Source organism: Anser brachyrhynchus, assembly GCF_964034855.1.
Source record: "Anser brachyrhynchus genome assembly, chromosome: 1".
Lineage (NCBI taxonomy): Eukaryota > Metazoa > Chordata > Aves > Anseriformes > Anatidae > Anser > Anser brachyrhynchus.
Genome location: NC_137694.1, coordinates 193,863,511 through 194,001,398, shown reverse-complemented (window position 1 = coordinate 194,001,398; position 137,888 = coordinate 193,863,511). Strand labels below are relative to the sequence as shown.

The 137,888-nt window shown below is 45.2% G+C and overlaps 2 protein-coding genes across 5 annotated transcripts; one reads left to right on the top strand and one right to left on the bottom strand.

Moving 5' to 3' along the window:
- The first annotated feature begins 15,804 nt into the window (after nucleotides 1–15,804).
- On the top strand, nucleotides 15,805–32,813 carry FDX1 (ferredoxin 1). Its single transcript, XM_080580592.1, has 4 exons — nucleotides 15,805–16,159; nucleotides 21,676–21,800; nucleotides 25,539–25,668; nucleotides 30,294–32,813. The coding sequence occupies exons 1-4, from the start codon at nucleotides 15,987–15,989 to the stop codon at nucleotides 30,406–30,408; spliced, it is 543 nt and encodes a 180-aa protein (XP_080436718.1). The 5' UTR covers nucleotides 15,805–15,986; the 3' UTR covers nucleotides 30,409–32,813.
- A 26,617-nt stretch (nucleotides 32,814–59,430) lies between these two features.
- Nucleotides 59,431–121,398, bottom strand: ARHGAP20 (Rho GTPase activating protein 20). 4 transcript variants are annotated; one of them, XM_080580375.1, is made up of 15 exons: nucleotides 121,239–121,398; nucleotides 111,390–111,475; nucleotides 93,845–94,015; nucleotides 88,127–88,276; nucleotides 86,241–86,282; nucleotides 84,691–84,775; nucleotides 81,877–81,954; nucleotides 77,685–77,751; nucleotides 75,552–75,734; nucleotides 70,291–70,469; nucleotides 67,383–67,544; nucleotides 65,956–66,065; nucleotides 64,799–64,988; nucleotides 63,926–64,037; nucleotides 59,431–61,479 (listed from the first exon to the last, which is right to left on the bottom strand). In XM_080580375.1, the coding sequence occupies exons 1-15, from the start codon at nucleotides 121,335–121,337 to the stop codon at nucleotides 60,416–60,418; spliced, it is 2,778 nt and encodes a 925-aa protein (XP_080436501.1). In that variant the 5' UTR covers nucleotides 121,338–121,398; the 3' UTR covers nucleotides 59,431–60,415. The 4 variants fall into 4 exon arrangements, with proteins under 4 accessions (XP_080436501.1, XP_080436503.1, XP_080436502.1 ...); XM_080580377.1 differs by lacking the exon at nucleotides 121,239–121,398 and adding an exon at nucleotides 118,573–120,506; XM_080580376.1 differs by lacking the exon at nucleotides 121,239–121,398 and adding an exon at nucleotides 119,115–120,506.
- Nucleotides 121,399–137,888: the final 16,490 nt, after the last annotated feature.

The window sequence follows — 137,888 nt, the reverse complement described above, 5'->3', positions numbered from 1 at the left end:
GAAAACAGTGCTTCTCTTGAAGACTGCTCCCACCACAAGCAGCCACGTGGTTAGGGCCGTGGGTCTCCCACGGGTGTGTCTGAGTAGCCCAAAAGCTTTGCTACCAAACATCTCTCGCATGTGATGACCTCCTCCAATGGCACATCTTTGTTTTTCTCTTAGGTATTTAGCCTCTGGTGCTGCAGCAAAGGTACCACAGTGGTGTCAGCCCATCTCAGGGCCAAATTGTAACACCTTTTCTGCTCAAGACTGAAAACAGTGAAATCACTTTTGAGGTATGTTCATTTAACAGTGTCAAATACAGATCTTAATTCATTTTAAGTGAATCAGTACTTGTATCTCTGTGGTAAAAATTTGCAAATAATTTAATTTTTGCACACAAAATACGGATTACCCAGTCGTCATTTTTCATCTATTATCTCAGCCACCATTAGTATTTTATGATTATTTTTTTATAATAGTTGGTAACTGCCCAAAGGGAAGTTAACAAATTAAACTGCTTTGCAGCTAAGGTCGGGGCAAGCTGTCTGATTTCTTGTATTCCAGCTGGGACAAATCTGTGTATGTCACTGCTCTTGTGTCATGTCACCCAGACGTGCCTTCACTGCTACATGAGGTTGTCATCTAACAGCTGACACTTAGCTGCAGTTCTGCTTCTGGCCACTTAATGTTTTTATCTCATTCATAGTTGTAATTATTATGACAAGTACAAGTTGTTCCGCAGTGACAGCGTTGTTTTTTTAGTGACAGTGTTTATTTTAGCTATCACATGGCTGTGGCTAGGTCTTAGCAGTGGAAATGAAAGCCATTGATAATCCTGGAGATACTAATTTCAGCAAAATAACGTTGAGTATTTATTATGAAATAAAAGAGGAGGTAAAGTAATAGGCAGAGTTAAAGGCACCAGTGCAGACAACAACTTTTTTTTCTTGGAACTAATTCTGTGGGTGAAAAAAGGGAACGTGATTACCAAGGAATTGGATGCAAGCATTTGAAAGCTTAAAAAAAAATAAACATACAACTGTTAAAGTAAAAGCAAATGATTTTGATTTCCACCCCCCACACCCACCCACCCACCGAGGCACATGTAAGCTGTTCTGAGATACAGCCATACAACTTAGTGAATAAACAAAATCATATTAAAATATAGAGGTTTTTTCTAGGAATCAGTCACTGAAGTATTTTTAGGGCCTCCACCCTTCTAATTTTACTGCATTTACCTGCTTCCTTATTAAGAAGCAAAAAGAATCAAGGCTGTGAGAGTTACAAGTTTTCAGCCAAAACACAATCTCGACACCATGTCATCTCCTTGCCCTGCCAAAATGACATGTCAAAACCTCAAAATGGAAGTCCACCTTTCCCCTCAATCCTGTCCAAATAGAGTGGCTAGGGCTCATTTTCTAAAAGGGAAGTTTCCTGGAATGCTTACATATATTTAGAAAAGAAAAGTGAAAGCTGTCCAGTTTTGCGTTTTCTACATATGGGATAGTATGCCAGTAGCATCACAAACGATGAAAAAATGCCTGCGGAACCAAAGGAGACACCCCATCACCTCGTCAAAGGGGATATTCCACAAAAGTCTCCCCAGCCCACTCTTATTAAGAAAATATTCTAGCTAGAAGAAAACAGATGGCAATTTTTGCTGATGTTGTTTTCAGCTAAATTATATGTAGCCCTTAATCATGAACTTCCACTGAAAAAAAAAAAGGCAATAGAATAATAAAAAAAAAAATCACAGCATGAATTTGATGTAAAGTAGCCAGCAAATACAATTCCTTTCTTATTTTACCACTATGCCTCCCTTGAAATCAGTGGCTTATTTCAGAGTTAATCTGCTTGTACAGAGTAGCAAGCCAGCAGACATTCTGGGCTTCTGAAGGAATTTAAGAACAAAAAGGCTGAGCTGGTGCTAGCAAAAGCACGTGTCATTAAAGCCAGCTACAACTCTACTGCTGAAGTGAGTGTCCCTGCAGATTCATTTTTTTTTTCACCTCCCTAGCACAGCAAGTGTGGCGTGTATCAAGGTTCTCTTCATTTGCAGAAGCCAGATTAATCTCCAGGCTCTATCATTAGCACACCTACAAAGATGCAATTTGGAGTCTGTAAGGTGATTTGGCCTTAAGAGGGGATGCGCTCTTGCAGCAGGAATCACGTTCCAATTTCATGTTATCAGGACAAATCACCCTTGAGTAAAGTTCAGCAAAGAGAACCATAAGGAAGGAAAGAGAAGGCTTCTCATACTTTTAAAAGCTGCTCTTTTTTTTTCATTTTGCCATGTCTGAAGGAGGGCTGGAAGACTTAGCGGTATTTACTTGCTTTTAGAAGAAATATTGAAAGATACAGTCTATGGCTATCCTTAAAGAACGCTGGTAGTTGAAGAGCCAGGTGAATTAGGATATTACAAGGGTACCAAAGCAATGACATAGGGTAAAATTGAAAAGAGAAATTTGTTTTAGACTCTCTTAATGTCTTCCTATTATAGGTCATTCATGAAGTTTAGAGGTGAAAAGAGAATGAAAGGGTGGAACATAAGGACAGATTTGGGACTTCAGCTGCTGCTGAAATTAAAATAGTTAAAATAGGTAAGTTGCTCCATGATCTTCCTGAACAAAGCATGCTTCTGCTTGCTCCCACTTAAAAGCCCAAGAGGAGGGTTACACTGGTAGCCCTGCTGATGGCTCCTCAAAATTTCTTCTACAAGGAGACAATAAAAAAAAAAATCAAAAAAATGCTGAAGCTTTGCATGAAGGTGGTTTTCTGACTTGAAGGTCTGCCCTTTCTCACTTCTTTGCATCATTTCCTATCACATAAGTACAGTTGAGCATTTTTTTCCTCATTGCTGCAGCTGGGCCCTGCAAACCTCATTTCTGTGGTCAGCCTATGACAGACCGGAGGAAGTCCATCTATGTTGAGGTACAGGGAGCACAATGGCAAATGAAGTTTACACAAGGTAGAGATGGTAAAAACAACTTACATCTTGCACGTTGTATGGTAACAATGCTGTTTCCAGAAAAATGGCTCTAGGTCACCCTGCTTGAGTGGGGCACAGTACCAGATGACCTTCGGAGGTCCCTTCCAACCTCAACCATTCTGTGATTCTGTGGAAAAAAAAAAAAACCACAGCTACCGATTTAAGCAGTACAATATATGGCTATGAAAAACAAAATATTCAATTAAATATTCCCGCTCTACTCTGCACTGGTGCAGCCTCACCTCGAGTACTGTGTGCAGTTCTGGGCACCACAGCACAAAAAGGACATGAAACTGTTGGAGAGTGTCCAGAGAAGGACAACAAAGATGGTGAAGGGCCTAGAGGGGAAGACGTGTGAGGAGTGGCTGAGGGCACTGGGCCTGTTCAGCCTGGAGAAGAGGAGGCTGAGGGGGGACCTCATCGCAGTCTACAACTTCCTCGCAAGGGGGAGTGGAGAGGCAGGTGACCTCCGTTATCACCAGTGACAGGACCTGTGGGAACGGTGTGAAGCTGAGGCAGGGGAAGTTTAGGCTGGGCATCGGGAAGAGGTTCTTCACTGAGAGGGTGGTCGCACACTGGAACCGGCTCCCCAGTGAAGCAGTCACTGCACCAAGCCTGTCTGAATTTAAGAAGAGACTGGACTGTGCACTTAGTCACATGGTCTAAACTTTTGGGCAGACCTGTGTGGTGCCAGGAGTTGGACTTGGCGATCCTTACGGGTCCCTTCCAACTCGGGATATTCTATGATTCTGTGATTCTGTGAATTGATAGATGTATGAATATACAACCTGAGCTGAAATATTGCGTGCAGATTTGATCATTGGTGGTGGCTTGACATAGGTGAGCTGCCAGGTGCCTACTGACCCGCTCCCACTCCCCCTTCTTGGCAGAACACGAGCCTAAAAGACTACAGAATTGGAAGACATTTGGAGATGGTGAAAGGTCATGAAAAAAAAAAAAAAAGGCTTCTGATTGAATTAGAACTTTTTGCCTGAGAAATGTAATAAATAAGAGATTCAAACATATAAGCCTGAGGCTTAGGAGGGAAAAAACAAACAAACAGCACTGTATAGTAATGGAAAGCCAAGAGGGGTTGAGTGCTCTGCTGTCATCTTGTGCATAGAAAAGGAGCTGAACAGAAATGGGCAGGCTTGAAACCTTCTATTCGTAGTTCGTGCTTTGTTCTATTCCTGTCAAGAAGTCAGCCACCAAGAAAAAAAAATGTTATAAAGTTGAAAAAGTGATGTAATTGCAGTAACATGTGAAAAGCCTGGGCAAACTAACTAGGCATAAATGTGCTCGGGGTTAGCAGTCGCCCTATTCTAAAACCACACTTTCAGCCTGTAGATGCAGAAACTCCTCGAAAAGGAACAGAAAGCTCTGAAAAAAAAAATCTTCCTTGGGCAACAAAGATTTGTCTTCATATGTGATCTCCCGTGAAAAAGCACATGATCACTGATGAGTGACTAACAAAAAGGAATAGCTGGTAGGATGAAAGGGCAGCAGGTGACGGGGAGCAACTAACTCCAATGACACGGTGACATTTCGACATACAGCAGCCTAAACTGAGGTAGGTGGTAAATCCACAGGACTTGACGCACAGTACCAGCAAATAAAGTATTACCTAAGGGGGTAAATAGCTGCCACTTGCCCTAAGAAACCAGAGCACATCTCTAAATTACTACTGTGCTTTAGGAAAAGAGTAGTTGCTGTCCCATGTCTCTTCCTTTATTTCCCTCGTTTCAAAGCTCTGTCATGTTAAGCCACTGGATTTGCTGATATAAATGGGATGTATGGTATTGCTTAGGTCCCTTTTTAGTAAATAATCCTTAGAAATTCTGGGTCAAGATCTAGCGAAATGCTGGCAAACACAGAATATTGTTCATGAACATGTTCATGAGCTTTCATGAAGAACATGTTCATGAGCTTTCATTTTCTTAGTCTTGTAGTACAAGAGGAGGCAGACCATGAAGTTGAAAACTAGTATATTTGAAACCGTGTTATCTTTTCATCAAAGAACAAAAAGGACTTAAACTCACTGCTCCAGGATGTTACTGAAGTCAAAATACACAGCAAGCATCTAAGAGGGAGTGCAATATTTTCTTGTCCTGAATTATTGTCTTCCTGGATATTTTTGTTATTTATATGCGGCATTGAAAGAGAAAACCAGCTTGAAACACAAGTTAGTAATTAAGTTGAATTCTCCATCACCACGCTTCTGTTGCCAATATTTTGGGGTTTGTTTTATTTTTGTATCTTCTCAGCAGCACTGGGAAACAACAACGATTGGATATACACAATCGGGCTAAATTAACATAATGCAGTATGGCACGTTATATGCTCCAATGAGCTCAACATTGTCTTAGAAATAAAACTAGGTTTAGCCCACAGAGAGAACATGTCGGTGATCAAACTATACATGCCTTGAGGAAAAAAGGGGAAGGAATCTCTAAGGTTTAATTCTATAAAGCAAAGTTTCAAAGCGTCTACTGAAGTGCACATAATTGCTCCAAACTCTCTCTTTCTGAAAGGTCAGTTCTTAGTTCCCTTTAGGAGAATGTAAGAAATACAAGTTACACAACTGTTCAGAAAATCCCTGATTTCTGTAGAAAGTCAGTTCTTCTAGACAATTAGGGCTTTGGGAAAATTCATTTAGGCAGAGACTCATTTCAGGTGTTACTGTAGAGCTTTTAGGGCTCAAAAAACCTTGTTCCCAAATGCAACAGACCATGAAAATGTTGAGTTATATTCCTATTTGCATCTCTGCTTACCAATTAAAATTTGTATGTTAAAATGCAATCGCCAACTGTTAAGATCCTCGAAAGTGCTACCATTCCTCATGGAAGGCTCTCTCATGGTACCAACCAAAATTCTTAAAACTTCTCTGTATTTACGAAGGCTGTTTTTAATATTCATTCTCTCACGTACACCAAATTATGATGGCAGTAAGTCCCACTATACAACTCTCTATGGAAGAACAGAACCCAGCTTTTAAGGTAACTTGCTGATTTTTCGATAGGAGCCTAGTCACGCTCCTCCTGCTAATGGTAGCAGAGCAGAACATAACATTTCTACTTAAGAATCTTTTTCATTAGTAATTTTATGGTCATGCTGAAACACCACATTCTGCAAGACGTAGTACTCACACAGTAAAACTCAGCAACAGAGGCTGTATTTTTAAGGTGATTTTACAAGCAAAATGAAGATATGCCCAATGCACGCACGGGGGCTTTTAATCCAGATATTGCAAGCAAAGACAGCAGTTATACTGTCAGCTGCACTGAGATGGAGGTGAACTCTGTGTTCACTTTTTCACCATGCCACATGGGCATAATCTAACTCCTCACCTTTTCCATTCGGAGTGGGCTTGAAATGGTAGAATACCTCTACTGTTGTCTCTGCTTGGGCTTGTGCCACTGCTGCTAGTGCAGTTGCATAGCTGAGAACTGCTCCTGGAATTTTTCATCAAGAGCCTTCAGAACAACTCTCAAAAGGGTTCAGACCTTCTTCTAGATGTTAGTATAACCAGATGTCATTTGCTTCTCACCACATTTTCAAAACCCCTGGAAGAGAGCTTTAATTGCCAACATTTTTCCTTATCAATTGAAGATACCCAAACTGCTAATTTGTATAGAAATATATTCAGAAATCAGTTTTAAAAATATTTGTGTAGCACCTGAAGTAATCCATTACTAAAAGGTTCACTGCTTTCTACTGGAGTAAGTTAAAATGACAGCAAAGCTAGCCTCACAAGACCTACGAGCCTCACTAGCAGTCCTGATGTATTTGAAGGACTGTTCATACATGTTTTGGTTTGCAGAAAAACCCACCTAGATTTTTCCATATTCAGTGAAATCTAAATCACTGGACTTGTATTCTTCCCATACAGTGGGCAAAGCCACTGACAGATCTGTGGGACAAGATAAATAAATCAGCAAACTAAGCAAGACAGATTACAACATATCATTTGCCTTAAACTAAGCTGGCACTATTACGCTTCTTCACACAAGATGTAAGAGCTCTAGCAAAAAGTGCAGAACATAGGATTTCTTCCAGAATATTTTCTTGCAAAGCAGAAGATGCACCTGAGACACAGATGAGGATGTGGGTAATTCTGGGTTCGTGTGGGCTGAGTGAGCGTATCTCAGCTGCTTCCTGACGGCTGCTCTGCACGCTTCCTCTGGAACAGATTCACTCTGTCAGGCGTAAACCCGGTAGAGCAAGGGGATCCGAGAGGAAGCAAACACACCTCCGGGGTTAGCTCACAGTAGGCACGGCTCAGTCATGGGTACCCGGCTGCAGCAGCATGGGACAGGCTGCCCGTGGGCTGCCTGCGAGCCTTTCTGCAGCTGGCACACGAGAGATGGGCCACAGGTCAAGCCCTGGTGTATAGGGGGTGCTCTTATCTCTGCTGACTTCTCTGTACTTACACTAAAATATAAAACACCCAAATAAAAGCATGGAATTCTGCATCCTTGTCTTTGAACCCGAGTATTTTTGCTTCAGTAAAATTTGAGTGTTTTGTAATAATACATGTAAAAACTGCATTTTTGCTTCAGCTGTCTGATGGCATTGTGGTTTTCTATGCGGTGGGATTAATCTTTCGAACAAAATTCTTGATATGTTTGCAATGCTGGAGATTTCAGCCTTTCATACACACCCTTTAAAGTATTAACCCAGCATCGATAGATATAAAAGGGAACAAATTCAGCCTAGTTAGTTGGCTGTCCCAGCTAACAAATGGCAGGTTCTACAGGCAGGCTGGCCTGTGATGGCTGCAACAATGCTGGCTCAGGAAGTATCTCCCCTCTGCTACGCAGCTAGCAATTGCTAGAAAAACATTTGTTTCTCCATTATAGAGCTGAACAGTTCGAGCTTCTTCCATCTTAGGAAGACACCAGCCCACACATAAAAGCTATCGAGTGCAGCAAACACCAGGGATGAAATCTCGGCTGCTGGCAAGTCAGTGAGAGCAGGATGGTGCAACACAATTTTGAAAGACATTTGATTTTACAGGGATTGCTAGAAGTATCATGCTCAATCACATAGGGTATAAACCCTGGAGCTAGGTGATCCTTTACTCGTCTTTGCACAGGGCTTCTGCGTCATGATGGTTAGCCGGGCTTTGCGTGGTGTAATGCGGCAAGGACTCCGCCAGCTTCACAGCTGTGCCCGTTTAAAACAAAGAATTTGGCCCATTTTAAACCCCAAGTGCTGCCCGATTCCATTACCCGTGCTTGTATACAGAAAACAGAAGTGTGTTAAAAAGTAATAGGGCAGAGCGCTACCTCAGCAGTTCGGTACCGCCACGGGTTACTAACTCCAACGCTGTGCCAGCACCTTGGCCGGGAGCCCTAAAAGCAGCGCAGGAGAAACCTCCTATGCAATATATATACCCCAGCCTTGAAATAAGAGCCGCCTGGCAGAGGCAGTGCAGTACATTGGAAGCATTGTTTTATTGCTGCCTCGCTGCTGAGATTGCTGAGCGCTCCCGAAACGGCCTGGCGCTGCTGCTGCTCTGCTCCAGCGGGACGCGAGCTGCTGCGGGGGGCGGCCGCACGCTGGGTCTGCTCGCTGCAGAGCAGCAGCTCCAGCAAATGCTAAAGGACTGGAAATATCAGATGAGGTCCCTCAACGCAACTGAGTTTGCAGCGGTCGGGTTGCTGCCAGCTAAGCTAGCGCAATTTAAAGTAAAGTCGAATTTCTGCACCGGCGAGCGTGTCGGATGCACCAAACCCACGCAGGAGCAGTCCCCCGCAGCCCGCGCAGCCAGCTGGGCTTTGGGGAGCTTTGTTCATTTCCTGTGCTGAAGGGTTCCTGACTGCACACAGCAATCTTGGATTACAAAGGAGCACAGGCTCCATCTCGACTTGTTTTAAGTGCTGCCAAGAAAAAAAAAAGGGGACTTGGGTAAAGCCCAAGCTAGCCAAGCACAGAATTGCCAAACCGAGGCTTTCAATAAATCAGCTCTCAGAAAGTCATGAGACTGGCATTAAAAAAAAAAAAACACTCATGAGACTTTAATAACAGTTTGGGGTTCTCTTTATTTCCTTTCTATGTTCTTATATTCAGGTTTCTCTTCCAGCCTGGGAAAAGAATACATGTTAGATTTTACATTCTTAGCTGCTGACCACCTGATTTTGAAATGATGGAAAGAAAGTGTTGGTTAAAATATTATAAAATATATATATATCATTTAGCAGCTTTGAAAATACTTCTGTTCACATTCTCTATGTAATAAACATGCTCCTAGGGTGTCAGAGTGGATCACTGTTGTTCAGTCACACTGATGGGGGCAAAACATAACTGATAAGCTTATTACAAACTAGATTTCTGTGCAGTGCCACATGTGTGAGTACCCATTGGTAAGTCTGTCACTGTTTTTTAAAATATTTTTAATATATAACAGATATAATCGTTCACATGAGTAAATGTTTGCAGCATCTTTTCCATGTGTACGTGGCCGTATCTGATTTGGAAAGGCCTCTTACACAACTGCTTACGTATATCTTAAGAAGCAGAGCCCCTGTATTGCTTTATACACTGATTCACATTTTTATTTTCAGACACTAATTACGTCTTCCAATGAAAGTGAACAGCAACATTTATTTTAATTTATAGCTTTGGATCAGAGAACATTTTTGGCACCTGCACATTTATTACTTCAGTTTCTCATCAGCTCTCCACATTTTTTCTCATTAGAAATCTCTCAATTTCCTACTCTGGATACGAAATCAGCTGAGAACTTTTGCCTCCCTTCACTACTGATGTGTTCAGTGGTGTGAGCACGGTGGAGCCCTAGCTTGCTGTGCCTCCTGGTGGCCACACAAACCTCCTGCCTTAATGCACTGCCCTCGTACACCAAACTTCATGCAAGAATCTTACACTAAACTCTTGTGTAATTGAGCTGCTTCTCTTTACGACCCAATAGGCTACCATTAAAATTGAACTAATTCCTTCCTAGCAGGCTATCCGAGGATGTGTTTTTCAAAGGTAGTAAAGACCAGGACCTCATACATTACTCACTCCACTTGCAAGTGGCAGTACAGCAGGGTTTGCAGAATCTACAGCAACCAACGTCCTTGCTTAATGGAGAGATTTTGCTTGTTCTTCGTTGCATGTGTTTTTGAGAAACATCTGTAAGGACTGGGAAGAGAGTAAAAATATATTACTGATAATGTATAACAGCATTATTCAGAGAAGAGAATTGGGCACCAATAGGCAACAGGAGTGAGTGTCTGTCTGTATAATTCATTGTCAGCATGAATCTTGTACAGTCAGAAAATGGCTTTCTTGATTAATTGGAGCCTCTAATTACTGTCTAACTACTGTCAGGAGTTGGAACGCTGGTAGCAATGAAAACATTGCCCAGGCCCAAGTTCATTAGGGAAGGTCTAGTGGATTTTGTTCCTCAGCTCCTGTCCTCCAGTGAGAAATCCACAGCCACAGCTTCAGGGTATTATATGCCAGAAAATTAGGAAGGATTCAGACCAAAGAAACATCCAAAGGTCCCTCAAGCCCAGTGTTTCGCCTTCAGCAACTGAGAAAGTCAGCACCTGGAAAAGCATGTGAGAATGAAGCAAGCACAGATTTCCCTCAGCGTTTCCCCAGCTTCCACCAACGTGCACATCAAGGACTTCAGACATGCTAGACATGGTGTTCTCATATTTATCAGCCTGCAGTGGATTTCGCTTTTGTAAACTTGTACAGTTGTATTTTGAGCACACGTTAAGATACCCTGTTGAAGGAGACAAACCTTCACAACAGTGAAAGTTACAGTCCTGCTGGCTATGACTACGAAGGCAAATGCTGTGGCTTTGGAACAACCAATTATTACCAGTTCAGCTGAATTCCAGGGCGGTAATTCACCCTCCTGTCACAGGACAGACCCACCTCCTCAGCTGTCCTCTCTGAGTGGATTCCCAGAGCTCCACCTCTCGGGGTGACAAACTCCAAACACTTTTATCTGTTTCCCACTGTTTCAGGTGCTGTAGTGAAATCATCGAAGACAAAGCAATTGGAAACAAAACACTCTCCTGCCCTGCTGCGCTGCAGTTATCGGATCCTCACCAACAGTGCCAAAATTCTCACATCCAAATCGCTGCAGAATTGCTTGGCAGCTACACACAGAATGTGATGGTGCTCAGATTACCTGCCTTTCACAGAAAAGCTTAAAAACCACTTTCATTCCTCAAATAAAAACAACCACCTCATGTAGGTTTTACCTCTCCATTTATCCCTCCTCAGCTGATGACAGCTCCTGCACATTCCTGCCTTCCTCAAATTAGATCAAGGTCTCTAGCACTGAAGTGCCAGGGGCAGGTGGAGAGAAAGACCTTGGTCATTTGCACGGTCTCAGAACTAGAAAAATCAAGTTGAAGAGATGCATAGTTTAGAGAAAAAAAAAAATAGAAAATATATATAGTATCAGCAGCTCACGTGACTACTCCCGCCCCCAGTCACATGTGAGTTGCCCAGATGAAATGACATGGCCTTATCCTCCTGTTTTGTTTTTTGTTTGTTTTTGCTTGTTTGTTTGTTTGTGAGGGCTTAGTTATACTGAATAAACCCCTTGTGATCAAAGAGCATCCGTAGCCAGAGGACTGACCTGGAAGAGTGATGCCAGAAACCAGAGCAGGGAGTCCCAGTGTGTCACCGAGGACACTGCCCTAGGTCAGAGTTTGTGGATGAGATGGTTCTGCTCCCGCGCCAGTTAACAGGAGGCAATCACAAAAGGAAAGCTCCACGTGGACTATGGATCCTCTCCTTTCCTTGGATCTCCTCACGTTATTCAACTGAAAGGGATAATTTGACTCCAATAACATTTTCCTTCCAACAGAATCCAGTTTAAAACACACGTTCACACAGAACTTCAATAATGACCAGAAAAGATAATAAGACAGCAAAGTCTGATTACTCGGTAGACATCTTTTTATTTGTTTTAAAAATCTTCTCAAAACAGCTGGAGCCACGTTCTGGAGATACACCTTCATGCCATGTCTCTTGTAGACAGAAACCCAGGAGTCACAGAAGTCATCCTTAGTAACACAGAGAATATTTGCTGTGCATTTGTATACATACATACCTGAACCTTGGGATTTTATTCCAGATGGAAGAATATGTGATACCATTGCTCAGCAGCACAGAGTTGTGGCTGCTGCTCTCAGAATAAACCCTTGCACAAGGGGGCCGTAAGCTGGTTGATGGAAATGAAATGGTTGGAAACAGCTTACTTTTTTTCCTAGGTTGTTTTTCGCATAGATCACCTCTCCGAACCCACTCCACACCTGTGTGTCTGCATGGACACTAAACAGCAAAATGGAGGGAGAGGCAGGGAGGAGCAGGACTATAGCATCTTCACCCCAGATTCCTATGAACTGCCATGGGACTACACCCCTTCTCCTCAGTGATGAAGCTGAGGACAGAACACTGCGTGAATACATGTGGATTATTTTGCAGAAATTGTTTGCCATCTAGTGGTTTGTTGGCCTCCCGCAAATACATTTTAAAAAATAGTAAAGAACTGGAGATGATAATGGTAAAAAAAACACGTTTCCTAATGTGCTCGGACCTATAAAAATACACGGAAAGATGAAGTTCCTATTGCAAAATCTTTGCCATTAGAATGAACATGTCATGGAGACAAGCCAGGAAATCTTGCACACAAGAAATCTGAGGTTCCGAAAGATGTCAGGTGTACACCGTTAAGAATTATTGTCTTTTATTTCAGTCTGCTACTTTTCATCCAGGTGTCCTGACATAATTTGCTGCACTGCTTTGTTCAAGCTTGCCCACCCAAAAGTGTGCATTATATAGAAACCAGGAAGAACTACATAGGAGGGTAGGGGGCTGGCAGGGACTAGTGAGAGCTGACAGCTCTGCAGGGGATCTGGGCACGATACCGAGGCAGCAGGAGCAGTCACCTCACCACCAAGGAGCCAGGATGTGGAGCAGCAAGCCAGGGTCAGGACTGGGCTGGGAGGCAGTGGTCAGGATCAGATGGAAATACAGCTGCACGCAAAGGCCAGCGCAAAGCCTCAGCTTAAAAGTGGCTCCCAAGGGAAAGGAGGGGCAGCCCCTCGCTTCTAGCTTTTTTCACAACAGCTCTTATCAGTGGAGGAGCTGACCTTGGACTCTGCCGACTAAACTTCTCCAAAGGGGTAATGCACTCCAGGCCATGGCAGTGTGAGGGCTGCAAACGAGCTGTGGAACATGCTGAACATGGGGGTAAAGTAGGTTCATGGAAATGGCCTTATTCATGAAAATGGCATACGAATGAAAATCCCACATGAAAGGAGATTGAAGCAAAGCCTGGAGCATACTGTGGTCAGTTTGGGGGAACCAAGAACTCTTGCTGTTAACTGTGGCTTCATTAATGAAAAACAACAATCTGGTTTATTAACTGATCACAAAATGATTGGGGGCTACTACTTCGATGTGTATATGAAAAAAAAATCAGATATAATCCCATGCTGTATGATGGTTGTGTGTTTCCATTGTACACGTGAATGCAATATCTAACTAGTTGCCCATGTTTAACATGGGTGAATTCAAACTAGCGTATGCATAAATGACTCAGTGGGACAACCACGAGAATTACACAAGAGTTTTCTGTCTTGTGAAAGCGGACTCATAAAAACAGAGGCTAAATAAACGGGCTGGAGAGCATACAACAAATAGTGGGGTGAACATCAAAAAGGACAGAAAACATTAAACTCACGGGCAGCACTGGCCAAGGAAAAATAAGTATCAATTATCCTACACTAAAAATTAAATTAATAAAATGAACTATCTGAGAAGTAATAAATAATTGGGCTCTCTACCCTTCCAAGGAGTGAAATTTCCGGACCTTTTTTTCATGAGGTTAATACCAGAGAAAAACCTTTAAGAAACAGATAAATATGTTACATTTAGTCACTTGAATTGCATGTGACAGCAAAGGTTTAGATTAGAAGGTCCAGAGGGTCCCTTTCAGATTTATTTCCTGCATTAACCATTAATTTATGATGAGCAGCCTTCTGGTTAAAGTCAGACTAGATTATCCGATGCACTCTTTTGACCGTACGATATTTGAAATCCACATAAAGCTGAAATATTTAGCTATATACTGCCTTACATATATGCATATGATTCAATGCTGACCTGACAATGCTGAAATAAACCATATTCTTTGCAGCCACATTCTTTGGTGTTGCAAAAGAGAGAAACCTAAGGAAACAGAGCTCTGCATGGGTGAGAGGATACCAGCATACTAATTGAGGATATGGCCTCCTGCTGTTTATTTCAGTGACTGTTCTGTGACATATTCAAGTATGCTGACTGTATTTATGTAAATGTATGATTTAATAAACATATTCTGTGCGTTGGTTTCAGTTATATTTAATGAATGTCGCTCTATGAAAAGTGTGTTTGAACAAATGCAATTACTTTGCTTGTAATCAAAGAACAACTGAAAGGGATTCTGCTTGTACTACACAGTGGTAACCCACCTGACTTCAGTTACTTGGCGCCTCTGTGACAGTTACTACAGAAATTGCCTAGAAAAAAATAAAGGACCTCCACCTGCCAGCTGAAATTTAGAGATACACTGCGCATCTAAGGTAACTGTAACACTTCTAAAATCCCATCTTAAAGCTAGGTGGGGGAGACAAATATTTCTTTTACAGAAAGAATACTAGATTGTAAAGGATAACAACAATAAACATTTTTTCCAGAAAACTGGCACATTTAAGTCACTTGGTTTATGAATAGAAAGTTTGGTGGCTCTTTACCTTTCCACCACAACCTTCTCCTTTACTTAAAGAAAATACACCAGTGTAAATTAGATTGTATAATGTCATCTCCCTCACTGATCTTACTCTGATGCAACAAAAATATACTCCTGAAATCCTAAGGCATCAGGAACAATCTTGTGTACCTAAGAGCACTAGAAGCAAACAATTCTTCCTTTTCCCCATTTATTTCCACTCCTGTTTGAAAATATTATTTCAAAGTAAATGCTGTATTTTTTCCTTTTTTCACTCTCCAATTTAAGTATGTTAGGATGATCTACTTAACAACATAATCAAATCTTGTAAGCCGACATGTATATTGCAGGGAGACAACTTAAGTCTGTGTGTGGTCTGTACAGCTGAGGAAATCTCAACATTTCCATACTGATATTTGAGCTCTCCTCCTGCTAAAACCTCTGATAGCTTTGCTGTCCCTCTGCTGCTGCCTGGGATTTAGAAGTTGATATTCTGCCAGAAGAAACAGCAGCAAGGACCTAGGAACTTCTCTGTGATCCTGTGTGGCCAGCCCAGGGGACAGCTGAGACCTCTGAGCCACCAACACCACCCCACCACCACCACCATCACCACCACCATCACCCCACCAACACCACACTATCATCACCACCACCATCATCACCATCACCACCATCATTGCCACCAACCCATCACCACCACCACCATCACCACCATCACCCCACCAGCACCACACTATCAACAGCACCACCAGCATCACTACCAACCATCACCACCACGACCACCATCACCACCCCACCATCACCACCACCACCACCACCACTACTACACCACACCACACCAACACCATCACCATCACCACACCACACCATCACCACATCACCATCACCACCACCTCTTCCCTGCCCAGAACCACAGATCCCCATCCGCCACACGCCAGGTTTCTTAAACCACCATTGCGGATTTAATAAGAACTCCTTGGGCCAGCAGACCCTCGAAATCCCTCCCAGCCCCAGCCGGGGACGACAGGAGGACACGCCGGGCTCTGAGGGACCACCCTCAGGGGCCGGCCGGTGCAGCGAGCGCCGCCCAGCACCATTACGGCGCAGCGCCGCGCACTTTGCGTAACCCCCGCCGCTCCCGTGGCGCCGTCCCCTCTCGACGCCGTCAGCAGTGGGCGGGCAGCGCGCTACGCAGGCGGCGTAAACCCTTACGAGAGTCGCCGTAGACGGCGGCAGCAGTGGGACTTTGCCTCCTTTCCGTACCGCAACATGGCGGCCCCGCCGCCCGCCCGCCTCCTCAGCCTTCTCCGCGCCGCCGCCGCCTCCTCCTCCTGCCGCCGCTGGCTCCTCTCCTCCTCGCCGGCAGCCGGGACGAGGCCGGGCTGCGGCTCCGCTGCCTTGTTGGCCCGGCCCTTCGGCCTCTCCGCCCGGGCGGCGCGCAGGTAAGGGCGGCGGAGCGGGCACGGCTGAGGGCAGCGATCGTTGGGCGGCGGGGGCGGCCCCGGGCACCCGCCCCCGGTCCGTGATGAGCCCTGAGGAGCTCGGGGCAGGGCCCGGCCGCGCTTCGTCTGTCAGGGGGCGGCCCCTTGGTGACCCCCGGCCGGGCTCAGGGGGCCGTGAGGGGGTTTGGGGCCGGTGTATTCTGTTTTTTTTTTTTTTTTTTTTTTTTTTTTAATTTCGTAAGGTTGACTAAATCGGTGGTGGAAGCGCAGCACAGATCTGAAGATCTCCCCTGCTTGTGGTACAGTTTCTCTTTACCGAGGAGCACATACACAGATGTGCAGGGCCCCTCCTGCCCTCAGCGTGTGCTGTGGCATGCTCGAGCCCTGTAGGCACCAATATTGCACAGTCCACGACTACAGATTTGCAACACTACCCGTAATCAGAAACTTGTTTATGCGTGGCCTCCGAGACTGTAGCCTGTGTATCCAAAGGTGTGAGCCCGCAGGTAACTTGCAGTATTTAAAATACACTTTTGAAAGGTAAATTAACTTGGTTGTCAGAGGAGTTTCTCTGACTAAGAACAAAACCCACAGTGGGCTGCCCAACATCAGGGCAGCCTAGCCTGTTTCCAGAGGGTTGGGTAGTGCCCTCGCCATCAAAGTCGTTTTCAGCAGTTTGGTTTTAAACAAACGCTCCTGTAGGTGCTCTTCACTTTGTGCCAGCAGATACTTTTAATCTTTTAATACAGAGAGACAAACAAGCCTCGTAGTTCAGGACTCCTGTACAAGGCGTGTATGGTGCCTGTTTAGGTTGCTTCTCTGAGTGACTCTAATGCCTTAATAAATAGGTCTCCACTAACCTGCCCAGACCATCATTAATTTTGAGGTCACTGAAAAAAACAAAACAAACAAACAAAAAAAAACACTTTGAAAAACATTGTCAGAACTCTAAAAAAATATTAAGTTATTGAGCAGGGTAAAATAAGATGAAATGGTCTACTGAAAAGGGAAGACATTTCCTTACCTAATTGTTATATAAGACCAAGAATCCCTCAGGTCCTTCACACAGACTGAATGCAGGCTTGTAAACAGACCGGCCATCTGTTCACACACATTGCACAAGCATACCCGCAAAAGAGTTCGCACAAGCAAGCATTTCAAATGTATTGTTTAAATAATACGTTATAATCCAGCTAAATGACTTGGAAGGAAAAAAAACTTTTGGTTTCTTTCATACATGAGTAGTTCCTCAATTTACGTGCAAGTTATTTTTCTCTCGTCATACCTTTATTGGTTGAATTGGTTCCTGAAATTTGTATAGTCAATGTTAGTCCAGTAAAAACATTCATTCCTCGTTGTTTTTACATGTAAAGTTACCTGTATTTATGTTTAGAGGATGAAGACCTAAACAGGTAAAATTGTCAGCGGAAGAGATTCTTGTGAGCAGAGGTTTCCAAAGGGGGTCAGTGGGGCATCAAACATTATGTTTTCCTTCCCAGTTTTGTTATGTATCTTCAGTCTGTTTTCTTCCCCGTTTCCCCACCTTTCATTTTGTGATGAACAGTAGTTATCTAAGAATTTTTATAGCAGTTTAGATATTTAGACAGTATTTTTGGTGTCACCATGTAATTGCTGCATGTTTAAGGATTAGTTCAGATTTGTAACTTCCATATTCTAAGACTTCTGTAATAATTTAATGAAATTCTGCTGGCAATTAGGGCTGTTGAATGAACCAAAAAAATCTGGAAATAATGGAGTAGGTTTCTCCACGTGCAGCAGAAGGATGCAGTTATCTTTTTTTGATTGTTTGTTTGAAGGAATATAGATGGTACTTGGAAGTAGTGGCTGAAGATGCAGAAGGGCACCTTTTTTAAGGGAGGAGTGGTGGCTGTCAGGTATTCTTGCAGTACGTGTCCTGTTTGCACAGGAGGGACAGCGAACAGCACTTACAGCTCTTTGGTGCTCTTCAGTTTGTTTGCAGCATGCTTAATTTAGGGTGTCTTTGTGTAGGTTGGTAACAATGGTGATAGGACTGTGGCAACCATGTGAAGAAATGAATTTTATTTTACAGGCAGCTTAAAAAAAAAAAGAAAAGAAAAAAGGTTCAACTAAGCATGAATTGGGATGTTTTATGCAAATCACACAAAATACGTTTGGTTCTTTCTGGTAATCCTGAGGCTATTTATGCTTGCGCAAGACCTGGCATTTGTTTCACATTAATTTTCTGTGACTACTTTGCAGGATGGTGTGTGTGGTTCCCACCCCCCTATGCAAACGATGTCTGGGTAGCCAAAAGCCATGTTGCTTGAAACTCATAAGCCCTAAATATCGTTTCATGTAGATGTGGTTTTTCTTTTAATGGTATCTCCCAGTCATCAAAAAGATCTGCACAGTGTGTGTTTTGAATGTCTGACTGACCTGATTATTTATTATGTACATCCATTTCTGAAAGTATTTTCACCAGTCAGGCTCATGCACAGTAAAGCCTCGGTGACTTACACTTCTTGAATTAAACTTTTTGGCTGTGGGAAGAGTAGTGAAGGTGGCAATAGCAGAAAAACAGATCCTACTGGAGGACTAAGGTATCTTTAATGTTGTCACAAATAAATTTCAGTTTCAGTTATTAACCCGAGTGGATTAGGCCCTGCAGAAGAGATTACTTCCCATAACGTTCTTTAACAAAAACTGGGGACTTAAAGATGGTGCTTCCCTTGTCCCCTGCCGCATGCAGCACCGGTTGGGCGCGCACAGCCACGGTGCTGTTCCACAGCTGGCTGGAGCTCGTCTAAGGTTGTGGCTCCAGGACGGGGGATCCCGTTCCTGTTTCTCATTTTGTGGTGGGCAGTGGCCCTTCTGTCAGTTCCGTTTGCTGGGTTAGCTCAGAGTACTTCGTTTTTGCGGTTGGTTTTCGGCCAGATTAGCAAAATGAGTTCACTTGCAGTTATATTGGCCTAAGAATGATGCCAAGGGAAATTCAGAGTGGGGATCACAGAATCACAGAATCATCTAGGTTGGAAGAGACCTCCAAGATCACCGAGTCCAACCTCTGACCTGACACTAACAAGTCCTCCACTGAACCATATCACTAAGCTCTTGGATGCCCCAAACCATCTTTGTGTGTTAGAAAGAGTTCAGCCTAAGCTGATCGTGAAACTTCCTCATAAAGTTGCAGTAACAGTTGTTTTAAGCAGCTGTAATGGGTAGGTCTGACCGTGTCCCTGTTGTGATGTTGGTGTGGCTGCAGGCCTCTGAAGGCCAGCTTTCAGCCCGTCTTCTTGCCACCGTGGTTTACTGGGTGACCATGGGAATGCTGGCGATGCGAGGAGCCAAGGAGGGGCAGGAGGACCGTTCTTCTCGTGACGCTGTGGTGTTATCCCAAATTAAAGTGTAGTCACAGATAGTTTCAGATATGTTTTGAAAAGTGGCTTAGGGGGGAAGATGGCTTACCTTTTACAAAGGTTCTTGTCATCTCGTAGGATTGTGGCCAGACATCTCGCTATCTGGTCCATGTTACTGGTGATCACATTATCCTATAGTAGAGGAAAAGGGTGTGTTTTGGATACTGAACAAGTATTTAGTGCTTACCATGGCCAGAGGATGTCCATAAATGCAGGCACACCTGCGTTTCCTGTTAGGATCATGTTTGTCATATTGACAGAAATACTTCAGTGTATCAGAGGGTGTTTCAGTTAGCTCTGGAAGAGCTTTTTGGAGAACTTTAAAAAAAAAACCAAAAAACAAAAAACTGTTAGTGGTTTCCTTTGGCTGTGTGAATAGGAGCCTATACCTTTCCGGATGCAATCTAAACCCATCAGACCTAAACCTGCAGTGAAGCTGACGGTTGGTGAAGGTGGTGGATGTTGCACTAGCATGTCTGAGAAGTGGGTGCCCATCTCCTGGGTTGTGCTGTGGGAGGTGGTGACCTGAACAGAGGGGCGGGAAGAAGAGCAGAGTGGTTACTGCTTAAACCTCCTCAGGATGGCTTGCTGGAGGCGCTCTGGTGACATCACAGGTGTGACTGTGTGACATTAATTACATTTTGTAAAGATACATCTTCGAAGATTTCTGAATTTTATTGTAGTGCGTGCTCCAGTTGAGCCATGCAGATCTGCAAGGTCAACCCTTCATTATCGATTATCATTTTGAAATGAATTCAGAATTAACAGTAGCCCGTGGCTGTCTCCCAGAGAATGGGCTGCGGGACGATACGTCTAGGATTGAGCAATCACTGCACCTCCTGCTGCCAGCTGCTTTCCAGTTGTGGCATGTACATTAAGTCTGGAGCAACAAACGTGTTTGTTTTTCAAAACAGACTTCAACTTTAATTGCTAAAATTACATTTTCTTTTATAGGTGGTTCCAAAAATAATCAACCTACTGATGTTTCAGTAAGGCCACTTCTAAATTTTTGTTTTCATATTCAGTCTTACGAGTTTCCTTATGAGTTTCCTAGGGGGTGACTAGATTTTCAAGCTTGTCTGCTTTCCGTGTCATAGATCCCTCAAAGCCCACAATTATTAAAAAGAGTTAGGGTAATACCAAGCATGCTGTTCTTAAACATGGATTTCACATTGAAATAAAGATGTTGCATTAGCTTCCTTTTTTTTTTTCCCTATATCTCTCTCATCTCTTAGCAGATTTCTTCCCTGTCTGCCCAACAAGTATTTCTTGTTTTGCTTACTTACTGTGAGAAAGAGAATAGTCTGTTTAAACAAACAAACTCTATTTTATTTACTAGTATGTTAAAAACTTTCCTTTTGCTTTGCATGTGAAACAACGTAACATGAAACACCAAAAATCCCTGTTTTTTCCATATCAAAAACGTTAGTCTTAAGAAATTTTTATGCAGAGTACGAGGGAAAATTTTTCTTAAATATACACAATTGTCTGAAAAGCAAAGCAGGAAGCCTGTTTTTTTGATGCCCATGTTGAAATTTTAATGACCTTTGCTAGAATAAATATTTACAAAGTGAAATCCTAAGAAAACCCACGCTCAAAAAAGCAGAATGCTTTTGGAGTATTTCCATTATTGTGAGGAGAAGTGAATTAAATTTTGGAGTTAATAAGTTAGAATGCCTTAAACTCTAAGCAGAAGTGGGAAGACCTTAACGTTGATCTAGCAGATAATGGTGAGAACAGTCAACATTTTGTAAATGCAAAGCAAGAGTCCCCAGAAAGGTGTGAAGAGAAGCAATTAACTGTTTTATTTGGCAAAAATGCAAATAGAGTGCCTAAAATAAAATAGCTCTGACTCTCTGTGGTGAAAGGTGATGCATCGGGATTCTGCGTAGCTTCTAGTGACAAAACACAAATGAAAGGTTTTCTTGTTGTTTTCATGTCTCAGGTACAGCAGTGAACGCCTCTACCTATAACAGTTTGTAAAAGTCAGTAACTTCCTTGGGTTTCTGCACCCTTACAGTTGGTGCTGGTTTCTGTTGTAGTATTCGATCAATTTTTAAAGGTCTAAACAATTTTTGATTTGTTTCTTTGGTTTTATTACATACTTTTCTTTTTCAGCTCAGAAGATAAAATAACCGTTCACTTCATCAATCGTGATGGTGAAAAACTAACGGCCAAAGGAAAACCTGGAGATTCACTGCTGGATGTTGTTATTGAAAATAATCTAGACATAGATGGTTTTGGTAAGTAGATTCCTTGAATACCGTATTCAGTGTCAAGAAATGGTGTATTACCGGTTTATTCAAAAATATTTATGGGTTTATTTGTAAAACCTAGGTGGACTTTATTTGGATTCTTTTCCCTGTTATTTTCCTGCAGGTACATAGAATATTTTGGATCAAGTTCTAAACAAATTATTTGAGGTGAGCTTTTGAGTGTTAAAGGAGGGCAACATGGACAGAGTGCCATCAGGGTGGAATCTGAAAGATCACAGAAAGGTTTGGGTTGGACAGGACCTTAAAGACCACCCAGTTCCAACCCCGTGCCATGGGCAGGGACACCTCCCACCAGCCCAGGTTGCCCAAAGCCCCATCCAGCCTGGCCTTGAACACCTCCAGGGATGGGGCATCCACAGCTTCTCTGGGCAACCTGTGCCAGGGCCTCACCACCCTCTTGAGAGAAGAATTTCTTCCTAACATCTAATCTAAACCTACCGTCTTTTAGATTAAAGCCATTCCCCTTGTCTTATCACTGCACCCCCTGAGAAAGAGTCCCTCCCCAGCTTTCCTGTCGGCCCATTTAGGTACTGGCAGGCTGCTGTAAGGTCTCCCCAGAGTCTTCTCTTCTCTAGGCTGAACAACCCCAACTCCCTCAGTCCTTCATCTCAGAGCTGCTCCAGCCCTTTGATCATCCTCATGGCCCTCCTCTGGACATGCTCCAACAGCTTCCCGTCCTTCTTGTGCTGGAGGCCCCAGAGCTGAACGCAGGGCTCCAGGTGTGGTCTCACAAGAGCAGAGCAGGGGGGACAATCCCCTCCCTCACCCTGCTGGCCTCGCTGCTTTTGGTGCAGCCCAGGACACAGGTGGCTTTCTGGGCTGCAAATGCACATTGCCAGATCATGTTGAGCTTCTGACCAACCAACACCCTCAGGGCTGCTCTCAATCCACTCTCCACCCAGCCTGTATTTGTGCTTGGGTTTGCCCAAGATCCAGGACCTTGCACTTGGCCTTGTTGAACTTCCTGAGGTTTGCACAGACCCACTTCTCAAACCTCTCCAGGGCCCTCTGGATGGCAGCCCTTCCCTCCAGTGTGTCGACTGCACCACCCAACTAGTGTCACCCCCAGTCTTGCGGAGGGTGCACTCAATCCCAGTGTCCACGTCGTTGACAAAGATGTTAAATAGAGCTGTTCCCAATACAGACCCCCTAGGAACTCCACTCATCACTGGTCTCCACTTGTTCCTTGAGCCATTGACCACAATTCTGAGTGCAACCATCCAACCAATTCCTTACCCACCGAGTGGTCCATCCCTCAAATCCATGTCTTTCCAATCTGTAGACAAGGATGTCGTAAAGGACAATGTCAAAGACTTTGTGCAGGTCCAGGTAGAGGACATCAGTTGCTCTTCCCTCGTCCACCAATGCTGTAACCCCAACATAGGAAGCCACCACATTCGTGCAGCAGGATTTGCCCTTGGTGAAGCTGTGTAGGTTGTCATCAGTCACCTCTTTGTTTTCCATGTTTTCCAGGAGGAAACTGATTTTGCTGGTCACAGAGCTGAGACTGACTGGCCTGTTAGTTCCATGGTTGTCCCCTTTTTTCTTTTTTAAAAATGGGGTTAGGTTTCCCCTTTTCTAGTCAGTGGGAACTTCACCAGACTGCCGCAACTTCTCAGATATGATGGACAGTGGCTTAGCAACTTCATCTGCCAGTTCCCTCCAGATCCTTGGATGCATCTCATGAGGTTCTGTGGGCTTAGGCACCCTCAGGTTCCTTAGGTGGTCTAAGCTGATCTTCTTCTGTAGTGGGAGGTTCGTCACTCTCGCAATCCCTGCCTTTGCCTTCTGTGAGTTGGGCAGTGGGGCTGGAGCTCTTGCCGGTGGAGACAGGCAAGAAAGTCATTAAGTACCTCAGAATTCTCCATATCCTGGGTAACCAGGTCTCCCGTTTCCTTCTGGAGAAGGCCCACAATTTCCATAGCCTTCATTTTATCACTGACATGACTGATAAATGACATTTATCATTTTATCACTTGTAGAAGCTTTTTTTGTTGCCCTTGACATCTCCAGCCAGATTTAATTCCATGAGGGCTTTAGCTTTCCTAACTTGATCCCTGGCTGTTCGGACAAATTTCTTTATAAAGATGAAAGATGCCACCTGCAAGCTCTTCTGAGCTGAAAGGTTCTGGAGGCAACACACAAATGGTGTATTTCTAATAGTGTCAGGTTACTTCTGTATTGTCGTGTGATCTTAATTTGTTGTTTGCCTTTTTATAGCAGAAATTTCTGTGGTATTTGAGAGCTGAGTGAAAGAAACGACCAGATACATGTCACGTCGCAGGGGAGAGCAGAAAGGTTGCTGCTTATAAAAAGGACAGGGGTAAAGGAGGCCAATGTGCTGGTGGAATTCTAACTCAGTACAAGGTCTGTTCAAAATCAAAACAGGAGGAAGTTATAAAACGTCTATATTCCGTCAAACTTTGGACTTTCCGTGGTTAGTTCCATGAAAGTTACAGGATTCAGACTGTGCAAAGCCGGCTTTCAGAACAGGTATTTAAACGAACATGAGTTTAAGAAATAATAGTGCAAAGTAAAGCAGGAAATGGAATTACAGTTTGCATAAGTTAATACATAGCATGGAGCAGTTACAGGAAAAAAATAAGTATGTTAGTGCACTACAGCTTGCAATCTGAGGTATGTTTTATTGAAGTATGAATACATTTCACTGCTAGTAATAATCTTTAAGACAATTCTACAGAATCTTGCTATGAGTTGTATACATTTGGGGAAGAAGAGTTATAAAAACCTGTAACATTGGGATAACTAGCTTTATGTATCATTTTATTAAATGTATCATACAGGCTTTTGACTAGTCTGCCTGGATTCTACAGTTAATATTCTCTCAGTTTGTGTTAAGTACCAGCCATTTTAAAGCAGTGTGGTAGAGAGGAAAACTAATGCTGTCAGTAAACTCTAAATAATGTCCAAGGTAAATGTTTGACATACTGTAGCAACCTTTAATTATAACATAGGCTGCACCTGTTTCAATAATGATTTGATAATGAAGCATCACACTAGGGCAGGGGAATAATGCAATGGAATAATGCAAAACTATGTTCTGTGTTTAGAGGGGACAAAATAATGAGGGAGAAATGTAAAATGTAAATCTTACCTATTTACTTCTAGCACTAGGGGGCATCCCACGTGCAGTAATAAAGAGAAGTATCTGTGCATTAAGACTTTGTAAAACTGTTGTATGATTCAGCTGCACTCGATTCAGTTGCTGCTGCTGGCTATACAACTGCAAAAACACCTTTCACTGTTTAAACACAATGGTTGGTGTGATTTTTTTAACTTATTTTTTACTTATTACTATTTTCCCCAACATTTAGACACTTAAATTGTTGATGTGACAACGTTTACATTATTCAGCCTTTTACATTTTATTAAATTATTTTTCCACATTTGTTTTTATGTACTTGAAGACATGATACTGGATCTTCTAGTACAGCATCATGCTTGCTTTGAATATGTGCTACTGATACTGTTATGAAGTGTAACAGCACAGTGCTTTCTGTGTGGTTCTTATGATCTGATGATGAATCCCCCTCTTTACTTAAGTAGCTAAAACCTATATATATATATATATATATATATATATATATATATATATATATATAAACATATATATATATGAAGCAATTCTTCTGAAATACAGTAATTTGGAATTTGAGTTTTCTGTTACCTTGCTATTTTCTTTAGGTGCGTGTGAAGGAACGTTAGCCTGTTCGACTTGCCATTTAATCTTTGAAGACCACATATTTGAGAAGCTAGATGCAATTACTGATGAAGAGATGGACATGTTAGACCTGGCATACGGCCTCACAGAAACGTAAGGCACCCTAATGCTTCCCTACATCAAAGAACAGAAAGGAGGGTTTGCGGATGGGGCAGTCCAGTATTCGTAGAATACCTTAATCAGCTTTTAATGAATAGCTGGATTCTGTTACATGGATACGACCGGCAAGTTTAGCTGTTGTTTTTCTGAATTCATACTGATGTCAGTACAGTTGATGAAATATTCATGACAATACTGTCAGTTTTTGTAAACTGAAGAGTAGCAGTTTCTAGCGCTTGCTCTTTTGTCTGATGCAGAAGCATCAGATACGGAAGTGTGACCAAAACCCCAGTTCCTTCACCAGAAACTTTGCCAGTGCATTCGTGTATGTGAATTTCCTTGTTCTTGTTTCCCTTCTGTTTTCTGTCTCCATCAGTGTGTATCCAGTCAATGTACTTTATGGATATTTTTACATTAGCATTTTAGTTTGGGTCAGATCTTCTTTTCACAGAACCACAAAATGGTTGAGGTTGGAAGGGCCCTGTGGAGGCCATCTGGTCCCACCCCTGCTCAAACAGGAACACCCAGAGCAGGCTGCCCAGGACCACGTCCAGGTGGCTTTTGGAGATCTCCGAAGAGGGACATTCCACAACCTCTTTGTTTTTTCAATGCTATTTTTTTTACGTGCTAGTGAAGTAACCTTCTGTTCTGCAGCTCCCCGCTGTCACATGCCTTCTGACATGGGAGTCACAGCCTTGTCACAGACCTCGTCACTCCGCACGCCTGTTCCTAGGGGGCTGCACTGCTTGCTGGTGTGCACATAGCCTGTATCGTAGAATATAGCCACGGGAGCTATAGGCAGCTACACCGAGAGGTTTCTTAAGACATTTCCTTCAGGTTTCAAAACAACTGCGTGTTGGAAGTCTTTGAGAATCTTTGCAGTGGTTTCAGAGGGCTGTATACCTGGCCGGTATAGCGTTTATTTTTTAATGTCTCTGCAAAGAAGTATTCTGAATTAGCTCATTTATCTCCTTATACTAACAATGGGAATCCTGGACAAATGTTTTCTCTGTAAGGGTACACTTTCTTGAATTTCAGCCAGATCTTAACTTTTTAGGAGGTTGTGAAGGCAAATAAGTAAAGCTGAGAACCTGTTTCAGCTTCATTTTTTTTTCTTCAACCATCTTTTAGTTAAAGGTTTAAAGCAAGGGTGTCTTACTGAAGAACTGAAAAACAGTGGAAAGCCAGAGCTCTCTGTTTAAACACTATTTTCTCTCAAATTTCTTCAGACTGAGTTAAGTTTTAGACCCTCTGAAGGCACATGCTACTTGTGTCAGGTTTTCCTAACATCATGTGTTCTTCCTTGCGGCCCGGGATCTTTTATGTGTGTGAGAGGAAGACTTTTCTGGAAGAGAGTGCTTTAAGTGATTCTCACGTTTGCCATAGCTTCCCTGGTCTCGTGCTGATACAAAGCTTTGCAATGGAGATGTACTGCCATGCTCTGTCATAAGTCTGAGGATAAAAGTTTTTTTCTTGTCAGTGACTCTCTGGAACTGGAAGGGTTTCAGCTAGCAGCTGCTGTGAAAGTTAATGCCTCATAAAATGAGGGAATGATTAGAAAGGCTAAAACAAAATCGTTTTGAATAACTGCAATATAATGGAGGTTCCTGAAAGTAAGAATATGAGAGGGGAGGGGGGAAAGTAAACCCTGGCAAATTAAATGTTTAAAAAGAATACTGAAGAAAAAAATAGATGAGAAACAAGAATATTTTTTCTAGTTTTTAGCAGGCTGTTTCAGCTAATCAGAAGCAGAAAGGTTGTCTTTGTGAAGAACTAATAGGTGATGTAGAAGGTGCACTTATAAATAGATATGTAAAAACAAAGGTGTTTTCTTTTTTTTTTCCCATTGTTTTTTAGTGGAGATGTTACAGGATGTCTGTGCACTGGAAGCTTTCTTTTCAGGGAACTTCCTGAAAGATCTGTGTCTAACTGATGTGTCCGTGGAAGAGGTACTACAGCAAATAAAGATGTAGGAACAAATGGGAAGGGCTAGGTGGTATTCACCCAGGAGTTCTAAGGGAACTCAGTAAGACACTGCTGAGCTACTGCCCGTGAGGTTTAGTTAGTTGGCTTAAAACACCTAAATCACCAGTGTGATCTCAAAGTCATCTGTGCTAGATTTTACGTAGTGGTCATGTTTGTGAATGACTCGAGAGAAGAGATGAAGAGTAAGATGACGAAACTCGTGTACAGTATTGTGTTACTCTGCAGTAAAGTCAGAAACTGGCTGTGACAGCACCTAGAAGGATCTTACGTGGTTGAGTGATGGGAAACAAAATTTGGTGTTAATAGATGCAGATTAATGCATATGGAGAGGCAGGTGGAACAGTGGTAACTGCATACTTGAAACGGGATGGCAGCTAGCTAAGCCTTTCCAGGAATGTTGGTTTCAAGTTTTTTGTTTGTTGGTTTGTTTGTTTTTTAAAAAAAGTAAATGGATCAGCAATATGAGGTAGGACCAGTTAGGAAACCAGAAAATACTATTACATGACAAAATAGGGATTAAGTGTATCTTTGTATTTGTACAACTCTGACTTCCTGCCTCTTTAAAGAAAAAAAATAGAATGAGAAGAAGTAAAGGGAAGGCCCATTGAAATGGTTAAGGGTGAATGGCTTTCATGCAGGAATTAACGAAATCATTCTTTCTTTTACTGGGGGGGAGAGGGGATGTCCAAACTTCTTAGGCTGTCAGGGGAGGGGGGAATCTGGTTAAAGGTCTATCAAATTGCAAATGCTGTGGATGAAGGTAGTTTGTTTGTCACAGTGTTATTTAGCTCTACCTAGTGCTTTGTTTTATCCTGTAGCAGGCTCAAAAAAAGAGTGTTATTTCAAATTAAGTTAACTCTGTTGTCAACACTGCAGTGTACATATGCAGTTAGCTTTGGTTCTAACTGAAAAACAGAAATTTGAGCCAAATTAAGCCTTGCAAACAGGTATCGTAAATTGCATCTCTCTAGGGGATTAATTTTTAAAGATACTTTTACGCTTGCATATTCACAAGTTGAAGTCTTCTGCTAAAATATATATTTATGCATATATTACAATAATTTGAAGCTGATGCATACAGTCACTTACACTGCTTTCAGGTGTAGCACTCAGCCAGGATCTTTAACAGTTGCTCTCTACGTGCTTGAAAGAGTTCTGTGCACATATTAATGTGGTATCTTCTTTATGATCTCTCTGACTACATTCCTGATTAAATTATTATTCAGCTGGTGACATGGAATATTGTACATCCTTGCTAACACTTAGGTATTCCTAAAAATGAACGCGTATATGTTAAATTAGCTGAGTTCCTTTAAAAAGCTGGGGGTAAGCCTTAGACTCCAATGTTAAAACAGCAAAGAAAGACACTGCACGTTGCTGGACTAAAGAAGCAAAACTGGAAGAGAGGATTCATTGTGTAATAATGTAGTGATTATTGAGATTAAATACGTTTTTAAAGTTCCTTCTATCTGTCTTACCCAACACACAGACTGCATTAATTCACTTCTTTCTGTGAACATAATGTTTTGATTGGGTCGGTGAATTTGTAGGATCATAAACGTGCTTGTCAGGATATATTCGGGTTTCCGCAGTGTGTTATCATCCACTTGGTCATGTTAAAAACCTGACCCAGTTATCCTCAGCTGTAGTTTGCTTCTTTGTTTATGAACTGGTAAAAAGTTGGCAGGCTTCTTTAGTATATGTAATTTCTGGCAAACACTGTGTTAAGCCTGCAAGGAGTGAGTTCCGAAGAGATCAAATTTTAGACATTTTAAAGACCCTGTAGCTATCGTTTGTACATGTAATAGGGTAGTTAATATGTCCCATGTGGTTCACGTGTACTCTCCATTACCTTATCACAGAGCTTTTTTTTTTTTTTTAACCATGTTAGTCATAGGAAGATGCTGCTTCTTAGATACCTGCTTAGGCAGCAGCTATGTTAAGAGGAGGTAAATGAGAATTTTGTCTTGTAAATAATTAGGAAAAAAAGTCTAGAACTCCAGGTAGAAGTTGGTGGGGAGGTTTGACTTGGACAAGAGCTTTTAGAAAGATACGAGGGATAGAAATGGAAAGAAGTTCCTAATCTCCTCTCAGTCAGGTTGTATGTAGCTTTTTGACAAGCTGTAAAAATTCGGTTAACCTAAGCTGTCAGGTGCGTTGTTCAAGTGCACGTTCAGTTTTCTCAGGCTGTCTTCAGACCCTGGGTGGGTTAGGCTGTGCTTTTACTGAGGTTGTCCTTCAGATTAATTGCCTTTGTCTCTTCAGAGATGCTGAATTCCCCTGGGACATCAAGTGTCTGTCCCTACCCTTGACTGTGAACCACCAAAAAAGGAAGGGTCACCATCACAGTGTTGCATCAGCAAGCGTGAAGCACTTGGTGTTCCACTTCCAACGTGCTGAAGCCTGTAACCTAAGAATGTCAATCAGTGAAATCAGTGACCGTGACTAATGCCACATATCTTTGCACTGATGCAAGCAGTTTACTACTGGTCTTGATTAAGACCGTGCACGAGGGGACTGTTTCTGGATCACAAAGTGTTTGGGATGGCTGGATGTCCGGGAAGCAGGGCTGGCTGTAAGTACTGTGAGATGTATGACTGGCTGGAGCTCAAGGCGATGTTATTTCCTTACAGATCACGTCTAGGCTGCCAGATCTGCTTGAAGAAATCAATGGAGGATATGACTGTTCGAGTACCAGAAGCTGTTGCCGATGCTAGACAATCAGTAGATATGAGTAAAAACTCCTAAAAGAAGATACCGTAGGAGTTTTAAAGAAGCTTAATTATTTTTATAACTTATTTTTAAATGTATAATTAAATATGGAAACTTACATAATTGTGAGTTATTTTATATGACTATCAATACTAGATTAATGCTATTTTAATTTTCTGTATAGAACCTCCTATATTTTTACGCTTAAGATGCAATAATACTTCTAACCGATCATTGGACTATAAATGTTATCAAGTGTATTACAGATTTCATATAATATTAATCTGCCAAATCCTTTAATGATGTTTGAAAACTGAATCACTTCTGCAAGACCTCTAAAACCCCTGGGCATTGCTGGGTTTCAGACCTAGATCTGTTAGAGAGCACAACTTGTAAGACTGCACGGGGTCTTTTTAAGTGATGCCATTAAAGGTGGTGTGCTCAGAACTAACTCACTTTTTCAGTAATTTTGATACTTCCTTAGCAAATAGTGGATTTTCAGGGTAGGGATTTTACAAACTTTAGGAACTCCTTAGAGATGTGACAAATTCTGTCTCACAGAAATACTGTTAAAATCATAAAATCTAGGGGCCAGTAAAGAATGTGGGCGCCTGCAGATTAACCCCTGCGGTACGCCACGGATGTGGAGATCCACATGGCTTAGAGTACAGGCTTGGAGCTGTCTAACGGGAGAGCACAACCAGAGGAGGTGAGTGCAAATTCTTGCCATTCTCTGAAGCTTGGATGGCTGAGTCGGGGTTGAAGAAAGCAGGGTTTGTCAACATGATGTTTGTTCTGAATCATTGTCTCTTGCTTTTCCTGTTTTGAGCTTGTTCAGGAGGCAGTCTGATGTTAGCTAAGGCACTCAGCGTGAAGAGAGTCCTGGATTCTGTGCCTTGCTCCCAGAATCATTTCAGTGATTGATGTGAAATGACTAGGTACATTTTTTCCATAAAGACGCACTAGGTTTCCCAGAAGGGGTAAGGAGATCCCCGTGGTGGGATATCACGTGGAGTGATGATCGAGAGCCTTCAGTTGGGTCTGGGTTTTGTCATTCTAAAGTAGGGCAGAATGAAACGACGTCTCTAAGACTCTATTAGTTTCTCTTTTTTTTTTTCCTTTGGCCAAAATAATTAAATGAAATGGCTGTCACTGATACAATAGAAGATCATAGAAGATTGTAGTTGTTACTGTTACGATTTTGGGCATATTCTTATGTCTAGATCATGTTTATTCACATTTGAATGATCTATTGTATTCATTAATGCTTTATTTGAATTGGTGACAATGACACTTAGACATCTTTTCTTGCATTATTATATTTATGGGAGAGGGGGAAAAATACTATCCAGTGTTGAATATTGGAATTATTTTGAGCTTCATAAAGCAAAAAAAAGGACCTTTTATGAAAAGAAATATTTTCTAGAACTATATTGAAAGTAATAGATGTAGTTTGGAATCCTTGATCTCCTCTCTGAGCAGGTATTTCTTTGTTTTGTGGTGATCACTTGGGACCTCCCCCTAAAGCAAGGTATGCTTAATGTGGTCTGCTCAGAGACCTTAATCGTTAGCGGTTTCAAAACTCAACTTGGTATCTCACCTAATTAAAAATAGGACTTAAGAGTTTAAATATCCTGACTTCAAAAGATGAGGAGAACGAGGTTGGGTAGAAAGGTGGAAATAAATGGAAGAAGTGTTCTGAAGATACTGCTGCTTCCTTTGTAACTGCTGTGAGTAACCTGAGTTTAGAGGTTACCCCTCCCACCATCACATAAGGTAAATCGGCTCTCAGTTTGTGTTGCCTTTATTCTGAGTTCATTTACATACAGCAGTTCTTACTAAATAATGAATTTTTGATTTATTTTTTTTACATGAGACACAGATCCTTAGCTTCCAAGAGAGAACTCAGGTCATAACCAGATGTACTGTACGTCCTTACATAGGAGAGAAAATAAATCTGAGGTTTCAGTATAGCTCTGGCATTTGGGATGGGGTGTGTTTGGTTGTGTGGCTATTTTGTTGTTGTTTTGGTTTGTTTTTAAACTTACAGCACACGGCACTTCTCCTTGTGGGAAAATCTTGAAGTGCTTAACACGGTGTTAAACAAATGTGAAACAGCTATCATGCAAGTTTTCCTTGTAAACCAAGGTGGTTTCATTGTGTGTTTCGTGTGATGGTTGTGTGTGTGTTTCTGGTTAAAAGACTTCTGAGTCTCCCATAGTGTGCTTGTGGAAGGAATTATTTAGTACAGCAAGGCAAAAAAAAAAAAAGGACACTTCAAAGCTCATTTTGAATTCTAGAGGTGTCCCATAGTGCATATAAATGGAAATCTCAGAAGGCAAAAGAGCTGTCATGTAATCCCCAAGATGTACATCCAGGATATACTTGTTTCCTTATTGTCAAAATGATTTGCAAATAAATCTTATTTTATACTACTTTGACACACCTTGTTTGTATTGATTTTTTTCATCCCTTTGAATGCACTTCTGGGTGTAAAATGAAACTTCACAGTTAATGGTGCACATTCACAGATAAATATGAATTAACGGCTCAGTGACAGGCAATTAAAGCATCAAAGCTAGTTAACTATGTTTATTATTTACTTCCTTGTCCAAATAAGGATGACGGGTAACTGGCTTGCTAAACGCACACACTTTGTGTTAAAACATTGACTCAACGGGTCTCTCCTGTCTCTAGTCCCCTCAAAAATGAGGAGAAAATCAGAACTGACTTTGTTCCCTCTGTTTCTAAGCTTCCTTATGTGCTTCAGCATGTGCCTACGGTAGAAGGCATGGGGTAGAAACAGATCGTGGTTTCACTAGCAGTGGGGAAACTGCCTTCTGATTCCTGCAGCTTCTGTTTGGTGTCTCGGACTAGAAAGGCCCTTCGGGTTTCTTTGCTTCCGAGAGAAAGCTGGGCCAAAACCATCCTCAGCCAAAAGGAAAGGTCCGGTAATCTCTGCTGCCCTCCTGAGCGAGGTGGGGAGCTTGTCTGGGGCTGGAGATGGTGTCCCTTCCCCAGCCCCTCGCAGCCCGGCCAGGCTGGGGGTCCTACCGGCTTCTGTTGGGGACGGGGAAGCTGGCGGCAGCAGTCCCCTCTCCCCGTTTCTCAGACACTTTGTGTGCTTGTGGGGTTCTGTTCCTGGTAGTGCTCGGCAGCATGCCTCAGGGGAAGGAGGTGACTCCCGCTTTCACACCACTTCATCTAGTCCTGCCAGGGAAAGTTGTCGTCGTGTGGACTGCAGGCTGCCACCACCAAAGGAAAAAGCAAATCCTACAGGTAAGTTTGTTACTCTTTTCAGTAAGAAGAACTCCTAAATCGTAAGTTCACCAATTTGGCTACAGGGCTCCAAAAAATTGAAGGCAGCTACGTCCATACTCACTTCACGCTGGGGGCAAGTTGAAACGACCAGGTCCAAAAAGGCAGCAGCGAAAGGGGCAGTGCTTCCCCCACGTGCTTGTCTAAGCTAGGGTGAGGGGGAGACCCTACAGCCTGAGTTGGTTTTGCCCATGGAAAGGACAGTGCGGGGTATGAAAATAGACCAAGAAATCCTCATCCCTTGGGAGGAAAAAGGAGAAGTAAATCTCGAGGAGGGGGAAGAAGAGAAACTCGAGCTGAGTCATGAAGGCATCGAACAGCAGAAAACATTAGGAAGAAGCTGCAGCTGCTGTAGATGACTCATAACAATTTCTCCTCAAATGATCCGAAAAGATACGAAGGGGGAACGGGGATTTCCTGCATCGTGCAAAGACAAGGAGCGGGGCTGTTGTCTCCGTGGGTGGCCTCGTATCCAGCCGGGAATGCCTCGGCTCTCCTCTCTCCCCCTGTGCTGCCAGCAGAGCGGCAAGAAGTGCACGCTGTATGTAAGTAACAGGCAGTAAAAGGAACTTTTGAGATTTATTTTCTAGCATACTGGATACCACCACCTTTTTAAATGAAGTTAAATGTGTGTCTTTTGATGTGGACCAGTCCCAGTTCTAAAGGTCTTGTTACAAGTAATTTCTGACCACCGCTGATGTAGCATTTGCAACTGGGGCAAACTTTAAAGCAGTGGCCTCGTCGTGTGTGGAGAAGCATCTCGGGGGGTCCCTTCCACAGCTCTGGAAGCTCCCTTGACCTCAGCCCAGCAGCAGCAAAGTGATTTTGAGCGTTATCTAACACTGCCCACATGCTTCAGTACTGCCAGCGCCGTGATCCCTCGTTCCTCAAGCCTCCCAAAGCACAAAGCCCAAGCAGGCAGTGGGATGCATCTCGCATCTGCTAGAGATGAGAAGGATCAAGGGTTTTGAACACACGCTTGGTACAACCTTCCTGACATTTACTTTTTTGTTTCTGGCTCTCTTGGAGCATGTCTGTCCTGAAAACAGGTCTGAAATTCCCACAGCTGGTGCTGACCCCAGGTGGTGAATGGGAGCAGCACCGAGCTACCAGTCTGGTGTCGGGGCAGGCATGCCTGTGAGCCCAGCACAGCCGCAGCTTTCGGGTGCGTGCTGGTTGTGGTGGTGCCAGCTCGGATGCCTGTAGCCACCATAGACGTGTCTGTGGTGTTTCTGGTGAGGCTACTGTGCCTCTGCTCTTGTGTGGTCATAAGGAGGAGCCTTCATAGAATCATTAAGGCTGGAAAAGACCTCCGAGATCATCTGGTCCAACCATGCCCTACCACCAATGTCACCCACTAAACCCTGTCCCTAAGCACCACGTCCAACCTTTCCTTGAACACCCCCAGGGACGGTGACTCCACCACCTCCCTGGGCAACCCGTCCCAGTGCCTGACTGCTCTTTCTCAGAAGAAATGTCTCCTCATTTCCAACCTGAACCTCCCCTGGCACAACTTGAGGCCATTCCCTCTAGTCCTATCACTGGTTATCTGCGAGAAGAGACCAACCCCCAGCTCTGCAGAGCTTCACAGCAGGCTAGGGCTTGCTCTTGGTCGGGTGAGTGCTCGTGGGGTTTGCTGGTGGCCACCTGGGAGAAGGACGTTGCCTTCCTAGAAAGCTCTGACAGGCGGGGAGGAAGGGCAGGAGCGCCGACGCGGGCTCACCACGCGCTGCAGCTGCGGCCTCTTGGATCTAGGGGCGAGCAGCCACGCACCACCCAGGGAGCTGGCGGTGGGGCTTGGCCGGGGATGAAGGTAGAAGGTCTCATCTCGGAGGAATGTTGAACAACAGAGGAAAAGAGCTGTAAAAGAAAACAAATGGTGTCATAGAGACCAGGCATATGGGAGCTGGGAGCGAGGGGGAAGGCTCGCTCAGGTTGTGGTTTGGTGCCAGGGGCCTGATGTCTGTCAGGAGCGGAGCTCAGCAGGGAGGGCTGGAGCAGGAGCATTTCTGCTTCAGATTTCAGCACTTTTTTTGTCTTCTTCTGGCCTAATTGAGTTGTTATGATCATCTCAGTCATTGGATTTTTGTCAGAAAATTAGGCAAAACGTATGAGTGCTGTGCACAACGAGTATAATTCCAACCCAAGCAGCCCTCATTTGGGCATTGCTTGGGAGGCTCTCATGGAGAAAAAATACAAAAACAAAATGTTTTTTAATTTTAAAAATCCAAGTAATCCTGCTGAAATTCAAAGGATCAAGGAGTTCCTGGAGAACGCAACAGATTCCTACCTGCCCATGTCCCTGGTGGGGACGTGCAGACGTGGTTGTGGCAGGACAGACGGACGAGGCTTCTGGGCTGGCAGCCTCAGCTGGTGCCGCGGGGGGTAAGAGGGCTGTGTGACCTTCCCGTCCCAGCTGGATTTCAGGTCAGCTTGCCAGAGCACTGGTGCTCAAAGTCCTTTGAGAACAGACTGCGGGCTCCTGGGCAGCGTGAGCTGACCTGCAGCCCCACCGCCGGTCTTTGTGCTCCACCGCATTGCGTCTAGTTAAGTATTTACCCCCGGTAAGCAGGATGTGGAGAGTTTCCATCCCGTTCTGCCTGCTAGAGTACTTATTTTCAGAGGTACTGAAAGGAGGCACAAGACACCGGAGACCTTTGCAGAGGCACACAGAAACAAAGGGGGAAAACAAATTACCCGGCAAGGGAAATTAATTCTTAGAATAAAAGTACGGAGCGACCGCAGGGTATTTGCTGCGGCGTTTCACTGCTTATGTAAGTGGTTACTCAGTGCTGTCAACTGACCAGCTCTGGGCCGCTCCTGGCTTACCATAAAGCACTGCATTCACCATAAATAACGGATTTAATACATTTCTGCTTCCTTCCAGCTGAAGCTCCAGGCGCTAGATCCCAGAATTTTGTAACGTTAGCCTTCCTCCAAGAGTCAGGTGCCAGAAATTCCTACTCTCTGGCAAAATAATTCCCCCAGTGTTTTGCTAGCAAGTGAAAGATGAACGCCAGCTCCAAGCCCTGTGGTGCTCCCGTTGCTCGTGTACCTGCCCTGTGCTGTCACACTGCATCCTGCAAGCTGCTGGCTAACAGCTCCCAAAATGAGGCATTATTTACCAGAACCTTGCAGCTTTTTCTTCTCCTTCAAATACGGAGTGCATTCAGAAACACAGGAACGAGCTGAAAAATTGTGATCACCTCCAAGCCTGGAAGGAAACCTGTGTTATTTAAGGAGTTCATTCCTGGGAGCAAATTTCAGTGGCTGCTCCTCTGAGAGTTGACCTGAATCTGTAAACACTTGACCCAAATCCAACGAGGGAAGAAAAAGAGCCTTCAGACTGTCCTCGCGGCTTGCTTCCCACCTCTCCAAAACAAACAGACCACTATGTTTTGGCTTAGCAAAAATGTTGAAACAAATTACATTTGATATAAGTCACAGTGCTATTTCAGAAGTGAAAGCTGCGCTATTCCTTCCAAAGCACGCTGATTCTTTACATATAAAAACAAACCGCCCGGCCAGGTCCTGCTGGTCCACGCACTGAGCTCCCAGACCTCTCCTCTCATAAGTCCTATGCAGCTCCTGCCTCGTCTTCTCCACCTCCTTACTCAGATCCCACGACTTACACGTGCCCACTTTGCTCTTTTTTCCTGCTTGGTTTATGTACTTACTGTGTTTTTTCATCAGAGAGACACTGGATATCCTGCAAAATTTTCCTTTTTATTACACAAGTCAATATTTGTATGAAATGCAAACTCTGCTAGTTTTGGTTAATTGCTAAATTCTTCAGTTTTCCCCTGTGTTGCGAGTAGCCGTGATGCCTGGCATCCCAGCGGCTCAGCTGGTGACAGAAATAAAACAAACAGAGCACCAGGCGGTCAGGATAGAGAGCGGACAGGTCACTACAGATTCTGGGGAGGGGGGTTGCTTTGGGCACCCAGTGGCTCCCCCCCCCCCCCAAAGGTCTTTCCATGAAACCCGGCTGACAGAGACAATGGGAAAAGGGAGTAGGAACAGCTCAAGACTTCACTGCTATGTTGTCATGCTCATTTTCTGGCTTTGGCCCCTCTTACCTCTGTTAGGGGCTGCACAAGCTTTGAAGGAAGTAGTTCAGAGGGAGCCTCCTGGGTGCCCGGCTGTGCCCATGGCCTCCTGTCCTGGCACTGGGCACCGCTGAGCAGAGCCTGGCTCCGGCCTCTCTGCACCTTCCCTTCAGGGATTGAGGGACACGGATGAGATCCCCCTGAGCCTCCTCTTCTCCAGGCTGAGCAGCCCCAGCTCTCCCAGCCTCTCCTCACAGCAGAGATGCTCCAGTGCCTTCATCATCCTGGTGGCCCTGCCTTGGGCTCTCTCCAGTATGCCCAGGTCTCTCTGGTACTGGGGAGGCAGAACTGGACCCAGCACTCCAGGTGTGGCCTCACCAGTGCTGAGGAGAAGGAAGGATCACCTCTCCTGACCTGCTGGCAACACCTCGCCTAACACAAACTCTTTGCCCAAAGTACCATTTGCCACCTTTGTGAAAAGGGCGCAGGCTCCCAAGTCAGTTGTGCACCCAAAAAGAGAAGCACCGCTGCCAGGGCCAGCACACCAAGTCACAGCCAGGTTTTCCACTTCCCAGGGCTTTACCCGCATTGCAGGGTCTACTAGAAAGGAGGTGCTGCCCCTGCCTGCATGCACGGAGCACATCACACATTTTTCAGAGCCGTGCAGTGCCAGAAAGCCTTGTGTTTCTGCTCGGTGACCTTCACCAAGCTCATTCCACAAAGTGCTGGAAATGTGTTGGATGCCTGAACTTAGAGCAAGAGACAATTTAATTAGTGACTACTTGGAAACCTAATGTCTGAACAGCTTCATACAGCGTTGTAACCTTCGTACGTTGTCTCTGTCAGACACCGCTTGCTCTTCAGTTGCTATTACCTTTGATAGCTTCCTTTAAAAAGAAATTATCATAATTACTTCTGAAGAAATGAAGCAGCAGACATCTCGAGCCCGATTCCTCCATTTTCTGCTTGGTTATCTGCTGCTCTTATGCTATCTGTTATGTCAGTGTGCGCTTTTTCTAATTTCATAGCCTTGATATTAGTGCCTTTTTTTTTTTTTAACAGTAAACACCACCACCAACAACAAATTGCAGATAATTTCTCAGCACACTGGCTGGGAACTATTTGACTTCCAAACTGTATAGGAAATTACAGACTAAGGTATTTTCAAAATTATCACTTTTTTTTTTTTTTTTTTTCCCCCATGGAAAATGTGCAATAAACCCCTGTGTATTTTTTTCTTGAAAAGTATAAAATGTATTTTTCTTTTTGTATTTCTCCTCATACCATGAAAGCTGATCATTTAACAGAACACTTAAAAAAATGCTGAGGCTGATTCTGTTAATTTGTTCATGATACTTCTTAATTCTGGTAAGCTTGTTCATAACATTTTCGAAATCTGATAGTCACTGAAATTGTCTTGCAATGTCTCTATACTACAGGGTCTGAAAGATCTTTTTTAACACTATATTTTTTTTCCAAAATGACCAACACAAGCCAATAAAAACAAGATTTTTGGCCAGAGAACAGCATACTTGGTTAGGCAACTGCATAAACTCTGTGTATCTGATAAGCTGATTGTGTAAAATTTTTTGATAAAGTTGAATTTATTGAAATTTGGTGTGCTTTCACAGGCATCATACATAATATACATCTTATTTTTGGAATTTTTCAATACAGAGGAGTCTCCCTCCTTGGAGATCTCCAAGCAAGTTAAGAAACACATGGAGGCTGTCTGGGTGAAATGAAAACAGGAACAATTAGTTTAAAGGAGGGAGCTGTAGGTCTGAAATCTCACAGTGTAAGTCAGTGGACATGGAGGCAATTTGTATAGAAAAAGTTCACAGAAGCATGTATCAGACTGCTGCTTCTCAACAGCATTTGTTCATAAGGAAATTGCATGTTAAGAAATCTAAAATTTATCCTAAACTATAGTTGGTAATTTTGTCCCCAGGTGGTTGGTAAATTTGGAAGATTTGGGGCTGTGAAAACATTGTTGCTGTTGTTTTAAATTGAGTTTCCACAAGCAAGGATTTACTTGAAGAGTTGGTTCAAGGGTTGCTTTCAGTATAGAGCTTCTGGTGTGATGGGTGTGAGCCAACATGTCCTAGCCTGATATGAGCTGTGTGGCTGCTACAGGAACAGGTTACTTAAGGAGCAAAACTTGTGTCCCAAGGAAAGAAAGAAAGAAAAAAAAATCTAAAAAATCTCTTCAGAGATCAAGGCTGAGAAGGAGAAATAATACTTGTTAGCAGACCACCTAGTTGGAAAATCACCATGTTTATAGAGACCCAGTTCTTCCCTTGGATCAAAGCAGAAAGTTGCACACTAAAGCTTGATCAGAGCAATGGCTTTGCTCCAAACTAAGGGTGTTGCTCAGTTGGGCAGCTTGAAACAGTAAGACTAGTTGAAATCTGTTGGACCTTGAAGAAGATCCAGATGCACAGAGTTGATCAGATGCTGGCCAGCTGAGGAGCGGGTAATTAACATCTGTGCACCAAAACACAGAAGGCAGTTGATAGGAGACAATCTTAATGTGCCATGCAGCCTGTGTTTCTAATAAAACCATGATATTTAGTGTCTGAAGTAACTATGAATTTCACTTCCAAGTTTCACCTTTCGAAGGTGTTTGTAAGCCACCCTTGAGAATCAGAAGAAGAAAGTCAGAAAATAAGTGCTGTGAACACATCTCTCTGGCTGGTAACTGGGTGCTTCTGGGTCTTCAGTGAGGTCTCCAGCTTAGTCACTTCTGGTGACTAATGATCATTTAGTTTTCACCCAAATCAAAGAATCATAGCATGGTTTGGGTTGGAAGGGACTGATCATCTCATTCCAACCCCCCTGCCATGGGCAGGGACACCTCCCATCACACCAGGCTGCCCAAAGCCCCATCCAGCCTGGCCTTCCAGGGATGGGGTATCCACAGCTTCCCTGGGCAAACTGGTCCAGTGCCTCACCACCCTCTGAATAAATAAATTCTTCCTAATATCTAACCTAAACCTACCCTCTTTTAGTTTAAAGCCATTACCCCTTGTCCTATCACTGCACTTCCTGACAAGGAATCCCTCCCCAGCTTTCCTGTAGGCCCCGTTTAGGTACTGGCAGGCTGCTGTAAGGTCTCCCCAGAGCCTTCTCTTCTCCAAGCTGAACAACCCCAACTCCCTCAGTCTGTCTTCACGGGAGAGCTGCTCCAGCCCCTTGATCATACCCGTGGCCCTCCTCTGGATCTGCTCTAACAGATCCACATCCTTTTTGTGCTGGGGGCCCCAGAGCTGAACGCAGGGCTCCAAGTGGGGTCTCACGAGAGCAGAGCAGAGGGGAACAATCCCCTCCCTCACCCTGCTGGCCTCACTGTTTTTGATGCAGCCTAAGATACAGTTGGCTTTCTGAGCTGCAAGCACACATTTGGCAGTTCATGTCGAGTTTCTCATCAACGAACACCCCCAGATCCTTCTCCTCAGGGCTGCTCTCAATCCACTCTCCACCCAACCTGTATTTGTGCTTGAATGATTTCACAGAATCATAGAATACCTTCAGTTGGAATGGATCCACAGAGGTCATCAAGTCCAAATCCTGGCTCCACACAGCACCACCCAAAAAACTGGACCCCATGTCTGAGAGTGTTGTCCAAAAGCTTCTTGAACTCCAGCAGGCTCGGTGCAGTGACCACTGCCCTGGGGAGCCTGTCCCAGTGCCCGACCACCCTCTGGGTGCAGAACCTTTCCCTAACACCCAGCCTGACCCTCCCCTGTCCCAGCTCCATGCCGTTCCCTCGGGTCCTGTCGCTGTCCCCAGAGAGCAGAGCTCAGCGCCTGCCCCTCCGCTCCCCTCGTGAGGGAGCTGCAGGCCGCCATGAGGCCTCCCCTCGGCCTGCTCTGCTCTGGGCTGAACAAACCAAGGGACCTCAGCCACTCCTCATACGTCTCTGGACCCTTCACCGTCTTTGTAGTCCTCCTTTGTATGCTCTCTAATAGTTTTATGTCCTTCTTGTATTGTGGTGCCCAAAACAGCATGCAGTACTTGAGGTGAGGCCACACCGGCACAGAGCAGAGCAGGACAAACCCTTCCCTCGACCGGCTGGCCGTGCTGTGCCTGATGCACCCCAGGATATGGCTGGCCCTTTTGGCTGCCAGGGCACACTGTTAACTCACATTCAACTTGTCGTTGACCAGAATCCCCAGATCCCTTTCTGTGCTCTCCAGCCTCTTGTCCCCCAGTCTGTAAGTATATCCAGGTTACACCTTACCAGCTGCAGAATCTGGCACTTGGTCTTCATAAATTTCATACTGTTGGTGATTGCTCAGCCTTCTCATTTGTCAAGATCCCTCTGCAAGACCTCTCTACACTCAGTGGAGACATCAGCTCCTCCCAATTTGGTATCACCTACAAACTTACTCAAAACACTTTCAAGTCCTACATACAAGTCATTTATGAAAACATTGAAGAGAACTGGCCCTAAAATGAAGCCCTGGGGAACCCCACTAGTGACTTGCCACTAGCCTGATGTAACCCCATTTACTATAACCCTTTGATCCCAACCCATCAGCCAACTGTTAACCCATCTCATTATGTCTATCTGAATGTTGGATATTTTATCCAGAAGGATACTGTGAGAAACAGTGCTGAAAGCTTTCATGAAATACAAAAGGGTTGTGTTCAGCTGGGAGTTTATTATTACAGCAATCTTGGTCCTCCAACAACATCATCGGTGTTGAAAACAGAGACAAAGAAGGCATTAAATGTCTTTGCTTTGTGTATGCCCCTATTTGTGAGCTCACCATAGTTATCAACCTGCGGACCGATGTTTTCTCTGGCCCTCCTTTTGCTGTTAACATATTTTAAAAAACCCTTTTTATTGTCCCCCACAGTACTGGCCAGCTTCAACTCTAATTGAGTTTGGCCACATAAATTTTCTCCCTCCAGTGGCAAACAGCATCCCTGGTAGTCCTCCTGCGTTGCTCGAACTCACTTCCTGTGGCCATATACATTTTTTTCTGTCTAAGCACTACAAGATCCTTGCTTAGCCACTCTGACCTTCTGCCCCACCTGCTTGGCTTCCAACATTTTGGAATTGCCTGTTCCTGGGCTCCTAGAAGGTGGTTCTTATGAAGTGACCAGCACTGATGGACCCCAATGTCTTTAAAAGCAGTTTTCCAGGGGACCTTACTAACTAGTTCCCTCAGCAGCCTGAAGTCTCCTCTCTTCTTATCCAGGCTTGAAGTTTTGGTGGCAGTTTTCCTCCTATCACCAAAAATTTAAAACTCAACTCTTCTTGGTCACTATGGCCAAGACAGCCACCAATCATCACGTCACCCATGAGACCCTCTCTGTTTACAAGCAACAGATCTAGGAGAGCACCTTTCCCTTAGTATCTTTACCAAGCAGTTATCGTAAAGGTGCTTCTGGAATCTCCTGGACCTGTTTGTATCAGCTGTGTGATATTCCCAGTTAACATCTGGCAAGTTGATCTAGAGGTATCTCTTAGTTCCTTAAAGAACAATTTGTTGGTGTCATCAAATGTACCTCATTGTACCCAGCACCTCATGGAGCAGGCTGAAGGATCTCAATAGCATTCAGTCCCTCACATTTTGGTGTGCTGTTCCGTAGCTTATCACTGGTGAGCCTGGTTTTATCCCTTTCCATGAAATTGTTTTGGTTGAGCATGACAGTCACCCATGGTGTTTTTGGTGTTTGTATTGTAAGGCTGAATGCTGGAGCTGTATTGGCTTGCTCTGGCAAGATCCATCTCCATGTGGTGTTTGTCAGACAAGAGGTATCTTGCTTCTGGTATTGGGATTGGTATGGGTGGGAGGTGGGTGGAGGGCTAGAGAGGTTGTGGGTAAAAAAAGGTAGTTCTAAGAAAAGTTATTTCAAGGTCTGATCTTTCAACTAGGTTGTAATTATCCAGCATTTTCCAAGATATTTTCAGAAGGAGGAGAAATCTTATGATCTTGGGTGGGAAGCTTTTTTTTTTTTTCCTGTCAGTCTGCACGAAGCACATAAATACTCAGATACTATCGTTTCATCATATCAAATTAAGGAAATTAGAGTGGGAGGATTAGAGAAATTTTTAATTACCTCTGGCTCTGCATCCAAGGATTTTTTCCATGATGAAGACAAATATGCTTTTCACCACCACCTCCATAGAGAAGCTCCAAGATCACAAGGAACTTCTCCGCTGAGCTTCGAACGGTGCAAACTCCATGGCTGTGGCCAGATCTGCTTGCTGCAGCTGAGGGGTTGACTCTTAATCTCTTCAGTTTAGGATCTTGGGTTGTTTTAGTCATCTGCATGTAGAGAGGTTGGTACTGTGCAACTCTGCTCTGGGCTGTGCAACCCCTGCCTGCCTGCCTGCCCCGGGGGGATGCTGCAGCTCAGGGACAGTCCGTGGGCACGTTGACAGCCTTGTTATAATTAAGGCCCTTAGGTAGGGTATAGTGTGCTGCATATGTCCCTCCAGCACCTTCATCTAGCTATGTCCATAATGGCAATGCAGGATGAGAACTGATCTGGGGAGCCTTTATGGTTCGTTTCTTTCCCTGTCATCTCTAGTGTCAGCCTTGTTTTTTCTTACTTTGTTTTAGGTACAGCTTCACAACATATTTATCTGCTCCTTTGGGGTTTGCTGTGCCTGGCTGTGGTTTAGGGTGGTTTTACATCTTACTTTTGATGGATCTCTGAGGTAAAAATATTTACTAATGCCATCTCTATCAGGGACTAATACAACCAGGTGCATTAATATGTCTTCTCTGCTCATTCTTCGTCCTTTGAATGAAATGTGAAAATCCACCCAAACTGACCCATGGTCTCTTGTTTTGTAGAGTATACATTTATAATTGGCTTGTGAGGTCAGTGTGTGTGTGTGATGTTTTAATGTTTTCCAGATTATGACAACCCCCCTAACAGCAGAGACTCTCTCTTTCTCGGGAAATGATCTTCGGAAGATGTTCTGAGAGCATATAAATAAGGTAGAGTTGGACATAGAAATGTGACCTTCCCTTCTTGGGCCAAACATCAAATGGCAAACAGGGAGTAAGAAGGGTGGCACGTTAATTGAGTTATTTAAATGTATTTAGTGGGTGTTGCTGCTGGGTAGCGATGACATTATTGGGAACCTTTTGTTACAGGGAAAGATGAAAATAAAATTAATGGCTCCTGAAGGCAATTACTCTTAAAAATCACAGCTTGTTCCCTGTCTTGGGAGCTCAGTGGGATGATGGAGCCCTTGTATGGGGCCAGAAAGGCTGAACATGAGAAGACCTGATGCTTGCTCCCATGCCAGCTTTCTCCCTGATAAATTCCACCAGCCCACTCACTCTTTGCTCTTTCCTCTGTTAGACCAAGAGAAGGTCACCCCTAGGCAGCTTGAGGGGTTCCCAGGACACCTACACACATGCAGGAGCCACCTCAGTAGTTCAAAACAGGGTTTACGTGGTCGTTTGTAGCTGCTGCTGCCAAGGGATGGGCTGCAGCCTGCTGCTGGCAAAGAGCCTCTGGGGTATGCAAGGCACAAAACCCCTCAAACTTCACCCCACTAAGCACAGGTCACTTCTAAAGGGTTTGTGAGTGCCCTTCAGTGCACTTCATACAGCTGAAACAGAAGTAACGATGGCTGGAGCCAGTCCTTCTAAATCCAACTTAAAATGGTATTTTACCTAAATTTCACCTAAGGTCACCTGAATTCCACCTAAATCCAGTTAGCTTTCTGCCTACTTCCATTCATCATGATGGCACCTAGTTCAGATGACGTCTCCTTGCTAGAACTTCACTTCCCTTGTGCCTAAAGTCAGGAGTGGGAGAATGCTTGGAGCATCCTGCTCCAGCTGTTCCTCTCTAACTCAAGCTTTAGAGAGGTTCAGGGGGATGCCTCTAATGCTGAAAAGCCTAAAAAACTTCCACCTAAGTGTAATGTCTCTTCATATGGAGCTGACACCACCATCTCCCCTGAACATCATGCCCTACGCGTTAGATCCTGGTCGCGAGGTGGGAGACCTCGGCTCCAGGACTCTTTAACGTGAAGAAATCTGACAGCTCTCAGCCCCAACCGCTGGTCAAGGGAAAAGTGTGCTTCACCATGCCTAGTGTGGTCCTGGGAAGTCGTAAATGCAAGGGTCATGGGGCTAAATGGGTGAGGGAAAAGCAGGAACCAGAATATGGCATGGGAATGGATAGGAGTTGCTATCACCTTTTTAACAGGAGTCAGCGATTTCCCTGGAGGGGTAAGGAGTAAATTCCAACAAGTGTTTCTTCCATTGGTTCCCTGCACAGTGAACAAGAAGGGGCAGCACCTAATGTGGCTGGTCTAAATTGCCCTCTGGAGGCACCTGAGCTCAGTGAATGGTGAACAGAGGGCAGCAGAGGATTAACTTCTTGTGGCCTGGATTAGACTCTGGAAACTGAGTCCCCACTGACTGTGTGGGTGCCTTGGTGTCCTGGTACCACTTGGCTGTACTTGGAGCTACCTTCTGATGTGCCTCCATCCACCTGATGGTGGGACTAAATCTGTGGTCAAGGCTCCTTTTTAGGGGTGGAGGAGGAAGCACTCATTTCACCATGAAGAATAACCTGGGGGGCAGGAAGCACCTCTGAACAGTTCTTCAGATATAAAGAAACCCAGCACTGATCTCACACTGCTTCTCCGATGGCTGAAACCTCACCCAGGCTTTAGGGGAGTGGGCCATCCCCTTTTCCTTCTGTTAGCAGCCTAAAACTCGGACACAAGCAGGCTTAAGGCAGACGCCCAGTCGGGGTGTAAACCACCTGGCTCTGCAGGGAGAAGAAAGCAGCAGCTGCATTTGGAAACTCCCTGCAATGAGCCTCTTTTTTCTCTGGTGGGGGCACAAATAAAGAAAACACATTTTTGCATGCTTAATGGTGAAGCACTAAGTCTTTAACTAGCTCTTGTTTGGGACTGCCTGTGTGATTGTCCTATACAAAATTAGTAATCATTATGGACTTGTGAGTGATCACTTGGGACAGGGAGCCTCCTGTACCATTCAGGGCAGTTCCCAGGCAGTCATGAATGTCCTGTCTCCATACCCTGGTACCTGACGCTGTTGTACATGGCAGGACCTTGGTTTGCAGCTCTTCCTTAGGCAGCATTTCCATTAAAAAGGGTGCAGGGTGACTCAGAAGAAAATCTGAGGTGGCCATGGCCAAATGGCCTGAAAAATGTGGAAATTACAGATGGACGTGTTATTCCCCAGTCCTCATTAGCTCTAGTGCATGGTGCCTTCAGCAACCTTGGCTCATTTGTGTTGCAGTTTGTGCCCTCTCAATTATCACACACACCCCGTACCGAAACCTGGAATCTCTCTCGCTGCTCTCTGCTCCATTCTGCCTCATTTCCTTGTCCTACATACAAGCACCGTCAGTGAGGTCTCTTGCCTTTCGTAGATGTCTAGTCTCCACCGTTCACGAGTCGTGTTAGGAAAGACCTCCCCGCTAGGCAGGTGAACATCACCTCTCTCGTGCACGTGGTGCCTGACTGGCTTCAGTCCAGGTTCAAACTCAAGGGGATGAAAATAAAATTGGTGGGCTGTTGTCGGAGCTGGGGAAGGGGCACTGGCTCACCTTGCTCTCTGCTCCTGCGCTGCTGAACGGCATTCCTGGATGTTAACGAGCACAGGAGCAGTTCTGGCCGCAGACAGCCCCAGAGCCACCCTGAGAGAGCGAAACCTGCTCTGGGCTTAATGAGGAGATGGGCTGGAAGCATCGCACTACGGCTCCCTCATTAGCCTGCGATGGGGAGAGATAAAGCCGGAGATTCGCTTGGTTAATTCTGCAGCCAAAGTCATTGCAGGGTTTCTGAAGAGAAGGAAAGGATCTGAGAAATAAATAAATTGGATTGGATGCGGTTAGTCAAGGGCATGTTACGGAAGCATTTGACGCTTTCCCTGGAATTACCTTTTAGAAGAAAAAGACTTCGGGCAATTACAAGACTGACAGACAAAGAGTAAGTGGCTGCATTGCCTCTGCTGGCTGCTCACTCCGGCACAACGACACCACATCAGCTGCTTTCCTTCCCCTTCTCCTTCTCCTTACCTTTCCCCTTCCACTTCCCCTTCCCCTTCCCTAGGGGCACACAATCCTGGGTGGGGATCTGCTGAGCAGTAAAGCCTGCAATGGAGGAGTCTTTCCTGACACCCTGCCCTTTGACAACATCTAAGCAAAGGAATTCTGAAATAGAAAAGAGAAAGAGAGCTTCAACTCAGAAAGGAGTATTAACAGACAAGGTCCCTACTTCTGCTGCATGAGAGCATCAGTGCCCCTCTACCGATGTCTGAGCACAGTCCTGAGCTGGGCTTGGGTCGTCTGTCCCTCGCAGTTAATGAGAAGGACTCCTCCAATTACTGCCCCTAATGCACGCTGCTGAATGGAGAGCTCTGGCCTTCACGTTTTCATGCATTGCAAGATCAGCTTGCTCTGCTCCTGATGCACTCCTCTCCTCATCTGAGCTAATTTCCCTGCCGTGGAGGTACTCCAACTTTTCCCCCTATTAGGTTCTCTTTGGTGCATCACCAGCTGCCGAGGGCAGAGACTGATGTTCATTGCTGAAGAATTTCCTCGATGGCCTAATTAAAAATGAAGAGCTCACTTGATTAGACAAATAATTAATAAAGCCTGAGCCTCTGCTCTGGTGAAAAGTTGCCCAGAACATCTGTGAAGAGGAGAGCAATGATGGCTTGGGGAGCAGAGCGGGTGTCCCCAGCCCAGCCCACCTGAGGTCTCCTGCACACACTCTGGTGGGAGCCTTCCTCTCTCCTGCTCAGAACCTGTCCGCTTCAAATATAGACAGAAATTCGGGGAGAAAAAAAAAGTATTTGAGAATGATCTATTATTAAAAATGTTTCTTGTCTGTTGCTTCTGCCTGTCTTATAAGTAGTTTCCTTCCCTTAATTCCTTACTTTCGGAGTCACCTGGATAGCAGGAGGTTGAGGAGGCAGAGGATGCTCTATGTCTGGACTTCTGATGCCAAATAACACAGCAGGCTTACAGGAGACACAAAATATGCCACGGACAAAAAGGTGCACTCAAAGGGTGGTCACCAACAGATGAGATCCCCGTGGCTGTCTGCTCTGGAAGCAGCTCCGTGGGGCTCTCTCCTTCCCCGTTCACCTCCAGACCATTTGGAGGATGGAGCTGAGAAGATGCTTTTGCAGACAACGCCAAGGTGAAAGGGATGGCAGGCTGGGATCCGGGCTGGATGCAGGCATTTGGGTGCCACCAAGGTTTAGGGGTGTATGCAGAGCTATACCGACAATACTGGAGTAATAACAAGACATCAACTGAGCAAAATTGATGTGCAGTTATGAAATGTTTTGATTTAACGCTCGTCTTCCTAGAGAAACACATTTTGGCCACAGATCTCCACCCAATTTTTTTTGTGACCCACAGCGTCACCTGCAGAGAGCACAGTGTGAAGGCAAGCTGTGCAACGGCTGGACACAAGCCTCGTGCCTCCCTTTTTTCTGCAAAAATCTGCTCTCTAGTCACTCCTGCGGCAGTAATAATAATTGCCAATACCACCGAGAATTTGCATTTCTGGTTATCTTAAAGCTTGGCATTTCAAATGAGAGACTTCACGGAGCTAATTAGCACACGGGCTGATTAAATGCTAAAAAAAACGCTCTAGGTAGACAGAGCATCCAGGCTGTTAACCCATTTCCCAAAGGCAAATGCATCTCTGCCTCTTTAAGCTTTACCCAGAGCGATCTGAATCCTTGAATCCACTTGGGAACACAGTTCATACCATCGACCAGATTTTGCCTGTGTGCTGGGGGGCCCAGACGCTGCGTTATGGGGTGGTGGCACATCCCCATAACCACACCAGTGCCTGCCCACGCAGACTCAGCGCTGGCAAAACCGATGCAGTGAGCCAGGCTCAGCTCGTGTCTGCAGAGACCGAGAGGAAACCCGAGGGGAGCAGGAGCAGCTCTGTGCTCACACTCGCTGCTGACTCTTCCTCAGAACTTGCAGAGCTGGCTGTGGCTTTTCTGTGGAAGTTAATGAACGATAGTAAATAATATTTCTTTGTGCTAGGAGTGAATAGTGCCCTCTATTTGGACATCGCTGTGTGATAACGCTTTGTATTTAACTCAGCTTCGCAGCAGAAGCGCACTGAATAATTCATTGCAAGTAAATTATCTGAAGAATACAGCCCTTTTTTTGCCATTTGCCAGCCCAGCCTGCTTCCTTTAATGCCCTTTTCCGCAGCCAGCAGTGTCTCTTCAGCAATTTGGGCAGCCAACACTCAGCGCACGGCTTTTGTTAATTGTGAGTGCGTGCCTGCATGTGCCGGGGGGGCAGGAGGAGGGTGACGGCCTCTTTGTCTTGCTAACGGGATGAGCAAAGCTGTGAGCGGGAGAGATGGCAATAAGTAATGCTGAGCATGTTCTGCACCTATGAATATGCCGAGTACACACATGTGCACACGTGTGTCTAGCTTTTCATACACACTGCTGTTCAGAGGGCACAGGTTCCTGGTAAATCCCACGGTGAGTCTACACAGAAGGGATGCAGATGACACCCTTTTGGGCTGACTTAGGTGCTCAATGTTACCCATAAAACTCATCTACTCCATATTCAGACAAATAAAATCTTCTTGTACACAGCCACGGCCAGTAACAACTCCGTGCTGAAAAGCAGAGGGTTGTCCCCAGGCTGTCCCCAAGGAGGGAGGCAGAGCTGGTGTCATCTCCAGCCCCAAGGCTCCCATGGATGTCCCATGGAAGCTCCCACCAAGTGGGCAGCCCTGTCCTCATGTTCCTGGTTCCCACCTCTAGAAAGAGTTGCTACTCCCGGGAATTTTGCCAAAAAGCTTTAATTTCATCAGCACTTGATGTTTCTGGCAATGGAGCCCCCAGGTCTGGTGGCACGGGGCAGCCTCTCAAGAGTGGCTCCACACAGGGCCCATCGGAGCTGCACTGAACATGGAAATTCCCCCGCTAGCAGCACTGGGCATGTGGCAATACGTTATTAAATCTCAGGTTTGAGTCTTATGGAAAATGAATGCACGACAGAAAATCATGAGTTTTCCAAGCTTTCCACACAAAAGTTCTGCTTGCTGATTTTTGTAATTTTGTCTATTTATTTTAAAGAATAAGGGCACCTTTGTAAAAAGGAAGCGTTTTTCTGTTTAAAAATATCAGTCTAAGTATTTTTTTTTTCCTTTGGAAATAGCTAAGTTGACAGAAAAAGAAACCTTAGATGCATGTTTTCAGCTGTTCCTTGTAATCAATAACACCCACTTAAAAAGAGCTGAAATTAAGCACCAGCAAGGGAACAGGCTGAATCCGTCACATTTGTGCTGACCTATTTAGTAGTCACATTTGCTAAGGGGAAAATGAATCAAAGCAATCCAGTCTCCCGACCCGAACCTGATGCATTACCTTGGGTTGGTTGGGTGTTCATACCAATGCCCTCCAAGCACCGTGTGAGGACAGCACTCAGATGCCTTGGCTAGGGTCCTGCCGTCAGTGGGGACATGATTTTCAGGAGATGTAAGAGCTGGGGACATGATGCATGGGGACGTGATGCTCAGGAGATGCTGAGAACTGAGTTTCTCTATCCTGGGAATAAGTCTCCTAAACCTGCTCCTTCCTGAGGTTCCTTCAATAGACCCGTGTAGGATGTGAGATATTTTAATTTTGGTTTGACTTGCAAATGTATGGAGATTCATGGTAAAATGGGTGTGCTTCTCCCCGTGGATCTGCCTGCTGAAACCGAACCCTGAACCACTGCGTATGGCACACGCAGCCACGTCGTGGAGCTGAGCTCTTCTGGTGTCACCTGGGTAGAAGATGGAAGAAGTGGACACGGACAGAAATAAAATAGCAGGGGGCTTTTAATAACAGAGGATTGTGAACTCTTTCAGGGAAGATGACGTGTGTGATGTCTGAACTACTTTGTCTCTGGAAAAGCAAGAAATGTCGGGGGCTGAAGGCTTACTGCTGCGGTGGCTTTCACCACTGTCACTGATAACTCCAGGTGTGATAGACACGGTCCTCTAGGAGACAAATGATCCACACTCCATGAGACAATTTCTCCCTAAAAAACAAAAGGTGGGATCAATTTTCTCCCACAGATCGGGCATATTCTTTATTCATGATTTTAGGACAGTAATGAATCATTCCTCCTGTAGCCAGCGCCTGCATTGCTGATACACGCATGGAGAGAAGAAAGTGCCTGTGGAGCTATTCAGGGAGAGCGTGTCTGCTGAATTTAGGTATCTAAATATAGGCAGAGAGGATCTCCCTATGGACTCCCTGTGGGGCATCTGCTTCTTCCTGCTGACTACACTGGAATTGCAGGCACTTTCCCGAGGGGAATGCTGCATTAATACTGGAAACGTACATGAGCAGTGACTGCCCAGGGTATAAAATGTCCCCCTTACATCTCTGACCTGCTCAGGAAGCATGTCCTCTCCCTGTCATCCGTGGGCAGTGTTTCACAGCCCAGACCTGAGGAGCAGAGAGGCACCAGCCCCGTGTATGGGAACTCTGGAGCCAGCTCCATGTCTCCTTTTCTTTGCAACCTTAGCTGGAACTGCCAGCAGTCATAGGGCCAGGCCTGTGGGGGTCACAGGATTACAACATTACAGAATGGTTCAGGTAGGAAGAAACCTCTTGAAGTCATCTGGTGCCACCCCTGCCCAAGCAGGGACACCCAGAGCAGGCTGCCCAGGACCACGTCTCGGCGGCTTTTGGAGATCCCCAAGGAGGAGACCCCACAGCCTCTCTGGGCAGCCTGTGCCAGGGCTCCGTCACCCGCCCAGCACAGAAGTGCTGCCTGGTGCTCAGAGGGAACCTCCTGGGTGCCCGGCTGTGCCCGTGGCCTCCTGTCCTGGCACTGGGCACCGCTGAGCAGAGCCTGGCTCTGGCCTCTCTGCACCCTCCCTTCAGGGATTGAGGGACACGGATGAGATCCCCCTGAGCCTCCTCTTCTCCAGGCTGAGCAGCCCCAGCTCTCCCAGCCTCTCCTCACAGCAGAGATGCTCCAGTGCCTTCATCATCCTGGTGGACGATTTGCAGGCTGTGGATCTGCTATGGTGTGTGGATGAAACACAAAATGCAAGAGAGCCTGCAAAACCATCCTGGGTCAGGGAGGACAGGGCAGTACCTGTGGGCTGGGATGAGACAAGCTGACCTGGGTGAAACACCAGCAAATGAAAACTCAGTCATCATGTGAAATGGTGGTTTCACATAATTGGTGTCCACAGCAGGGACAATGTCAGCCCAGATTTCCAGTGGCAGCAAAATGGCATGGACACCCAAGTACCAGACAGCTACAAAAAAAGTTCATTAAAACACTAAGTAAAGAAGGGAGAATGCACCTCATACTTAGAAATCAAGACCAATCACGTTTTCTTTATATGTTGAGGAGGTTTATTTTTTTTAATAACTGCACGTGAAGCAGGCTTGTGAAGTTAAGTGTTGACCACCACCATGTCACTGGAGGTCACCATCTCCCAAACGTAATTTTGGGGGTACTATTACCCATAGCAGCCTCCCAGGCTAACCCTGGGCTATGGGTGGGTTTGCGCCACCTCCTGCCTGACCTCCTCTCTCCCACCATGGTACGGCCTCAGCCTCTTCTCCCCGCATGGACACAGGGAGCATCGGTGAGGACCTGCCCTGCCCAGGGCACCTTCCAGCCCCGCACACACACCGCCCATCTCTGGCACTGCTGTGCCGGAGGCAGAACTTATTTGTTCAGTTCCTTGCACGGAGTTGTTGCATTAAACCCCATGCTTTGGCTGGCTCTGCTATATTTCAGGGCCTGATTCTGTGCCAGCCGTGGAAGAAAATCAGATTTGAGAGCATTCATCACTTTATGAGAGTCTATGAATTCCTAACAGAAAGCTAAGTAAATTCATATGCGGAGTGTATTAAAGCTATAAATATTTTGGAGTGATGGGCCCAGGCTAACAGCTCATTTTACAAGGGGACCTGTTGTGCACCCACGTCGTGTGGGTCTCCTGACCACGTGGCGGGGTGGGATTTTGTTCCCAGGGACCTGTTTGCAGACTTGTGGCTTTTACAGCCTTTTTGAAGGTGAGAAAAGTGAAGAATTTGCACAGTAAAAATTCCTGGCAAAGTCAGAGCCTCCAGTTTCTGCGTAATAAACTCATTACTGTGCTGTTGAATTTACACACCTCAGACAACTATACTGTAAAGTCATATCCCAAGGTAAAAAAATGCAAAAAATTCAGACTTTGGCTTTGCCAAACAGTTTATTGGACAAATTCTTCATTTTTTAAATCTAGACAGGACGCAGAAGTACTGAATACTTTTTTTGAGTCCTTACCACACTGAAAAAATATTTTCAAAGGCTCTACTTTTCAAAATAATAGATAGATCTCTGTAACAGAAATTAAAATTGGAAATGGAAACTTGATAGGGAGCAATTTTTTCCAGCAACACAAGAGTAGCTGGTATGGTTTCTGATTTATTTAGAAAATAGGCATGTGACCACGTCCAGTCTAGCAAGAAATATAATCACATAAACAACCTTATTGGACTTCTCTGGGACTATTTACACATTTAAGCCAAGCCCAAGCCCAGGCATGTTGCTGAGGTTCACCTTGCAGGCTCCTTATTCTATCGCTACATGGAGAAGTACAACATCATTTGGATGCTCGTACATGGACCATTTTCCTGTGGGCAATGAAAACTTACCAAAATCCTTCAGTTCCCTCTGGCCTCAACTGCTCTGATCCATGGAGACCAAGTTCTGCTTGAAAAGGAGGCTTTGGGGCGTGGAATTCTTTGGCTGCTTGCTCATCTTAGGTTCCTTGAGTCAAAGGTGTTTCTGGAAAAGGGACGGTGGTGTCGGACATGCGTTTCATAGGCAGCTGTGCCAATGGCCCGACCACGTCCCTGCCTCCTTCCTGCCGCCCCACCAAGCTGGCTCCCCAAGCCCTACGAGGGGACAGCCCATCTTGGTGCTTTCAGGGGCGTTTCAGACAAAGCTGGTTTGTTCAGGTAAAACACTTGCAGTAGGTAACTTGCATTTACAAAGCTGCTATTGCTTATTCTGAGGCCAGGGGTTCGCATGAAGGGCTCCCAGTAGCAAATAACGAGTGATCTCTTGGTGTATCCAGCTGGATCTGGAGGAGATCTTCTCTGCCCCACCTTAAGCTCTTTGGGAACAATTTATACCCCATCTTCTGTGAAAATGGTCCATGGGGCACTTGACAATTAAAACAATTCCTTCTTGTTCAGCCCGTTTGCTGACTACGACTAGGGTAGACACACACAGTGAACATCACCAGCAGCTGGTACTGCTCATCTCTGCTGGTGAAGTTTGTGCGCACACGTGGAAAATGGGTCTCTCCAGTGGCTGGCATTAGCTGCTCAGTCTGCCCAAGAGCTGGCCTCAGCCCCTGGTTTCCTCTGGTGCTGGTACCTGGACCCTCAGGCCTCTGAAGGAGGAGGAGGAGGAGGAGGAGGAGGAGGAGGAGGAGGAGGCGGGGAGCCTTCCCTCTTCCTTCACGGGTAATATCAGAATTACAGCTGCCTTTGAGAGTGGTTTTGTAGCAGTTTGACAGAAACAGTTTGTGACAAGAGAATCAAGTGCAGAGAAATAATTTCTGCATTGAAAACACCTCTCTTACACAGGGTCACTGAATGGCTAAATTCTGAAATATTTAACTTAATACAGTTGGCAGTAGCTACCAGACTACTTGTCCTCGAGGAACTGCTGACATTTGCAGTGAAGCCATTAAGAAACCTCGACAAAATAAGGCCTGGGGCAAACCTACTATTAAGAAAAAAGAAAACACTACAGAGTGCGTTGTACATACTCATAAAACACAAGTGATGACCAAAACCTTTAGGCCCTCAGCGTGGCAGCCATGCCTTAACAGGAATGCTCAGCACCTTTAACCAAAACGCATTCCCCTTTGGACCCTGGTGGATCAATTAGTTTGTCTCCACGGCGGCCTCCATACAGAGACGTTGTTAGCTATTGAGAGTAAGGGAAATCATTCCATGAATGGCAGAAAGCTGCCTGGGTGCCCTTAGGTGTTACTTAGGGCTCGGTTTGGCCAGCAGACGTCCTGCTCCACCACCTTCTGCACTTGGCAGGAGCGGAGGCCTCCTCCATGGGGATGTGGCCTTGCACAAATACCAAAGACGAGGCCTAGCGCGGGCACTCGCTCCCCCCTCTTCCCACATCAGCCCTTGCTGAGGGAGGTTGGGGCCTCCTCTAGGTGATTCCTCAAACGCTGTGAGCACATCAGGTTGCCCTGAGGTGTCACCGAGGTTATCTCCCTATTTTATTCTGGTATTTTGAGTCTGGGATTAAGGGAGATGTTGAATATTGAGGGAAAGCATGTATCATAGACATCCAGTCATTGTACAAAGACAACCTGAATATTGTACATAAGACTACAGCTTTTCCTCATTTTTTATAAATTTTTGAAGTTCTTTAAAAAACATCAGCATTGTCTGTTACAAAAGGTTTTATTTAGGTGTCTGAGCCAGCTACCTTTTCCTGAATTTCCCATCCTGATGACTAGCAGTGACCAGCTGAGGTTTTGCTATCTTTGCTCCAGACATGAGCTAGGTGGAGTTGCAAGCCCTTGTCAGGAGTTTGGGCCAGAGACCTCCTGAGTTCCCTTCCAGCCTGAATTATCAGTGCCCCTACGTTTTTATGGATTAATATGAGTGTGTCTGGCTCTATCAGACTCTGGGTCTGGGGAACAGCAATGGGAACAGCCATCATTGTGCACAAACTGCCGTGTCCTGCTGAGGGTGAGGGGAGGTCTGGACTGGACATCAGGAAGAAATTCTTCATGGAGAGGGTGGTTAAGCATTGGAATGGGCTGCCCAGGGCAGTGTTGGAGTTCCCATCCCTGGAGTTGTTAGAGAGATGTGTGCACATAGCTCCACATAGACATAGGGCCACAGGTTAGTGATGGGACTTCGTAGGTCAGGCTGATGGTTGTACTTGATGTTCTTGAAGGTCTTTTCCAACCTAGATGATTCTCTTACTCTAAGACTAGTCATGCAAATAGAAACAGGGAATGGAGGAGGCAAATAAGTCTGCCAAATGTCACAGAGTGGAATGGGAGCAAAGCTGGAAATGAATTGTAGACCACCAGACCCTGAAGCAACATTACATCTCTTTAACAAGGAAGGAGTTGGACCAGCAGGTATTAACAGAAACCTGGTGATTGGAGGCAGGGATAAAGGGACGCCTTCAATTTAAAGGCCACGCTTCAGCCCCGAGACCTATAGTCTATTCTAGTTGAACTCTATAAACTGGTTTAAGCAGAGAATGGATGATACATCGTCCCTCTTCCTGAACTGGGCTGTACTTCAGAGCTAAAGCTTGCAGGGAAGAAGCAATATCATTTATGAGACTGACAAACAGATTTGAAAGAGCCCTTACCAAAAAATACCATGAAAATTCAGGCACATGGCTCCTTTACTAGGGCTAAAAACAAAGTCAAAATTTTTTAATGGAGCTCAAGAACAAATTGCCCTAAATTGATACTACATTAGTCTCTGAAACGACCCAAAAGGCAAGGTGGATAGTGCTTGTGAAACAGGTAGGATGCTCATCATTTACAAGCTCAAGAACCCCTGTGGGACAGAAAGTCCAGGCGAGAAAGGCCATTTGTCAGTTTGCTTCATTTTCTTCTTGACAGCCGTGAGTGCGGAGTCATTGCCGCTGTTTCTTCCCTAAGTCAATTACTTTTCATTTGTTTATTTATCTTTCCATGAGGCATTGCTGCTCCAGGAAGGAAAACATTGTGGAAACGTCTCTCTGACCACTTGTCACTAAAACTCAGGCATCTCCCCCCAAGCAGCCCCCCTCTACTGCCGGCTGGTGGCTTGGGAAGACTCCTTGAAGCCTCCTGCAGAGACCGGGCAGGGTCCTGGGCATGGACTGTTGTCACCCCTCAGGGCTGAGGGGCAAACCTTAGCCTAAGTCTTTCGTGGGCACATGTAAGCAGTGTCATCTAAAAAGTTTTCCGTTTTTCAACATTTTATTTTTAATATTGCCCCAAACCCAGCCCTCTGGGGTGCTCAGGGGAAGGAGCAGCAGGGACACCCCTGATACATTGATGTCTCCCCAGCAAGAGCACACCTGGAGCCACTGCATACTGGAGTCCTCAAGGGTGCATCCAACACTCTGGAAAGGCTCAGTACAATCCATTTCGGATCTTAACAGCATTTAATTCCTTTAGTAAGCACTGCAGACAGTGATCTTCTCCATTAGCGCTCGTTTCTGTGCCTGTCACAGAACAAGCCTCACACAGCAGCAGGGTGTATGTCTTTCAAGACAGGAGTGCATTTTAAATCGCACTGGGTCCGCATCCAGCTTGTTCACCATATGTTTAAATTTGAAAGCACTCTAGCTTCAGCTACAGCTCAAAAGCAGACACATAATTTGTTTCACATCGAGGCACTCTTGGATATGCTTTTACTTCAGACTAGCAGAGATAAACGACTTGCTGGAAGATATCACTTGTAGGACAGAACATTTATATTGTAGAGACTAGAGATTTTTCTAAGGCTTTATTACTGCTGCAATGAATCAGCATTTGCTACTTGATGTAATCTTGGCAGCATGGCAACATGCTTTTTGCCATTTCGAAAAGAAGTGCAGAGTAGCTGTTTTATTTCAAAATAGCATCATTTTTTTTCTTTTAAAGAAGGTGAACATGTAGACCTATTACATGACAGGTCTCAGGATACACACAAAGGGTTTTACCTTTGGAAGGTGACTATTACAGATCAGATTCTGCATATTGCCATTTTTATTAAAATAGCTAAATATGAAAAATGCAAAAAGGAGAATTTCCAGTAAAAAAAAATTGAGCTTGTAAACAATTATACATGCTGGTATACTACCAAGTGCATGATATTTTATTGCATTATGTAGGTCTCTACAAATGCCCTTCTGTTCACTGATATAACCATTTGCAGGATTAGAGCCCAAAATAGTAAGTCTCTGATTCTGTATTTTCAAGTTAACTCCCACCCTGAATCTGTTGGAGATAATCCATTCTGTCTGATACAGAGCTAGAAATCTTTTTACACTGATAATACTTGGAAATAGCTTAGAGCACTGGACAACGTTTGTATTTTTTTCAGAAATACTGGACGATTTAGGAGCATAAGCACCTTTACCAGAGTGTGGTTGAACAGAACAGGATCTGAAACTCCACCACTGGCCAGAATTAACTGGAGTGGGGGATGAAAACGGAAAGCTAATTAATGAATTTATGCAATTTCAGATGCACTGTATGCATGCACACATGCACAGATGCTTAGTTTAGCACTGCTATTCCCTCTTGCCTTCTCGATAATCCTGCTGATGTTAAAGAATAAATCTTGCTCCCCTCTCTTACTTGCTCCCCACCCTAATAGCTGTTACCTGAAAATCTCTCTCTGCACCTCAATATTGTTCGCATCATCCCCTTAGCTGAAAACACTACCCAGTCTCCAGGTGAAAATCAAAAGGGTAGGAATTCTTGTTTGAAAATTACCAAAATTTACAAAAGTTAACAGCATTGATGATACATATGGTATGAATGATGCCACCCAAAGGGGAGGAAAAATGTTGCAGTCCTTCCCCAGGCAAGATTTACAGTGGCATCACTGGGACTTCTGCTTCAGCGATAGCTTGTAGAACTATAAAAAACACCTAAAAAACATTACAAAGAATATAAACTGAATTTATGACATAACAAATAATATTTAATATATAGCATTGAATGCATACACATCAGTACCAGTGCTGTAACAACAAAACAGAACTCATAAAATTAGCAGCAGTTTTTGCAAGTACAAAAATACACATTTTTTCAGAACATATATAATAGCAAAATTTATCAGGATATATTATACAAACTCAAAGCATTTAGATAATGCATTACTTTTAATATATTATATGATGTTTTAGATGCTGCATAATAAAATTACATGTGTTCTGCTTGCAATAATATATAATGCCATTTACAGCAATGTTAAACTATTCACAACTTAAACATGAACAGAACAGCCAACGAAGCACAATAAATGAAACACACAGAGTTGGGAGGTGTTAGTTACAAGCTTCAGCATTTATCTTTACATATTTTTGAGCTTATTTTTTTTTCTTTCTTTCGCAGTGTGAAAGAAATAACTACACCTATTGAACATACCTCAGAAACGTACAGAAAACAATACACTTATTCCTTGGAGGACAGTGAAGGTAATACCTATCGGTTTCAGAACAGTAGTATAATACCACAGTTATGGATTCTACGCTGACTTTGCACGCTACATCAAAACCACAAAGGACCAGGACCCACATCCGCAAGGCTCAACACACAAGTGGTCAAGGGGAGAGTCCCAGCAGGAACCCTGCTGCCTCGAGAGGCTCACAGAACAGGTCCCTCCTCTTAGTTCCTGGGACCTTATCAGATTTTTCAGGAGGTTTCTGTTTGCTTGCTTTTAGCAATTTTTATTATTCTTACAATATTCTTGCAAAGCTTTATGTGGGAACATTAACAGTTTCCTAGAAAAAGAAAACCCACGAATTCAGGGACTGCTCAATTAAATTTGAACAGCCTGTATATTAAACTTAAAATGAACACACACTAACACCAAAGGCATTTTCTTTATGGTGTTTATTTTAAGCATTAAGATTCCTCCGCAAAAAAGCTTTGGTCAGTCTCTTCAAACTTTGGATTGCTGTAATGCTCTCCTAGACCTCCTCTTTGATCTTGGATCATGAAGTCTCTCTTTTCCTGCGACTTTCAGAGGTAATGGCTGAATGTCAGGCTTAATCAAATAGCCGTCGACTCCTTCAGTAGGTTTCAGGAGTGCTGGCCTGCTGTTGGGCTCCACCAAGCCCCCCTCAGCCAGCGCCTCGGTAGGTTGTGGAGATGGTGGCACCCTGGTGGGTGTGACCAAATAGTCATCAGCCACGTCAGCGGCAGTCTCTTCGTGTTTCTTTACTGACTGAAAAGTGCTGATATCAAAAGGGGAGGAGGTTTCGGTTGGGGTAAACACAGATTGGTCTGAAAACTGAGAGAAAGCACTGTCCAGGGAGCTCATTGACGACACAGACGGAGATGTCCCAGGAGAAGACAGGCTAGAAGAGCTAAATCCTGAGCAAATATTTAATCCCTCTGGCGTTGGAGGCAGGAGGCAATGGGACAAGTCTTTCTTTTCAACATTTTGGTTTGTGTTGTCGCTTTTACCAATGTTAATCCCTATAATCAGGCTCTGATTGATAAGCTTTTGCCCTTCCATCTGCAATGACCGAAGCTGACGGAGATAGTCTTCATCTTCGTGAGACAGGACAACGTCACAGCTGGCTTTGCGCGCTGCCTTCTCATGACTGTTGCCACTGTGGGTGAAGCTGGGGGCAAGGAGGCCGATTGCAGGCTCTGAGGAGCGCCTGTGTCTCCTCAAGGCTTTGAGGACACCTGAGGTAGCTGCTGAAGAGAAGCCCAATGCACTGGAGCAGAGAGACTCCTTCTCTGAGTTTTCTTGTGAGGAAAACTTACGGTGTACATCAACAGAAATCGTCAACTGTTTCGATTTGGTTTTACTTTGGATTTCATCCACCTCTGTCTGCTCCGAATCGCCGTCGCTCAGGGTGAAGACAGACTCCCTGCTCCTGTTATCCTGATCTCGGTTCTTAATCCAGTCGCTGGAAGAGGAGTCGGCCTCATCGTTCGCCTCATTTTCCAGGCTGTCGTAGGAAGAGTCGTTCAGATGGAGGGAAGCCACATCTGCAAGGATAAACCAAGCGTTAGCATGGCAGTGACCAAACCACCCTGCGGACAGGCAGCTGCATTTTTTTTTTTTTTTGCTTTTACTTTTAGGAGCATTTGTCATTTAAAGTCTCTTCAAAGAGAAACGTCAGTAATTTCAGAAATAAATACTGTCTAAATTTGGAAAGGAAAAACTGAATGAGTGCTAAGTAGCAGTTCAGTCAAGAAACACAGGATAACAGGACAAATAGGGGTGAAGTCTCTTCTTTTTTTTTTTTTTTGAGTACTTCAGCAGTAAATAATCCAGCTGTGAACATTAATTTATATACAGAGTATTAAATCAGCAATTTATTGGATGTTTCTTTTTGTTAGTGAAAACATCATTTAACCTTTCTTTCCCTCTTCTAGGAAGATGAAGAAAACAGGGCATACTTCATGCTTCTACGGTCTTCCAGAAATTACATTTTTAAGAGCAACACTGTGAAGAAAGTTCCAGTCTCTGTTTAAAGTCACCTCATTTCAACTGAGCTGTGCACACCTGCACCCTGCTCCATATATGCGGTAATTGGTGTTACATTAAATCTCTTTTGCTCAGGGCTATGCTAAGCGGACTTATCTCACACTGCAGCAGAGCTCATGCATGGGCAGTTACCGTACCTCAATGCCTGCCTGAAAACTTGCTCAGCTGCCATAACCCACCATGGGTCTGAGCACTCAGTCCCAGCACAGCAAGATCAGAGAATTACAGAATGACTGAGGTTGGAGGGACTGTCAGAGGTCAGCTGGCAATCTGCTTCAACCCCTGCCCAAGCAGGGACACCCAGAGCAGGCTGCCCAGGACCACGTCCAGGCGGCTTTTGGAGATCCCCAAGGAGGAGACCCCACAGCCTCTCTGGGCAGCCTGTGCCAGGGCTCCGTCACCCGCCCAGCACAGAAGTGCTGCCTGGTGCTCAGAGGGAGCCTCCTGGGTGCCCGGCTGTGCCCATGGCCTCCTGTCCTGGCACTGGGCACCGCTGAGCAGAGCCTGGCTCCGGCCTCTCTGCACCCTCCCTTCAGGGATTGAGGGACACGGATGAGATCCCCCTGAGCCTCCTCTTCTCCAGGCTGAGCAGCCCCAGCCCTCCCAGCCTCTCCTCACAGCAGAGATGCTCCAGTGCCTTCATCATCCTGGCGGCCCTGCCTTGGGCTCTCTCCAGTATGCCCAGGTCCCTCTGGTACTGGGGAGCCCAGAACTGGACCCAGCACTCCAGGTGTGGCCCCACCAGTGCTGAGAAGGGAAAGATCACCTCCCTTGACCTGCTGGTGATATTTTGCTCGACGCAGCCAAGAATACCACTAGCCTTCTTAGCAGCAAGGGCACACTGCTGGCTCATGTTCAGCTTGGTGTCCATCAGGACCCCCAAGGCCTTTTCTGCAGAGCTGCTTTCCAGCTCGGTGGCCCCCAGCACATACTGGTGCCTGGGGTTGTTCCTCTCCAGGTGCAGGACTCCACGCTTTTCCTTGTTGAACTTCACAAGGTTCTTGTAAGCCCACCTCTCCAGCCTGTCACGGTCCCTCTGGATGGCAGCAAGGCCCTCTGGTGAGTCAGCCACTCCCCTCAGTTTCATGTCATCCACAAATTTACTAAAGGTGCACTCTACCCTATTGTCCAGATCACTAATGAAGATGTTAAACCAGGCTGGACCCAGTATTGACCCCTGGGGTACTCCACTGATTACTGGAATGCAACCTGGCTGTTCAGCCCGATTCCACGTTCTTCTACTCTTAGGGAGTAGAAACGCATTAAGAGTAGAAGTAGAAATGCAGCTTTAGAAATATATTAAGGGGAGACCTGAACTTCCAGTCAAAATCAATGCTATCACAGTGCTAGAGAAAAGAATATTGATATTCTGGAACACGCCGCATACCAGTCAACTACTCTGTTGGACATTTTCAGTCCCCAGTTCCATGACTTTTCTGTGCTAGGAGCAAAATCTGCCTGTCCCATTAAAAATCTGGAGAATCTCTCTCTTTTGATAATAAATAATGCTTTCAGCACTTATATAACGATGTGACAACTGTATTATAACCATTGTTGATCATTGGCTTTCTGATATTCTGAGAAGACATGCTGGGACACAAATTATATATTTGAGATGAAACCTTCTCCAGATTTCTTTCGTCCTTCCTTCCTTTCTTCCTTCCCTCCTTTCTTCTTTTCTTCCTTCTTTACATCTTTTCTTCCTTTCTTGCTAACACCCCCCATTTTTTAAACATAGTAGCTCAGATGACTGGAATAGGAACAAGGGATTATTTGGGACAGCACTTAGAGGTGCTCTAGCTCTGTGGTAAGCTGAAATCACTGACTATCGCCAATACTTTGGGTAAGGTGACAGAGACAACAGCAGTATCTGGGAAAGACATGTGAGTCGATCTTCTGTCTGGCTGTGTTTAGCTGATAGGATCAAAACAGCATCTGCATTACCTGAGCCATTTTCTCTCTTGCATGTCATCAGTATTTCTCCGAAGAGGGAGTTAATCTCCTCCCCAAAAATCCTGCAGCAATTCTCAGTGAGGAACTGCACCAGACTAGAAATCTGCAACAAAGCAATGGCAGAGAGATGTCCTGTCACTTCTTGAATTATCACATTCAGGGCAAACACACCGTGCAGAGGAAGAACACAAGCAACAGCCATCCATGAAGTGCCCTCTGTAAAGCAGTCTCAATGCAGAGGCTTACCCCAGACGACCTGCAGCAGACCTCCCCATGGTGGGCCAGCCTGGGGCTCTTGCCATGAGCTATCCCCGTGAGCTCTCCCGGCACACTGAGCCAGGGCACGAAGGAATGTGGCTCCACGGGGCGAACAGTGGGAGCCAGGGAGAGCAAGGTAGCATCTCCTGAGGCGTCATCCCATCTTTCCTGTTATGCCCTGTCTCTAGAGTTGTTTTTACCAAATGTTTCCCACATAACATCAAACTCCATCTTCTTCAGTAAAGGCAGATGACATTCATTCCCCACTGTCTCCTTCCCTGCTACCTTTTGCAATCCTCTCCCCCACCCATGTCCCTTTCTACCCTGGAATAGAGTCCAAATACTCCTGTCCTTCTTGCATACAGATTTGCCATTTTTGCTCTGTCCTGTTCAAGGCTACAACATTGGGAGATCTTTAGGGTGACAGAAGTCCTCTGTTAATGCACTGGGTATCTCTTTTTGATCTCTCTCCCCTTCTCCCAGGCAGATTATGAGAATGAATCTATGAATGTTTCTGTAGCCCTGATAAAAGGACAGGGATCTGAAGAGGTACTAACTATTTTCACATTTGTGGTTATTTTTGTTTAGTACACTGCAGTCTCCCACCTTTTTTGTGAATTCACTTTCCATATCAGGAGTGGAGGAAACAGGAGGCCAGAGCAGGCTAGGTGCAATGCAGATAGCTAGATTAAATGCGTTCATCTGGTTCTCTTCAGATCGCATTTCTATACCATGTAGTACGCCGAAGATGTAACGTAAGAGAACAACGTTAGCTCTGGGGAGCTGCTCTATTAACCTGAAAGCATATACAAATGTAAGTCTTCAAATTAGTGACTGGAAAATACCAAAGCTTTGAAGATAACATTTTCCACAGATACACACAAGTCAAGACAATGAAAATACAGGAACAGGGTAAGATGGTCCACTAATTGAAGCAGGTAGTGTGTTGATGGGGCGTTCTTGCTCAGCTGCTTGCCCTCATTATAGCACATCTCTAAACAGTTTCCTGGGATGCCACGAAATACCCTAACAGATAATTAGAATTACAGTCTGTCAGACTAATGAACCACATGCAATGTATGACATGAAACTGTGTTTCACCAAAGTTGCCTGACAGTTCACTATTCAATGTGAACTATCCGTTGTCACTACCTGCCATCGAGTTGCCATAGGCATGTATACACGTACAGAAGTACGCACGAGGTCAGCTAGTGTACAAAGCTCTGCTTCCCATGACAGAAACTTTGCCCACTTTCTGTTTTATATCACCTTCCAGTGTGTAGGATTCCCTTCTCACTATGCTCCAGTGTTTTATTTACAATTCCATCTTGGCTTCAAAATGGTCACTAAAATTTGAGATGAATGAGGGGGAAATATGAGGAACTGATTTCAGCTGCTCTGTCACCCAGCATGCACAGGTTCCCTGTGGATGACTCTGGCTTTGGTACCAGGCAGAAATCCAGATCTTGGACAGCATATTTATAAATATTATAAATATTTTTTTCATAAAAAGATATTTCATTTATTTACTGGCATTCACAAAAGGCAGAAAAGTGTGACAAAAGAGTCATAAATTTGCCCCATACAGGCTCTCCCTTAAATATAAATGTATGTTTAAATGCTCCGTTATATGCAAAGATATTTTTAGCATCTATTTAAAGTTGTGGTTTTTTAATTGCAGGTTGTAAATTGAATGTTTGGGATTCTGCATTCTGGGATATAATTTTACAGGAAGAGAATACAGAGAATATAAGTAACTCTACCTTTGGATGCTTTTTATCTTCTCTTCGTTATTTCCTTGATCCATCACAGAGACCCACTTATCACAGAGCTGGGATGACAAAATGCTGCCTGGGATGTTGCGAAGAAAATCCTTATCCAGAAAAAAGAAGAAGAAAACGTGAGCAGCTATTCTGGAGTGTGGGAGGAAACAGGAATAATCTATGCAGATACAAGAAGATGTATCAGTAGGACAGCACTAGCTGACAAGCGTCTTGATCCACAAAAAAAACATCAGAAAATCATCTGAGATAAAGACGTTCTTTGGATTATGCTAGAAGTGAAAATTTTCCTGACTTGTCCTCACCCTTTCCTATCAAAATAGAGGTACTGGGATGGATGTTTCATCTGCTGTTGTTTAACTAAAAAAACCCACCTGCGCTGGGGCCAGTTATTTTGATACTGTTTGTCTGCCTTTACTTATCACTTGAGTCCATCTGTAGCCCCTGTTTATCCTCCTCAGATGACAACCTTCAACCCCACCAGACCACAAGAACTCCAAGGCATCTCTGCCTGCCTTGTCCTTTTTGATATGGAGTATTTGTACCAGTCCGGGACAGTCTTCCTGCTCCTGTCTCCAAATAACTCAACTACTGGCAGGCAAACTGTTGAAGCTTGGGAAGAAGCCCAAATCCCACCTTCCCAAACACGTTAGGGTAAGAGACGCTATGGTGCACATGAATAACACATTTGCTCTTATGTGGTGACTGCCCCCATGCTCTTATAGGTGTGCCCTAAAACCACCAGCAGACACGTAACAGTGTAAGTCTCACCCATGAAAACCTCTCATGTGGCAGCAAGAATGGTTTTCTGTGGTAAAACTATTCCCCCAAAGCAATGCTTGCTGGAGAATGGCTATTACAATTTCTTTTAAGCTAAAAGCTATACATAAACAGATGTACTGTAATAAAATATGAAGAGAAATACGCTCCTTGTGGCTGCTGTTCTGCTGAAGGTGTGCAATGCTTTTTGCACAAGCAACATTGCTGTTAACATACAAGTGTGTAAGAAAAGATAATCCATGGGAAAAATAACCCCAGTATTTCAGGCAACACCATATGTTTGCAAGGGTCTGTGGTGTAAGATATTACTGATGAATACAGAAACAGGTCTGCAAATTCGCCTTTCCAGTATTTCATTGACTTTAAGGAGAGATTAAGAGAGTTGCAGGACCAGGATGTAACTGAGACCTCAGGAAAGCTGGCAGCAAAACAAGCTGACCAGTCCTCTTCCCCATCCTAATCCAGCGGTAGCTTCCTTCCGTGACCCTCATGTTAATGTGCCAGCCCATTGTTAATTCAGACTATCAACTCCCCTCTGGGCTTGTCCCTGGTGAAAAGCCCGACTTGTTTGTGCCCAAGATCTGTGCTGCTCTCACCCGAAAAGGGAGAAAGGAACGTTCTTCATGTACCTTAAACAAAGATGCTGTCACAAATATGGATTCACAGGCTAAGTCCACTTCGGCGCCTGAATCAAGCTTCTCCTTGAGCTCTTTGCAGGTTTTTGCACTTCCAGAGCGTCTGAAAATACCCTCGGTGGAAGGACCTTCTTGGTAAAGGAGGGAAAGCATGTCCTAAACAAAATCAAAAGGCAGAGGGGCTTTGTCAGAAACACATTTTATTGTCCACTACCACTGAAGTGTGGTTTTACCACTTTTGTCACAGGCAAGAACCTCTGAGTCCTCAAAAAGCTCACAAGTTAAACACAACTCAAGGCTCCCTCCAGGCCACGCCAAACTGCACAGCAAAGCTATGGTCCAGGGAACTGATTTTGGAAAATGTCCCTTCAAAAACACGGTGCCACCACTGCAGAGCACGAACCTCGTGCACAATCTCTTCCAGGATCTGTACCAGTTTTAGCCAAGCCACTGAAATAAATAAACACTGTGGTATGGGAAAAGGCTACCGTGTGCCTTCTGCAGCGCCCTTTGCAGGAAGACATAAAATCCTCCCCACTCATCAGTGTGTTTGATATTAGCACCGACCAGAGAGGAAGACTTCTGCTGCAACTTATCAGACTGAGGTCTGAAAAAAGGAGATGTTATCCAAGCTGGAAAGTGCTTCCTTTTTTAATATCCATCTGCACTTCCACATCAGAGCTGGATTTTACTCCCTTCTGCTTCTTGTGAGTGGCATTGCACCCCGCAAGCAGCTCAGAGGAAACAAGCAGATTTCTGCCCAGCTTCTAAAATAACACGAGGGCCTGATTTCTTCTGCTAAATAAAAGAGGAAAATGAGCAGAAATGCTCAAATCAAAGACCTCTCCCAAGATAGGATGACACAGTTTTCCCCAGCTGTTTAATTCTCTGCAGCCTCGTTTGGGGTGCCTCTCAGACACTTCTCCGCAGCCGCGTTCTGAGCAATGTGGGATTTGTCATGTTTGTCTCTTTTGAGGGGAAATGCACGTAGACAGTCTCTGAATTATGTGCAGGCACACGGTGGTCTGAGGGCCAACTTATCAGAAGGGATGGTGGGGGAGAACCTGTCATCATTAAACCAAGTTACTCCAACAGTAACGGCCAAGCAGCAGCATGTGGTTTCTTTCAGAGTCTGGGCTGTAAGGTCAGTCTTCCTGACACACAGCAATGCAGATATCCCTCAGGAAAACTATTTTCCTAATCTTTACTTTCTTAATGCTTCCTCTCACTCTGCGGAAGTGGAAAGCCACTCGCGGCTGCGCAGACACGTCAGAGCAGCACCTTTCGTGGCAGCAGGACTCGTGGCAGCATTTCCATTTTCCTTGCAGGGACTTACTGCTGTCAAAACAGACTGAGCTCCAGTGCCTGAACAAACACTTTTAAAATATATTTTGAATAAAACACCCACAAAATAAAACGGGGAAGGCCCCCTTACAATAGTAAATCCAAAAGAATTACATGAATGAAGCTACTGGTGTAAGACAATTTGGTGTAGCAGTGCCTAAAAGAGAGCCCTTCAGCTGTGAAAAGCGAGCGTAGAGCTTTGCAGCAGGGCTATCAAACATGCCTGCAGCATTCATCCCTGATGTTTCCCTTCTCTTGCAGGTGTATCCCACACAGTACCTCAGATGCAGTTTTCCATTCTCCAGAGACGCATGAGAAATCAAAAGCGAGTTATATTTTGGGCATAAACACGGTGTTTTAAGATTCAAACCACAAAGTCTACCAAGCTCCGATGCTATACTTAGTAACTTAGATATGTTAGATGTAACTTAGATATGAATCTCTGAATATTTAGGTTTTGGAAAAATTTCCAAAATGCAGCACTGGCTCCTCTCTTAGATGGGGAAAAAGAGAGACCAGATTTTTACAGAGTCCATCCCTGGCAGTCTTACTTAAATAACCTAACTGATAAAAATGTACAATTCCCCCTCAAAGGGAACTAAAAACCAACACTATTACAAGACCCAAAAGTCCTGGTATGATTCACTATTCAGGCAATGCTAAAGCAGCACATCAAGCACAAGCTTTGGAGACAAACCATCTGTTACTATAAACTGATGTAACCCCACTGATTTCAGTGGGGTTCTGGCGAGTTGTGCCAGCTGGAAGGCAGTCTGCTAAGAGCAAGGGCCCAATCCTGCAGGGATCATGGTGGGCGCTCTTCCCTCCCCCTCCACAAACGTTTCAATTGCTGCATTAATAACAGGGCAGTCCTCAGGACACCCTCCCGACCAAAAAATGCCACACATCTATCTTAATTGTGCCTAGGATGGGCTCTAGGACGTTTCTGATGTCCCTGGACTGGGTGGGGAGGGAGTTTTGAGCACCCACAGCACGAGCACTTGCTTGACACAGGGTGAACAGATGCTGAGGTGTTCCTGAAGCCTCCAGCCATCGCAACCATTTTTGCAGTGGCAATGCCAGATCAAAAGTGAGGACCCAGAGTGCTGGGATGCCTCCAAGAAAGGCTCTGAAATTGTCTGCTTAAGGACAGGAGGCATTTCTACGCAAGCATGGTCTGCCTGCACTGGACAGCAGGCACAACCTGACTGGAGTCGGGGGTTTTGCTGAGACCTTGGGAGTGGTTTAAGAAGTGTGCATGAATGTGGTGTGTATTTACACCGTGTGAGTGAGGATTAGGGAGCCAGCCGTACAGCATGGGCTGTAAGGAAGCAACAGCCCAGAGCAGTCGACCCACCACACGCTTCTCAGGCTGTCTGGTACCGACCAGGCCTGATCACAGCATATGTTAAAAACCAGAGTTCTTGCTGGGAAGCATAAATGAGGCTTCCTTCTGTTTGCTCTGCTCGAGTAGTTTCAGTGTCCCGTTTACACCGCATCCCCACGTTCTCAAAGAAATTCCACCACTGTAAGAGCCAGCCCCGAGCCTGGGACTCACCAAGAGAGGTTTGGGCAGGTTGTCATCCTCACAGATGGCTGTTAGCAAGAGGCCAAAGAGCTTCCCAGGAGCAGCAGATGTTGAGGAGAGGGGCACATTGTCCAAGTGAGTGCCTGGGCCACGCCAAAAAGCCCAGTTTATGATAGATCTTTTCCTTTTAAACGACTTCTGGCTTAAGTCTGGGAAAAGAGAGAGGTGTTTATTAGAAGAAATGCATTTCAATTCTAATTCCAGTATTTGTTTTGCGGTGGCTACTATGGTTTCAAAGGAAAAAATGACACGAACCAAACCAACTCCTTGGCACCCGGCTCAGCCTAATCCACCACGTGCATACCTGCGTGTGTGTGTGGAGACTGCGCTGCCCTACCCACAGTCTTGAGAGGCTCACCAAGACCTGCACTGCACGGCTACAGCACAGCACCAGCGCCTACCCCTCAGTGCAGGATGGTGAACCTCAGCCCAGCGGCTTCCCGTGGAGCTGGCCTGTGCCCAGTGACTCGTTTCCTACCCACAGGTGCGAACCACAGACCTTCTCCGGAAAAAATGGGTAAAAAAACACCACTGTCCTCACCTTGGCTGACCGTCCGGAGGCATCCTAGCTCCACTCTCCACAAGTAACGCCAGAGAATCACAGAATCATCTAGGTTGGAAGAGACCTCCAAGATCACCCAGTCCAACCTCTGACCTAACACTAACAAGTCCTCCACTAAACCACATCACTAAGGGCTACATCTAAATGTCTTTTACAGACCTCCAGGGATGGTGACTCAACCACTTCCCTGGGCAGCCCATTCCAATGCCTAACAACCCTTTCAGTAAAGAAGTTTTTCCTAACATCCAACCTAAACCTCCCCTGGCACAACTTTAGCCCATTCCCCCTCACTGACTGGGTGAGACGTTGTCAGGCTAGGAGAAGCCGCCACCTTTGCTCTCCTCTCCGCAGAACTAGCGTGTCCTTACTGACCACGACGCAGGGATGGTGCCTGCCCTTTGATCGACGCTTTCCAGATGGCATTTCAGCATGCTGCCAGCACACTGATGGGCTCCATTTGTCTTCATTTATTTTAATGTATTTCATTAGACGGCTAAAGAGCACCGCTAATTGAAGCCCTTGTTCACAGTGCATGAAGAAGGAAATACTGATGTTAAGACACAAAGAGTTTTTTAACATGACCTCTCTCAACATCAGCGAGTTAAATGCTTCTGAAAAGCATGGGCTACTGTTAAAGGTGAGTTGACGCCATTTATGATGGAAGTGCTAACTGGGAAAAACTTACTCCAACATACTTTTCCTTTTCTGAAGTCTTCAAAGCCACTCAGCTTTGATTTAGTAGCTCACCTACCTTATGCACCTTTCTATCAGCTGGTTCTTTCACCTGGTCAAACATTCAGCTTTCTGCTGTTGTGGAGGGCAGAGGGTAGAAGCAAGGCTTGCAGAAGCATGGATCGCAGTATCATACCACATTTTTTTTCTCCTGTTCTTCGTTACATGCATTTTTTAGCCCCAATAGTGATTTTCTGTTATACATCATTCCATTCTGGAAGATCATGCTCCCTTCGGGAATGGGTGGAAGTCTTTTCATTAGAGGTTTACAGGATGAAAAGTTGCAGTTTTACTCAAAATGTGAGCATATGAATGCTAAAGCCCGATGAAAAATTCTTTTCATAAAAAATAACGAGGATATACATTTTAAGCAGTCCAAAGCTTCATGAAATATGAGCTTGGCAATGTCTAAGGCTTTACTTGACACATCATGTTTTGGGAGAACATAACTAAGAAAAACTTTCAAAACAACATTTTTTCTTTCAGATGAGCAGGACATGAGCATGTGACTGTGGTTTGCCTCTCTTGCAGTTCTAGTCACCCAGTCACAAATACATTTTGGTGGGTTTTTTTTCTTTTTTTTTTTCTGGTAGCCCTGTAGATCTGGCAGGAGTAAAAATTAAGGAGAGGTCCTATTTTGGAGACACAGGAATAGCAGAAATGAAAAAGAAAAAGGGGTCTTAAAATGAAGACCTTAAAACAAAGAACTTTTCTTAAGTCTCTCACTGTTTGCTCCACTCCAGAAAGCCAAAGCCCAAATGGACAAGGCGACCGAATGGAAATTGTGCTTAAATGCAGCTCTCCTGAGGCAGGAGGAAAATTTTAAGTGGTGTTCTTCACCATACCAGGACAGAAACCAACAACTAATGCACAGCAGTGAAATGCCACCTCGCACAAAATCAACACTCACCAGTGACAGAACTCATGTGTTTCCTATCCCTGTTTCGAAGGGGACTCAGAAGTGTCAGGGTAAAGAGCAGGTGAGAAAGGGAGGACGAGAACTTTCTTCTCTTGACTCTGTGCAAAGTTGCATTGGGTGTCCAACCTCCTCTCAGCCAAGACAGATGCACAACTTCCACAGGGAAACACCAGCACTGTACCCCAGGCCTTGTTATGGGGGAAAATTCTAAGCCCAGAATCAGAATAAAGCAACACTACTTTGGTTGCAGATCTTGCTCAGAGCTCACGACAGCAGCCGTCTGCCTAGGGATCAATTCTATGCGTATTTTATACTCAGGGAATTTAGTCCATTCATTGGTAGTGGCTCAGCCACCCAAGTGCCATTTCCTCTTCCCGTAGACTAACCAGAAACTTCCCAGTAAAGCCGCAGACCTAGTTAAAAACCTAGCAGCCATTCTGACCAAATCCCTTTCAAACAGTTTTCAGAGACCTCCTTCCCGTATTGAGACCAACTTGCTTACATTTTGCTTTCTCTTTCACAGATGATTAAATAATAATCTGGACGACAGATGAGCCACTGACAGCAGCCAGTTCTTTCAAGTTAAACTTCAGGCAAATCAATATTTACAATATTTTTAGACATATGTTCATCAGACACAGCCGCCTAACGTGGGGCACGTTGGTACAACCGGGCGGCTTCCCCCTGCTGCCTCCAGGGCCGGGCGTTCAGCCCAGCGGTTCCACCACCACAGGGTAAATGTCACCCTTGGCCAGGTGACATTTGGTTAAAAATCTCATGCCTCTGAGCTTTCCAAGGGCACATGTCGTGTCTGCATGAGGGTTACAGTGAGATGGCTGCAGGCGTCAGCTGAGAGCCTTGCTGGAGGTGCTGCTCAAATTCGGTTTCCAAGTTGCTGATTTTATTGCATTTTAAGGAAAAATAAACAGAATAATCTCAGCGCTCAGGTAAATCCCAGAATAGCAATCCCTTCTTGAGGAGGAGGTAAGGCCTCTTGTCCCAGTCTGGGACGGATTTCTCTTGAGGGAAGGACGGAGGAAGGGATGGAGGGAGGGTTACACGGCACGTGGGCAGCAAAGTGTGGGCTCCCAGACCCTTCTCCCTGTGAGTTGCCCTGCACGTGGTGTTGTGCCTAGTGGTCCCCGACAACACCGCAGCTCCTGGCTCTCTGATCAGAAGACAAGCCCCAAACCAGATCACAGCCTTGGCTTGCACACAGGTACCACTTTCCATTTTCCAAAACCAAAACAGGCGAGGAGGAGGCGGGAAGAGCACACCGAGCAGCACGATAATCTGGTCTGCAAGCAGCCAGACCTACGCATCACTCGGAAAGGTTCTGCCAGCCAAGGATGAAAGCAGAAAAAGCCTCTCCTCCTCCTGTGTATCCCATCCCTGGGCACGACTCGCAGCCTGCCCCGGGCGTCTGCTGCCCCAGCGCCAGCCCGGCCTCCCCTCCCGCGGCTCGCACCGCGCTGCTGACAACACATCTGCGCTGGGGCTTTACGGGGCTGATTTGCATTCCTATTTTCTCTTGCCAGTCAATGTCAGCTGCCAAGCGGGGCCTGTAAACCTAATTACACCCCTTCGCTAGATTGCCTCATTCTTGAAATATGCCGTGAAGTAATATATGATACAAATTACCGGGGGGGGGGGGGTGAATGAGCGTGGAAAGGAAATTAATTTATATAAAATGCAATCAATTTCCAGAATAATTTGTAATAGGCACTGATATAAACTTGCTATATTTAATTTCTAAAAACATTACAAATGGATTCTACTCATACGTTGTGGGAGATCTTGGCTATTGGGGCTTGCATAGGATAATGAAGTGTGCTTTTTATTCGTATACAGTCATTAATGGTGAGCTAGGGCAGAGCTCCTAACTAAGCTTAGTGTGATAGTATGTTAAGCACAATAAATACACATTGTGGGATGCATCCTTATCATACAGCATTTGTAGTCTAATGCCCCAGTCCTGTCAAGATCTACTCACTTGTTTTCATAGAATCACAGAATCACATAAAGGTTTGGGTTGGAAGGGACCTTAAAGATCTAATTCCAACCCCCTGCCATGGGCAGGGACACCTCCCACCAGACCAGGTTGCCCAAAGCCCCATCCAGCCTGGCCTTGAGCACCTCCAGGGATGGGGCACCCACAGCTTCTCTGGGCAGCCTGTGCCAGGGCCTCACCACCCTCTGAGGGAAGAATTTCCTCCTTATACCTAAACTAAATCTCCCCTCTTTTAGTTTAAAACCATTCCCCCTTGTCTTGTCGTTGACTGCCCGAGCAAAAAGTTGCTCTCCATCTTTTTTTATAAGATGGAGAGCTCATGTTTTACTCACAAGCAGTGAGCAGTCACTGTGTCATTGACAACAGAGCGCAAAACAGAGAGCAGGTGCTCATATTTTTGCAGGATCAAGGCCAAAGGAAGGAGAAAATATTACTATCTTCATTTCGATGAGAGAAATGAAATAAAGAAGTTGTATTCACTCACTTCATCTAGGTTCTCAAACCCAGATTCATGCCCAAATTCATGCCCAGGCTGTGCCACGTGAGGGATCCTGCTGAGGGAGGTGGGTACTTGTTTAGCACCTTGGTCAGATAAAAGATGTTGCCAAGTGTTGCATGGGAATTCTGTGCCAAAGTGAAGCCTTGACTGTGAACCACAAAACCACCCTGCCTTGCTGTAGAGCACAGCGAGGGCTGCAGGGAGAAGCTCTGCTAACAGACTTCAAAAAAAAAATGCAGGGGAGAGATCTTGTCTTTCTTTTGCTGGTTTTAGAGCAACCCCTTGACAGGCAGTTTGTCAAAATGTACCTTAACAAAAAAACGGCACACATGCAACAGCACGCTCAAATCAAGGAGAACTACACCGCAAAATCCCCGTGCAGCTGGAGCGAACATCTGCCCACTCCTCTTCACTTCCCACCCCCTGTCCCAGCGCGTTGGCTTGCCGCAGCAGAGCCAGGACGTGGGCAGGCTCTGGAGGAAGGAGGCTGGCGAGCGGGGCGACGTACCGTGCAGCGGCGGGCACTCGGCCAGGCGGCTGGGCTTCAGCACGAACTGGCACTGCAGCTCCTGGGGCAGCTGCTCCGTCAGGAAGGATCCCTGAAGCTGCCGGGGGCAGGCACAGTGCTTCGACCCGTGGGGCATCGCGTCGCGGATGTGGCTGATCTTAATTCCAAAGGGATATTCGTGGCCTGTGCAAAGAGGAATTGTCATCGTCTGGGTTGGATTGGCCGGAGACTTGCAAAACTCCCATCTATCTCAGAGGGAAGGCAGATTTTGCAAGCTGGCCAGCAGCAATTTCTTGGTAACCTCAGAACTGACGCTTTTCTGCATGTTTACACTGGCACAAATCATACACTGGCTGATATGGAGTTACTGCGTTCAGTGTAGCTACACAGATGTAAAAGGAGAATCAGATCTATTACAGCTGTATCATATAAAAGCCCGTCAGAAAAATACAAGTGGCTATTTCTGCAATCAGCGTTCATTCTTTCTACTGCTTTACTCGCGCTGCTCCAAGTTTAGGTACTCGCTTCTCACACGCTTCTGGCAAGAAATGCGATTTTGGGAGCAGTCGCCTGTCAGATTTTTGCTGAGCACGCAAAACCAAAGAAATCCAGTGTGAAAGTGATCTCCCCTGCCTCTCCGTGGTAAGTGCAACCACCTTCGGCGCAGCCAAAAGAGACACAATCGCGGTTCCTGTCTGAGGCTGGGACAGGAAGGAAGCGTTAATCACGGGGCTGATGCAGATGAGCTGCGGGCTGCACTACCCAGCATCTTCAGGGACTACACAGAGGCAATTCATTTCGGGGGGAGCTTTCAAAAATGCCACCAGAAAGATAGTTTTTTTTGGACTCGTCCAAAGACGTGCCAGTTGAAATGTATTAAATCTGAAGCTAGGAAGTTTTTGTTAGCTTGCACTTGGACTTGAATGCTGCTAGCAGAAGAAACAATGTTTGTTTGGCATTATAGATGGAGTGAAACTGAAGCACAGTTGAATTCTGCTTCTGATGTGCACCTATGCTAAAAGCTGGCCTCATTTGATAAACCTTTGTGTAAATATCAGGAGCAGCATCAGTTTACTGTCAGGTCCTTCTTTTCCACAGACTGTACATTGAATTTTCAGGGAAAGAGGGTCAGACAGTTAAAAAGGTCTTCCCCATCTCTGACCTCTCTGGTTCTACATTTATAATCACAGCTGTGATTTTATCTGACTAAGCTACACATAACGGTCTAAAAGTCAAAGTCTGGTACGTTTCAAAGACAAAACAGCTTGCAGTGTCTATAAGGTGCACAGGTTAGACATTTTATAAATATTAATGTTGTCCGACTCCAGCAAAGCAATTGTAGTTGAGGCTGCTTTGAGAAGGAATGCTAAGATTTACCGGAGTTAGATTTGCAGGAGGAAAACAGAAAATCCACATATTTCTCTCGTTCTAATCGTCTGTGAACTCTTACATAGCACAAGTAATGCGGGCTTCTACGGGGAAGGGTTCTTAATAATGGGAAGGGATTTATTCTCCGTGAACCACGGGCCAAAATTAAATCCCCCCATCCCACCACTTCTCAGCTTTGAGTTGATTCCTGGTGAGGGAATGTTTTCAAAAGCATTTGAGAAAGCGAACAACCAACAGTTTGCTCCTAGTCAGAGGGGAGCTGTCAGCCAGGAAGAGAAATACAGGACTGGAAAGTGCTTCTTGAGTTGTGGAAGTAGGGAATGTTTCTCAAAACTCTGCCGAGTTGTGCTGAGGAGGGGGGCAGAGTAAACAATGCTATGGAAATGGAGGAAGAAATACGGTAGAGCTGGACCAGCTCCAAGGAAGGAGGAGGGGGAGCGGAGAGGCTGGATCTGTACAAAGACTGAGGCTCACGCAGCTGAAAACAGCAAAAACGGTGCAGGAATAAATGAACTTTTTCCAGTGGATATGACACAACCAGACACAATTGCTCTTCAAAACAAAAGATCAGCATCTGACTAGCTCCCCAAACAGGCAAACTTGCATGATGGGGAAGTAAGAGGAAAAACGGGGGGAAAAAATAAAGAGGAAGCTTCACGTCAGTATTCTCTGCATTTCTTGCTTCCTTCAGCACTAAAAACTAATGAGTGAATGTTGAAAAATAAAATCATGCCAACAGCTTACCAATGAGAGGGTACGGAGCATCTTCTCTTCCTGAAATCACCCACAGCTTGTAGTCTTTTTCAGAGCCCTATGAAACCAAAATTAAGAATAAGTTTCTCAGCCATTACGAATAGCTTTGTGTGAGGTTTCTCACAACACAATACCCACCCTGCCACTGGCATCAACAGAGCCCTGCTTACATTCATGGCACCCAAATTTGCCACCATCCAAGTTTCTGAATTCTGTCACTTGCAATGCAGTTTGAGCAGCCCTGGTCCATCTCTGAGCTGTGAGAGTGGCCAGAACCCATCCTCTCTGGAAACACTGCGCAGCTTTCTAAGGGGGTTATCTCTTGGTAGGAAATGGGGGGTGACCTGCCCCAGTTCTTGGCACTGCTCCTGGATGCAGAGGGGTTGAGGTTGCAGCCTGCCAGGACTCAGGATTGCTTTTGAGGCCTAACCAAGGTGTAAGCCATGCTGTCGGTGAGTCAGTCCCCGTCCCACGTGCTTCCCTGCTCCCAGGAGGCTGGAGATGAGGCAACCTCCAGCCCGGGGGAGAGACAGCTCTGATGGCCCCGCAGGGTTACAGATAAGCAGGACAAGGTGGAGGCCTGTTGCAGAGCACAGCATTTAGGTTGGAAATGAGGAGACATTTCTTCTCAGAAAGAGCAGTCAGGCACTGGGACGCGTTGCCCAGGGAGGTGGTGGAGTCACCATCCCTGGGGGTGTTCAAGGAAAGGTTGGACATGGTGCTTGGGGACATGGTTTAGTGGGTGACATTGGTGGTAGGGGGACGGTTGGACCAGATGATCTTGGAGGTCTTTTCCAGCCTTAATGATCCTGTGATTCTATGTGGAGTACAGTGGGCCGCTCATGTGAGCTAAGATGACCCTTCAGCTCTATCCTCAGGATCAGGGCAATCACATCCTTTGGGATGTGTCCTGGCACACAGGTGCCACCAGCCTCTCACCTGAGACCTCAGCTCCACCACTGTCCCCGCTTCTCTACGCCCCCTGCAAGCAGGACGAGCTCAGCCTCAGCAGTGAAGAGCATCCCATGCTGCACGTGGGAGGATGGGACAGGGCAGGAGCCCTTTCACCTGCAGTCAAGCACCTACCACAGGGGCCAAGGCAAGGATGGCATCCAAGGGATTCCTGTAACTCAATGCTGTCCCAAAACAGCCTTGCTGGCCCTTTGATGCATATGTTTTGTGTTCAAGGACTTGAGAGTGTTGGGTGGTGCTTTAAGGCTGTTGAACCCTCTTTTAAAATTCACTGCGGAGAGGATAAATCAATCCTACATCAAAGGAGACAATTTCCAGAGGATCGGAGAATGTGAGCAACTTTGGGAAAAGCCCTGAAAAACTGCTGATTTGAAAGCAAATTCTAAATACTGCCTTTAGCACAAATATACAAGACAATGTTACAGTTTAACTGAAGGAGGAGAATGGCGCATTATTTCAGATATGACAATGAGGCAATAGAGATAGAAAGAATGACATTTAATATAAACCCCTCTCAGGACAAAGAGTAACAGCATGCGGATAAATACACACATGAAAAGTGATCTCTTACACCTTAAATCCCTTTTCAGTAACACTGCTAAATCAGGGTAATTGAAGTCTACATTTTTCTGGCTACAGAAGGTGATAAATACCTAGTGCTGGCATTTATTTAGCCCTAAAATTAAACCCTACCTCCTTTTAAACAGATTTGCCTACTATCTTGCATTGTCTGGCCCTTTACCCAGTGTCCCCAAAGCTCTTGAGGCTCTGCTTGGTGCACGCACCTGGTGTAATGCCGATATGCCCTCTAAAATAAAGCCTTTGCAGTTCGCTCTCTGACTGACAGAGCTTTCTGGGCCGTATTAGCACTGCTGTTAAGTTAGCTAGCAGGAGGCAAAAGGAAAATAAATAGGCTTTAGAGACATCGCTGGAGCCTCAGGGCAAGCTGCCAGGAGCAAATAAATACAGCTGAGGAGCACAAGAAAAGGTATTTACTTTTCCCTTTAAATGTATATATGGAAGGGTTAGTGGCTGTGAAGGGGAGGCAGGGGAAGGGGAAGAGCTAGGCAGTGCAGTTTCAGGAGGCAGAGTGCTCATCTCCCAGCTGCAAATGTTGTCCTTTATGGGCTTTGTGAGGCCATTTGTCAGTATAAACGTGGCAGTCGCAGAAAAATCAGCAAGTGGATTGTATGGAGAATACACAAGTACGGAGCTGGGAAACCCAAGGCCCTTCTTTCTGCTCCTCTTGACCATTTGGAAGAGAGGCTCGATGCCATTTTGTAAGAACTAGTTGTCATTTTACCAGAGAAACCACAGAGGGAAAAACCCTGACGCATTAAAACAGAGTGAACTCAGCAAAAGTAACAGCCCCATTAATCACCCAACATGTGAAATGTAGTTTTTATAATTGCCATCGAAAAGTCACAGAGCTCCTTTCAAGTGGTTCTCTCTGGACATAAAAAAAACCCTTGAGACGGTGCCTAAGGAAAAGCTCCCTCGCAGTTAGAGCAATCCTTGGAGGGGGCTGGGTGTTTGATTGATATACAGGCTACAGCTTAATTTATTTAGCTTGTCTGACTCTACTGCTAATCTTGTGATCTGTCTCTAATGAAAAAGGCTTTATGCTGTGAAGATGCAGTGAAAAAATGTACTATGTTACTTGGGCACATAATTCAGTGGGCAAGATTTTACATCTTTCAAATGGCTTTCATTTTTTCCCTGCTCTAAATAAAAACGTAGAAAGGAGGAAAGGCTTGACTGTGCTACATACAAGAGAACACAAAGCTGAAACCGAACCAGCTCCTCCTCCTGCTCACCTCAAACAAAATATTCCTTTTTGATATTACCATTTTCCTGATTTTTTCTGCACATGAAATGAGGAAGTGCAAACAATACCTGTAAAACAGGTAAAAAGGAAACATCCTAATAAAGACTTGCAGTTGTAACATAGCACAGTCTCTTGATTTTGGTTGCACACTGGGGGAGACAATGGGCTTGATTTTAACTCACATCATGTTCTCTTCGCCTCTATCACCTCCAGAGCTACCTTAACCAGACAGACTATAGGATCTTGAGCTGGGGCCACAGCCCTGGTGTAAATCGGATGTCGGAGCCATAAAAAGATGGGATAGAAATTGCTGTGCCCAGGAAACACCAAGCTAGAAGAATAAGCCCCTGGATGTACTAAAACCTGTATAAATTAGGGATAATGAATGCTAGGGAAGGTAAATTCTGAGACTGCTCTAACTTTGGCTAGGGGTCCCTGGAAGCCTCAGGGAAGCACAAGAGTGGCACTGGGTCAGACTTGTCAGAATCCTTGCATCGAGATGAACATATGCATCCAGACCGACACATTTAAAAATACCTTGTTACCCAAAGAGCAGACTGACAGGCCAGTTAAAAACCTGTCATCCAGGAGCTTCTATGTCCATCAGCATTGGGTAGAGTCACATTGTGAAACGATGGGAGAAAAAGACTAAGGGAGTCAGACTTCTTGTCTCTGGCACTGATTCCTGCTAACACCTGAGGCACTTCCTTTTCTGGTTTAGAGAAAAGGGAGCTAGTTTAGACACTACTGGATCTACTGGGAATAGCTGCATCTACTCAGAGCACTATTCTGAGGTATCTTAGGTATCCTGGGAAGACCTCTTTCCACATAGTTTCAGGCCATTGCTTAAATTGGGTGCATTCAGATTCTGTGCGATCACCCGGTTACATTCGTATCTCACATGACACTGAAGATCCACGGATATTTACAGTGTCTGATCTGGACACTTGAGAGCGGCGCTTGTATTTGTAATCTGAGGACACAGCTGACCATGAGCGTTTGCATATTTGGAAACTAACAAACAAGCAGGTCAGTAGGTTTTCTGTTCACACTGAAGTATGCAAAAGGAGCTGCATCAAATTCTCAGTTTTTGTGTCTCAACATCTCCTCTCATGCATCAGCAAAATAGATTTAAAAGCAATTTCAAGTATGACTGATTCCTTACAGGGATGGGAGTCTTATTCAACACTTTTAAGGCATTTGATTATCTCTGGAGGTCTATATATTAACAAGGCCCTTTTGCTTCATTTCAACAACACTGAGTTGCTATGATAAAGGTTTTAACTAATATTAATATCCTAAAACTTGGAAAAGGTGCAAGAGGAGATTTGATTATTAAAAGTGACTACAAAAAGACTCATTAAAACTGGTGCAAGTACTTACAGAAATTCCCAGCTGCTGCAGGGCCATGAGAATTACATCATTTGCTGTATCAACATTGGTTACAGTTAGGGTTTTTGACTGTGAACAGAAAAAAGGAGAAAGTGGTATTAAAGATTTGGATTTGCAAAGAATATCTGAAGTCCAATAACTCTGCATAATTCATTGCTGAAAAAAAACAGAGAGTTAAAATTTTGCTTCATAAGTAAGTTACACCACAGAGAAAGACCCAGCTGCCTGAGACAGAGCTTTGATTCCTCTGCCTCATCGTACACTTTCTGTATTTGCTCCCTGCTTCCCCAAGAGCTCCATCAAACAGGCAGAGTGCCACGATTAGTCGGGACAAGATGTATGCAAGTTGCCTTTGGAAAAAAAAAAAAAGAAACATTTCAGTGATTTTTTTTAGTGAAAAAAGAGGTTCTCATATCAAATGTTAATCACTTCCTTCCTTTTCTATTGAAGATCTCCCTGGTAAGAAAACACTGTACATAGGCTGTTCATCTCTATATCCTTTGCCACCTTCTATATAGAATTCTCAAAGCTAGATTTTGGCTTAATACCAGGAACACTTCCTCTTGGTAATCTGTCCTCCTGTTAAAAACACTGCCTCGCTAGCATCCTCCTGACTCTGCTGACTGGCAGATCAGAAAAGCATGGGGTGGCATAAAGCCCCTCTTTCTAAACAGCTACGGCGCCCAGCACGAAGGGCTGTGCTTTGTGTTGGAGGAAGCACGGCTTTCTGCAAGGCAGCTTTCCCAGAGTGAGACTGCAGCACCTGCTGCCTGGCGCCAGGCTTATCCCCGTGCAGCGGGACACCGCTCCCTACCTTCACGCTGCGTCGAGCTCCTCCGCAGGGCTGGGCATCTCAAGCACACCAGGATTAACGCCTCCATCCCCAGCCCCGCCAGGATGTGGCAGTACCACCGCCATCACCTTGCAGAGGCAAAAGTAAGCGGGGAGGGCACGTTCAGCGTGCCTTCTGCTGGCGTCATCACAGCTACCCTGGCCTCAGGCATAAGTTATGAAGCCCTCCTGATACACAGGCAAGTTTGGCTCTGCTAACGAGACTACACAGCTGCTGGATTGGAGCTGGGTCGTGGCCAGCGTAAAGCCCTGGCAGAACAAATGCATGCCCGCTTGCAATAAACCACCTAAACCGCCTAAAGAAAGGAGGGTGGCAGAGCCAGGATGTAAATATTCACTGCCAGTCCCGGGACGGTTTGCTATACCCTGCTGCTCTGCGTATTTGTATCAGTTTTATACTGGCCACAGGATGTTCAGGTGAATCGACCCCCTGACATTCTGCGTTTAAGAAAGATCTGAGCTGTACTTGTGTGTAAGTCCCTGATGGTAGCAAGCTGCCATGGCAATCAAAGGAAAGTAGTGAGAGTACTGTATATCTTGCTTGAGGACATATCTGAACGCTCATACCATAAAAAATTTAACATTTGCCCAAAGCAATGACATCTGGCTCTCAGGAGTAGGTCAGCATATTTGCATAAGTTTTGCTCTGGGCTAGAATATGATAAAATGGTTTGTGCCTTGCATTCACCATTCCCTGTCCTCCAAAACTGAAATAATTCTTGGGCATCTCCAGCTGCTGTAGCACAGGGAACACAGTGCCATAAGAACTATTTGCATTACAAAGTTTCCATCTGCTCCTCCACTGCTTTATTACTGATAATAGCTAGACTACAGTGTGTCGTTTCTAGGACTATCAGGATCAGAAAAAAACATATTTGGCACATAAGCCAATTATAGCTAAGGAGAAAAAGCATACAAAAAAAAATCACACAAAAAACAACAAAATTCAACATGAATTTTGAGTACATGCACACCTTGATCTACAGTCCTTCCTTTGAACTATCACAACGATTATTATTGCTCATTAACATTTCTCTTAGCAACCCAGCAATTCTATTATAATTCACCTTAATAATGATTTTCTGAAAAAAAGGCAGCTTTTTTATGCTTCTTTCTGTGCAGGTACAGGATTCTAAGCAGAGAGTCACTGTTGGACAAAGATCTCCAACAAAGTCTAACTTCCGTGAAAACTTCTCATGTTCTTGCAAATGCTCTTTAGGCTTCTGAACATGAAATATAGATCTTAAAAACTCAGTTTGAAAGAAAGGACAAATGCCTAAGAAGCAGAGAAGAATGGATGGATTATCACTAAATGTTAGGGTATCCCTAGGGAACTGCCTACCTTCAAGAATTTCCTTTAAATTGGTCAAAAATGGCTTAGTAAAAAAGGTGCAAATCACCCTGTGGACAATCTTTCTTTACCAATTTACTTTGCACCTACAACGTACCAACATCACTGAGCTGATGAAAACCACGTTTAAGGCAATTTCAGAGTGTTCACATACATAGCTTTACTGATTTACGATCATTCTAAACAATAAAACAACACATTGCAACTTTGCAGAATTGAATGAAGGCAGCTGTGGGTTTAAATCAGTTTTAAAAGGAAAAAAAAAGGAACATTGTACTGGCATTTCTTAAAATGCTTGTGCATAAGTTCCTCTAGATGTGTTTCTCGGGGCTTTAATTCATGCAGTCTTTGGCTTGTGTGCTGGATCCAGTATTTCTCACCAGGAATGCTGTCTTTAAAAAGGAACTCATATATTAGAGACAGGAAACACACATTTCAGGGCTGCATATGCTGAGTCTTCTAGAGGGGGCTGGATTCTCAAAAGAGACAGCAACCCAAAAGAAGGTGTCCACCCCTCATCCCAATATCCATAGGATTTACAGATGAATAGCATTCATAGGTGATGTGAATTTAGATCCCCAGGTTAGCTCGAGAGCACTTACATATGCACAGGTTCCAACGTCCTTTGCAATTATCTTCAGAGGAATGCTTTTAGGATAGTCTTTTTCCTTCTCTTCTCTTATTCGACTGAAAAAACAAGTACAAAAAAAGTAATTTGTTAATACTGAAAACATCAGACTGAGATTTTAAGAGCGATCAAGCAGTAACTGGACAAGAAGCAAATCATTTCCAGATGTAGTACAGTAGAAAGATCTCTGACGAAAGGAGAGCCTCCAGCATTATCTGGAAGGGATGATGACCATGCCCCCCACTAACACCCTGTTGTATCCAAATTGATACATTACAGGAATCAGAGTAAGCTGCAAAGAAACCAATCTTAAAATCTACATGTGGACTTCCCCGCAATTTTAATTTTAAAGAGTCCATCAACATGGCATCGCTCTCCTTTAATAAGAGGACTTGTTCCCTAGAATCTGTGTCCTGGGAAGCCCACACAAGCCTGGCTCCTGCTGCCCTGGTTCTCACAGCTCAGACCATACTGGGTGCTCTCTGAAGACCTGAGAGCTTATGAGCCAAAGTCAGGCCCAAAAATCTTATGCTTCATTTTTACACCAGCCCTGAGAAGATTCACCAAAACAGAGAATCCACATCCTAGATTTGGATTTATACCATAATTATCGGGTAATTCAGTGACTATTTGAGACCGTGACAATTACTTATGAAGGACGTAAAATCCAGAAGAGAGGAGTTGCACAGGAGGGACTCTACAGCAAGGCCTAACTATGAAGAATGGGCTGCAGCAGAAACAGGACACTTTTAAGCCCCCCAAAAAGATCAAAACCTACTAATCACTGTGATGCCTTAGGCTGCACTATCAGCTTCTACTGAAATCAGTTACAGCCCATCGTCCAGAACATAGAAAATGACTGAACAGGAGAACAGTGAATTAGAAATCATCCCCAGTAAAAATGATTTAAACAACCCTGTGAACTGTAAAGAAGCAGATAAAGATACAAATCTCAACCAGAAGATCTAGGTGTAGAGAAAACAAAACCACCTATAGTAATATTCTGTCCAAAATGCTGACTGAAATGAGACAGTCCTATTTAACCAAAAACTCTTGTAATACCCTCTGGCTTGGCGTACGTTTCATAAGACCAAAGTTAGCCCCACTGCTCTCCATTCAGATAGGACACAGCCAGTCGTGAGCAGCAGATAGCTTAGAGCAGAGGTTCCTGAGCTCAGCTTGATTAGACGCCATTAGTGTTGAAAAAGCCCCAGGCTCAAATAGAGCGATGGTGGCAGTGCCTCCTACAAAAGTGTAGGGTAGGAAATACATCACAAATTGCTCTGGTTTTGTGTTGAGCCACGTTCAGTCACGGGGAAAAGAGTTCTCCTCCTCGGGCAGCGACCGTTGCATGAAGGGTGCATACTGTCTTCTCCAGGGAGAAGGTGTGGGATGACTTTTTTCTTAACATCTCTTTGAAAGAGCTTTTATCTATCAGTATGGCATAGCATGACAGCTCGGGGATCACTGGTCTAGATGACTGGGACTCTTTGCAATGTCTTTAAAGACTCAATAATAGAGTACCTTTGCAAAAAAGAGAGCCACGTTTCCTTTTGTTCTGCCGACCTGCAAGAGTTACAGAAAAAGGGACAAATCAGACGTCATTCTAATACCAAAACAGCCCTTGTACAGCCCACAGTGAAAAGGACTGCTTCTTGGTTGCAATTTCCATAAATACATACAAAAAATAATTTTGGGGGGAGATTTGAATGAAAAAATTGTTTCCCTGCAAAATGAACCAAGAAGCCTCCCATGGAGATCAAAAGCCCCAGATATCATCTTTATCACAGAAATCAAAGCTTTACCAGTAAATTCAGTAAGAAACTGATGTGCAAATAGAGAAGCAGACCACTTTAAAATAAAAGCTTAATTCAAAAGTTTAGAGGTATTTCCTCAGGTGTATAGACTTCTTTCTTCTTCCACTATTTTATTTCTCTTCTTATTTAATACTTGGTTTACCACCACATTAAAAAGTACATATAAACCACAATAAAAAGGTCCCATTTTACTTAGAAATGTTTAACTTTGGACTTTTTAAGGCTTATCTCATTTACACACTTTCAAGGATACAAACCTACCCAGTGAAATGTAGCTAATAATAGGAGAGTGCAAGGAATTTAACCTAATTTTGCGTCAACTTTCTTGATCTAAATCCTGCCCCAGATGGAGTAATTGCTATTCCCACTGCTGCTTATGCAAATCAAGTTCTTCACATTTTCAGAGCAAGAATTTAGGGAACTACAAACCTACTGAATGATGCTGCTTCAGGGGCGTGCACTTCATAAACACTAAAACTGTGATACTTTGGATGCTTCAGTTCTGCAGGATATGCTACCTACATACTCATGCATGGTGTTTCAGACTTTCTGTGCACTTCCAGACATAAAATAATTTCACTTCTATAAAATCTCTGACTCTGTTCTGATTGATGCTATTGCTTTCATACTCACCTACTTTCTAATAGCTATAAAGGATAACGTACTGTCTCTAGATCAAAGCTCGTGTTTATTGGCAGGAGTTCAATTGAAAATCAATAGGAAATTTCAGCTTTGTTTCAGGATTATTAAGCGAAAAAAAATCATAAATAGCACAGACAGCTTAACAACGAGCAGTTTGCGCACAGCATTTTCTTTGGATATGGACAATGTGACATACAAATTAAGCTGCATGCGTCAGCTTTTGGTCTCTGTTGGTAAAGAGGAAAATGCATTTTCCAAGACCCAGCAAAATCACTTTGGCTAACCAGCTGGGATTTAAGTGGGACGGTGCCCTCCCTTACCCACAGTGACGACAGAGCCCTCCTGCTGAGAGTAAAATTAGCCTAATCATTGACATTACCTCTATAGTCTTTATGTGTCCTACAGCCAGTGCTGCAAAGATGGACCAAAAACCGTTGATAATTCTGCTTTAGGAGGAATTTTGACATTTTCTCCGGCACAATTTAATTAAAAAGAGAAATAGGACAAGGTCAGTATTTCACTCTATGTTTCCTGCTACTTCCAATACAAGCTTTTCTGCTTAAAATTGTCCTGTGAGGGTCTCTTTGATCCTTTCATTAGCCTGACTGTTTACTACAGCTTGTTCATTTTATTAATTAACCAAAGCGTTTGTCAAATTATACCCAAAAAAAGAAAATTCCAACTGAGCAAGCTTGCAGCACAGAGTATGCTCTGCCAAATCATATTTCTCACAAATTTTTAAGTGATAAGGGAGTAACACTGCCACATTTGCAGAGAGAGAAAGAAAATGAGATATAAAGGGTGACTTGCTCAAGCAGTAGAAGGAACTAGTTTAAGAATCAATACATTCTTGTTTCCTATTCAATGGTGCTGAAATGAATCTGTGAGAGTCTCTCTACCTGTCAGCCTAAAAATGTTTCAGTAACTTGGTAAATAAAACATATTTCTTACCTGAAATTTGCCACGCAGTTAGTGGTGGGCCAGCCCAAAACAAAGGACCTTTCTGGGTCTGTGCTGCCTTCGCAGACTTCTTCTGTACAAAATGCTGTCCACATCTCACAGAGACGTGCTTGGCACTTTAGTTTGAAATGAGAGTGTGACCTGCCGGCAGAAATTCACAGGTATGTCACACACATGAAAACACAGCAAGACAGGTTAAACAATCCAGTTGTTCTTTTTCCTTTGGGAACATCTGCAAGGAGTTGATGGAAGAAGCACTTTGGCTTTAGCCAATGAAAACAATGTCTTATTTGGGTTGCGTGTAAAAATATAGCAATTTCTGATCTAAATGGGATCAACAGATATTTTATATGGGGAATAAACAGGTTGCTTGTGACATCCCTAGACATATCCTTTCCTGTGGGGAAACTTCTGCCCATGACTGGAGCTCCCCTCCAAATCATCTCCACTTGCAACGGACTCACCCTTAAGTGACTTCAATGTCATTGAGGTGTTTATAGTACAGTATGATTGCTTAGCTCCGAGGTCAACAACTATGGAGACTTTGAGTAGCAACAACAAGGCCAGACTGAATGTAGCAGTCCTGAAGAACAAACACAAAACTGCCACTTGTGCTCACCGCAGCGCAGGTCACGTCTGGCCTCCATGAACTAGCTGCATGGTAGCTTTTGGCCTACATCACTTAGAGAATGAGCCAGGACTTCGCTGAATCACAGAACTGTTGAAGTTGGAAGAGACCTCTGGAAGTGATCTGGTGCCACCCCTGCCCAAGCAGGGACACCCAGAGCAGGCTGCCCAGGACCACGTCCAGGCGGCTTTTGGAGATCCCCAAGGAGGAGACCCCACAGCCTCTATGGGCAGCCTGTGCCATTTTGGTTGCCCTACATTGACTCTCTCCAGTACGTGCAGGTGTTTCTGATACTGAGGAGCCCGGAACTGGACCCAGCACTCCACGTGTGGCCTCACCAGTGCTGAGTAGAGGGGAAGGGTCACCTCCCTTGACCTGCTGGCAATACTCTGCGTAATGCAGCCAGGAATACCGCTCGCCTTCTTTGTGGCAAGGGCACATTGCTGGCTCGTGTTAAACTTGTTGACTCCCAGGACCTCCTGATCCTTTTCTGCAAAGCTGTGCTCCTATGAGAATGCTTCCTGTGTTCTCAAAGTATCTGCTCATTTGCAAAAAAAAGAAAAAGGTACTTTACATGATTTCCCCAAACTTTTTAAATTTGTCCTTCCTTGTATTTTATCCTACTGAACGTTCAAGTACAGTAAAGCTATGAGCCTGCTGGGCCAGCAGGGAAAAGCTGGAGAGAAAATGGACCTTCCCTGAAAACGCTCTGCCCTTCTAACTGAAGGACCGCTAACAAGAGCATGTCAGCTCATCACAGTGTTGCAAATGTGGATGGGGACGGTGCCAGGCACCACGGTGATCAGTGCTCTATAAATAAATATGCCAGGTAAGCAGTTTCTTACAGCTCTGGTACACATGGACTACCTTCTCGGAGATTAGTCTCATTTACAAGGTATTTGATTTAGGACAGACTGAACTAATACCGTCTGCAACACGAAAGTACTTGAAGCTTGTGGCTTAGATGAACTTGCACCACCCTGACTGGTCTGAGGTTTCCAGCGATGTTGTGCTAACAGGTGTCTCTGGAGGGAGCATGGACAAAAACCCAGCAACATTCACAGTGGTGGGTAAGAAAGGACCATGACTGCATATCACAACTGGCAAAAAGGTGCACTACAGAATACTGTAAAATACCACCCCAAGTTCATGTATTTTTTAAACTATACTTGTGTTTCCTGTCAGCTGTACATTTCACTTCTCTTTAATCTATTACACTTTGTTACCCCACTCAAAAGAAGCTTAAAATATAGGGGAATATTTCAATATGCACACCAGCAAATCAATTTGTGATCTAACAGGCAAGATGAATATAGAAATGGCTGTAACAGACTGACCACAGAATGAACTGTAAAAATGTATATTTACAAAAGAATACAGACACGAATTCTGATACAAATGTCAATATATGGATGCCTGGTCCAACTCTACCAACAAGACTGTGTTACACCGGGAATCAGTTTGTTGAGCCTCCCTTTCCCCTCAATTTCTTTTCTCAAATACCCAGTACAGTGAGCTCTCTACACGCTGTTTCACTTTTTCAGCATTTACAGTTCATAAAGGCAGACCCCTACAGTGCCAGTATGCCGGGTGTTGGCAGGGTGTTGGCAGAAGCACAAAGATGCTCTCCCAATCACGCCTGATGTATATTCTTGCCCTATTTGCCATGCCTAGTCACAGCTCTCAGCTATTATCAGTATTCAAGTGGCCTGGTTTCCAGAGGCGCTGAAACAGTAGCCTCCATTAACATTTAAAGAGCCTGAAGTATAATTTTATCTCTATCTGCCACGTCCTTTACGCAGTCCATGGGTTCTCAGCATTTGGGAAATGCGGGTCTTCCATTTAAGTGCCAAAGCATTACCTCTAGAAATGAATAAATCTTCACTGACTAAGGCAGCAGCACGGCTGAACATTTGAAAAACTGAAAGAATAACAATCTATTTTTTAAAGACAATTTTTACCTAAGAGCATTTTTTAAGAAAGTCCTGTAAATATCAGATAGATCCAGACCGCAGTGAAATCAAGAGAAAATTCATGAACATCGGTGGTGTAGGTATCGATACACCCCAAGTTGTTTTACCTCCACAGAGCAAATTCAGTTCCTTTTGCTTTCTCTAAGTGGCAACTGGATACCTTGCGGCTGTCAACAGATGGAAGATTAACTTCTCACCAGATTTGCTAATCTCCTTCATAGAATCTTCCGACAAAAGCATTAATGGAGCTACTGGGAGATTGTTACCATAATTCCATGTATTTACTCAACCACTAATGTGTATATCCAGCCACAATGAGAAAATAACATTAAAATGTACGAGTATATACACATGAACGTGTTATGAAGGAGAAAGAGGAAACCCTTTCTCTGTGCTTCCCATACAAAACCTTACATGAGAACCTTGATCAATGAACTGAAAGGCCCTTGAAATACCTACTCTGCCAAATTAAAACACACTCTCTCTGCAAGAAATCGAATCAGTAAATAGAGAACAGTATAAAATTTTACATTCTTTATATTGGTTTAGTGAGAAAAACTCTTTCACTCAAATAATTTATGACAGCCCTCACATGAAGTTAAGTAAAGGAAGCGGCAGCAGAGAGACAAGCACAGAGCAAGTATTAGTCTTAATTGTTCATAAGCTAGTTAATGGATGAACTGAAAAGATTTCTACATTTCAAAAATGATTAGAAAGTATCAGAAAACAAACCTACAGGCACCTTGTCCAAAGTCACATGCAGACCAGCTGTGGAGAGGGCTCACCCCCCACAAATTTCCATGGGAGCAATGCCGATTCCTTGCCTTTAAGCCGGAGCTCGGTGCTGTACAGGAGTTTACTCAGCCAGCTCACGAGCCACAAGATACTTGGTGCTCTCTTCAGAAAAATTCTTGTACACATTTGCTGATCACACAGCAAATCACAAAGTCTGATTACACGTGAGCTCCCTTTGTGCAGTGAGTGGCTACCTCCAGCTGAGACAACACTGCTAGAGCACTGAGCCGTACCTAGGCTCTCTCTTAGGTGTGTATACGCCCCAAGCTGAAAAACTACCCAACACAAAAGAATATTACAAATCCTTAGCACCTGCACATGGAATAATTCTGAAATTAAATCATATTCAACTGTGTCATTAACTCTGTCTAGATATTATCCTGGTGACATGGTGTCCTGACTTTGCATCCCCTAGTAAAGTCATTAGCAATCATTGCTACGGCTGCATAGCCATACATACCAGCCAAGTTTTCCTTCTATCAGTAATGGTATTTTAGTATGCTGTATCTTTAAAAACGCTGTTTTTAAAACAGTATTCATTAGTGACAGCTCTGATGCTTTAATTGCTGACAGGGCAACCACAGAGAGAACATCCTGATGAGTTCTTTAAAATACACGAAGTAATATCACTCAGAATACTATTTTTACCATTTCTAGCAAAGACGTGCTTTTTTTTTCTCCCCATTTTTTCACACACAAAAGTACAATTTGTTCTCTTTCACCTTCTTCAAATATTGCAGACTCCTCACCGCATCAAATCAAGTACTGTAAGAGCCATTATTACTCCCCAGGAGCCATATTTTGGAGTGGTTACACGGAGAAGGGCTTTCCTATGCAAACAGTCCCACTGTCCCCCAGTCAAACCCGCAGTGCTGCACTGCCCAGCCTGCGGCTGTAACATCACTTCTGCTCAGCACGTTGACCAGGCTGGGAGGGATTCATCTCACCTCGCTTCAGTCCTCTGCAGTTTAGGAGCTTACACCTCAGGAAGTGGGACTATGCCCACTGAACAGCCAGGGAGAGCCCCCCAGCAGTGTGACTGCCTTCAACACCGTCAACACTTTCCTAAACGTGTGGATTTGCCACAGGGAGGTGCTGGTTTTCTCCCGGTGACAGGAAAGGAGCCTAGAAGCCTAAGTGAGTTACAAGTTCATAACATTTGAAAGCCTAAATTAGGTGGGGTGAACCCCGTCCTGAACACAACACAAACACAAATAAATGCAGTAACAATATTACTGCTACTGCTGGTAGAACAGCAAGATTTCCCATAAATATCTTTACGTTCACCACTCACCCATTGCAAAGCATGTTTTAGATACTATATTCTCTGTGTTGTCACGCCACGTAAGGTTAAGGAGTTCAGCTAGGGGGGTTACGTTTACTACATGTGATTCAAATTGACACAGTTCAGATTTCTACAGAAAATGCAGATTTATTCTGGCTTTTCCCAGCAGTCACTGAAACAACTGCTTAAGCGTCAAGACAGATTGCAAAAGCCCAGGATTCACATCCAGATTACCCACCCCGTGAAACCGCTAACAGTGCCGAACAGAGAACGAAGCTGCATCAGAATCCTTTATGATTCCTTCCCCGTAACAACAAGTGAAAGCACCCTCTAAAATTGCCTTAAACCACAAATGCTGCATGAAGCTGGCATGCTAGATGCAGCTTGTAAATCTGATTTAATTGTGAATGGTAGAGTGAATAATCAGAGCTCAGCAGCAAGCCTGACTGCACATGCACACAACCCAGACTGCTCTGCACTGCTTCCCGTCCTGTTCCCTGTCCCCACGCTCCTCCTGGCACAGCACAAGACCAACACTGCGGTACCGCCTGCAATCTCTGGTTTTATACAGCTGCCCATCACTGGAGTGTGTCAGAGCAGCTCCCTGGTTAAGTGTTAAGGCCTGTAACGTCTCTGTGACACAGCCACCCCACAGGACTGAAGATGGCCTGTATAACGCATAGCTGTCAGCTCAAGGCAGCCCCATGGACACAGCTGAGCTCTGGTGAGACTTTTCTATCGCACTGTGTCCCCAGAGCAGGGGACATCATACAACACAAGCAATGTACTCAGACATCTGCTACTCCTCTAAAATGCTGTGGCCTGGACTTCCTCTCTGGGTTATGGGGTTTTCAGAAGTGCCTAGAGAGGTCAGACACCGAACTCCTACTGACCAAATAAAAAGCTGCTGTATGATTTAGGGAAGATTTACTACCAAAAAAAAAAAAAGCATTAAGGAAATCCATGTTATGCTTTGCTGAGAAAAAAGGGCTGCTCTGTAGGGGCACTGCCCGAAGTGCCATACTCACTTGGACTTGGCAACAACCAGAAGGTCTGTGAAGAGGAAAAGGTGTCGCTCCTGGGTCTGCAGGCCCGTCTTCAGCTGCACGTGGCCGTCGAGGAGGAACGTCCTGTTGTGGCACATGAAGGACTGCACAAGGGGACATGCCTCGGGGCTGATGGGGGAGAAGCAGCCTTCCCTGCGAAAGGAAGCAGAGGGGATAAAGGAACACGAGTGAGGACCAGGCAGTGACATCCTACACCTGCCGCCAAAAGGCAATTTATTTGAGCACATTTCAGTGAAGGGCTAGAAAGACACTAATGACACCTCATCCATCTGATTCTTATGCAAAACATGCTAGGAACTGTCCTTAGCGAATCTCTTACAGCACAAGCACATGGGTAGCATTTAGCAAATGACAATAATTAAAATGCAGCCTTCTCCATTTTGCCTATTTCTATTTGTCTCCCTTTGTTTGCATCCTTAGAGGAAATACTGCACCTTCTGCAGGCTCCCCAAAGAGAGAGGAGGCATTAGCATGATGAAGGGATATCCTCAACCCCTCCTTGGTCAGAAGGGGACCCGTATTCAGGCTTAAGAGCAATTTATAGAAATTATTCAGAACCAAGGGCAAACATGAGGTGCAACTGAACCTTGCTGGAGATGGGCCACCTGCTAGATGCAACACGAGAAGGGGCTGCTCAGCCTCCCTCCCTCAGCACACGACCCACAGGCACTGAAGCAAGCTCCTGCTGCAGGGTTTGGTTGTGTGCCTGGAGCAGGGCTGTGCTGGTCGGTGGCTGTGCTGTGCTGGATAACCCAAACCCCGGTCTAGGGGAGGCAGTGGTACCGTTCAGGCTCCCTGGTGGAAGACACTGATCTTTTCCAAGGAGGTATCGAGTAGGTTGCAGTCAGACTTCACTGATGGTAGTGACAGGATTCCCTCGGTCCTGATCTAACTGTTCAGCCTGATATAAAGTAGCTCATTAGTTACTGAAGCAGAAATAGCAGTTTCTCTATCACGACGGTCAGCTCACTCACCCAGACAGGATATCCTTACTTTCTGAACCTTGCTCTAGCAGATGTCTGTTTATTCAGAGCTGAACTGCATCAATGTGAGGGGCTGAGGGAACACTCTCCTCCTCTAGGGCTCTTTAGGATCTGACTGCAGCTCAGGCTCTGCCCAGGAAAGCCAGTGATGTGGCTTCCAGTTCTCCCAGGCAGATGAGAGAACTGAACCTGGGTCTTCTGTACCTGTGCGTGACTCGCCAAAGGAACCTCCAGCTTAAAATCAGGACCCATCAGCATCTTTTCTCCAGATTTTGTAAATGTACCTTTTCAATCATTTGATTTCCCTAGAGGTGCCTCCAAATGAAACACTTCCTTTTGGTTGAATGCAACAGTTCTGGTTTTATTCAGATGTATTTACTTATTTTTTCTTGTTAGAAAGAAAATAAAAGAAAGAAAAAATAAGCTAAAACGTGGTTGGATCGTCTTGGCAAGGAAAGGCTGAAGTGAGCAGCTTTGAGATTACAGCTTATTCCTGGCCCCACTGGAAAGAAAGACAAACACTTACTGATTTTGCTGGGGCTTTATAAGAAATGGACATTACAAAGTGAAAGTCTCAAAACACATGGGAGGGATATGAAAGAAAACAAGAGTGAGCAGAGAAAACTGTAATCTTCTTTGAAGATTACAAACCTCCTAGCACCTCTCTTAGAGCCTGGCTGATTTCCCACCCTTCTCTCCTTGATGCCTGTGGCTGGATTACTCAGGAAATTATTTAGGAAATCCTGACAGCAGGGAGAGAAAGGATAAGCTCTGAGATTGGCCTACATTAGAAGGACACGCTTTCACTGATCTGTAAGGAGCTGGTGAGGATCTTGGTTTCCTTGGTTTCCACCTTCTGGTTGGGAGCCTGATTTTTTTTGAAAGAGTTCCTCAACTTAATTGACAGTTTTTCTCTCGTCTTTAATTACCTACTCCTTCAGGGGAAAAAAAAGAAAGGAGGGGAATAGCTTGCAGAATGAATAATGCAAACCTAAAGTTATTCGGTTGTTCCTACACAGAAGGGATGTTCAGGAGTGTGGAGGTTAAGGCAGAGAGAGGAGCTTTGGTCCGACACGTTGGGTGTTTATTGGTATGTGTGGCCAGCTACGTGAGTGGGAGGAACAGCAAGCACCTTTCCTACCCGGCCACTTTTGTGTGACCGGGATTTCACCAATTCACCAGTTCATCCATGACTGGTTACTGGGACTCACTTTCATAAACTTCCTAGCAGCACTTGGCCCAGAAACTTAGGCAGAAATCGGGAATGATGACCAGCCCGCCCGTGTAAACGCCATGCGTGGCCTCAAAGGTTAAGCAGCGAAATACTCACTTATATTTCAATCCAGTAACAACAATAGTCAGAACAAAACCTTTCATGTTTCACTGCTGTAACCAAATCAGCAGAAACGTTCATAAAATCATGCTGAAGTGCCTGCCCCTCCCAACGCTCCCATAGGCTCACTCTCATACATCTTCATACAGACTACTGAATTCGATCGTTCCTCTTTGCATATTTTCATCATCCTGATTTGTAATCCCAGGAACTTCCCACGTTAAACTAAGCAAAATATCGGTCATGCAGATGAGCAAAGGAACGTGCAGTGGGTTTACTGATGCCACCAGGGGTCGAGCAAATTGAACTCAGTTTTTGTAAAAGGAAAATGCAATGTCATAAATCGGTCATCTTAGTGAAATCTGGCTTTTGGACCCACTTCCTTCCATATATCTCTAGCATGTGAACTCTAATAAGAGTTTAATAGAGTTTACCTGACACGCCTTTTAACAAAAAAGTGAAAATATTTTTTTCTTTGAAACAAAGCGGAAAAAAATCAAAGCCATTATTAATTCAACCAGGCCTTCTGAAGCCCATTGACTAAGGAACACGGGGGGAAATTCAACAGCAGTGACAAAAATGTATTTCAGAAAGCATGCTTTTGATCCCCTCAATTGATGTTCCTTTGTTACATGTCATGGATGAAACACAAGTTTTGTCACAATGAGGAAAATGCAGATCAGCTATACCCTCAGGCGTGGGGATTTATGTAAGAGAAGTGATTTTGGAGTTCAGTTTGTAATAGCTCGCCGATTTTTCAGGCCATTAAATGAATCTAATTTTTAAAAAGTGCTAAGCACTCTTGAAAATTCCTTCTAATACAATTATGCAAAAATCAGTCCTTAAGCTAATGTAACTTCTGATGTCATTAATAAAGTAAAAGTCAGTGATGTGGGGCCTTTTCTGAATTCTGAATTTGTTAAGAATGAGCTATGAATTAATTTCTGAAAGATGGGGTTATCCTGCAAAGTCAGCAATCAGTCATGTTCCACTTCATGTAGGAGCCAGGCCAATACTGAAATTTAGATGGCATTGCCACTGCATTTGTCTAGCCTCAAGTGGGTATTTCTGCATAAACTTACTATTTTGGGGTCTGAGATTTCCATGCATGGGTTTAACCAAGAATTTGAGGATATCTACAGAGTTATTCAGGAATAGATTAAAATCGTTGTACTGCCTGAAATTAGTGGAAAGATAATTGAAGACTTTTCTCCTGGCATTTCCAGGGCCTAGATTTTACACCTATTATTTTTCATATTAATCAAAATAGGCATTTTGTGCCTTTTTAAAATACACAGCGATTTAAAAGAACACTTCAATTTTGTGGGTGTAACGTATGAAGTCGAAAGCTATCAGTAGTCAGCCAAACACTGAAAATACATCCCCACGGCATTCAGCATGAAAGCAAACACATCAGTGCTCACTTCACCAACGCTGTATTTACCAGAAGCCACAAAAGCACAAGGAATACTTGTTCTTCCCCCTATGGAGCTTCCTTGGGGTTTCCTCAGTAAAACAGATATCTGAACGGTATGATCCCCAAGGTGTTTATTTTAATTCTTAGTGCAATGGAGATGTCAGCTTTACCTTCTATTTGTAGTGAAAACAACAGAAGAAGTTAAATTTTTCCAAGGAGAGTTTAACAGCCTATGTTAAGCTGTTACGAAATCCACGATCCAAATGTCATGTACGCCAACGGGAAGCTTCCCCCCTTGATTTCAGTGGATGATGACCTCACTCTATGATTTAGATTAAGCTGTAAAATGCCTCACGGGAACAATCTGTTCTCCAAGGTACTTAAGCTGGAATGAGCTATTGCAGGTATCTCAGCTGACATCCCTCTTGCACACTGCTCATGCTCCATCCTCAGTCTCACTCCGTTGTTTTGGCTACTGTCCTCTGCCAGAACTTCCCTCCTCTGATGATAACTTCTGATAACTTTGATGATAACTAAGGATACAGCCCCGATGCTCTCTCCATGGCTGATACCTATAGAAATAAAACAACACTATGCTCTTTAACGTCTGAAGTTAACCTCATGCCAAACCTCCTCGTGGTGCTCGGAGACCACAGGATTATTCTGTATACCTCAAAATCCAGTTCTGGATGGACCTAAAGAACCCACAATTTATCCTTAGGAAAAATACAGTGCAGGAATTTTCAGTTTCTGCCTTTACTTTCTCATCACTGAGTCACAGCATTGGGCTAGAGCAACCCAGTGAGAGAAGCTGGAGCTATTCACACCCGCTGGAGGCTAGTGAAAACAGCAGCTATCTGCACAGTAAGAAACGTCTGCAATCCAGCCCACATTACGGATTTTTGCCAAAATGGATAGATCAGTCAGGGATGACATGTGATTTGGGACTAGCAGAGATATTCCCAAAAGCAGTTCTGTCAAATTCTTGTCATTTTCCTAAGAGAGCTTATACTGGAAATCAGGTAACAACATTTGCGCTTTCTTTCTGTGTCTCCTTCTCAGGCACTTAGGCTCCTAAAACTTCCTGTCAGAAGAAACTTCGATGTCAGCTTGGCAGACGCTCGCTTCATATTTTTGCTGATGAGGCAGGCTTTCTTAGCTGGAGCTCTGAAGCCAAGGTTGTTTGCTGTTGGAAATCGTTTAACACATAAGGCATATGACCCCCATTGTGTGGTTAGACAGTATTTTCCATCCGAGATAACTAACTCATTAAGGTACAGAGAACTGTTCTTTAAGCAACCAAAAGAAAACAGCTCCGATGTAGTATGCAGCCCCGTCTCCCCTGAGATAAGGCAGAAAAAAACCCAAACCTGTTACACAGCAGTGAGCACTGATCCGCGTCCCAGAGTGCTCAGAGTGCACTCAAGTGCAGCACTAACATTTCAGGACTTCAACACCTATCTAATTTCATCATAAATGATGGTTTGGATGTGTCTCATACCACATCCTGGCCAACCTGGCAGCATCATGATAACGGATCATCACATTCTGTGTGTGAAAAGAAAAAAGCAAAAAAAATGCAGTGAAAGAAGAGCTTCTCTAGTACACTGAAACCAAAGGGCTATGCTTGGGACTGAAGGCAAGGCAACAGAAATGGTCCTGCATATGCTCTTGATGAATTTAGCCTCTGTCATACTGGTAGCTCATTAAGGTGAATGGCTTCAAAAGAATCCCTGCCCATACCAGAAAGGCTGGGGGACGAAAAAAGGGGTTGCAACCACTTTACACACAGCAGGTCTTCTGAAATTCATCAGCAAGGGACTTTGTCTTTGAAGAACAGTTGTGGGACAATCAAAGTCCTATGCAGGGTTTTTTTTTTTTCATATGCTCAAATCCAGCTATAGATGGAAAAAGTCAGAAACTGGCAAATGGCTGTGTGTTAACACTAGCTAGCTGGCGATGTCCTTGTGACACAGCTTCTGGCTTGGCACAAACTCACAAACCATTTTATGGATGGAGTAAGATGTTGATGATGAGGATGCCCACAGCTCTGCCTGCCTGCCTTGTCCCCACCAGCTCTTTGGCACAGCCATGCCAAGACCTGCTGGCTTCATGGCTGAGCAACTCGCAGCTCCTCTTGCCATGAAAGAGGCTCCACGCAGACACGGCTCACCCACACAGAGCAATCTGCAGGTTCAGAGACCTATTTAGACAGGCAGATTTAAAATAAATAAATAAATAAAAGTAATAATAATCCTTTGCATTTGTAAAGCTGCTAACCACTCGCTACTGCCACTGCCTTGCAGCCACGACCAATGCACTGGGGAGCCACCCACGTGCTCAGGATCTTTCATGCGTCCTCCCACTTCAGCTTCTCATGATTTGGAATATGCATTTCATCTAAGCTTATGCAGCACTTTATTATAATATATAATAATTATACCTGGAGGGTGAAAGTAAGCACAAAAAGGATCAGCCTGGAGGGTAGGAGTGCTTTCCAGGAAGGTGGTAGGTAAGGTATGAGCTGACAGAAAGTTGGTATGCTGTTGTAATCTCAAACTGACTATTTATAGAAGGGACTTGGATAGACAAGCATAAAACTCTTAATCACATGGACTACCAACCTGTTTCTGAAAATCTGCTGTCAACTTGATTCCTGTTCTGCTAAGGGAGCTTCTTTCTGAGGATGCTGGGCACGCTTGCTTTTTGTTATCTATGGTAAATCTTACACAGTTAAAGCAGCACTCTGTGAAAACAGCACAGCATTCCAGAAATAGCAAGTCTATTTTCTGCAGCACTCTGTTCAAGTCTCCTAGGCCATCACTATCATGTACAGTAGCTTTTGTGAAACGAAACACATGAGATCAGCTCAGTTTTTTAAAGAGCGTTATTTATTTTCTAAGCACTAAAATATACACTCCTATTTGAGTAAGGGTGCCTTAGTGGCTGCAATGTCTTTCTTTTTTTTTAAACAAATATCAAATTTGAACAAACCAGGGGCACTCCTCACACTGCTGTGTTCTCCTTTAGGGGCTATGTCTGTGAATCTCACCGAAAGATGGGCCCCAGTTGGCAGCCCCCGGCACAGGCCTGTCCTCACCCTACCTATCCCGGCCCGGGCCCCAAGCCAGCTGCAGCAGCAAATGCTGCACCCCAGATAAAGCAGGGAGCCCCAGCGGGATCACAGAGCCTTCAACCCCACCTCCAGCACAGGCAGGGCAAGAACCTAATGAAAGATAGAGCTTGGAAGCATGCTTTGTCCAGATAAATAGATAATTTTACATTTTAGGGCTGAAATCAAGGCTACCACTTCTATTTAGGTCATCAGGTACTGCTTCTAAAACTCTGCGTATACATTTTAATTCAAAATACATTGAGAAATTATTCCAAATTATATTATTTTAGAATTAAGAAAGTTGTTTTGCATTTGAAATCATACTCGCATGATGTCAAAATCTTGTTAAAAATGAAAAAAAAAATGATTACAGTGAATGAACGTGGTTTACACTACATGTTCAAGGTGCCAAAGTGTGTATTTTTTTCTGCAGTCTTCCAAAAATGAGTAAATGATTAAAAACGATTAAGACTGCAGTAAAACAACATATAGCTTTAGGGTAAAAAGTATCTTTAAAAAAAATCCTCACACATTTCAGAATGGAAGCTTGGCAGCTTAACAGCAAACAAACTGCACTTAAGTAATTTTTACATAGCCAAAAGGACAATATTTTCTGCAGAGCAAATATGTACTACAGCATGGTGGCTGGAGACAGGAAACATGCTTGTGGTTTGGTTTACTTCCAAGCTTTTTTTTTATATATATATTTTATTTTAACAAACAGCTGCAAGGTGTTTACACTGAAAATTTAGTATAAGGGCAAAATTCTCTATCGGTATAAATTAGCACCGCACGTTTCGGTCATATTTTGCCTGTTTCCACCAGAAAAGAATTTAGTGCAAGTTATTTAAGCCCTATTGAAAAGCTCTTACGGCGTGGGAGTCCTCCAGTCCTGCCGTACAGCTCAACTGGTGACCACCAAGTCCAAGGGATTTTGGTCTGACTCCTCCTGGCAGGGGGAGAAGTTGAGGGGAGGATATATTCACCTGCAGTGGTCAATAAAACCTGTTTTGCCCTTGGGAAGAATCTATCCTCTGTTCCTCACTGCGATTCCCACTGAATTTGGAGCTTCTCGTGGCCTACAAGAGGCCAGGAAGCACAGGCCGCCTTTGCCGCTTCCACCCTGGCTCCATCCTACCCCTTCCAAGGTGGGATACAGGGGAGTGTTCCGGGATGCCAGCTTCATCTGTGTCCCCCTAGAAGGGTCCAGTATTATTTCAGTAGCCTGAAGGGATATGGTTTCTGTCCTACCTTAACTTTTTTGTGAAGCAGCAATCATAATTGGGACATCTAATCCCACTTAATCACAATAGGGACATTTGAAGGCACAGCTCAACTCAGCTGTTTGTGAGTTACCTCAGGGATGCAATTAACCCTTCCTCCAAGCGGGGGTTTCAAGTGTCTTCTTGCAAAATATATCACAAGAGTTCAGTGCAGGTCGTGCAACAGCCAGGCACTCTGGGCTACCAGGAATAGCCAGGGCATGCTGCAGAGCTCAGCAGAAACAGGTCTTGTCAAGCTGAGGTGCACGTGTGAAAAGCCTGGTGTGAGCATCTCTAGGAATCCCTTCTGGCCCATCATTTATGGCTGTCAGTGAGCCTGTAAGCATCTGCACACCCCACTGTCAGCAGCTACCTGGTACACAGGCTGTAAACGAGCCAGAATAAGGCACTTGTGGGACTGTGTCTTTTTAACAGGGAAGCACAGCAGTTTCTAGGTGACTGCTCAAAGGTTTATTGCCTGCCAGTCACCTCACGCAATTACCAGGTAATACCAGGGCGTCTGCTCGGGGTTTTTCAAAGTCCTGCGGCTCAGCGCTCCTTCCCCTTTAGTCTCTGATTTTCCCATTCTTCAAGAATTGGTTCACCTAGGCTCTTCTCCTCGGCTTCTGCCACATGGGTAGAATCTGCAGTTGGGCGGCAACGAGTTTGAGGAAAAGCAAATGCGTTCAAAACATTACAAGACTTCAAAAAATGCGGCCAGGTAAAGCAAAGGTAGAATCCGCCAGCGGCTGTTCCCCGGCTGCCCTTTTTCAGGGGAAAACCTGCTGATTCTAAACAAAGTAATCACATCCAAAGCGACCTATAAATAGCTGCAAGTGCCGCCTTTAAAAGATAAGCCCCGGCACCACGCTTTATCCTCCCGCAAGCTGCAGCACTCTTTGAAGCCGCTGCCACCCGGCCTTGCCTCTGTCCCCACAGCCATGGGATGAGCTCCACAGGGCTCCAGCAAAGACCTGAAGCGAGGATCTGCCCAGCCCCTGTCTTGGCACAAGCTTTTTTGGACCGATTCCCTATGAGGGACAACCAATACGGGTGCCTGTGTCAAGCGGGATTGTCACTTCACTGCACCTGTCCCCGCTGTAACAGGAACAAATCTGGCTTTGGTTTGCTTCAGGGGCTTTAAACCATATTTTGATACTCGTACTACAGCGCAGGAATTATCCTATTACACTGAAGAGATTACTTGATATGCCTGCCGCTGCCAGCTCTCACATGTGTAATGACCCAGATTCCTTACGAACAGCCAGCAGACAAATTAGTGGCAGCCACAGGCACCTGTTTACTCCCTTATAACTAATGCCTACACATTCGAGGAGTTTTTCAGAGTGACTCAGGCAGGTTAGTCAGAGGCTTTTACTCCAGCAGTGGCCTGAGCTGGGGGAAAAAAAGGTGTTAGAGGGTTCCCCACATCCCTGCACCTGATGGTAACTGGTAATTGTGCAAGTGAGAAGCGGGCACAGGCAAGCTAGTGGCAAACAGCAGCAGCACAGAGCAGGGGGAAACACAAGAGCCTTTTACATGATGACGTTTTCCCCCACATTTCTTTGAGCCTTTGGTTTACGAGAAGAGCTTGCTTGTGTCTGATGAGCAACCTAGTAGTAAAAATGCTCACTGTAGTGCTTACAACCACTTGGAGCTATGGGATGTGAAAGGTTGAAACTGGATGTGTCAGTGGGTGACATGCAAAAAAAAAAAATATGCTGGGAACAGACATAGTAGTTGCATCAGTCTTTTGGAAGTGGAAGATGAGTTGCTTGAGGATGCAGAGAACTGAACCTGGGTGATTCATTTCCACTGAAAGAACACATTGTGGCCAGTAGCTTCACCAAAAACAATGCTGGACCTGCCTGGGGAACAAGCTAGAGATGCCTAGCATAGCTTACACCAAGCTTGCTAGATGGCACAAACCCTTGTTGCAAGGCTGACCGTGGTCTCCACCCACCAAAATACCTGATGAGCCAGACTCCTTCACACCTCAGCCCTGATACTGCATGTTCAGACCGCTGCCCTAAACAATTACTGAAAAAAACAGTGCTCCAGGAAAAGTGGATTCAGCCAGAGGTTTAAAAGACAGCAATGTTTGCAGCTGCTTCTGTGAAGGCCACCGAAGAAATCCAAAGGCAGACTGTTATTTCCGTAGTGTGATTACAAACTTCCCACCAGCAGTTTTGTAGACCATGAGAAAGCAACTGGAAGAGGAGAAGTGATGCTGTATCAGCCGGGAGAGCTCAATGTGTATTTAATGCTGGCCCTTGTCAGAGGTGGGAGCAGCAGAAGCTGCACATCAGCCTGCACATCATTAGAGGCTTTCTGCTTGTTTATACAAGATAAATGACCACAAAGAAGTCTGAGCGAGTCAGTCCTATGATTTCCTCAGGTATGCTGCTGCCCAAACTGCTTGGCCAGACTGTCATTTGGCAGAGATTTTATTGTCTAAAACCAGGGATACACAATAGCTGGACAAGGGCTGTATTTTGCCAGGACTCAAGGCTTAATCCAAAAATACCCCAAATGGCTGAATCCAAAAGCACATGTGGGCAGCGAGACATCTGGATGAGCCAAACCCTGCACTCATCCTGATGAGCAGTGCCCCTTACGGCCTTTGCTTTCAACTGTCACAACTCTATCCAAAGGGGAATTGGCTTAAAGCACTAGTGTTAAACTATTAGTCATTTATTGTAAAATTAATCCCTCATTTAAACTCCAATCCCTCCAAAACCCTGCTCCCAAGCCTGCGTTCTTTTTACCTTTGGTTCTTTTCTTTTAATAAAAGGGCAGCATATCTCTGAGAGCCTCAGCTCATTTCAATCTCCAGATGTACAAACATTGCTATAAACCACTTTGTATATAATAAATGAAGAACCGATGTGTTTTATCAAAAACAAACATATGCACACATACACACACATGCTCACACACAAAACAAAACAGAAAGAAACCAGCAGGGGGACAGGAATGCCAGTCTTGCAGTTAAAAGGCCATTTGAGGCCTCAGAAAGTTCACTTTGTTCCTTGTTAACAGTTAATAAAATTTTATCCCCAGCTATTACTACATAAAAATAACTTTTGCGTTCAAGCACATGGTGTAAGGAAACAATACTCCAGTGTCATAATTAGCTTAAATCACGAGTGAATTAGAAATTCTATAAAAATGACAACTAGAACAATATCATCATGTTATTTTAATTATGTGCAATTCATTTAAAAAGGAAGAACAATTTGATGCAAAATAGATTTGTCTTTCTTAAACTTTTCACTATTTTTATACAAATTCATGTTTCCTCGCCTTGCTTATAGAAACATGATATACTGAGGGGAGAACTCTGGGGAAATTCTCTTTCAGAGATTTATGCCCATTCAGGTTAAGGATAAAATGTTAAAGCATCAAAACTCTTCACGAAACAGAAAATTTCTGAAAAAAATCCTGGTCCGAAATGTCAAGGTCGAATTAAATCTACAAATTAAATCCAGAAGTGAAGGGCTCTTCATTTGCATTCTTGGCGGCATCTTTAGGAACAGGATTTTTGCTCCATCTTGATGACTAGAAACTTAATTTCTAATGAAACTTTTGCCATAACGGCAGCTTCTCACAAAAAAAAAAAAAAAAAAAAAAAGCCCTGAGGTTTCAGAGAGGGCCTGCAAGGGCTCTCCTCCACAGCACGTATCTTCCTGTGGGTGAACTGAGGCATTGAAGAGCCCTTGTCACTTGTGACCAGGCCATCTGGGTGTCCAAGGGCACAGGGAGAGGTTTTATTTCAGTTGTTTGTGTGCATGCCTACTGCTCATTAACCCAACAACAGCCTGCAGCAGCAGCAGTGGTCCTGGGTGGTGAGGTGAAGCAATCCCCCATGGACAAGAGCACCGCCACATATTTGATCTCTTATTTGAGCCAGTACAGATCTTGTACACCCAGTGCTTTACCACACCAGCTGCTTCAGTGACGTCTGATTTCAACCCACCGCCATCCCCGGACCCTGCATTACCCAAGTTACAAACCATGGCCTTGGCTCACCCTATAGCCACTGCTGCCTGAGCAGCCATAAATCTTCCACCACCTCTCAAAGCGCTGGGTTTGAAGTGATTCGTCACCCTGCCATCCTCTCCCCTCACCGCCATTTTGCAGCCTTCAAAGACATGCCCCAAATGCAATGCCTTCATTTAAAATGGGAAAAGGCTGGGACAGTATTTGACAGTATATTATTCCTCCTGTGCTGGTTTTGAGCCCCTCTCCCCACACCACTACTAGTGCTGTATAAAGGGTTCAGTGGTAAAAACCCACGCTGATTACAGGTGTAACACTCACAGGCACACACAGAAGCAGGCACACACACAATATGGCAGCCTTTGTTCTGCAAAGCCCCTCAGGTGTAGCCGCCAGGCACCATTTGTCTCATGCCACCGCTGGGCTGTACCCTGTGGCAGGGCAGCCCTCAGCCCAGCGGGCACCATGTTCTCCCCGCTCCTCACCCACAGCCCTGTCATGGTGGCCAGGGGTGACATGTGAGCGACAGCCACGATGGCCAAAGGCACGGCGTCTGCTCGGAGTCTTTTCTTGTGACAGCCCGTGAATGAAGCGGAGAGGTGCTGAGCCTCACCAACCCATGGTGTCTTGCAAAGATTATGTTGCAGAGGCAAAATTAATTGCTACCATGGAAACGAGTGAAGAATGAGCAAAATGATTACAACTGCAATACCTATTTAACAAGTTAGTTATTCACACTGAACTTTTATTCCCTTCCTCTCCAAAATCAGATTTGTCTGAAACACCGAATACTCATCTTTCCTGTGAAAAAGAGACAGTTAAGGCCTTCTGGCAATTTATATTTATTAGAAGTCTCTATTTTTGTCTTCATCTAGTCACATAGCTTGGATCATCCACATATCTTCCGACTAAAACCCTGAAAACACAATGTCCAAGACTTCGGGAACACTTTGTATTTGACTAGAGCCAAGTAGAACGCATTACTAGATTACACATATGATCTTCGTTATCTGGGATATTTAGCATTTGGCACTGGCCCCTGGAAGATAACATGCCAGAGTCATCTACTGTGCACTAGGAGAAGAAAGAGTAGCCTCTCCATGAGCAGCACGACCCTACTTCTACCTACAGAACAGAAAAAAACACCTCAGAGATTTCTGAAATCCCCAGTCTATACCTTTAACTTCTTAGACTGTAAAACACAAATAATAAAATTGGGGAGGGCTGGCTTTTTAGGTATTTCCTTTTCAGGTTCTGCAAAGGTTTGTTCATAAAACCTTTTAAAAATGATACTTAATTTTATTTTAAAACCAGTCTTGCTTCCAGCTTACACCAAAATAATATCATAAAGATGCTTAACTCTGTAATAAAGAGTAGTTTCATTACCGATCTTTTAATGTCTTTAGCATGCAGAGGAACATATCTATAAATGGTTATGAAGACTCAGATATGTAAAATTACATTACTAAGGCATATAAATAATTATATTGTTAAGCATGTAAAAATATCACTTTGGAAGATCTTGTGAGGCATGCATTAGCAAAAAGGAAGCTGCTAGCAACAGCAACACAGAATTTGGCTGTCCCTGTCATGTATCCTCCACGTGAACAGAGGTCCGCCAACACAGAGCAGAAACTTAGTAGCTTGGGCTGTCACATGTGAAAATTGTTTTGAGGGACAGCAGAACAAAGGCTGAAAATTTGGTTTGAAATAAGTCTTTATTATTAATGTCAATTATTTTGAGAAGACAAGACCTAACGCTTAAAAATCAAGGCCTCAGACATTTCTGTTTCAAACCCGTAATTTGTGTTGCACTGAAGTATATCATTAAGTTGTGCAGTTTTCATTAAAGGACACCAAGAAAAAAGGAAAATTAAGAGGAAAATTACAACTGTGCAACAGGTCTAGGGCCAAATATAACTAACCCAAATCCTTTACTGATTTCATACATATTAATGGCGTTAAAAATCAGACTTTTTTTCTGCATCTGAGTATCAGCCCAGAAAAATATCAAAAGCTTACTTTTTTGGTATATTTCTAGAATAACTTTGTTCAAAGTGCTTCCAAAGAAGACATGGGATGATGTGAAACAGTCTTTGCATGCCTATTCATCACTACTTTGCAAGGAAAGATAAACTGTACAAAAAAAAAAGGAGCAAAACCAGGAGGCAATGAATAGTCTGCATATTTTCATCTGTTGGTAGTAAGGGCCTGAATTCCAGTATAATATCTATACTATTTACTATGTTCCCCTGCTGCCTGCAGTTACAATCGAGTGAGATGGGGATTGCATGGTTGCACATCTGTACAAGACCATGACATTCAAAGTCATCTCAGAATTCCTCCACAGGCCAAGTTATCGTGTAGCTCCTTTTATATGGCTGATGTGGCAAGGCAAGATCTGTAAAGAAGGTCTAACTTTCATTAAACCAAATGGTATAGCAGGGGAAAAAGAAGACAAGCTTTTAAGCACACAAGACTTTCCAATTAGCTTCTCTTTCAGGACTGAAGAGCGCAGTGGAACAAAACAGTGTCTGCTTTTTCCAGCTAGATCTTCTTGTCTCACCTGCATCCTCCTGCTGTCACAGCTACAGCAATACTACCATTAAAAAACCTCAGTCCTCCGAATGCTGAAATAGCCATCTCCAGATGTCACAATGGTTTCTTTGAACAAACACCATTAATAAACTTTAAACTGCCCAAAGGTAGGTCTCAAATGGCTGCCACCACATTTTATGAAAATGCCCTGTATATAATCCAAGGGCACCTGACATATAAAATGGTATAAAAATACAAGCTGACTTGTGCTTCTAAGTATTTCCTGCCCTTTTAAACTTTGCACTTGTTCATTAATTTCAACAAATGTTGAGGTGAGCCAGCTGCTGAGGTGAGAGGATTCATATAAATCCCTCACAGATGTTTGCTAACTTCAGATAGGAGCTTTATTATCTACAAGTCATTAATCAACCATTAACAAGTAAGTGTTATGGAGTCCCGCTATTAAGGTTCACTGCCAAAGGAGAATAATGGATTTTGCAGGCTGGCTGTGTCTACAAGAAAGGGAACTAAGAGCTGAGACAGTTCTGAGATAAAACATTTGGAGGAGATTAGAAAACACGGGAAGTCATTTTGTTGCTCTCTAGCTTGCCTTAAGAGAAAGCACTTCACAGGAGTTAAGCATTTACACAACAAACTGAGGAGAAAGTTCAAGCTCATCCATCAGTTTAGTGATGAAGAGGAACGTGTTTTGCACAGCCAAACAAGGAAGTCAGGCATAGGTGAGAATTATTGCTCCTGCGAACAATAATAAACACTACATCATCCAACGTGTTAGTCTCTCACTGATAGACTTCAAAGCCACAAAATCACCTGCTCTGGCCTCCAGGGTCCTCAGACTTCACCAGACACCTCTCACTAAGGTCACAGACTTCAGTTCAAAACAACAGGAGCAGCCAAACCGTGGCACGCCACAGGCAGAGGACAGGCAGGGCTGAGGCAGAATCCTACAGCTCTGGAAGCGGCAGGGTCTGTCAGGCAAAGCATTGCCCTTCCTGCAGAACAAGGCAACATTTCCCATTCTTCAGTCCTCTACACCACAAAGTTTCTGCCAACTGGTCTTACATAAAAAAGAAAAAAAAAAAAGTCCTTCTGCACCCCAGATCTGGAAAGAATTTTGACCTGGACTATGTAAGCAAGACATACTTACACTTAAGAAACATTGTAAAATTCTTAGGTGCAAATTTACATGCAGAGTATTATCTCACTTAGAGGCTCTCCAGCTATGGCCAATTTCTGATACTTGTGGACCAAGCAATAAGACAACAACAAAAAAAGCAAAACTGAAGAGAAATGTTTATGTCTGAACCCCAGCAGGCAAATGACGAAGTTCTGAAATATGAATTCTGAATATAGTTAATTTTCTTTTTAGTATTGGCGACTGTCTTGAAGGGAATGTCCTCCCTTCAAGAATGTATTAACAGCCTGAAGGGAAGACATTTGCCCCATCCCTGGAAGTGTTCAAGGCCAGGCTGGATGGGGCTTTGAGCAGTGTGATCTGTTGGGAGGTGTCCCTGCCCATGGCAGGGGGTTGGAACGAGGCGGTCTTTAAGGTCCCTTTCACCCCAAACCATTCTGTGATTCTGTGACTCTCTGTGCAGACACAGGCGTATAAACGGCAGGAAACCCTGAAGTCCAAGGGCTGAGGGATCCAATCTCTTGTCCTCTGTACCCTTCAGGTATTGCTGCTCCCTACAGTAAGAGTCCACCTCTAATTTCAGAACCTCAGTTATGAATGTGTGATCTATGCCCAAAAGGTGGTATCACAACTATGCACATTACAAATACAGTGAAGAAATTGTAGTAAACGGAAAATAAGTATGGTAGTACAGACAAACGAAACATTTCAATATTCCCATGAAGGGGTTAAAATACCTATTCAACTTATTTTAAAGACTTGGAAACAAAGTCGGAGAGAGGCCACGGAAGAAATTTTACAGCCAGAACCAGAACACATGTTGCTGGCTCTCGGTCCTATGCTCAGGCCACTAGACTACACAAAAAGGTGCAAACGCCTTTAGGAATTCATTTCTAAGTTTTCTCTTTCATGTCATAGCCAGTAAAAAGACCTGCAAGTAGTTTCAACTCATTTTCCTTCCCTATTTTGCAACTCTGATGTTTTCACAGAATACTTTCACAGGTTTCTGAAATACTGTGGAATTCTGTGTGATGACAAATATGAAAGCAGGTATTGGTTAGATCAAACACAGAAAACTTTCCAAAGCTCACATACTGATTACTTAACACACCACAGTGTAGGAAAAAATATTCCTTACAAAGCCATACTTTAATTTCCCTCAATAATGTTTCTTAGTAAAGAGCTCTACACAGCTGGAAGCATTAACAGCCTACCAGATGGTTCACTTCTCGATAAATACTTATGTTTTGTAAGTTTAAAGTCTAATGAACTGTAGGTGCAGGAAGATAAAATTATGTATGCAGAGTGGTCCAAATGGCAGGTCAGGGGCCAGAGGCGGACAGTGGAAGAGCTCCACAGAAGCTCCCATTTCTGTGGTAGCTTTACATTGGGGTAGGAAGGGAGAAGAAATGGCTGATCCTGGCAGAAGACATGATGTGCTGAATGCTTCACACTTGCACACACCCACATACTCAGTCCTAGAAGCTCCTATGGGAGGACGGGAGTAGCTGGTGACCACCAGACCCTGGCCCACAGCGTTGTCCTAAGCCAGCCTGGGCTTCCAGAGCTCTGGAGAGACTGCATCATGCAGCAGATCCATGGCAGGAACTAAGCTCAAATTAAATGGTACAATCCCACAATAACCATGCCCGAGATACGCCTGGTACTGCATGTACAGCCAGCAAAACTCACTGACTCACCTTGAGACGGATCTAGATCTGTTAAGAGCTTTGACAAAGATCAAAGATGGTGCAGACTGGCGTCTTTGGGCCAAGCTCTTCATTTTCTGTTTGGAAAGAAAGACAAAATGAAATCATAGGTGAGATTGGGAACCATTAGTGCATGCATATGGACTTGTCGCAAACAGACTCCAATTTCAGGCCATGAGAAGAAATGATAAGTTACTGCCATCAGAAAATTTGGGAGAGGAAAATGCTTGCAAAATATCACGTATTGAGAAAAATAGGAGCATGGCCAGGAAGCCCATGATACAGAAAAGTTGATCATTAGTGTCCATACAGAGATGCTTGAGGTATTGCATGCATGAAATAAACATCTAGAGCATTTCCTAAAACACTTTTTGACCCTTAAGAATCTATTGTACTTCAAGTGTATCAGGAATCCAGATGGTGATTCAAATTTCAAATGCTTGATACATTTCTGTGCCTCGTCTGACATATACCATAAATTAAGGTCTGAATTCTACCCCCCTAAGACTGCCTGCTACACAGGGCTAAAAGTTTTTTCCAAATCTTTAGAGCTCTAAAGAGGTATGAACAGTTTTATTCCCTATTAATCTAACTGGAGCACTACCTCTCGTCTCTCGGTAGTCATTAATGACATTTTTTTCATTCCTGATCACGTATGGGACAAAATAGGGAAGTGAGAGGCAGGGCAGTTCTCAGAAGGCACAGAAAAATAGGAGGGAATAGGCAAAAGGAAGCACTCAAAGACGGAATGCAGCAGGAAAAAATAAAAATAAAAATAATAAAAAAAAACAAAGCACAGGTAAGAGATGAAAATATCAGTAGCTATCAAGGGAGTACGGATTCCCATTGAGTGAAGTTGAATACCGCAATAAAAATACCGAGCACATAAACAATGCTGTTTTCCCCAGAGGCAGAAATTTTCGAAAGCATGTGCTGAAGACAGAAACACACATTGCCCTGAGCACAAATGTATTCACCACCGTATTTTTTTCCCTTCTGCAGCCAGAAATAGGACTGAGGAGTCCTGGCCCAAACCCTGGAGCTGCTCTAGGAAGCGGTGGTGCAGCCTCCTGCTGCTGAGGTGCGTGACCTCTTCCTTCGCAGCCTCTCCACCAGGAGGACGGTTGTTACCTTATTTAGCTCAAATATTTTTCATAGTAAACCAGTGAACAAGAGGAATGAGGCTGAGCACCTCCCGAGACCCAGACAGACCGGTGTCCTGTGCTGTCCTCCACACCAGGCTGGGCACCGCCGGGAGCACACAAACGAACACGCCTCTGACAGTCACGAACTCACTGCTCGCGGCTAATCGCAAAGCAAGATTTTCTTCCTTTACAATAAATTTAACCACTGAATGCCAAGATGCCCAGTGCAATACATTAGGGAACGACTGATTTCTGCCCATTTATGCTCTGGACGTGGCACGCATTTTATTTGGGCAGGTGCACAGTAAGCTTCACTCTGAGGAAAGAAATTCTACAGCAATTCGTGTTTTGCTTTGGACAAGTGTATTTCTTTTACTCATTGCAATGCATTTGTTAGTGTTGTTTGGGTTTTTTTGTTCCCCTTTGTTTATGTAGAGCACGCTTGTTTATTTTTTTAGATATTCAGTTGCATAAACTCAACTGTAATTTTAGTTCACCCTTAAAAATGATCCCCTCCTACCCATTTCTACCATCAAGAAATAACCTTCTCAAGACCAATAAATTAGGTCTCGTCTGGGACCCTTTAGATGTCTTCCATCCAAATGAAAGATTTCACCTAACCATCAGTTTTTGTAGGAGTTCATACAAAGCATCAACTCTCGGTCGGAAATTCACTGCAAGTCTCATTTTTGGGCAGGTGGCTTTCAGGGGGTGGTTCAAACTGGAGCATCTCAGCTCCTGTAAACACAGTGGGGCTTGGTGATTATTTCCAGAGATCTTACATACTTTGACTGCTCAGGTCTGAAAAGAAAGCCACTCAAAAAAATGCAGCATTTTGAAATCATAGAATCACTTAGGCTGGAAAAGTCCCTTCGGATCATCAAGTCCAACCATCAGCTAACACCAAGTCCACCACTTAAACCCTGTCCCTAAGCGTCTCATCCACACATCTCCTAAATACCTCCAGGGATGGCGACTCCACCATTTCCCTGGGCAAACCATTCCAACTCCTCAACACTCTTTCCATGAAGAAATCTTTCCTGATATCAATTCTAAACCTCCCCTAACACAACTTGAGGCCGTATCCTCACTTCCTTGGGATGTTTCCTAAATCTCTCTCAATTACGGCAATCTTTTTCATGGCTGGGCTAGCAGTGCTGCATAGCACCTGTGAAATTCCAGCCTTGACTTAAATATCTGAGGACTAAGGTAAAGCTTAGGACTACCACAAGTTTGACAACAGCTGATATGACCAGCACAGCCACAGACAGACCCAATGCAGGAGGGGATCCCAAGAGGTCTGTGGTCCAGCAAGGTCTGTGCTACCTCCAAGCAGGAGATTCCACAGCCCTTCTGGGCAGCCTCTTAGTACAGACTGAAGCTGTTAAGCAAAACTTTAAAAAAAAAAAAAAGAGCCTGAAAACATGAAAAAGATCACTGATGAGATTTGGAAAAGGAAAATTTTCACAGCAAAAATGAAGTGAGTCAGGTCAGCTGTATGCAAATAAAAACGTTACCCAGAGACATTAACTACAGAGATTGTTTATAACCTCTTTAATTAGGGGTTGTTTTGTTCTTATTTTGCCATGTACAGAGTCTGCGGGGTGAAAATAAGAGTCCATCTTGATGACTTGACTTGATTTTATTTTGAGAAGGAAAAGGACAAATTCATTTTTGGCTAGGTTGGACCCACATGTCTGCTCCCCTTCGTTTCCCCGCTGCTACATGTGCAAGGATGTCCCCCTGGCAATGTGGAGAGGAGCAGACACATCCTGGACAGCTGCAGTGAGAGCAGATGTTTGGGAGCAAAAGGAGATGCAATGATCAAGTATCGAAGCATGGGACACTGAGAAGCATTTCACAACGTGTCCCACATCATAACCTCCCATTTTTTCATGTAAATATTAGAAAGGCCAACACGGGGAGAAATCCTCATACTTGCTGGTTGAGTCACAGCCATGTGAAATGTATCATAAAATCAGGATCCATAATGAATGTTTACAGTGTGCCAGATGCAAAGATGATAATCTTGTATCGGCCGGAACAAACCAGAGTTATCTTTGCCTTCCTCACGTCCAAAAGCTTCAGTTCTCTCCCCCCTCCCCTCGAGTTCAGGTTTAACTTCATACTTTCTGCATTTCTGCTGGTGGTTGCCTCGATTCCTTTTTTAACTGAAACAAAAGGGTTTGCTTTTGTGGTTGTAGGACTGGGGGTACGCTTCAGCGTTTGGCTAGTTTCTCGTCTGGTGTAAACAGATGTAGGGCTATAGATTTCAAAAGAATGAGCTTACACCAGATAACGATCAGACCTATGCTCTGAACCACTATTTTGTAAACTCTGGTGGTAGGTGGTGTATGAGCAGATCAGCCCACCGTGCTGAGGACAGTAACCTCGCAAACCATGACTGGGAACCATGCTGTCTCTGCTCATGAATCAGAGCCCTTCTGGGGAGCAGGGTTAAAGCAGAACTTCCACAAGTATCTCACAGGTCGGTGGCTGCAGGAATAATCTACTTCTGACTGCCTATATCCACCTAATTTGGCTAGCAGTTGAAGTGGATACTGATATTGTATGGAATTTATGTAAATGAATATATCTGAGGTGGGATATTAATCCCCACTCCACAAAAAAGGAAGCAGCAGCATCTGCGTGCTGCCTTTAAAAAAGCATCAAACTGAAGATAAAGCACTCCCTTGTGATTTGTGTACATCACTTAACCACGTTAAGCTTAGAAGGAGAATGCCAGAACATAAATAAAATAAAGAACGCATGAAAAAAATGAGTGGCACTTACTATTTCTTTTGTGGTGAAAAACAACTTAGGAACCAGATACGGAGCGTTTATGACATTTTGCAAGTATCCAGAGCAGCAAAACTCTGTGCAGCCACCCTGCTGCAGCTACTGCAGAGGTGTAGGAGGTAGGAGGTAGGCATGGGCAGGAGAACACGGGGCTGCTGTGCTGTGCTGGGCTTCCCCAGCAGCACAGCACCCATCCTGCCGGGTTGCTGCACATGGCCAACACACAGGAGGATTCCCCCCACCCAGCTTCAGCCTTGCACACCTGAGCCACCCGCTCCGTGCTCCTCTTCTTGTCCCCAGAGAGAAAAGGACACATTCAGTTCACCTGTCCTGCTTTGTTCGTTAAGATGAAACGAGTCTTGACCTAGAAGTGCTGATTTCCTCCACCCACTGCAAAAGAAAACTAAGGCGACCAACGGGGCTGAATTAATCAGCTCAATCCTCTCTTTGCTATCTGAGTAAAGGACAGGGAGCAGAAGAATTTGTGAGCTTAACTCCGTACGGAACAATTGTCCTCTTAGTGAAGGGCCTGAGTTAAGGATGAAGAAATGGTTTTACCTGTATGGTATGTAAGAGATTCATACATGAAATAGTTGAAGAAGGCATTCGGCTCCTAACTAACAGGTGGACACAGCAGAAATGCCTCCTCAGCAGTTTGCAGACACCCTTGCTAAAAGCCTCCCCAGAGATGAAAGGATTTCAGGCTCCTGATTTACAGGCTCGCTCCAGAAGTGGGTCAAGGCTGGGCCATGTGCCTGGGTCATTTAACCGGGTGACAGGGACAGCACCCAGATGTACTCAGGATTGCGCTCAAGTGGCTAAGCTCTCCCTCCCGCTGCTTTATTTTTCTAATAAAAAGAAGTCCGATTTTAACAAAGCCTGCTCTATAAAACTATCTAAGTTAATAACCATGAGGGATTTCACCCATGCAAACTCTGTTCTTGTTGTCTGAGCAACAAAACAGATCCCTGAGACGCGTTTCTGGTTCAGCTAGACAGGAACCAAAGCGCAGAACACAACCCTTTACAGAAACCCGCACAACAAAGTTCAGCTCACTGCTTGACAAACATTGAAAAAACCAACGCAATCCTCATCAGCCGGGAGGTAATTTTCCAAGACAAGTGGGTATCACTCTCTCCCCTGTATCGCTGGGCTTCTTACGAGGCAATAAATCCCTTCTTCCTCCACGCCATAATCCAGTGGTTGTTAGACTCATGGTGTATGGCTGCCTAAAAATACCAGAAATAACAAGAATCTCTTTTTCTTGGGCAGAGCAAGAAATGGCCCTACAGTGACCTGTAACATTCCTGAGCCCTTATAAAGAGGGTGAGAAGATGGCTGCGTGTGCACCGCTGGCTCAAGCGGCCGAACGTGTGCCTGTGTGCCCGGGAGACGGCCAGGTCCCGCGGGGAGCCCATTTACCATCACCGCAGAGCAGGTGACAAAACTATGTGCTTGTGTTTATGCTGGCAGGATGCTTCTACTTACAAGGACTTTCCTAAAAAGAAAGCCATTCTGGATGGAGAAAATGATGGCACGGAGGAAAGAGCTACCAAGAGAGGGGAAGAAAACGCCGCTGATCACGGACCAGCAGCTGCTGGAGAGCATGGGGCAGATGGAGACCAAAGGTGGAAAGAAAAACCTGATGAAAGAACCTTCGAGTAAAAGAAAAAAAACATCTCACAAAGGATGCTAAACCTTGGAAGCCTGGATGTAGATGTGTTGGAAGGATCTCAGCCATTTACATTAAGGGCAGGAGATGTGGAAGACGACTACGAACGTGGATGAAGGCAGTGCTGAGCATTTAGCCTGGGGGTCCTGCTGGCAGCTGCCCTGTGCCCGCTGCTCAGACCTGAGACTTTGCCTGTGGTGGCCGTGATGGAGCCCAGGTTTTCCTTCCGAGCCTCACAAAGCAGGAGCGTTAACACAGAGACACGATTCGGCCCCGGTTTCTGTGCAGCAAGGCCTTCTTTGGAGCAGTGACAGGTGACAGAGGGAGCAGATTCCCCCCTCTACACACGGATACTTCAAGCAGCGTTAAGTAAAGAGACAACGATGTGCTACATGCAGTTCTTGGGTGCTGGCTTCTACATGGCATGCTAGGTCCCTCTCCTTCCTACTGCCATCATGTGGGACTAAAACAAAAAACAGAAAACCGAGACCAAGAAACGTAAGAGCTAGAACATATTGCTTTGTGCATTACCTTCAATTTCTCTCGTGGACAGACAGAGGAGGGCTGGCTATTTCTAGTTCTGAACTGAAAACTGAAGCAGCAGCACCAGGCACATCACAGAAAGCGATCACAAGTCAGCACAGCCTGCCGAGGTCGTTCCATCCTAAGGACCTTACATGGATGAATTCATTAAAACAGGGGGGTTTTCTGTCCTCGTCAGAGATGCTACAAGGTAGGTCCGCAGGATGACAGGAATCGTCCGATGTCCAACACATCACAGAAGCGATCCTGGAGAGCTGAGACTTCTGGCACTGCGTGGTGTGATTTTGACCACAGCCCCCCAAATCCTCGGCCAGGAGCAGAGCAGAGAGGACAGATGCTCACAGGAAGGAGCAATCTCAGCCTTAAGGAGCTTTACATCAAGAACATATATATAAGGGCATGAGAGCCAGGTGTCATCAAGCGTAATGGCAAATACACACTTGATTCATCTTCGCAGGGTAAGACAAAGAAGAGGATGAAGATTATGCATGATTGCCTTTTCTCTTCCAATTCAATTTGCTTGAATTTTATCCATTTAGTACACCATCAGGAAAACAAGTTTCCTTTTCCTGACAGCAAACTGCTGCCCTATGTGTGACCAGGATCACAAAGAAAAATACTTTTATGGTAATAGAACCACATTTTAAGCCTCAAACAACAAATAGTGTTGTACAAAACGGTTAACTTTTTGTACACACTGTATGAGTAAATATAAAGAACTGCGGAGCCTCACAAAAATTATAAGTAGTCACTTGAAATTTTCAAGGAGGCAGCAAAAAATCCTAAGAGCGATTGCTTATGTTAACAAATATTGTCTTGTGTAAAATATGCGGCATTGGATGGAATCTAACCCCTCTGTGAAGGGAGAAGTGAAACACCAGAAACTTATAAATACAGTTAAATGACCACAGCTGTTACTGCTGACACAGATATACTGGCATAAAAGACATGCTGAATAGTTTGTTTTGATAAATCTGTAGAAATAAGCTCTATCAGTAAAATCACTCTTACTCACGTTACTTCAGCCCACTTCAGAGTTGCATCAATTTACTGGTACTGGTTACTAAACCAAACAGCCAGTACAAAACTTCTCTGTGGGCCAACCGAGCATTGTCCAGCAACCCCACTAAGTCCAGTAAAGGGGGGAATCTGGCCGAGAATTTTCCAAAAGCATTCACTAAGACGCTGGACTTCAATGTCACGTTTCAGCAGGGTGTCTCGAATGCCTTACAAGCGTTTAACAGGGAGAACCTCCCAGCGTGCGTGAGGCATGCTAGCAGTGCAGACCGCTCTGCACAGAAAGGAAGTGTTCCCCCAAAAAATAGTCTAACCGGGCACACAAAATACATGAAGTGAGTCCTAGACAATTCCTATCTCTTGGTCTTGTGATGAGATCAAGCATGTGATCCTTCAGCTTTGTTTTGACAGCCAAGTGGAAGATAAAATAGGAATTCAGACGACCACAGAACAACGCAGCAAATCTCAGCGAAAGAAATTTAATTTGGCAAAGGCATAGCCACAATAATAAAAAGGGAGAAAGGTTTGGTGGCCGCTCACCGTGCTGTATTTGGGGGCGTTTGTGTCAGAACGCAGAACAGCGTTAAACACATATTTTCAACAGTATCTTTCACCTTGCCATGCTGTGTCACCAGGATCAAAGCTGATCTCTTGCCAACACGTCCCTCCATACAACTGCACGGACCCACACCAGCAGTGCAATCTCTCCTGCCATAACAAAGACTTGCAGGATTGTCAAAAAGTGTGGTGCCTTGGGAGTCAAAACGGAGGTATTCAGAGAGACTTGGGGGCCTTAGTAAAGAAAAAAAATACTCAAACTGCCATTGAGATCCAGCTTCAAGCCCAACGTTGAACAAGCAAAAAGGCAGGAAGCTTCCACCCCGGTGAGGCGCAGAAAGGTGGTTTGCTGGGATGCTCACGGGAGCACCAGGACCGTGGGGGAGCATCGGGGGGCTGGGCTGGGCTGGCTGCACGCCGCTGGGCAGGAAGGTTTCCAAACGTCCCCCCGCCGCCTCTGCCTGCACGCCGAGGAATTCCAAGAGGGCTGCCAAGATCCGTAAAAAGTAACATCCCTGCTCCCCTGTCAGCGCTGGCGAAAACAAGGTCTGCGTTCCTTCGGCGGGAGCAGGAACAGGAAGCTCGAGTGCTGCCATCAGTACTTGTCCTCAACGCCGGGTCCCAAAGCAGACCTCGTAAGAAAGCAATTTCATCTTCACAGCACTCGAGCATCCCTTCTCGTTCCAGGTGGTGTCTGGCATCGGGGCAGCAAGGTACACGGCACTCGGTCTTCAGCAAAAATCAAAGAAGTGGAAGAAGGAAAATCAAAGCCACGCGTGTAGCTGTCTCAAATTAGACTGCAGGATCAGAGAGGGTGAGCATCCTCTCCGTCGTTTCATCCAGCCAGGCAGCAGAAGACACTCCACCACTTTGTGCAGGTGCACTGCCCTCCCTCTTCAGAAACCTATCGGGTACGAACCGCGGCACCGCGTGGCACGAGCCTTGGCTGTCCAGGCAAACATTTCACAGCGATCTCTGCCCTGGGCAGGTTGGACGCCGCGTGCCTTGGTGGGACACGGCACACACGGACACATCCCAAGGAAATTCACAGCGTCGCCTCCCAGCCCAAATTGATGCTCTGGAGGAGGAGGAGAGGGACCGGGACCCCTCCGGGCACCGCAGCGCCCCAGCCAGCCAAGCCCCAGGCACCGCTCGGCAGCAGGGCTGGACACAAGCTCAGCCTCTGCTGCCACACATCCTAAATTCATGCCATCAGGTGGAGGGATTTAAGAAAGGACACTGTCACCTGGCCACTCGTTCTAATCCTGCCAGCATATTCAGCAGCCAGCGGCACCGTACTCCCCTACAGACAGGCAGTGCCTGGAATTAAACGGCACAATTGGTGCGGGAAGGCACCCGGCTCCACCTCGGGTAGAAAAACACTACAGCACTCGCTATAAACCAAGGGGAAAAAAGAGTTCATGTTCGACACAGTGGGAAGAATGTGCTTGTTACAGCTCGCTCCTTCCCGCAGCGTGCACGGCACAAGCGAGCACCCGGCTGCGTGCAGGAGCGAGCGTTTCGCACTTGGCCGTGTCGGATGCCGCCACGCCACCCATCACGCAGATTTTACAACCAGCTTCGGATTTGGGACGGCGCTCGTTTTCGATCTGGGAAGCCGCTCGTCCGTTTCTCTCCCCCAAAGCACGTGTGGGAGCACCCAGCACCCCCCCGGCCCCAGCCAAACCCTTCCCCGGCCCCCCGGGACATTCCACCATCACCCCCCGGGGCTCCCCTGGACGACCACCCCGCAAACCCCATCCCTGCCACGCATCCCCACCGCAACACCTGCACCCCGCAGAGCCCCCTTCCCCAGCCCAGCCCCGCACCAGAACCCCCCCGTCTCGCCCCGGGCTGCACCCCGGTCACCCCACAACCCCTTCCGCAGCCCCCCCAAGCCCCCCACCGGGGCTGCCCACCCGGAGGAGCCCCCCAGCTCCCCAGGAGCTCCCAGCACCGCCGGGATCCTCCTGCAGCGAGCTCTCCCGGGGACACCCCATCCCCATCCCCACCTCCCCCGACGCCCCCCCCCGCAACTGCCCGCCGAGGGTCCCCGGTGGGGCACCGGCACCGCGGGGGCGAGGCAGGCACCACCACCGGCCTCACCTTCTTGCTGTCGGCGGCGGCGAAGCCCCTGCCCTCGCCGCTCACCGAGGCCGAGCGGGCCGGCCCGAGGTGCTCCTGCTGGGGGGACATCGCGGCCATGCGGCCCCCCGCCGCCGCCCCCGCCCCGCCGCCGCCGCCCGCACCATGGACAGGGCGCGCCACCGCGGGACACGCCCCCGGCAGGCCACGCCCCCTCTGACCACGCCCACACGAAGCCACGCCCCCTCCAGCCTCTCCCCCCCCCCCTCTACTGAGCGGGGGGGTTGAGGCGCATGCGCCCCGCTGGGAAGTGGGGAAGGGGAGGGAGGGAGTGAACTCGTGGTGCGCGTGCGCGGTGTGGGGCTGAGGGGAATTGGGGGGGGGGGGGCTGTGGGGGGGGCTGTGGGGACCCCGGGTCAGCCCCCCCCGGCTCCAAACGCCCTGCACAAGGCAGGGACCCTCCAGAGACATGGCGTGGGGGTGTCCCCGCTGGAGGGGCAGGAGGCGGGGGGGGGCTGGGGTACTGTCCTGGGGGGCTGAGGGGTGCTGAGGGGGTCCTGGGGGGTGCTGAGGTGTCCTGGGGGGCGCTGAGGGGTGCTGAGGGGGTCCTGGGGGGTGCTGAGGGGTGCTGGGGGTATTTAGGGGGTGCTGAGGGGTGCTAGGGGGTGCTGAGGGGATGCCTAGGAGGTGCTGAGGGGGTGCTGAGGGGTTCGAGGGGGTGCTTAGAGGGTGCTGGGGGCTGCTAAGGGGTGGTGAGGGGTCTTGGGGAGTGCTGAGGGGTGCTAGAGGGTGTAGAGGAGGTGCTAAGGGGTACTGAGGGGTGCTGAGAGGTGCTGAGGGGATGCCTAGGTAGTGCTGAGGGGTGCTAGGGGGTATTGAGGGGGTGCTGGGGGTACTGAAGGGTGCTAGGAGGTGCTGAGGGGTGCTAGGTGGGCGCTGAAGGGGTACTGAGGGGTGCTAGGGGGTGCTGAGGGGATGCCTGGGTGGTGCTGAGGGGTGCTAGGGGGTGCTGAGGTGGTCCTGGGGGTTGCTGAGAGGTGCTGTCATGCTCCAGAAGGCCACCAGCGACCCGTTGGAAGCGAGTGGATGGCACTGGCCCAAGGGCAACCATGTGGGAACGGGCTCTGAGTAAATCCCGTCTGGAAGCTGGGAGGAGGCGTGCTGGTGGTAGGGGCGGTGAGGCCGTGGAGGAGCTCTGTCACATCCTGCCTTTCTCCACGTTGGGAGGTGGAATTTTATCTCCCGCCTTTGCGGTGGGTACAGGCTCTGCGAGCATTTCCTCCAGTGCTGAACACCAAAAAAAGGCAGAAAAAGAGAGGCCCTGCCATCTCACGTGCAGCTGTTCCCATCTCCCACCTTCCTTCTGTACCGGGACTCGGTCCGGCTCCGTAAGGTCACTTCTCCTCTGGATCAGCTCCCGCCAGGTTCTCCTGGATGCACAAATGCCCATGGCAGCGGCCACTCTTGCCATGTACGCCTGAAACAGCGGGGAATGGCGATGTTTGGTGTCGCCTCGTGTGGCCGCCTTGGCGGGTTGTGAAGGCCCAGCAGCTCCACGGGTCAGCGCTTCAGTGCTCCCATCACTGAGATCGATGTGGGCACCTGCCCTCTGCTTGCACCCTGCTCTCTGCAAGTCAGGGGAATCGTGTAATGGAAAGCGAAGGGAAGATGAAATATTAACGCCTGGGATGCAGCCTGAGTGCTGCTGCCTCCTCTGCAGAAGCACTGGGCTTTCCCACATCCACCTCTTCGCTGTTCCTCATCACCCTTTGCAAAAAAAAACGAGCCATAGACATTTATAAGCACTTGGGTGCTCGGTGATAGCTCTTGGATGTCTCCATGCTGGTGTGTCGGGGCTCAGAAAGCCCCATGGGCTGCCCCGAATGTCCTCATGGAGGAGAAGTAGACAGCTAGGGCAGAGGTGTGTGCGCACCATGTATGCAGTTGAGCCATTTCCCGCTCGTTGAATTTGTATGCTCTTTCATCCGACGTGACAAAACCTTGGCAGCACCCAGCCTGACACATCCGATGCCGGGGCAGGTCCCGGCGTGGCTGCGAGAGGGCTGAGGAAAGATTTGTCAGGGGAGGGAGGAGGCTGCGCGCTCTGTCTATTCCAAGCCCAGGATGCATTTAGCGATTTGGCACCCTGCTCCCCAGAAACGTTTGCAAGTGATGATATTCTCGGTGATGGTTTGGAAATTAGGCTGTGAGTATATATTTATTTTGCAAAGGAAATGTTACATAAGCTTTCCTAAACGCTCGCACGTGCTTTTGAGGTGTTCTTTTATCTAATCCCGCAAGCACGTTTCCTACGATGTTTGTTGAACGCTGACTCTGTCACCTGCTCACCAAGATAAATAGACTAAAATCCTGCCGTTCGGTTAAGCAAGATCAGAGAAGAAGCTTCTTTGTGCACCGTGAACGCAGACATACAGCCGTAACGTAGCATTTGCCACGTGCTAACTTTTGCACACCTTCAGTTAATTTGCTGTGCCAGGAAAGTGCCCGGGAACCTTAATCCATCCCTGTGTGCAGAGGACGGGTGGGAAAAGCCCTGGCTCCCCCTCGCTGCTTGTCGGGGCTGTGGATGATGCCGTGGGGATGCAGCAACACCCGTGGGTGCAGAGCCAAAACTCTTTGTCCCTGCTCGCCTGCAGCAGTGCTCGGATGTGTAATTGCACCAAGCCACCCTTAAACTGCACCGACTGCCATCAGCACCAGCCAAAAGCCTGCGGGAGCCCTGCCCCGAGAAGTGCAAGGCTCAGAAAATAACATGCATGCTCATAGAGAGATTTTCTTTCTGTTGCCTTGGCCACAGTATTAGAAGAAAAACACTGTGGGGATAAAGGGGGGATTGGGACGGAGAAATATATGGGTGTAGCAGGGAAATCGCGTTTGTGCACGAGACACGGGAGAATTACTCGAGGGCAAGCCCATCCAGATGGAAATGCAAGCCCTGTAAATCTGCCACGTTAGGGAAAACCGCAGCGAGCTGTTAGCAAACGCTGGGTGCGGGGACTGCTGCTGCCTCCAGGTTTTATGAGCTTTCCACGCACGTTAGCACCAGCAGAGGTTCCCTTCCAAGAAAATCACGGCATCCGAGGAGCCACGGTAGGCGAGGAGCGAGCGAGCTGTACTTAACTTGCACTGGATAAATACAATTCCCCCAAATCTGCCCCAGAAGGATATATTTTCCTGAATACTAATTTTATGAAACCCACAAGCGCCTCGTGCAATTAAAGCCACGCAGCAGAGCAGAACTGGAAACTCCAGAGGCAATTACATGTACAGTGAGATCCGATGCAACAACTTTCTGTTCTGATAACCTAATACCTCGAACCCAATGCTGCTCGTGTATTATGAGCAGCTAAAAATAGGGCTGTGTCCTGGACAGGCAGGAGCCACGCTGAGGGAGAAAACCTGAGCAGAAAGAAAAAGCTGGAGGAGAACAGGATGGGTGGCTTAACAGCTTCACATCATCCTCAACTTGGAGCAGTCCAGCTGGTTCCTGGTGTAAATTAGAACATCCCTTGGGAACACTGGCTAGAAGGCATTGCCTTCTTTTTCTGGAATTCAGCACAGCAGCTTTGGGGGCAGGTGGGAAGCCTTCACTGCTCATCTTCACGGGATTTGCTGCTGCTCCATGCCAAAGAGGTTGTGGTAAGCGAAGAGCATCCTCCACGCTCCGTGGTCCCTGAGAGTCTGGACGGAAGAAAGCCCAGGAACCAAGCCCTGTCCTTCCCTTTTGATAGTAGCTTGCTAATAAAATCATTAAATACTATGTGAGTAATTGCTAAGTGCTATTCACTAATGTCCCGGGATTCAAGCCATGGCGGTTATTAACACTTCGTGCACGTAGGTTGACGTTAACAGAAAATACCCCGTTCTGTCCCTTCCCGAGGTTGCAGAGACTTTCCAGTTTCGGGCTTTGATTTCAGGGCCAGTGGCCAGCTCGAGCCGTCCTCCCATGGCCGCAGCTGCTGCCCAGACACGAGGAAGGGCTGTCACAGCCTGGCCTCGCGCAGGAACCCACCGCCCATCCCGCTGGCTTTTAATATCCACTTCAGCCTTATTACATATGCCGTGTGAAACTCAGCCCAGCGCATCAAAGAGAAGTCTGCCTTTGAAGGGCTGCATGTTTCCTGCATGCAAATGCAGCTCTGATTTAATTAAGCTTGATTTTGTAATCGGCGTAGTTGAACTGGTGCAATTCTTGTGAGCAAATACGGCTGGCACAAGCTCCTCGGCGTGCGTACGGCCTCATGTCAACACCACCCATCAGTGAGTGACACTGGATTTTCCTACCGTTCATCCTGTCCCTATTTTTCCTGTATCTTACTTCTGATTTTTATGCTTTATTTCCTTCATTCGCATTAATAGTCTCATAGGTTGTTTATATTTTGTTCCTCCGCATTGAAGGTTTCCTTGCGGTCATTTTCCAGAGCTCAGCCTTTCAATTGCAAATTGCGAGGCAAAATTAAAAGTCGCTAACTGGAGAGGCCTCGCTCAGGAGCAAAGTATTAGACATGAAAGGACAGCATTGCATTTAAGATAAGGCCTAATCTCTTCCCTTTGTGGGCAACATTTCCGAACTAAATCTGAGCACTCGCTCTTGGAGCTGTTTAGCTTCTGCTCTCAGCTAGGTGGGCAGCGATGGAAATACCCAGAGCTGAACCTGCAAGGTGATCCTGAGCACAACAGGCGGGTGCCATTAGAAGAAGGGAGGTTGGCTGCCTACGAAATAGTCAGATATGAGCAGGACACATCTCTTCAGAATGTGCCTGAGCTTTCATAGACCTCACTGTGTACCCACCACACTACGTGACTCCTTGAGAAGCACTGGCGGTGATGCTCAGCAACGGGGCTGGTTTCTATTCATCGACATATTCTTGAGGGAGGACAACCTATCACCTGAAATCTGACGAGACTGTGTTAGCAGATGCTAGTCCCAAAGTTCCTGTTGAGAAGCACGACTGTCTGCGCACAGCTCATAAATAACCCGTACTTTGTTGCTGCTGTTATAGCTAGGTGTTGCTGACGGACTCCCTGGAGCTCCACAAAGCACTGGCCATGTAGACAGCCAGATTCCCATCTCAGCGGGTTGAGGCACGGAGTAATAAATTGCATAGCATAACTAAGGTTGGCATATATGTGCCCAGTGAGGGTTATACATCCATAACAGGAACATTTACGGTAACTAGAACGGGAAATTATTGGGGTCACGTCAAGAATAGAGCATCTTCGTTTTATGGCTGGTGGGACTTGAATTTATGGGAAACAGAGAGCAGACTGTTGACGCTGGCATTTTAGGAGATGCAAAGGAATCTCCCATGAATGGGGGACCCTTAGAGTATAACATGCAATCATCCATAAAAGTTATCACATTATCATCCTCGCTCTGGAGTCATTGCAGGCATCGGTTTCTCTATATCACAACCTAGACAGATTTTACTGTCAGTGTGTTTAAGAACCCAGAGGGCCATATTTTTTGTCAGTTTGTGTTTTTAACACACTGATGGATTGTTTGGCACTTCTGGTCCCTCCCTGGATTTACTATTTTCCAGTCACCAACTTTTCCTAACAACCTGTGGGACTGTCGAGCTGTGAATGACAGACATTAAAAAATTATGGGCAAGATTTTTAGTTGTCCTTTCATGACACACTCAAATCCATTCACTGCAAGAGTGGGATGCTTTCAAAACTGACTCAGATGAATAAAAAATGAGCTAGACATCCTCCCGCGGACTGGGACTCCAAGAGGAAATAGCTATATTTTTCTTGCACAACGTGTTGAATTACTCAATATAACCTGATGGACATATCTTCAGCTTCTGTAAGCCCAGGTGGGAGCCCAAACTTCCCTGCACTACATCGAGCAAGGACTTGGCTCTCCTGCCTGTCTCGGCCTCTAACCACACAGCCTGTGGTTTACAAATTAAACGGCCCATTATACGAGGACGGAAACTCCTGGATCTTCTAGCTGATGTGGACAATGAGGACTGTCAAGACTCCAAAATGGAGTCTGGCTCTTGCCGCAGTGCCAAGAGGTTTAATTCCCTCCACCACCAGCAGGAAACACGTTCAGGGCAGCCATCACTGCTGCTGCGCTGCAGCTCCCACCACGGCCCCTCTGCTTCCCGTTTGCTACTGTCAATATTTCAGTGTTTTAAAAGAAAAAGCAACGGTTTCAAAGTGGATCCAAGCTTTTCCTGACACCTACACTGTAATTGTAAGAAGCAGATTTAGGGAGGGCTGCAGAAGATACCGTAACCGCATTGTCAAGCAGCTTTACCTGTGTCTTTCCTGAAGGACGCCTGGATAACTTCCTCGAAATTTGCAGTGGTGGGGATTTGCAGGCTCCCTCCTGAGCCTGTCTCTGCATCGTCCCTGCAATTAGAAGCTATTTTTCCTGAAGCCTGGCTGAAATCGCCTTCTCCTCAGCTAAGCCTATTACAACTTGTCCTAAGCCCAGGGGATATAAAAAGAGTTTATTCTTTCCTCCTTAGAGCTACCTTTTAGGTATTTGGACACTATCTGCCCACAATCCTCTTTTCTATACTAAACAATACCTAATCCTTCAGCTTCTCCTTGCAGCTCATGATTTCTGGACCTCCGATCAATCTGGTTCTCTCAGTTCTTTCCATCTGGTGCAGAGCCTTTCTAAATCACAATTTCCAAAGCACGGTACGTATTGTTTGCAAGGACCACGTGCACGTGTTTCTCTTCCTTTCACACCCCACCTCCAAAACAACTGTTTCACTGCTTTTTTATTAGCCACAGAAGGGTGTACAGGGAGACTGGCAGCACAGTGTTAATATTCTACCACATATCAGTTGTTCCCCACAATGCAGAAAGCCACCTAGCAAGGAGAAATGTAATAGTTTCATGTTTCCTAAGTGTCATTGTAACTGTTGAAGCCATAAAAAATATACGTAAAGCTATTAAAATATTTGGATAGTGTAAATTTAGATAAGATTCCAGCAGATAACCATACTGCACTATTTCTTAACATGAAAGCTGTGACCCAGCTCTCCTACTGTATCAGCAGCATGTTGGCCCTGATTATCAAGCAATGCACTGTCTCGGGCTGAGAGGTAAATTAGCAGAGAGGTGGTCAGTCCTGAAGAGCTTGGATGGAAACCTAAACTGTAGGATAATGGTGGGCTTGAAGTATTTTAGTGTTCAGGCTTCAGAAAAAAAGGGTTTGTAATGGTAGTGACTCCCAGATGCTTCAAAACAGAAACTGTTTCGTAAACTTGGTTAAAAATTAAACTGCTATAGGTCACAACATCGGGAGAAAATATCCAAAAACAAAACAAAACAAAACAAAACAAAACAAAACCACCTTCATTAACCTATTTTGAAAACAAAATCCCTTCTCTGGAAGAGTGAAAAAGTTCATTTGCTGCAAATGCTGAGGTTTTTGATCAGAATCATAGAATCATAGGATCACCTAGGTTGGAAGAGACCTCCAAGATCATCCAGTCCAACCTCCGACCCAACACTGAAGCCAAGGGATGGGGTGGGAAGGGAGATGCAGGGGAGAGGAGGCACAGGGCTGGCAGTGCGATGTTGCTGGTCCATGAAACAGCTCGTGCTATGGGAGGGAAGAGAGGACAGCAGGGAATAGCCATGTCTGACCACCACTGGCCTTGGCTTCGTTGTTTGGTGCCAGGACACCAGCAGGGGTGCCTGGGGAAGCTGATCTGCCCAGGGGATATGGGTATGCCAGATGGGCACCATAAAGCTGGGTGTCCACGGCATTAGCCATACAGCATTTCTACATGCTACCGCACATGGCGGCACAACTTGAATACAAGATCACCTTCCAATTATTTTAATGAAACGGGAGGCAGCATGGATAGTCATTAATACAGCAGGATCAGGATCTATCCATGTAATTAGAAAGATTGGAGAGAGCACTAGAGATGTAAACTAAAGGCAGGTCTGAGCAGAAATAAAGCAAATGGCTTTTATGGGTGGTCACTATTAGATGCCCCATGTGGCATCCTCCCAGGTTGGCACACAGGTCCACCAGCTTCAAATCTCACGTATTTGCAGTCTTTGAAACATAGTTGGCTGTAGGAATGTGTACTAGACCACAAATAAATAAATAAATAAATAAATAAAAGGCTAAAATTAGTGTCAAAAAGATCATTGTGCATTTGTTAAATAGAAACCTGAACTAGTAATCACAGGCCTACCCTGTTGCTTCTGCTGCCATTCGGGCTTCGCTGCTTAATGCTGCACAAAAGAGGTTTGCGGCTGGCTTGAGGACTTACAGGTCAGTGGAAACTGTTGATCCTGAGAGGCCTGTCAAGAAAACACGTGAATTATGGGTTTTGGCCAAGTCATGTGGTTGCTAGGCCAATTTTGGTAACCAAGGCAGCAAAAAAATCCATTTCAATGAAATGAAATTAAAATGCATATAAAAGTACAGTCTGGATTTCGCAGGATTTTTTTATGCCTCGCAGTATGACATAATGACACATATTTTTATGTCCCCGGAATATTTCTGCTGGTTTCAAAAGGTTGAACTGACACTGATGTCACATTATCCACTTACTCTAAAATACATGCTGGCCTTGTGCTGTATTTAATACTTTGCAATGTTATTTGGATGCCATAATTTTACAGTTACCTCACTGGATCGATGAGGAAAAGTAAAAAGCTGCCAGACGAAGGTTGTTTCATGTACTAAGTCATCAGCAGCCCAGGCTTTTCCCAGCTTACCTTTCCCTCTCCACCTGCACGCAAACACATTAAAAATGTTCCAGGAAACCTCTGCCGCTGCATTAGCATGCAAGATGCTCATAAATCATATTTCTTTAACGGGGGGTTGCGATCTGACATTAACGAAGACTCTGGGAAGGGAACGGGGCCAGGAGCTGGGCCGGTGCATGTCCACAGGCCTCCGGTGTTATCAGTGGAAGCCCTCGGAGTTAGATCAGTGCCAGAGCTTTCCCAGTCTTCTCCGTTCAAAAGTTTCTATTGGCAGAATAATAAAAATCCCCCATCACATCTTGTGAATAGTTTACATTGCAAATTCCTAAGTCCTGACTGCTGCGGCGTGCGGGTCCCAAAGCACAGCGGTGTTGCTGCTGCCCAGTTCAAAGCCTGCTTCCCATTTGCTGCGAGGCTCTCTCGGCCCATTCCAGCAACGTAAAAGGCTCCTTGCATTAAATGAAAGATCCCTTTCATTGAAGGCCCCCTTTGGTGCTGGGGAGGTGGAAGGGGGCCCGAGTGCAAATGCAAAGATGTGCTGGGGCCTTGCAGGAAAATTTGGTGGGTACTTCTCTGGGTGGCATGGTGGCTCTCAGGGCATAGGAGAGGATCCTGTGCCTCGTAAGCCCTGATGTGGAGAATAATGTCACTTCTCTTGATAGTAACTTAAAATCCTGGCTTTTACACCCCAGCAGATCAAGGTCACTTGCAGACTCACTAACCTGCTAACTAACCAAGATAAGCCAGGATATTGCAGCCCCCTGCCTCTCCCCCATTCGAGCCCTCTGCATCCCTCCCTTCTACTCTGGGGTGGCCACACTGGGTTTTGGGGTCACCAGGCTGTGGATGCATGGCTGCACGGCACGGTCACTGTGCTCTATGGAGTGAGCTGCCCTTGGCAAGGGGGAGGCATGCTCCTGGACATGCCTTCATCCAACACCAAACAGGGAACTTCTGTAAGCTCCGTGTCTTGGAGACTGAGGGAACCAAGGTGAGCCTGGCTTGCCAGCCTCTGGTTTTGATTGCATTACTGCTTAATTGGTGCATGGGGATTGATAGCTAATTGGCATGTGAGCATTAGCAAATGAATAATGTGCATAACAATGGGGATAACAATGATTTACTCTGCCGGAGAGTTGCATTGAAAAGCTAGCAATCGCAGCGGGCTGATTACAGAAAGCTGCTTCTTTTACTCTGTGCTTTGAATACTATAAAGCATGGCTGTAAAATAAATGCCATTTTGTTAGGCAATAACTGTGTCCTTGTGCTGAATTAATACCTATGGATTTCCATTATAAAACTGATTTTACTCCTGGTCTTTATATTGACCGATGCGGAGCAGGTATCATTTTGTTGTCAAGTGAGAGCTGTCGACCCAGGAGCTCTCTTGGCTCAGATGTCGCTCAACACCCTTTGTAGGGCACCACAGATTTGTAGGGCCGGATGGTAGCATTAAATCAGCTGTGGTGCATGCTCTCATATTGACCAATAAAGTAGCGATGTTTGCTTCTGAGTGGTACCAAGGAGTAAAAGGATCATATCCTCACAATATTGTACAAAATTTCACAGGATGGTAATGAAAATAGAAAGAAAATAAAAGTGTAGCTCAATGGAATAATTGTGGCTGATATAAAGTCACTGGTATCTTAGTAGCCCTGTATGAGGGACAGCGGGAACAGTGATATCCAAAAACCTCTGAGAACTTTGATTATGACTGATTTCAAAGTTCAGGTTTTCTTTCGGCATTGTCATGTCTTCCTCTTTATCTTCTACAGCTACCTACAGCAAGGAATATTTTCTCAGGTGCAAAAAGATGTATTTTCCCTTGTTTCATCCTATTTTATTAATTGTTCATCTGAGTATCTGCTGGCATTAGTCATCTGCTCTCAGCGGTGCTTGCTTCCCACCTGTGCCTGCAGGGACTTTGAGGACAGCTGGCAGCAAAAAGCAGACTACAGGCTTCGTTCTGGGCACAATAGTGCTCCAATTTGTATTGCCTTACCCCCATCCTTGTCTTTTAGATCCAATTGTTGTGTAAGAATGAATCAAAGGCCGGTCTCTCTGGTCCCCTATGAGGCTTCTCTGCTAGCTGTTTTGTTATCCTTCATAGCGCTGTGTTTGTAGTTTTCCAGCCAGTTTTCAGTCCATGTGACAATGTTCATTTCCAGGCCAATTCTGATTATTATTCTTTGGTGTTAGATACCCTGTCATTTGCTTTACTAAAATCCCAGAATATTTCCTTTACATCATCACCTTTGTCCAGTAATGGTAAAACTCCATCATAGATGTAATCAAGGCTGTCTGGCAAGATTTTTTATTTAGAAACACATGGGGCTTATTGCACATAATTCTGCTGCCCTCTTGATGTTTCCTAATTACATGTTCAATCTCAGTGTTACACTAGTGTGGATGGAAGGGGGGTGCATTAGTTTCATACTCGACCAATCTTTTCTTACGCATGTACACATTTCCTATAATGCAGAGCACACATGCAAGAGAGCCGTGCTATTTTTCCATGTGGTTTAGGCTGTTTGTGTATTCTATCATTAATTCTCGGCAAGAAGGTCATCCTTTCCCCCCAGATGTTTTTTACTTTCACAGACCAGAAAAAAAATTGCTCTCATAACTTGCATCGCAGATCTAGTACTTGTAAAATGCACTCGCCATGCCAATGCTGTAATGGTTTCAAGAACTTTCTTTACGCAGGGCTGTGGTTTACCACCATGCCACAGCTTACCACAATTTAGCATAGAGCTGTAGTTTTTAATCAGTAAGCCAAGCCTCGGCCAATTTGAAAACACAGCGACTGGGGGGTGGGAAAGATTTGGGAGAGATTTGCTGCACTGATTTCTTTCAGCTTTTCTACTTACTTCCATTTTTAAGATTCTTCTCCCAGATGCATAGCATTGAGGAAACGGGTGACAATTAGGGAACAGTTATTTCTGTTCAGCTTTCAGATTCCCCAGAGGAACAAGACAGCTCATGTAGTTGGTCAGTTTGACCTCACATTACAAAATGTTTGGGCATTGGCAAATTGGAAAATTCTGAAGGAAAAGATTTTCAAATGTATTCTCAATGGTAGCTGTCACAATAATGTGGAGTGAAGGTGGGCAGACATGTTTGTTTTATACCTGTCTAATCCTATTTTAGTTATATGTACATTTCTTCAAATGCAGTCTGCATATTCATGGAAGTTTTTGAGGTTTAAATATGTTACCTACACTATTTTTTCTTCCCTCGGTAGAATTTTTATCACTTTGACTGTACTCAGCTACTTCTGTGACTGCACAATTTACTACTAACTGCAAGGAGAGTGGATTTGGAAATAAAATCATATATACATAATAGAGAACTGACAGGGACAAGTAAATAAATTACATTTTTCATGTATCTGTGAGCATGGGGGTTGTATGCATGCATATACATTTTGTCCTTGGAAGTCTTACAAATGCATTTGATTGAGGAGATGAAAGATGTACATTCAGTATGGAACATAAAAATGAACCCGTTGTTTGGAAGGGGGTGGCTCGTATTTCTGATATGTCTGAAGTTGAATTTCTTCAAATAGGGTCTCTATTTTTGCCTCGATAGCATGAAAACACTGTTGGGACTTGCTAGAAAGATTTATTTCACTGACTGAAAGCCGAGTAGGCATCTCTGAGCAGCTGGTGGTAAGGACAGGAGATAGGCTGAATTAAATCACCGTAATGAGCAGGTTTGGATTTAAGGAAAAACAAATTTTAAAACTGACATCAAATTCCTGTTGTGACTTTTTCCTCAGCAGAGACCGGCTGTAACTACCTTACATTGATCAAGATATAAATCTTTTGATCTGGTACCATAATAGCCATGAAGTCAGAGATAATATTACTTGGTTTAGATTTTGTGGCAACCACTTGACAAGAGGAGGCAAGAGCTGTGTGGTATGGCACCACCACAGGCGTCACACGAGACACAGGATCGAAATGGTTCATCTCCTTTCCTTATCATGGGATTTTCACTATGACCAAGTCTGTGATAAAGCAATATTTTTTTTATCAGTCTTCCTGCAGGCAAGGACAACAGCTGTGTGCAATTCAGCAGCTTTGCATGTTTTGTCCAGAAAAAAAATTCAAGCGAGCTTGCTGCACTTGCACAGGGGCTGAGTTCCTCAGTAGGCGCTGTTCCCTGTGTGCCCGGACCTTGGACTTGCTGAGATGTGAAGTGAGTCAACTGTGAGGGGCTGCAACGCTCTGGTATCGTGGGGTTTGGGAATTCTGGTCACATCTCTAAATTAAATCATCCTGAGGAAAACTCCTGAGTCACCAAATTTTCTCAAAACTATTCTCTGTTCTGAAATCAAAATGCTCAGATAACTGATTCAGCTCACGGTGGTGCAGTCCGAGGCAGCAGAATGCGAAGCGGTGGTACCCAGAGACAATGAGGGGTGATGGCCAGGGGCATGCAGTTGGGGATGTAATTAAGGAGAATCAGACTTGAGTCTGAGGGAAATCTAACTCACTAAGTCCATTATTAAAAACAAAATAAATAGTCCAAGCAAGCCAAGGTTTGAGATTTTCTGGATTGTGAGGATCAGTTCAGTTAAGACACTTAGTAAAATAGAGTTTAATTCAAAAAACTCAGCTACATAAAGAAGTAAAGAGAAAAACATATTTTCCAGTTGCTTATGGTTGTTGTCATCCACAGGCAAAGCAATAACAAATGACACCTCTGTGGGCACTTGTCTGTAAGTGAACTTCCCACTGCGAGAACAGGTAAGAAGAAGAGGTGGAGAAGAGGTTGCTTCCCTTGTCCTTTCCAGGGGTGGTTGGTTCTTATCGTGTTGTGTTTATGTCTTCCTCACCTCAGTCTCACAAAACTCAGTATCACTTTATAGTAATCCAGGCTTTTTGGTTCATTACGGTAGCAGATCGACAGACACCGTAAAACATGTTGCTTTTCCCCATGGAGTAAAGAGAAGGTCTCCTTCAGGATAAATCTAAGGCACTACCATCTCTTCTGTGTGTCCTGGAGGGTTAGCGGCCTCTACAAGCTTCCTCAGCCCCTCCTGCTCGCAACCATGGGAGGCCATAACAGGAACCAAACTGGTGTCCCCTGCCAGTCGTGAGGGGAACACACATCCAGCCCTTGGAGACAGGAGATGTCCAAGTGGTGGGGGCTGAACAAGCCCACGTAGTTTCCTCCCTCCAGGCCTGAGAGGAGCCCAGCACCAGCTGGTGCGAGCAGCAGGGCAGGGCCACCAGAAAATGGCTGCAGGAGTTTGGCTGTGCCCTTGCTGGCGATGGCGGAGTGCGTGGGCCTCCCCGCCGGCGCTGCCCCGTGCTGGGTCCCTGCTGGCTCGGGAGCTCCTAGTTTGGCCCCTGAGGTCAGAGCTTGCCTGGAGATGCGTCTCAACCAAGCGGTGTGGTTATGTGGAGAAGATGGAAGCCATGAACCACCGGCGGTGACGACATTTCCGAAAGGAGGCCAGGTGAGGCAAACTGCCCCTTTTCCTTGGAGCTGCTAATACCCACCCCTGCCTTGGTGAGTTGAACAGGGATGAACATTTTCTCTCTACATAAGAAATCTTTTATTAATCTGGCTAACAAATTTCCAATGCCGTTCCGTGGGATACCTCAGACAATAAATCTTATATCAGTTCAGTTTTCCCGCTCTAAATCCTACTTTTTCAACTGGTTTGTCATTCTCACCTTTCACACCACGTACTGTGATGTGCAGCCACAGCTCAGGAGCGTAATGGGATCGCTCCACACCACTTCCATCCCTTGGACCTCTCTCCTATTAACCACCTCCAAAAAAAGGTTAGCTGAGCACCGGCACTTCCACATCTCTGCAAATGTGTCCCATGTTTCTTGACAAAGCTGTCTGCTAGCTCAAAAGGCCGTCACTCATGGCATGCAGTGACTTCTCCATGCAAAGGGTCCGGTTCCTTTGTTGTGCAATCTGTCCTCTTCTAATGTCACAAAAAGAGACGTTTTCCATTTCCTCAGCACACAAAAGACAGTCGGGTATTTTATGGGGTATTGACTTTACTGCAGTTGGGTGCAGTTCTCTCCTGTTCTTTTAAGGAAATAGCAACGTGTAACTCCACTGTGAAGACATAAAAGCTGTGACTGCACCCGTACCTCAAGCTGCTTTTACAGAGAGGCCTACATTACAAAAAAGATGGAAATTATGGCTTTGCTCTGGAATTGTGCTGCTGGGCATCAGTCAATGGGAGCATCTATCAGTGCTTTACATGCCTGTGTGAAGTTAGACAGCTGGTTTAAAAATATTCATCTCGGTTTCTTCTAGCTACAGTTACCCACTCTGCTGTTTCCTTACAGACCCAGTTACTGACGGTTTCCCCTTTAGAGTGGTTTCCAGTGTCATCATTCCAGTTTGTCGTGACAGGCTGGGCTGGCTCCTGGTGGCCCCAGGGCTTTGGTCCCCGTGGTGGAGGGCCACCAACACAACATCACCGGCCGGATCCAGCACCGCAGGGCACCAGCTTCAGTGCATCATGGCCCAGCAGGCACGCATGGGATCACCCAGACAGCTCTCTCACACTTTCTCCCCGGTACTTTTCCGCTTGCTTGCTGATGCATCTAACCTTATTTTTGAGGTCTGCTAAATATACAGCCAGCCATAGGCTTCAGCAATCAAACCACAGAACCCAAACAAAAGAAAACTCATTCCTCATTTCCCTGTTTCACCCGCCACCAGACACAAACATCTACAACACTTCCCCAATTTAAACACGTGTGATATTCCTGCTAGCGCCTGCAAAATAAAACCAACATCCTCTCTGGCAAATGCCGGCCAAGCTGCGATGCAGATTTCTCTGCCATCGCCCCAGAGGCTGGCCCCTCGCTCCCTCAGTTAACCTAAGGGCTGCTGCTAAAATCTTTTCTAACTGCTGGATGTGTTTTTTAGCGCTGTGCTCTGGATTCAATGCCAATGGGAGGGCAGAGCAATTCTTGGTGGGTCTTACACAGCAGCACCCACAGCCCCTTGTACTGGTGCTGGAGAGCTCTTGTATCAGTTATCATCACTTGGGTTCAAAAGAATAAAACCACCGCATCCTTTGATTGCCTTAGGAGGGTAAATTTCCATGCTTTTAGGTAGTATATTTTTTTAAAACATGATATTCTGCAAATAGATCTGCTATGCACAGAATGAAAGCCTCAGACCAGCAACCCCAGCCAACACATTATGAAAGCAAAGTGGCTGTAAATGATCTCTGTGCACAAGTTCACTTTGAAAAACAGCTCCTTGATGTCTGTGGAAATCCGCTTCTTTTATGCAATTTCCCTTTTTCTGCAGCTCTCAGGATAGCACGGAGAAGCATAGGCTGCTTCTGTTTCAGGGTAGCCTGTAAGAAATAACTGTGAAGTCCAGCAAAACAACAACTTTCTGGAAACAGAGGCCAGACCTCTCTCTGCTCCATTAGTAGTGTTGCTCTTCTGCTTCCTTTGTACTTTCTGTAGACACTCAGCCCCACAGAAGCCACCAGCTTCCCTTCTACTCCACACAAAAGCTCTTTCGTCCTTCTTCCTTCACCCTCACCTACTTACCTTCACTTTCCATGTATCCCCGCATCCTGATGTTCATTCATTAGTGACCTGGATGATGGGGCAGAGTGTACCCTCAGCAAGTGAGCAGATGACATAAAACTGGAAAAAGTGGCGGATACACCATGCTGCCATCCAGAGGGACCTCCAAGAGCTGGAGAAATGGGGGTCCTGGTCGACACCAAGCTGAATGTGAACGAGCAATGTTTTCTTGCTGCAAAGAAGGCTAATGGTATCCTGGGTTGCATTTGGCAAAGTATTGTCAGCAGGACCCATGTCCTTTTCTGAAAAACTGTTTTCCACCTGTGTGACTTCCAGCACGTCCTGTGCCTGGGCTTGGTTTTCCCAAGGTTTAGGACATTGCACTTCTTGCTGAATTTCACGAGTTCCTGTC

Coding starts and splice junctions, on each gene's coding strand:
- FDX1 (XM_080580592.1), top strand. CDS start 15,987: ATGGCGGCCCCGCCGCCCGCCCGCCTCCTCAGCCTTCTCCGCGCCGCC. Junction 16,160..21,675: donor TCCGCCCGGGCGGCGCGCAG/GTAAGGGCGGCG, acceptor TTTCTTTTTCAG/CTCAGAAGATAAAATAACCG. Junction 25,669..30,293: donor GCATACGGCCTCACAGAAAC/GTAAGGCACCCT, acceptor ATTTCCTTACAG/ATCACGTCTAGGCTGCCAGA.
- ARHGAP20 (XM_080580375.1), bottom strand. CDS start 121,337: ATGGCCGCGATGTCCCCCCAGCAGGAGCACCTCGGGCCGGCCCGCTCG. Junction 88,277..93,844: donor CTGGTTGTTGCCAAGTCCAA/GTGAGTATGGCA, acceptor TTCTGCCGGCAG/GTCACACTCTCATTTCAAAC. Junction 64,038..64,798: donor AAAGTGAATTCACAAAAAAG/GTGGGAGACTGC, acceptor GCTTTGTTGCAG/ATTTCTAGTCTGGTGCAGTT.